This window comes from Stenella coeruleoalba (genome assembly GCF_951394435.1).
Source record: "Stenella coeruleoalba genome assembly, chromosome: 13".
NCBI lineage: Eukaryota > Metazoa > Chordata > Mammalia > Artiodactyla > Delphinidae > Stenella > Stenella coeruleoalba.
In genome coordinates, this window is record NC_137159.1 from 67654732 (window position 1) to 67798910 (window position 144179).

Here is a 144179-nt window from a genome sequence, read left to right on the forward strand (position 1 = left end):
ACATGTGTAGATACAGAACAAAATATGTAACTATTAAATGTAATTGGATCATATTTACATGTTGAATCATTTAGTATAGGGACTTAGGTATCAGGGCTGCTATTTTTTCTCATTTCCTACTTTCTTCATTCATTGAACAAATATTTATTGAGGGCATATTGTGTGCCAGGTACTATGACAGGATTATAATGATACAGCTATGAAATATGATGATATTATATATACAATATATCATATATACCATATAATATGATACAATGATATAACACGATTATAGTGATATAACTATGACAGAATTATAATGATGAACAAGACACAGCTCTCCGAACAATTTTATCTCTTAACCAGGGAAATGGTAAGTAAACAACTTCCACACAGTATGACACACACCATGATAGGTCTAAAGATAGGACATACCAAGAGTACAGAGGAGAGGCACTTCTCCCAGTCTTTTGGAGTTATATAGAGGGAAGAAGCATATGCAAAGAGCTAGAGGAGAACGTTTGTGGAACTAGACATAGAGATACAGTTTGACTGGAGATTTTAAAATGTCACCCATCAGTAATAGCATTTCTTGACATCTATTTGGATTTTAAAGTGGTTGCTTGACTAAATGCCACTAGACGATAGTATCTTTCTGGTCTTATACCCTAAAGTAAAAATGATGAGTTGATGATGCCTCATATTTTCAGAGAATAGTTTCAGAGTCCAAGTTGGCAGTTTCATAGGAAAGATAGGAAAGGAAAAGTATAGCCAGAAATAGAAAAGCGTCCAAGTTGGCAGTTTCATAGGAAAGATAGGAAAGGAAAAGTATAGCCAGAAATAGAAAAGCACTTCTTTTTGAGAGCTTAAATGCTCTGAAAGGTCATGAATAAATAAGGAATAATTATATTTTTCAGCGTATGTTAATGCATTTCATTAGATGTGTGTAGGACAAACTATATCACTGTCTGTTATTCAAATAATAGAAAGAAAGGAATGCCATTAACTGTTCACAATTTATCTCAGAAATCAAAGGTATGTAAATTTACTTCCTATATTTTGTCAATATACCATCTTTCTAATTCTTACTCCTTCTGAAATAACAGCCAAATATCATTTAATAACGAGATAATAAATTAGGAATGATAAATTTAAAAACAATTGTAGAGCTTAGGATTCAGAAGGTTCCAACGCAGACCCATATTTGGCAATGATAACATAAATGTTAGTCAAAAGAACTTTTCTTAAAATAAATCAAAACCAAAAGTGAGACATGCAGTTGGGATAGGGGGAGAGCCGGGCTGTTTTGTTTTGTTTTTTCATTTTTAGGATTAAAAGAGGGAAGTCCTGATGATGGAATTTACGATGGTTGATGTTTTAGAAAGCACAGATTAGAAAGAATTTATGTCTTTGAAAGTAATAACAAGACTTCTTTTCTCAAATTTAAACTGAATTTGTAGCTCTGTGAATGTATTCCGGTGTTAACTCTGAATTCAAATGTACTGTTGACTGGCCTTTGAGAAGGGGTGTTACAGTACAAAGAGCATGGACTGCTGAACCAAACTGACCTAGATAGGAAACCCTGTCATGTCACTTGTCAGCTATGGGCTGTTGCCCAAATCATTTAATCTCCTTGGGTCAGTTTTCTTACACGTAAAACTGGAATACTTATTTCTGACTCAGGATTGTTGTAAACTTAAATGAAATAAATAGCTAATGTGCCTCATTAGACCAGGCACATTAGATATTGCCAGACCCTTAATAAACTTCTGCCAATTGAATTAATATTAAGCAAATAGGTTAGTGATATTCAATGTTAAATGAGATTTTGGACTCCATAGATAACTTTTTCCCAGTTTTTAATTTTCTTTTGTTTTATTTTTAGGATTAAATAAATTCATTTTTATTTAAAAATTTGGGGGGGGGTGCCAAAACCTGGGAATAAAAATTTTTAAAGAGAGAGAATTAGAAAATACAGTCAATGCTCTTTTTTTTGGCTTAAACAACAGAATTAATTTTCTCACAGTTCTGGCAGCTAGAAGTCCAACATCAAGGTGTTAGCAGGTTTGGTTTCTTCTGAGGCTTCTCTCCTTGGCTTGTAGATGGCCATGGTCTTCCCTCTGTGTCCTAATCTCTTCTTACAAGGACAGCAGTCATATTGGATTAGGGCCCATTCTGGTGACATTTTAATTTAATTACCTCTTTAAAGACCCTATCTCCAAATACAGTCCCATTCTGGGGTACTGAAGGTTAGGACTTCGATACATGAACTTGGGAGGGATGAAATGGAGCCTATAACACCCCTCTACCCCGCCACCCCTGTTTTAACATTGGCCTTTTCCCATTTTAAGATAATTTTACTTAGTTTTGGGGAGGATAAAACAGTTAACTATTATATTTTAATGATTAAAAACAATTCTGTAAAATGAGCACACAGTGAATACAGTCACTTTAATCTAGGGTCGCCGACTCTCTGGGCCTGGGGATGGCATGCAGGTGGTCAGAGCCCAGTCAAAAGGGACTCGCTCGGACTGGGGGAAGGAGGCGGTCAGCTGGGAAAGAAGCTCCAGTCAGCGGGTGGCACGTCCAGCTGCAGTCTATAAAAACGCATCTCGGGGCCAGTTTTACTTATGGTGACAGACTGACGTTCCTGCTCCTGATTACCAGCGAGCTAACTAACCCTGGTACAGGACTTCAGCTTAGACAACGCTTTGACAGGCTGTGTCTCTCTTAATCCTCTCGTCCCCGGACGAGGCTGGTGGAGATTTGTCAGCAGTAAACTGTTTGCTCTGCACACATTCCAAAGAGGAAAATGGGCCCCTGCGCGGGAAAGAGGCCCGCTCCCGGGACAGTTACTCAGCGACTACCTCACGGAACCCCGGACTGCCAACTCGGCCGCTGCGCCCCTCCTCGGGACGCAGGCGCTGTAGCGGAGTTCTTCCGGCGAAACAGCTGTCCGTCCCCCAGGCAGCTGCGTCAATGCTGCGCGCAGCGAGAGGCGGAGCCTCGGCCCTGCGACAGTCGCCTGCGACAGCCGCCTGCGCGGGTCGTCATGCTGTCAACCAGGCGCCTGGGTCTGGTCTTGCTACCGCTGAGGCGTCTCCGGAGGTGGCCAGGGTTCGGGACCTGTCCATTCCTGCGCTGCCTTGGGCAAGAGCCCTTCGAGAGAGCCCGGTTATTGTGTTGCAAATTCTCGTCTAGAGACGCGCGAGATGAAGAAGGAGAGCGCAAGGCGGCACAGAGGAAAGCCCCAGACGTAGAGTCGTCTCCATCTCTCCCTCCGCTCGTCCGGGGACTTGGGACCAGATGTCTTTCGTCACTGGAAAGCCTCAGACTACCGACGCCGCGAAAGGAGTCACCGCCTCGAAAGCGCGAAGGCTCGAGTGAAGACCAGGGCCAGTCGGGTCCCGCACACCAGGGATCCGGCGGTCCCTCGCTGCCCTGCGTGGCCCAGTCTGCCACCAAGGATGACGAACTTCACGTCTCCTCTTCCTGGTCAACTACCCGAGAGGTGCCTTTTCGGGCTGGGGAGCTGATTTTAGCTGAGACTGGGAAGAGAGAAACACAATTTAAAAAATTATTTAGGTTGAGCAATGCCGGACACTTAAATAGTATCTGGGGGGCAGTCCCGTTCAGCGAGATCGTGGGGAAGTTCCCCGGCCAGATACTGAGGAGTTCCTCTGGTAAGCACTTCATGCTGAGGAGGCCAGCATTGGAAGACTATGTATTACTGATGCAAAGAGGGCCTGCCATAACATATCCTAAGGTAATGCGATGGGAGTTAGGTTCATTTGGTTCCACCAAGAGCAAAACGGATGCAGTACTACAGACCTGATTAATGTACTTAAAGCACATCTCAGCACGTTTCAAGTTTTTATTGTTCTCACTTTTTTTTTTAACCAATGGCTATGACTTTTACATATTTTATGATTACTAATTTTAGGAAGAAATAGCCAGATTTTAATTTTAACTTGGGAGCCTCGATTCTCAGATCTGTAAAGTGATTTACTATATAGAGTGATGTGGACTCACTAGGCAATAAGAATGTGTATTTATTCCCCATAATTCTTAAGGTTGCGAGTTCAGCATTCAAGAGAACGTTGAACTCTTGGGGACAATTTTTTAGTACCACTGTGGCGATATTTTAAGCATCATATTTAATCAGGCATGTTGTTAGAGGTATATTTTGTCAACAATAGATATCAAACTATGCTTTTTTAAAATATATATATATATTTTGTTGTTGTTGTTTTTCGGTACGCGGGCCCTCTCACTGTTTTGGCCTCTCCCGTTGCGGAGCACAGGCTCCGGACACGCAGGCTCAGCGGCCATGGCTCACGGGCCTAGCCGCTCCGCGGCATGTGGGATCTTCCCGGACTGGGGCACGAACCCGTGTCCCCTGCATCGGGAGGCGGACTCTCAACCACTGCGCCACCAGGGAAGCCCTAAATATATTTTAAATTTTATTTTATTTTTGGCTGCATTTGGTCTTTGCTGCGCACGGGCTTTCTCTAGTTGCGGAGAGTGGGGGCTACTCTTCGTCGTGGTGCACGGGCTTCTCCTTGCGGTGGCTTCTCTTGTTGCGGAACACGGGGTCTAGTAGTTGTGTCATGCGGGCTTAGTAGTTGTGGCGCATGGGCTTAGTTGCTCCGTGGCATGTGGGATCTTCCCGGACCAAGGCTCGAACCCGTGTCCCTTGCATTGGCAGGCGGATTCTTAACCACTGCGCCGCTAGGGAAGCCCTCACTATGCTTTTCCCATTAGAAAAAAAAATTTATATGAAAACAGCTAAAATTAGACACTAAACATAAAAGGAATATTATTTATAAGTAAATTATCTACCTAGTTTCTTGTTACAATCTTATGCTAATCATCCTTGCTAGTGGTTTATTTTAATCATTAGTCACAGTCACTGTCCTTGAGCAGAATGTTCCTTTGTAACAACTCCTCCTCCTAGTCCTAGATGAGGAATCATTCATTATTTCTTTAGTAAATACTCGCCTACCTTATATATTCAGGGCACTATTTTAGGGAGGTGAAGCGGTGAACCACAGCCCTTGCTCTCAACATAGACCTTATGTCCTAGAGGAGGTGACAAGGAACAAACAAGTAAATGAAAGAATTCGATAATTTCAGGTAGTGCTAAGTGCCATGAAGACAAGTAGATTAACAATAACATTGTGTTGGGTAACCTGGGGGAGGAGAATACTTTATGTCAGGTGGTTAGAGAAGGTCTCTGAGGAGGTACATTTGATAAACTAATTAAGGAAGAGCGAGTCTTGCAAAGATCTAGGAGCAGAGTGCTTGCAAAGGGAAGAGTATTGCAGAGTTCCTGCTGTGGGCTGAGTGGGTTAGGTGAGGGAGAGAATGATATGAGATGTGCTGTGGTTGGAGATATGAGTATTTTATTCCATGTGCATTGGGTGACTGTTGGAAGGTTCTAAGTAGGAATCCAGTCTATATATATGTATATTTTTTAATAAATTTATTTATTTTATTTATTTTTGGCTGCTTTGCATCTTCACTGCTGCGCACGGGCTTTCTCTGGTTACAACGAGTGGGGGCTACTCTTCTTTGCACTGCAAGGGCTTCTCATTGCGGCGGCTTCTCTTGTTGTGGAGCACGGGCTCTAGGCACGGGCTTCCGTAGTTGTGGCTCGCGGGCTCTAGAGCGCAGGCTCAGTAGTTGTGGCGCACGGGCTTAGTTGCTCTGCAGCATGTGGGATCTTCCGGGACTAGGGCTCGAACCCACGTCCCCTGCATTGGCAGGAGGATTCTTAACCACTGCGCCACCATGGAAGTCCCTCCACTGACTTTTGAAAGCTGGTCTCCTCCGTAGAATTATGTAGTATTATCTTAATATTAAAAGTTGGTCTGAGGGAGCAATTTTGAATAAACTTCCTAATAGTTACGTGTAAAGTGTGAACATTTCACAGGGGTCAATATCAAGCACTTTTAGGTTTGGAGTAGAAGTATAAATGGCAACACTCCCTAAATTTTTATTTTTATTTTATTTTTATATATTTATTTATTTAGGCCACACCCTGTGGCTTGCGGGATTTTAGTTCCCCAACCAGGGTTTGAACCTGGGACCATAGCAGTGGAAGTGCCAAGTCCTAACCACTGGACCGCCAGGGAATTCCCAACACTCTCTAAATTTTTAAATTAATCTTTTCTGCTGATTTGCGTGTTTGGAATACTTATATAAGAACCATTGGAGAGTAGGAATTGTTGCCACTTAAGGCTAAAGTGCAGCCCAGTTATTAAAACCTTCTGCTGAGGATTAGGTTTATATTGTTGAATTAGTTAGGAAAGAGATTAAAATTCCTGCCAAGGAAAAAAAGGAAAAAGTCTGAAAAGATTGTTTGAAAGCCTAAAGTTTTAAAATGTATAGAAAACTCAATAGTAGAGTGATATTTCATAACTTCAGAGGAGTCTCCCAGTAGCTTCAAATCCCTTTTGGAAAGAGGCAAGGAAATGAATAAATGCTATTCCCACCCCAGTTTGGGACTGAAATCGCTAGGATGTGTAAAATGGGCTCCAACCTCATTCCATGGAGACCAGGTAACCTGAATGGCAGGAAGCAAAAGTTAAAGTGTGCTAACTTTTTTTTTTTTAATTTTATAATTCTAGTCTTATATGAAAGAGCCAAGGAAATAGAACTGCCTTCTCCAGGGCATTTCACTGAAATGGCTACTGGAGCTGCCTCCCACTCCTGTGTGAAGTTATCTGTGCCCCCTCCCACCTCTACTCCCACGTGCCTGGCAGATGGGAGAGGATATGTATGTCTGAAAGACTTTGAATTTGTTAATGAAACTTTTTGACTAATACACCTTAAGAATTATGTGTCTAAGTATCATTTGGTTCAAGCCTTAGTCCATCATTTCAGAAAATACATTTTGAGGGCTTCCCTTCCCTGGTGGCGCGGTGGTTGGGAGTCCGCCTGCCGATGCAGGGGACACGGGTTCGTGCCCCGGTCCGGGAGGATCCCACATGCCGCGGAGTGGCTGGGCCCGTGAGCCATGGACGCTGGGCCTGCGCGTCCGGAGCCTGTGCTCCGCAACGGGTGAGGCCACAACAGTGAGAGGCCTGCGTACCGCAAAAGAAAAAAAAAAAGAAAATACATTTTGGCTTTTAATTAGATAACTGTACCTGTTAAATAGTTTCTTATGCATCTAAACCTATATTTAATACACAACTTTGTTGTGACTCAACAGAGGATCCTAGAAAACCTCCTGTTTCTTTTAGAATTTTCACATCAGCTTTTGCCAGAGAAGGAAAAGATAGTAAAACCTTACCAGATGTGCTGCTTATTAGCAACTTCGAAAGGTTTGTTATTGGGCGGCTGTTGAAGTAAATGCTAACATTTAAAATTTTCTCTCTCTATAGCATTTGTAATATATAGTGAAATGATCAACAGCGTGGTTAGGAGATGTTTGGGAGTTCAACATCAGGTCTACCCCTGACTTGCCCACTTGATTCCTGGCTGTGTGACTTTGGGCAAATTACTTTTTTGATTTCTCATCCTTATAATGGGGATGGTGATACTTTTCTCATATTAGTATTCTGATTAAACAAGATAATGTTTGAAAGCAGTTTGCATAGTTAACAGAAGCCTGGCACCTGGTGAAGTTTCAATAAACAGCTATTACTACTATCATCCATGATATTCCTGTTAACAAAACAATTCTTTAGTTATAAAGTTTGGCAAATGAGTCCTCCTGTCTATTCCTGGTATCCTAATTCTAAATGAGCATTCATCATTTCATGCAGAGATTATGTAATAACTTCCTAACTGGTCTTTATACCTCTAATTTTTTTCTATTCTAGTACATCCTGTATTCGTCTCACAGATTAATCTTTATAAAATGCCATTAATATTACCTCAGTGACATGCCCCAGTTACTTACCAGGTTAAGTTCAGATGCGTTAGCATGGATTCAGGTCTCTCCTTACCGCTCCTCCTGAGATGGGCAAACTGTGTTTATTACTCTACCTCTTTTTTGTTTAAAACTGTTTCTACTTTGTGACTGTTTCCTTAAATTCTCTATGTCTTTAAGGTAGGGCAGTCTGCTGATTTCTCCTTTCTCTGAGCTCCTATTCTTACTTATTTTCTGTAATTTCAATATTATACTGAAGTGCTTCTGTATTTGCTACCTGATTCTTGAATCTCTCATTTCATCAAGTAAAATATAAACTTTTGGTAGGCAGGGCCAGAGTTTAATCCTTTTTTTTTTTTTCACTTCTTTTCTCCAAGTCCAACATAGTGTTTGTAAGCCTAGGTGCTTAGTACATATTTATTGGTCACAGAGTCACCCATGCTGTGTTTCAATCATAGGATATGAATATGATACTGTTGATGATGAATATCCACCCAGGTGATACTGTTTTGGAAGCTGGCTCGGGCTCTGGTGGAACGAGCTTGTTTTTATCGAAAGCAGGTAAGAGATTGGGATAAATGAGTTGAATTTAGATGACAAAGAAAACATTCAGTCTGTCCATAATAACGGGAAGTTAAATAGATACAGATGTTTCAGAAAATATTCACATAACTTTGTGATAGAGAGCATTCTTGAAATCAAATGTAAGCAACTGTTTTTCTTTCCATTTTGTGCATTTATTCAAGTCATTCTCTGTCTAACCCTCTCTCTGTTTGCTTTCTGTTGCTCCCTCCACGCTTTTTTTTAACTAAATTTTTTTTTAGAACATAACATAGCTACAGAAAAGTACACAGATCATAAGCGTATACCTCAATGAATTTTTATATCGTGACCACACTCACGTAGTTATTACCCAGATCAAGACAGGGAATGTTATTGTACCACTGAAACCTCCTCAAATCCCTTCTCAGTCCTTATCCTACCCAAAGGTAGAAGGTAGCCTCCACTCTGACTTTTATCACCATTGATTAGTTTTGCCTGTTTTGAATCCTACGTAAAAGGAATCCTGTAGTATTGTACTCTTTTGAATCTGGTTGCTTTCATTCAACGTTCTGTTTGTGAGATTCAGCCACTGCATGTAGCGATGGTTATTTCATGTTAGTTGCCATTTTTGTAAGTAAAGCACAGTTTATCCATTCTGCTGTTGATGGACATTTGAGTTGAACGTTGTGAATAGTGCTTCTCTGAACATTCTTGTACTTGTCTTTTGTGCACACATGTACATGTGTTTGTTGATAATAGTGCCAAGTGAATACTCAGTATGAGAGAATATAGAAGGAGGAGGGCTGTCAGCTGCTGGAGAAGAGTCATATACTATCAGGGGCAAAGAATTATTTTTGCTGTTCATGAATAAATTAATACGTAATATAGAACTATTAAGCTAAAGCTAGATCACGAAGAATTTTCCTTTCTTTAAGAAAGTCTCTAAGTATTGTCAGTCGGTAAAAGTACTGCTTGAAGGTAGCACCTAATCAAAACTCAAGAGGTATATAGTAAACATAAATATCTGTTCATGTTCCCACCACTTGATTTCTGGTTACTGTTATTGTAGTTGATTATTGCTCCCTTTGACCACTTAATTCCTCTGATTGTCAGGATGGCTTTGGCTTGTTTGGCTGCCTCTGCAGTGTTCCCTTTCTCACCTAGTAATAGACAGCATTCTCTTTTGGTAGATTTTTTTTTTTAATCATTCATGTTGGTTTTATAAATGCATTCTTTTTTAGCTAATAAACATTGTTAGAGCAGTTGTAGGTGTATGTGGGTAGATTTTATAAAGATTACAGATAGACATATACTGAATTAAACTTAAACCTTTTGTTTTTTGACCTAATGTCATCACATACAAACATAATCCAACTTATACTGGGTCAGGAAATTCATTTTGGGCTCCTCACATCTTTTGTTGGACTCTTTTCTGTGCATAGTTAAAGGCAGCCATTTCTTCACAATCTGTGACAGATTCCTAAATGCATTTGACAAAGTGAATTTATAAAAAATTTGTGAAACAAGAGGAATGTTTGTATTTCTAATATCTATAGTGTTGGAGGAGTGTCATGGCATAAATAATCCCAAACTATGAGTGATCAAGAAATTATTGCTGTTTACTTTCAGGATGGATTTATTTTCACCATAATTTTCTAAGTGTTTAGCTTATGCTACTATTAACATTAACTTTTATCCCTTGAGAACATGATGACTTACAGCTGGACTTACATTTTAAAGAGACATGCTGCAATTTAAACTCTTCATTTTAACTATAGACTGATTGATCTGGGACAGCCTCCAAATGGTATCAAATCACCTCATATAGAGGTGGGTAGAAAATTAATTGCTGTAAGTTAAAATGTAGTAGTTTTCTGTGAAACTGCAGCATTACTATGATAAATAGTTTGAAAGTTTTTCAGACACACACAAAAATACAAGTATTGGGGCTTTCCTGATGGCGCAGTGGCTGAGAATCCGCCTGCCAATGCAGGGGACATGGGTTCGAGTCCTGGTCTGGGAAGATCCCACATGCCACGGAGCAACTAAGTCTGTGCGCCACAACTACTGAGCCTGTGCTCTAGAGCCTGCGAGCCACAACTACTGAGCCCACATGCCACAACTACTGAAGCCCATGCACCTAGAGCCCATGCTCTGGAACAAGAGAAGCCCGAGCACCACAACGAAGACCCAACACAGCCAAAAATAAATAAATTAAAAAAAACAAACAAACAAGTATCTTTTAAGTATCTGAAAGGCCTAACTTCATCCATATGACATCCAAAAGACATGCAAATTAAAACTACAATGATAAACTATATGCAATTTTTAGATTGACACAGGTAAAAAGTTTGATAACTCTTTGTTGGAGAGAATATGGAGAAATAGGCACTCTAATACATTGTTGGTCGAGTGTAAATTGGTATCATTGTTTTTTTGGAGGACAATTTGGTAATAATTTTCAAAATAAAAATATTCACATATCCCTTGAGTCAGCAATTCCATTTTTAGGACTTTATCCTATAGATATACTGGCTCATGTGTACAAAGACTTAGGCAAAATAATTTTTATTGCAATATTGTTTGTTATAGCATAAGACTAGAAACAAGCTAAATGTTCATCAGTAGGTGACTGGTTAAATAAACTGTGACATTGTCATACAATGGAACATAATAGCTGTTTTAAAAAATGCAGTAGATCATTAATCACTGAAATGGCATTGGTAAATAAGAAGGAAGGTACAGGACAGTATATATGATAGATAACAACGTGTGTTAAAAACAGAGAAAGATACTTGTACACTTGTACTATAGGCAGCGACTTTCTCGGGAAGGGTAAATAACTATGGTGGAATGATTGTCTCTGATGAGGGAGATTGATTGGGTATTTGGGACAGGGTAGAGACTTTTGTAACCTTGAACTATTTGAATTATTTTTTCACATCCATGTAATATCTTCGCAAAATAAAATTTTGACATTCTTTATGTACTGATTAATACTGTGTAATGTCGTGATTTTTTTTTAAATTAAGTTGGATCACAAGGACGAGTCATAAGTTTTGAAATTAGAAAAGACCACCATGAACTGGCTAAGAAGAATTACAAACACTGGCGTGATTCATGGAAAATGAGTCATGTAGAAGAGTGGCCAGACAACGTGGATTTTATTCATAAGGATATTTTAGGAGCAACTGAAGACATAAAATCTTTAACATTTGATGCGGTAAGTTTTCTAAAGTAGTCCTATGATATTACCTAATACTGAGTACAAAGAAAACAGGGACCATGCTTCTTTTATATGGAAAAGGATCTTCCTTCATTATTTGCCCCATTTCTATCTCTAAGAGTGGGAGGAATATTTTCCTTTAATATCATGGTGGGATTCAGAGCAGAGAGATATACTGAATTAGGTGCCAAAGTTGTTACTAAATGTAGGGTAATGATGAAATACTAGGAGGAGTAGTTGAGCATCATGAACTTCAACGTTTCTAGGATAAAGGAATAATAATTTGGAAGCAGCATTGGGAGCATACTGAGCCCCGCACCTGACCTCATATTGTGAGATTTGGGGGAATAAATAGCCTTCAGTTTTGAGGGAAGAGGCAAGAGGCATCTTTAGACAGTTAAAGTCAGGATGTAGAGGAGTGTCAATTAAAGATGTTGAGGATAGAGGCATATTTATTGTGAACAAAGCTCCAGAAAGTGGAGTGGAGGGATTTGGGAGGAGAGGGAGGAGTGGGAGGTTGAGTTAGGGGAGGAGAAGCAGAGTAGTATGAAGATAAAAGGATAGACGACGAGAGAATGCCATTTTAAGCTGTGAACAGTGATGATGGAGATATGGGCCATAGTGCTATTAGATGACCTCAGAGTTTCACAATTCTAGTTTAAGTTGCCTTACCCTTGATGATGCCATTATCAGTTCATGGCTTGACACTATGGACTGAGGTCTGGGTAAGAAGTCTTCTTCGCTTTTCTTTCTTTTTTTTTTTTTTAATAGATTTATTTATTTATTTTTGGCTGTGTTGGGTCTTTGTTGCTGCGCACGGGCTTTCTCTAGTTGCAGCGAGCAGGGGCTACTCTTCATTGCGTTGCACAAGCTTCTCATTGTGGTGGCTTCTCTTGTTGCGGAGCATGGGCTCTGGGTGCGTGGGCTTCAGTAGTTGTAGCACACGAGCTCATTTGTTGTGGCTCATGGGCTCTAGAGTGCAGGCTCAGTAGTTGTGGCATATGGGCTTAGTTGCTCTGCAGCATGTGGGATCTTCTGGACTAGCGCTCGAACCCGTGTCCCCTACATTGGCAGGTGGATTCTTAACCACTGTGCCACCAGGGAAGTCCCTTCTTCACTTTTCTTAATTGGCTATTGGAAGCTTATTTTAGGAACTTTATAAGGGAAACTAGGTGAGAAATGAAGTAAAGTTCAAAGAGGTGATTTTTATCAGGACTGCTTCCTATCTGTGATATAACTAAAGCCAATAGCTACAGTGGCACAGCTTCCTGGACACAAGGACCACAGTTTGTGTTTTTTTTTCCCTCATCCTTGTTTGGCTTGCACATTATATAGCTCAATAAGGGCAGAAAGAGGACTTGTTCTATGTAGGCCATCCATAGGAACGTCACAGATACGTGGGAGTTTAATTGGTCATCAGAATTCTGCTTGATGAGCATGAAACACAACAAAGGATTTTAACAGTATTGTTACAGCCTTGTGGAAACCTGCTGAAACATCCATCCCTGTTCCAAAGGAAAGAATACTCCTTACTAGATTTTTTCAATTGAATCTCTCTTGAATAATAGTGACAGATGAATACTCAGAGCATATAGAAGGAGGAGAACTGTCAGCTTCTGGGGAAGAGTCATATACTATTGGGGCAAAGAATTATAGTTGGTGTTCATAAATAAATTACTCATAATATAGAATTATTAAGTTAAAGCTAGATCATGAAGAATTTTCCTTTCTTTAAGAAAGTCTCTAAAAATTGTCAGTTGGTGAAAGTCCTGCTTGAAGGTAGCACTTGACCAAAACTCAAGAGGCGTATAGTAAACATAAATATCTTTGGGGGAGAGGATGTTTATTTATTTATTTTATTGAAGTATAGTTGATTTACAATGTTGTGTTATTTTCTGGTGTACAGCAAAGTGATTCAGTTGTACATATATATACATATTCTTTTTCATATTCCTTTCCATTGTGGTTTATTACAGGATATTGAATATAGTTCATACAGTAGGACCTTATTCATCTATTGATATTTTATATATAGTAGTTTGTATCTGTTAATCCCAAATTCTTACTTCATCCCTCCCCCACCCCCTTTCCCCTTTGGTAACCAGAAGTTTGTTTTCTATGTCTATGAGTCTGTTTCTGTTTCATAAATAAGTTCATTTGTGCTGTATTTTAGATTCCACATATAAGTGATATCATACGGTATTTATCTTTCTCTTTCTGACTTACTTCACTTAGTATGATAATCTCTAGGTCCATCCATGTTGCTGCAAATGGCATTATTTCATTCTTTTTTATGGCTGAGTAGTATTCCATTGTGTATATGTACCACATCTTCTTTATCCATTCATCTATCAGTGGACATTTAGGTTGCTTCCATATCTCGGCTGTTGTAAATAGTGCTGCTGTGAATATGGGGGTGCATGTATCTTTTTGAATGGCAACTCTACTTTTAGTTTTTTAAGGAACCTCCATACTAGTAAACATAAATTTCTATGCATGTTCCCACCACTTGATTTCTGGTTATTGTTATCCTAGTTGATTTTTGCTTCCTTGACTACTTAATTCCTCTCCTAGCTGCCATCTCACCTCCTGGGCCTTCACACTTCCAATCCATTCTCCTCATCTTTAGACTAATCTAGTTCTCATACTGTCACTCTCCTGCTGAGAAACCAATTAGGAACTTTTCATTCAAAGATTTATGGTGTCCTTCAGCATCTGATCTCAACCTTCCTTTCTTTAGCTTTTTTATATAACCTGCCTATACTCCTGCCATCTCAAATGAGGGTAGATGAATTAAAAAAGGTGTTGAACCACAAAGACAAAGAGAACAGAACAAGAAAAAAATGGCTAATAAAAGATTTTAAACAAATTTTAATACATTTTGTAAACAACCTAACCATCAAAAGAGGAATGGACATGGTGGAATACTAACAATGGTATTATTTAACATAGTGAAATAAATGTACTGTATCTACATCGATAAATCTCCCTGAGAAAACCATAATTCAAAAAGACACATATGTCCCAATGTTCAATGCAGCACTATTTACAATAGCCAGGACATGGAAACAACCTAAATGTCCATTGACAGATGAATGGATAAAGACTATGTGGTACATATAGACAATGGAATATTACTCATCCATAAAAAGGAACGAAATTGGGTCACTTGTAGAGATGTGGATGGACCTAGAGTTTGTCACACAGAGTGAAGTAAGTCAGAAAGAAAAAAACAAATATCGTATATTAATGCATATATGTGGAATCTAGAAAAATAGTACAGATGAACCTATTTCCAGGGCAGGAATAGAAATGCAGATGTAGAGAACAGACATGTGGACGTGGAGGGAAAGGGGAGGGTGGGATGAATTGGGAGATTAGATTTGACATAGATACACTACCATGTGTAAGATAGCTAGTTAGAACCTGCGGTATAGCACAGGGAGCTCAGCTCGGTGTTCTGTGATGACCTAGATGGGTGGGATGGGTGGGGGATGGGAGGGAGGTCCAAGAGGGAGGGGATATATGTATACATATAGCTGATTCACTTCATTGTACGGCAGAAGCTAACACAACATTGTAAAGCAATTATACTCCAATAAAAAAAAATCTCATAGAACTTAGTGAAAAACGAATTATTCAAGAATAAGTATGGAATGGCTACATATATGTAAAATTTTAAAAACAGTACCATGTGTTGTTTGTAGCTGTATACATATGTTGTAGAAGCATAAAATTATTTGGCAACATTACCAACTTCAGGACAATGATTATCTCTGAGGAGAGAAAAGGAGGGAGTGAATAGAGGGAAGTAAGTTTTGGAGTTTATTCATCCTGGTTCACTTAGGCTCCATAGTAGCCAATATGACCGTGGGTAAATTACTTAATCTTTCTGTGCCTCAGTCACCTCATGTATTAAATAGGAATAGTAATCAATACTAATACCTATTTCATAGTGTTGTTGAGGATTAAATGAGGTGTTTCTGTAAAGTGCATAGAACAGTACCTGATATATAGTAAGCATTAAATTAGTATTAGCTATGATTTTCATCATTATTAGTTTTCTCCTTTTCCCTTTTCTCTACCTGTTTATTTTACTTTTTAAAATTAATTTATTTATTTGTCTGCATTGGATCATTGCTGCGCGCAGGCTCTCTCTAGTTGCGGCGAGCAGGGGCTACTCTTCGTTGCAGTGTGCGGGCTTCTCACTGCAGTGGCTTCGCTTGTTGTGGAGTACCGGCTCTAGGCGTGTGGGCTTCAGTAGTTGTGGCACACGGGCTTAGTAGTTGTGGCTTGCGGGCTCTAGAGTGCAGGCTCAGTAGTTGTGGCGCATGGGCGTAGTTGCTCCAGGGCATGTGGGATCTTCCCGGACCAGGGCTCGAACCCATGTCCCCTGCATTAGCAGGCGGATTCTTAACCACTGCACCACCAGGGAAGTCCCTACCTGTTTAAATTCTACTCTTCCTTCAAAGCTTAGATAAAAGGTTGTCTCCTCCATGGAATATACCTTAATCATCTAAGTGGAGGATTATCATCTTTCTCTGAATTACTGAACCACTTTCTTGATTCAACAAATATGTATTAGAGACCTGCTGTGTGCCACCTACTATGCTAAGACAAAAATGAATTATACATTTAAAGGAGGTTTCGATATAGAAGAAAAGGTAGACATATAAACATTTATTAGAAAGACTCAGAAGCATGAAACATTATGGCTGTAGAATTGGGTCTAATGAGGAGATGAAGATGCAAATACAGTCATGAGGGACTAGATAGTGAAGAACACTTGTGTGTATATCAAGCTAGGACATGTGGACATTATCTTTTAGATAATGGAAAACTATTGATGAGTTCTTAAGTAGGGGAGTAGAATGTCCAGATTCCTGTTTCAGAATAATTCTGGTGAAAGAATGGAATTTACATAGTCTATGTAGAAAGCTATTGTAATGTTTCAACAAGATATGATGAGGTCCTGACCTAAAGCATTAGCAGTAGGATGAATTTGAGAAATACTAAGAGGTAGATTTGTAGGACTGGATAATTTTAATCCAAATAAAAGTATCAAAACCCCACAGATTCTCAAAAAAGAATTCAAGGTAAAGAAATAGTGACTGTAATTTCCTGATTTGAGTGGCTAATGAATGGTAATGTTGTTAGCTGAGCCATGGAGCTTTGGAATGGCAGGCTTCTTGGTAGTCTTATTTTTGGTCCTTGTTGATAATATACTAAAACTACAGTCACAGAGACCAATATGTCCACACCGTTGGCCCTTTGATTAGTCATTGAGATCTTTACTTGGATATCTAATAGGCATCTTTTTTTTTAAGTATTTATTTATTTATTCATTCATTTATTTATGGCTGCATTGGGTCCCTTTTGCTGCACGTGGACTTTTCCCAGCTGTGGCGAGTGGGGGCCACTCCTTGCTGTGGTGCGTGGGCCTCCCATCACGGTGGCTTCTCCCATTACGGAGCACGGGCTCCAGGCGCGTGGGCCTCAGCAGCTGTGGAGAGCAGGCTTAGTTGCTCCCAGCAGCTGTGGTGCACGGGTTTCAGTAGTTGTGGCTCACGGGCTTAGTTGCTCTGCGCAATGTGGGATCCTCCCGGACCAGGGATTGAACCCGTGTCCCCTGCACTGGCAGGCGGATTCTCAACCACTGTGCTACCAGGGAAGCCCTAATAGGCATCTTAAACTTGTGTCCAAATCTTGAATTCTCGAATATTTCTCCCCAAGCTTATTCTTCCCATTGTCTTAAATTATTTTCCTCAATAGTAAATGGTATCTCCATTCTTTCAGTAGCTTAGGATGAAAACACTGGATTCATTCTCACTTCTTTCTCTCACATCTGACAGCCAATTCTAATTCTAATTGGCTCTGTGTTCTCATCACATCCAATGCTATTTGCTATTGCAAGTCACCATCATCTTTCCTTGCCCAAGTCAGAATGTACTCAATGCCACTGAATTGTACACTTGAAATGGCAACTTTTATGTTATGTTTATCACATTCAAAAAAGTTTAAAAAGTCAGACCATGTCTCAAACTCTCCAGTGACTTTTCGCTTCCTGAGTAAAGTTAAAGTCTGTAAGATTCTGCATAATCTGTCCCTCCCCATCCCCACCACATCCCCACCATCTGAGAACTCTTCTCTTACCACTGTCCCCCTTTTGTCTCCACTGCAGCGACTGTGGCCTTCTCAGACTCACCAAGCATCCTACAGCCTCAGAGCATTTGTATTTGCTGTTCCCTGAATCTGGAGCACACTTCCCCCCTCAATTTCCACAGGGTAACCTTAATCATTTTCTTTAGGTATCGTCACTGACCAGCCTATGTATAAAATAGTACTTCCTTCCCCTGCCCTGTCATTCTTTCCTTCATGTCCTCCTTTATAATCCTGTAGTTCTTCATGTCACTCATTACCCTCTGAATTACATATTTATTAGATTTTTGTTTACTGCCTATTCCTTAATTAGAAAAAAAGTTCCTATGAAACAAAATAGAATATAAGCTCCCATTATATTTTTACCACTTAGCAAAATACTTGGCACATGGTAGATGCTCAGTAAATATTTGGTGAATAAATTAATAATGAATGATGACCCATTATTACTGTTTTTTTTAAAACACATAAACAGAATAATTTCTAATTTAGTAAATATAATGATGTGCCAACTACATTAGATTTCTAGAGCTATCTATCAGTAAGTCACTTTATTTTCTATTTGACCGTATTTTTGTTTTCAGTGAATTTTTTTGTAATTTCATTTACTCTGCATTCATTCAACATCTTTTGAGTACAGCCCTGTATTTTGCAACTGAATGAAGAGTAAAGAAACAAGGGACATGATTCTTGAATTTTAGAATCTCTAAAATTAATATTCAACACTTTTGAACATAAAAATACATATTTGAGATAATGTGAATTTCTATTGCCAAAAGCTGAACTAAAGCATTGAAACTTTACATATACAGTTGACCTTTGTTTTTTTTTTCGCGGTACGTGGGCCTCTCACTGTTGTGGCCTCTCCCGTTGCGGAGCACAGGCTCCGGACGCACAGGCTCAGCGGCCATGGCTCATGGGTCCAGACCCTCCGCGGCACGTGGGATCTTCCCGGACCAGGGCACGAACCCGTGTCCCCTGCATCGGCAGGCGGACTCTCAACCACTGCGCCACGAGGGAAGCCCACAGTTGACCTTTGAACAACATGGGGTTTAGGGGCACCCCTCCTATGTGCAGTCAAAAATCTGAGTATAACTTATAGTTGGCCCTCCCTATCCATGGTTCCAACATATCCAGGGTTCCACATCTTCAGATTCAACCAACCGCAGATTGTGTAGTACTGTAGTGTTTACTATTGAAAAAAATCCTTGCATTAAGTGGACCCGCGCAGTTCAAACCCATGTTGTTCAAGGGGCAACTGTGTGTGTGTGTGTGTGTGTGTGTGTGTGTGTGTGTGTGTGTGTATCTAGGTATGTGTATAAAATATAGCTAAAGATTCCTGTATTATCAATATTGCCAAGTACAAGACATGCCATTACAATTTTTATGTAGTCAAGTACTATGACAAATTGTATAATTATAAGTATGCCTTTTTGAGAGGGGTAAAATGACAGTCATTAGTATTACATTCTAAAAAATGAAATACTTTAACTGGGTAATTGCTTTCCCAAAGTGTATCATTTCACCTCAATAAGAAAAGAAAACACATGCTTTATTTAAACAAAACTCAGTCTGATTCTCTTTCCCCCACTACAGGTAGCTTTGGATATGTTGAATCCTCAAGTTGCTTTGCCTGTTTTATACCCAAATCTTAAACAGGGTGGTGTATGTGCTGTGTATCTAGCAAAGTGAGTAATGTGACTTTTTGGTAATGATATTTTAAACACAGTTTTGTTTTAAGTACTAGGCTAAAGTGTTCATTTTGTAACTGAGTTAAGTGTATATGTTATCTCGTAAAACTGTTATGAAGGGCTTCCCTGGTGGCACAGTGGTTAAAAATCTGCCTCCCAACACAAGGGACATGGGTTCAAGCCCTGGTCTGGGAAGATCTCACATGCTGTGGAGCAACTAAGCCCATGTGCCACAACAAGAGAAGCCACCACAATGAGAAGCCCGCGCACTGCAACAAAGAGTAGCCCCCTCTCGCCACAACTAGAGAAAGCCTGCGCGCAGCAATGAACACCCAGTGCAGCCCAAAATAAATAAATAAATTTTTAAAAAAGTCAAAAAAAAACTGTTATGAAACAGTATATGTCCCAAATTCAGTTATATTGCTGTTTAAATCATCCTTTACATAAATGGTAATATAAGATGAATATTTCTTCTGACAATTTAGAAGAAAAGTTTTTAAAAGTGTAATGTGAACAATGACGTTATAGTCTCTTTATTGTTTTTACTTAGTATTCTCCTCTTATGTGCCCTAACTTGCATTTTTACATTTTTTCCGTTTTGATTTAAGCATACATAGCATTTAAATTGGCGTAAGAGGTATAGTGAACTTAAATATAAAGTTATTGTTGTAGTAGAAATTTAAACTATATTTTTCACTTTTTTGAAAGCATCACACAGGTTATTGAACTTTTAGATGGAATTCGCATCTGTGAACTTGCCCTCTCATGTGAAAAGATAAGTGAAGTTATTGTCAGAGATTGGTTGGTTTGCCTTGCAAAACAGAAAAATGGAATTTTACCTCAAAAAGTGGAACCTAAAATCAACAGAGATTTACAATTACATTCTCAAAAGAAAATTAGAATTGAAGGTGAGATGTTTCAAGAAGATGACCATGGTGAGCTTCAGTTTTATTTTATGCATGTGTTTGCAATAATAAATGGAGACTACATTCCTGAATATATTGGGCAATACATTATAAAAATATTTCTCAGGGATTTATTATGTTTTTCCTATAGAAATTGAATTGTGGTATTTATTCTGTTAAATTAAAATCTTTTAAGAGACAGAATCATGACTTTTCCTGCCTTTTATGTAAAACTCTGATACCTTTGAAGAACTGAACTTCTTATAATATTCATATTTTACTTGTGACAAGGGGATTGGCTTATGAAATACTTTAAATATACTAAATAATGTTGTAAATTTAGATCAGTGATTATCACTGAAGGGAAAGAATTTAATAGGACCCGATATGCAAATAGCTAATATTCCAAAAAGCAACTTCTAGGAATTTTTCAAAGAACTAAATTTAGGTCCTTCTTGTATGTACACATTACTTAGGCCATAAACAAGTTTTCAGACATCCATTGATTTATGATATGAGCTTATCCATTTGGTTATAAAACCATATATAGGTTTATCATGTCATCCTTGACAAGTTGTTTCTGTAAGATAACTGTCAGAATAGCTCCAAGACAAATGCTAAAAAAAAAAAAAAGTCTGAGAGGAAAAAACTTACAGGAAAAGGACAGTAATTTGTTTTTTAACAGTTTTGTGAACAAATTATAAAGTATTTTATGTAGCTTACAATACATATTTTGTTCTATAACAGAAGAATCACATTCTGATTTTCCCTATGGATCATTTCCCTATATTGCTAGACCTATACACTGGCAAACTGGTCATACAGGTAAGTTTTCCATGCTATATTATATGGTGTTTTCTTCTCAAAATTGCAATGACCTTACCTTTTCCTCCCTTCAAATTAGCTTTTCTTGTCAAGTTGAGGAAGTGCAAACCACAACTTAACTGAGTACCTCAGATGACAACTGATTTGAAGATGTGAAGAAAAATATCAAAATAGAACTTTGTATTGCAAATCACTACTTTCATAGATTGGTATTCTTAGCTACTACTATGATTTGTATAACTTTTACATGTAATTCTGAAAAGTAACAAAAGCTAGAGAAAGATGTGTAACATTTCGAAACTGCTTAAATGTCCCATTTTGACACTTGTCTTGCAGTTAGTTTGACATTTTGTAGTTAATGATTCCAAGTTTGTTTAGTTGAGCCATCTCATTCTTCACTTCCTGTAAACCACTCCATAGATTTGTCTTCCTTCATGAAATTAGTTTTCTTTTCTTTGTTTGATTGATGGTCATTGGCTACCAAAATAAAATATGCATTTTGAGATAAATTTTAGGTATCTGTGTATTTTAAGTACATATTTTAATGGCTTGTATGTGTCTTAAAAAATAACAAATCTGGGCTAAAGTAAATAATAGGGGGAAAACTGATAAGAATAACTATCTTAAAAATTGTAACAAAAGATGTAGCAATTCTTGAATCTCTTATCTTTCTCAGAATCATTTTAACAGTTTGAAAGAACATCAGAATTATTCTGTTATATAAATCAAATGTTTGGGGAATTCCCTGGTGGTCCAGTTGTTAGGACTCGGCGCTTTCACTGCTATGGCCCAGGTTCAATCCCTGGTCAGAGAACTAAGATCCTGCAAGCTGCACGGCGCAGCCAAAGATAATGTTTGGAGAGATACACTTTTTATACATATGAATTAATTAGGACTAGGGCTTATTATTATTCATAAGCACTATGAATAATGTTATTTACCATGTGCCTTACATTGTTTTAAGAACGTTATAATATCTTTTCATTTAATATGTGTAGCTCATCCTTAAGATTATCCACATTTTACAGATAAACATAAGCTTATAGTTATTATTTAAATATAGATGTTTTATAGGTTTTGAAGTAGTAGTGCCTGGGAGGATATATGCTACTTATCCCTTAGGCTAGAACTACTTAAAATAATGTACATATTCTAAATAACATTTTACATATTTTTCGTTCTGTGGAAAAATTTAGTCTAAAATCTCTGCCTTTTTAGACTTTACAGCCTATAGTAGAGATAGACATTAAATAATCACACAAATATAAAACTAAAACAGTTACAAATACTTCAGAGAAGTACAGGATTTAGTAGAGGTTTTGCTCTGATCAGGTAATTACCTATGCAAATGTCAATTGAGCTGAGACCTGAAGGGCAGGTAAGAGTTAACTACATCAGGGAAAATGAGAACAAAAAAGGCCAGTGATGGGGCTGACTGAAAGATAGGTAGGGGTCAGGCCATGGAGGATCTTGTAGACCTGTTAAGGAGTTGTCTATCCTAAGAAAAATGGGGTGCTATTGAAAGATTTCATGAAGTAAGTGGTAACATGCTTAGATCTGTGTTTTGGAAAAAAATCACTCTGGTTGCATCTGGAGAACTGATTGAATCATAAGCGGAGTAGTCTTCTGGTACCATTTCTAAATGGTAAGTATCCGAGCACTCATACAATAATAATGGCTTTAAAGTTTTCATAACATTTCCAGATCTATAGACGCTCTGATGTATATTTTTAGATTCCATCATGGAATACTCCCCTTTCTTCTGACTTTCTATTTAACTACTAGTGAAATTCTGTCCTTCATTTATTGTTTTGAATGCAGGCCCTAATTGTACTTCTTGGAGAAGGGGCTGACTTAAGAGCAAAGAAAAGTTGTGCCTTCTCCTATTTCATGTAGAATGGCTTCTGTTCAGTACACTATGCTCAGTAGATGCTGAACTGAACAAGAGCTAACAGTGTCCATTCTAATAATGAGTTGAAAACCAAACTATATAAGCAAATAAACATTTATTTATATAGTTAATCAAAGTCCAGCTTAAGCCCTTTATCCATCTCTCCATTGAACACTAAGCATGTTTATAATCTGGCTTGTGGGACAGGTGCCTTCTTCTAAAGTTAGCTTTCTATGTTCATTTCTGGTTCTCATTTACCATAATATAAACTCCTAGAGATTTGTGAGTGGTTCACAGCTGTCTTCCCAGTAACTTCCAAAGGCCCTGACTTTTCCACCCAGTAAATCAGTAAAAGTTTGCTGATGGCTTGAAGCTTACACTGGATCAGGTGTTATTTCATCTGCTGACTTGGTTGTTCTAGGGGGAAATTTAAGTATATAGCTCGCAGGTTGTGGAAGACTTTGAGTTTAAACTTTATACTTCAGAGTCAGTAGGGAACTTCTGAAGTTTCCATGGTCATGTAAAAGCAGATACTTTTTAAAAGTTAGTCTGTTAGTGGTGTCTGAGTATTTAAAGGAAGGAAAATATTAAATCAGAAATGTCATAGTAATACATAGTATACAACTATGAGGTGATCTGTATTAATATACAACTATGAGGGGTGGAAAAGGGGCAAGTGTAAAAAAATATTGTGAAGGAAGAACCAGATAAGCTGGTGGTTCATTGGATGTAGAGGGAGAGAAGCTATATATATTCAAACTTTCATCTACTGTTCAGGCAAACAACTACTGTTTGCCTTATTTCTCTGGGCAAACAGGATTCAGCCCAGCTCATAAATAACTTCCTTGGAACAGCCTTCACTATGTCTCTCACCCTACAGAATTGATTCTGAAATCTTTTGTGCTCATAAATGTTGACCATATAGTTAGCATTGCCTTTATCACATCATTAATTTATAAGCCCTGATTATGCCTTCGTTAAGGATTTTAAATTGGGATGACTAGAACAGTGGTAATGACAAAAGTAAATAAGGAAGTTTAGAGAAGGATTTATTTCTGAGGAAAAATTCTTTGGTTTTAGATTGCATAATGGAATGTCTTGTGCCTGCCTACGTGACCCAGGACTAAGGTTTGGTATACTGCTTTTTTCCCTTGGCTTCACTCTAAAATCTGGGGAGTCCTCAGATAATACATAATAATATGTACCCATGTCTCAGATATACTAGCCTAGGTTAAGACAGCATAAGGTAAAGAGAAACAATATAGTTCAGTAAGTATAAAAATGTGCTGTCTATTCAGATAGAACTGGGTTCTCATCTTGCTGTTTTCATTGTTGCTGTTTTACTTTGCAGCTGTGACTTTTCTGAGTTTGTTTCTTCATCAGTAAAATGAATGTCATAGTGGCACTTCAGGATTTCTTGTGGGGGGTCAGGTGTTAAATGAGACTACCTTCATAAGGTGGCTAGCACGTGATTGGTGATTGTGATGCATGTAAGTTTGTAAAGAATGCCTCATCTATCTCATCTCTCTCATCTATCTCCCATCTATCTATCTCCCACAACCTTATCAAAATCAACTATTTTATTCTTAGTAAATGTCATAAACATGTTTATGTAAAACTTGTTCATTGAACGTGTTGTTTTGAGAAAAAATCTTAAGGCAGAAAAACATGTTTTTAACCTGAAAAGCAAGAAGTTGCTTGCGTTTGAAAGAAGGATGGAAGCATCGATACCAGCTATTGGTAAGTTTTATCATAAAAGCCTAAGCAGAGCATCAGCTCTTTGTGTCTCTCCTGGAGAATGAATTGAGTTGTCTGTAGCCACAAACCTTAGGTGATTCCAACCACCTTATATAGACTGGAGGAAGAAAGTTTTGCTGGTAGAGGCCATTTACTGAGCATCAAAACAGCTGCTGAGGCAGTAAGAGACCACTGTTCCTGATAATACCATGTTACCCTTAATCCTCTCCACCCCCCGTTAGCCCACTGACTTGTTAAGCCTACTGAGGGAAAATGAATATAAACGTTTATTGGTCAAGTGTATGTATGACCAATAATTTTTCTTTGTATTGCCTACCCTCTGTCATCCTGAAACAATAGGTTTTACATTTAACCTTGAATTCCCACTCAGAACAAAACACAAATGAGTAAATACTTATTTCTTCCTATAAAGGACCTATATATCCTAAACCAGGGTGTCAGGGCTTTCGTCCAGGGACAGGAAGAAAGCACAGTTCCATTTACAACTGCCCTAAGTCAAGTGCCCCACTTTTCATCCAAAATCCCTCAAAGACCTGCTTTCCTTTTTTTCCTCGAAGCAAGCTGACTAGCAGAGCCCCTTACACCCTGGGTGCACTCTGATTTCCCATTGAAATATCAAAGCCTAAACATAGGGTGTGACTACTTTTGATATCTAAGGCATTAGTTTGAATAAAATATAAGTGCTTCTGTTCTGCTTTCGTTAAATATGTGTTCAAATTATGGTTGGAATTCTCTCCCAGTTCACTCCATACAACCTTTCATCAGGGACTTTGTTCTTTTTTTTTTTTTGTTTAATCTAATTTATTTTTTTATACAGCAGGTTCTTATTAGTCATCAATTTTCTACACATAAGTGGATACATGTGAATCCCAATCGCCCAATTCATCCCACCACCACCACCACTTCCCTGCGGCTTTCCCTCCTTGGTGTCCATACGTTTGTTCTCTACATCTGTGTCTCAATTTGTGCCCTGCAAACCGGTTCATCTGTACCATTTTTCTAGGTTCCACATATATGCATTAATATACGATATTTGTTTTTTTCTTTCTTAGTTCACTTTGTATGACAGTCTCTAGATCCATCCACGTCTCAACAAATGACCCAATTTCATTCCTTTTTATGGCTGAGTAATATTCCATTGTATATATGTAGCACATCTTCTTTATCCATTCATCTGTCAATGGGCATTTAGGTTGCTTCCATGACCTGGCTATTGTAAATAGTGCTGCAATGAACATTGGGGTGCATGTGTCTTTTTGAATTATGGTTTTCTCTGGGTATATGCCCAGTAGTGGGATTGCTGGATCATATGGTAATTCTACTTTTAGTTTTTTAAGGAACCTCCATACTGTTCTCCATAGTGGCTGTATCAATTTACATTCCCACCAACAGTGCAAGAAGGTTCCCTTTTCTCCACACCCTCTCCAGCATTTGTTGTTTGTAGATTTTCTGATGATGCCCATTCTAACTGGTGTGAGGTGATACCTCATTGTAGTTTTGATTTGCATTTCTGTAATAATTAGTGATCTTGAGCAGCTTTTCATGTGCTTCTGGCCATCTGTATGTCTTCTTTGGAGAAATGTCTATTTAGGTCTTCTGCCCATTTTTGGGTTGGGTTGTTTGTTTAATATTGAGCTGCATGAGCTGTTTATATGTTTTGGAGATTAATCCTTTGTTGATTCGTTTGCAAATGTTTTCTCCCATTCTGAGGGTTGTCTTTTTGTCTTCTTTACGGTTTCCTTTGCTGTGCAAAAACTTTGAAGTTTCATTAGGTCCCATTTGTTTATTTTTGTTTTCATTTCCATTACTCTAGGAGGTGGGTCAAAAAGGATCTTGCTGTGATTTATGTCAAAGAGTGTTCTTCCTATGTTTTCCGCTAAGTTTTATAGTGTCTGGTCTTACATTTATAAGTCTTTAATTCATTTGGAGTTTATTTTTGTGTATGGTGTTAGGTAGTGTGCTAATTTCATTCTTTTACATATAGCTCTCCAGTTTTCCCCGCACGACTTATTGAAGAGGCTTTCTTTTCTCCATTGTATATCTTTGCCTCCTTTGTCATAGATTAGTTGACCATAGGTGCGTGGGTTTATCTCTGGGCTTTCTATCTTGTTCCATTGATCTGTGTTTCTGTTTTTGTGCCAGTACCATATTGTCTTGATTACTGTAGCTTTGTGGTATAGTCTAAAGTCAGGGAGTCTGATTCCTCCAGCTCCGTTTTTTTCCCTCAAGACTGCTTTGGCTATTCGGGGTCTTTTGTGTCTCCATACAAATTTTAAGATTTTTTTGTTCTAGTTCTGTAAAAAATGCCATTGGTAATTTGATAGGGATTGCATTGAATCTGTAGATTGCTTTGGATAGTATAGTCATTTTCACAATACTGATTCTTCCAATCCAAGAACATGGTATATCTCTCCATCTGTTGGTATCATCTTTAATTTCTTTTATCAGTGTCTTATAGTTTTCTGCATACAGGTCTTTTGTCTCCCTAGGTAGGTTTATTCCTAGGTATTTTATTCTTTTTGTTGCTATGGTAAATAGGAGTGTTCCCTTAATTTCTCTTTCAGATTTTTCATCATTAGTGTAGAGGAATGCAAGAGATTTCTGTGCATTAATTTTGTATGCTGCAACTTTACCAAATTCATTGATTAGTTCTAGTAGTTTTCTAGTGGCATCTTTAGGATTCTCTATGTATAGTATCATGTTATCTGCAAACAGTGTCAGTTTTACTTCTTTTTTTCCAATTTGTATTCCTTTTATTTCTTTTTCTTCTCTGATTGCCATGGCTAGGACTTCCAAAACTATGTTGAATAAGAGTGGCAAGAGTGGACATCCTTGTCTTGTTCCTGATTTAGAGGAAATGCTTTCAGTTTTTCACCATTGAGAATGACGTTTGCTGTGGGTTTGTCATAGATGGCCTTTATTATGTTGAGGTAGGTTCCCTCTATGCCCACTTTCTGGAGGGTTTTTATTATAAATGGGTGTTGAATTTCTCAAAAGCTTTTTCTGCATCTATTGAGATGATCCTATGGTTTTTATTCTTCAATTTGTTAATATGGTGTATCACATTGATTGATTAGCATATATTGAAGAATCCTTGCATCCTTGGGATAAATCCCACTTGATCATGGTGTATGATCCTTTTAATGTGTTGTTGGATTCTGCTTGCTAGTATTTTGTTGAGGATTTTTGCATCTATATTCATCAGTGATATTGGTCTATAATTTTCTTTTTTTGTAGTATCTGTTTCTGGTTTTGGTGTCAGGGTGATGGTGGCCTCATAGAATGAGTTTGGGAGTGTTCCTTCCTCCTCAGTTCTTTGGAAGAGTTTGAGAAGGATGTGTGTTAGCTCTTCTGTAAATGTTTGATAGAATTCACCTGTGAAGCCATCTGGTCCTAGACTTTTGTTTGTTGGAAGATTTTTAATCACAGTTTCAATTTCGTGACTTGTGATTGGTCTGTTCATATTTTCTATTTCTTCCTGGTTCAGTCTTGGGAAGTTATACCTTTCTAAGAATTTGTCCATTTCTTCCAGGTTGTCCATTTTATTGGCATAGAGTTGCTTGTAGTAGTCTCTTAGGATGCTTTGTATTTCTGCGGTGTCTGTTGTAACTTCTCCTTTTTCATTTCTAATTTTTTTTTTTTTTTTTTTTTTTTTTTGCGGTACGTGGGCCTCTCACTATTGTGGGCTCTCCCGTTGCGGAGCACAGGCTCCGGACGCGCAGGCTCAGCGGCCATGGCTCACGGGCCTAGCTGTTCCGCAGCATGTGGGATCTTCCTGGACCTGGGCACGAACCCGCATCCCCTGCATCGGCAGGCGGACTCTCAACCACTGCGCCACCAGGGAAGCCCATTTCTAATTTTATTGATTTGAGTCCTCTCCCTCTTTTTCTTGATGAGTCTGACTAATGGTTTATCAATTTCCTTTATCTTCTCAAAGAACCAGCTTTTAGTTTTATTGATCTTTGCTATTGTTTTCTTTGTTTCCATTTCATTTATTTCTGCTCTGATCTTTATGATGTCTTTCTTTCCGCTAACTTTGGGTTTTGTTTGTTCTTCTTTCTCTAGTTCCTTTAGGTGTAAGGTTAGATTGTTTGAGATTTTTCTTGTTTCTTGAGGTAGGCTTGTATAGCTATAAACTTCCCTCTTAGAACTGCTTTTGCTGCATCCCATAGGTTTTGGATTGTCGTGTTTTCATTGTCATTTGTCTCTAGGTATTTTTTGATTTCTTCTTTGATTTCTTCAGTGATCTCTTGGTTATTTAGTAACGTATTGTTTAGCCTCTACGTGTGTGTGTCTTTTTTACAGTTTTTTCCCTGTAATTCATTTCTAATCTCATAGCGTTGTGGTCCGAAAAGATGCTTGATATGATTTCAGTTTTCTTAAATTAACTGAGGCTTGATTTGTGACCCAAGATGTGATCTATCCTGGAGAATGTTTCGTGCACACTTGAGAAGAAAGTGTAATCTGCTGTTTTTGGATGGAATGTTCTATAAATATCAGTTAAATCTATCTGGTCTATTGTGTCATTTAAAGCTTGTGTTTCCTTATTTATTTTCATTTTGGATGATCTGTCCATTGGTGTAAGTGAGGTGTTACAGTCCCCCACTAGTACTGTGTTACTGTCGATTTCCTCTTTTATAGCTGCTAGCAGTTGCCTTATGTATTGAGGTGCTCCTATGTTGGGTGCATATACATTTATAATTGTTATATCTTCTTCTTGGATTGATCCCTTGATCATTATGTAGTGTCCTTCCTTGTCTCTTGTAACATTCTTTATTTTAAAGTCTATTTTTTCTGATATGAGTATTGCTACTTCAGCTTTCTTTTGATTTCCAGTTGCATGGACTATCTTTTTCCATCCCCTCACTTTCATTCGTATGTGTCCCTAGGTCTGAAGTGGGTATCTTGTGGACAGCATATATATGGGTCTTGTTTTTGTATCCATTCAGCCAGCCTGTGTCTTTTGATTGGAGCATTTAATCCATTTACATTTAAGGTAATTATCGATATGTATGTTCATATAACCATTTTCTTAATTGTTTTAGGCTTGTTTTTTAGGTCCTTTTCTTCTCTTGTGTTTTCCACTTAGAAAAGTTCCTTTAGCATTTGTTGTAGAGCTGGTTTGGTGGTGCTGAATTCTCTTAGCTTTTGCTTATCTGTAAAGCTTTTGATTTCTCCATAGAATCTGAATGAGATCCTTGCCGGGTATAGTAATCTTGGCTGTAGTTTCTTCCCTTTCATTACTCTAAGTATATCATGCCACTCCCTTCTGGCTTGTAGAGTTTCTGCTGAGAAATCAGCTGTTAACCTTATGGGAGTTCCTTTGTATGTTATTTGTCATTTTTCCCTTGCTGCTTTCAATACGTTTTCTTTGTCTTTAATTTTTGCCAATTTGATTACTATGTGTCTCGGTGTGTTCCTCCTTGAGTTTATCCTATATGGGACTCGCTGCACTTCCTGGACTTGGGTGGCTATTTCCTTTCCTGTGTTAGGGAAGTTTTCGACTATAATGTCTTCAAATATTTTCTCTGGTCTTTTTTCTCTCTCTTCTCCTTCTGGGACCCCTATAATGCAAATGTTGTTGTGTTTAATGTTGTTGCAGAGGTCTCTTAGGCTGTCTTCATTTCTTTTCATTCTTTTTTCTTTTTTCTGTTCCACAGCAGTGAATTCCACCATTCTGTCTTCCAGGTCAGTTATCCGTTCTTCTGCCTCAGTTATTCTGCTACTGATTCCTTCTAGTGTATTTTTCATTTCAGTTACTGTATTGTTCATCTCTGTTCTTTAATTCTTCTAGGTCTTTGTTAAACTTTTCTTGCATCTTCTCGATCTTTGCCTCCATTCTTTTTCCGAGGTCCTGGATCATCTTCACTATCATTATTCTGAATTCTTTTTCTGGAAGGTTGCTTATCTCCACTTCATTTAGTTGTTTTTCTGGGGTTTTATCTTGTTCCTTCATGTGGTACATAGCCCTCTGCCTTTTCATCTTGTCTGTCTCTCTCTGAATGTGATTTTTGTTCCACAGGCTGCAGGATTGTAGTTCTTCTTGCTTCTGCTGTCTGCCCTCTAGTGGATGAGGCTATCTAAGAGGCTTGTGCAAGTTTCCTGATGGGAGGGACTGGTGCTGGGTAGAGCTGACTGTTGCTCTGGTGGGCAGAGCTCAGTAAAACTTTAATCTGCTTGACTGCTGATGGGTGGGGCTGGGTTCCCTCCCTGTTGGTTGTTTGGCCTGAGGCAACCCAACACTGGAGCCTACCTGGGCTCTTTGGTGGGGCTAATGGCAGACTCTGGGAGGGCTCACTCCAAGGAGTTCTTCCCAGAACTTATGCTGCCAGTGTCCTTGTCCCCATGGTGAGCCACAGCCACCCCCCACCTCTGCAGGAGACCCTCCAACACTAGCAGGTAGGTCTGGTTCAGTCTCCCCTGGGGTCACTGCTCCTTCCCCTGGGTCCCAATGCGCACACTACTTTGTGTGTGCCCTCCAAGAGTGGAGTCTCTTTCTCCCCCAGTCCTGTTGAAGTCCTGCAATCAAATCCCGCTAGCCTTCAAAGTCTGATTCTCTAGGAATTCCTCCTCCCATTGCCCGACCCCCAGGTTGGGAAGCCTGACGTGGGGCTCAGAACCTTCACTCCAGTGGGTGGACTTCTGTAGTATAAGTGTTCTCCAGTTTGTGAGTCACCCACCCAGCAGTTATGGGGTTTGATTTTACTGTGATTGCGCCCCTCCTACTGTCTCATTGTGGGTTCTCCTTTGTCTTTGGATGTGGGGTATCTTTTTTGGTGAGTTCCAGTGTCTTCCTGTCGATGATTGTCCAGCAGCTAGTTGTGATTCTGGTGTTCTCACAAGAGGGAGTGAGAGCACGTCCTTCTACTCCGCCATCTTGGTTCAGGGCCAGGGACTTCGTTCTTAATGCTTTCACCAATTCTTTAGTCCTTAGCAATCTGCTAGAAGACTTCTGTGGCAGCTTATTTTCACTACTGAAGGCAGGATTTCATCAAAGGGGGTAGCAAAGCATCACAGGAATTCAGGTTGTAGTAGAGTCAAACCGGGGTTCAAGTGTCACTCTCTCAGTCATCTTGGGCAAATGATTTAACCTCTCTAAGCCTCTGTTTCCTTATGTACAAAGTGGAGATACTAGTATTTACCTTGGGGTTGGCTGTGAATATTAAGTGAGGTTATGAATGTAAAATCCTTAACACATTGCATGGAACATTTTAAATATCTAGTAAATCTTACCTGTTATGAGGATCAAAGACTGTAGGCAAAGGGGCTAGGAGAGAGGGGAAGGATGCTAAAAGGAAACTCTTATCATTTAGCCTATGATAGACCCTATTTACTTTCAAATATGAGTGAACAAATAAAAATGCTTGGAGGTGTTACAAGGGAAGAGACTATACTGTCAGTCAAATTTGTTCAGTGATTACTATGGCCAGGGAATGGAACAGAAATAGGCAAGACCCCTACCTTCAGGAGTCTTAAGAGTCTAGTTTCTCAGTAAAACTTCAGTAGCCACTGCTAATCTCATAAGAATGTGGTAAAAATAAATAGGTGAAACTCTGAAATAATGTGAGTCTCATTATAGAATTAGAGAGAACCATAAGAAATCTGCCAGTCCCATCTTCAGATGGGTGAAAATCTGGGACAAAGGCATTATAAGAAGTAAAAAGGATCACTGCTGGTAGAATGTCATTCTGGTTCTGTTTCAAATCGAGAAATGTCAGAGAAGTACTCAACCTTTATAAATAATAATTTAAATGAAAATTAGGGTGTGGTTGACAAAGTATTTCCAGTTCATGCGATTATTTTCAAATTAATATAAAATACCATTGTTCAAAACCACTTAAATCCCAACAAAACAGAAATATGCAAATAAATTGTGGTACTTATAGCATGTCATGACTAAAAATCAGGTTTTCAAAGACTAAATAATGACATCGGGAAATGCTTTATGGGAAGTGAAAAAAAAGCAAGCATAGATACATTATGGTTCTATTTTTGAAAATAGAAATAGAAAAGTGTATAGTATTACAAAGCTATAGTAACCAAAACAGTATGGTATTGGCATAAAAACAGACACGTAGATCAGTGGAACAGAATGGAGAGCCCAGAGATAAATGCACACATATGGTTAATTTATGATAAAGAAGTCAAAAATATATTGGGAAAAGATAGTCTCTTCAATAAATGGGGTTGGAAAAACTGGACAGCCACATGTGAAAGAATGAAACTGGACCACTATCTTTCACCATGCACAAAAATTAATTCAAAATGGATTAAAGACTTGAATGTAAGACCTGAAACCACAAAACTCCTAGAAGAAACAGTGGGTAAGGTCCTTGACATTGGTCTTGGCAACTGTTGTTTGGATTTCACACCAAAAGCAAAGGCAACAAATGCAAAAATAAACAGTGGGACTACATCAAACTAAAAAGCTTCTGTACAGTATAGGAAACCATCAACAAAATGAAAAGGCAACCTACCAAATGGGAGAAAATATTTGCAAATCATGTATCTGACAAGGGGGTTAATATCCAAAATATATAAAGAACTCATACAACTCAACAGAAAAAAAAATCCAATTAAAAAATGGTCAGGGCTTCCCTGGTGGCTCAGTGGTTGAGAGTCTGCCTGATGCAGGGGACACGGGTTCGTGCCCTGGTCCAGGAAGATCCCACATGCCACGGAGCGGCTAGGCCTGTGAGCCATGGCTGCTGAGCCTGCGCGTCCGGAGCCTGTGCTCTGCAACGGGAGAGGCCACAACAGTGAGAGGCCCGCGTACCGCAAAAAAAAAAAAAATGGGCAGAGGAAATGAATAGACATTTTTCCAAAGAAGACATACAAGTGGCCAACAGGTACATGAAAAGGTGTTCAACATCACTAATTAGTAGGGAAATACAAATTAAAACCACAATGAGATATCATCTCCCACCTGTTAGAATGGCTGTTAAGAAATAACAAGTGTTGGTGAGGATGTGGAGGAAGGGAACACTTGTACACTGCTGGATGCAGCCACCATGTACAACAGTATGGCGGTTCCTAAAAAAGTTAAAAATAGAACTACCATATGTTCCAGCAATTCCACTTCTGGGTATTATCTGAAGGAAACAAAATCACTATCTTGAAAATATACCTGCACACTCACACCTATGTTCAGTGCAGCATTATTTGCAATAGTCAAGACATGAAATGGAAACAACTTAAGTGTCCATCAGTGGATGAATGGATAAAGAAAATGTGACTATCTTTTTATCTATCTATATATATCGATCTATATCTATCTATCTATATCTATATCTATCTATCTATCTATATATATATCTTAAAAAAGAAGGAAATCCTGCCATTTGTGACAACATGGATGGAACTTGAGGGCATTGTGCTAAGTGAAATAAGTGAGACAGAGAAAGGCAAATACTGTGTGATCTCACTTATAATATGTGAAATCTAAAAAAAGCTGAACTCAGGACTTTCCTGGTGGTCCAGTGGTTACAAATCCACTTTCCAATGCAGGGGACATGGGTTCGATCCCTGGTCAGGGAACTAAGATCCCACATGCCACGGGGCGACTGAGCCTGCGCACTCTGGAGCCTGTGCACCACAACTAGAGAGAAGCCTGCCCGCCGCAACGAAGAGCCCGCACGCTGCAACTAAGACCCGACACAGCCTAAATAAATAAATATTAAACAAAAATTAAAAATAAATTTAAAAACCTGAACTTATAGATACACCACCAAATGGTGGTTGCCAGAGGAGGCGGGGAGAGCGGGGGGAGTGGGTGAAGGTAGTGGAAAGTACAAATTTCCGGTAATAAGATAAATAAGTTCTGGGGATATAATCTACAGCATGGTGACTGTAGTTAACAAGATTGTATAAGTTAACAAGATTGTGTATTTGAGAGTTGCTAAGAGAGTGTATCTTAAAAGTTCTCATCACAAGAAAAAAAACCATAACTGTGTGGTGATGGACGTTAACTAAATTTATTGTGTTAATCATTATGTTATACACCTAAAACTAATACAGTGTTATATGTCAGTTTTATCCCAATTTTAAAAAGTGTGTAAAAGAAACCAATAGTTAATTACTGATAAAGCTGCATGGTGAGATTACAAGTAAATTTATTCTCTTCTTAAAACTTCTTTTGAATAAAATAAACATTTCAAAGAAAATGCTTCAGGCTCTTAAAATACTTGAGATCTATGGTGAATTAGGTTTCAGTTTAACAAAAGTCACATTAAAAATCTCTTAGTTTAGGTAAGCTACCACAAAACAATACCAAGACAAAAAGTAGTACTTGAAAAGGGGAAAACTTTCAATACTACTTTAACTCATATTGTTGTAGTATATAAATAATTATGTCCTCCTGCCTATAAGGACTACTGGTCAATAGATAACTTGGATTTATTAATAACATTCATAGATCTAATTCTGACATATCTCTTAAGTCATACCTTGAAAACAGCTATAAGCTTGAGAAGGATCAACTATTATGTCCATTGGGAATGAGTTGTGTGATTCCTGAGAATGTTTCTCCACCACCTCTACTGTATCACTGGATGAAGATGATGATGAAGACAATCCCAGTCTAACGTATCTTCCTTTTCTACCACAGAGTGAACAATCTACCGGTGTGGCACTAGGTCCCCGGGGCAGTTGAACTTCATCTCTGTGGTAGTTTCTAACAGCTCCACTGTGATGCACAGAGCGTTCTCGTTGCCATATATAATGGGTTGGAGCAATGGCCATAACCTATGGTGGAAAGCTTTCTTTTAGAATTTTAATAAGATTTTAAAATTTAGTAAAATTAAGAACAAAAATTATAAATCAAGAACAAGCTACCTGTAAAACTAGATCTAAAAATCTGTCACCGATTTTTTTTTTTTTTTTTTAGAAAAAAAGCATTTCCAGATAAGGCAATATTACCTATAAAGTGATTCATTGCTTGGATCCGTAAGATAATAATTGACAAAGTATTTAAATTATTTCAAACAGGAAATAGAACTGAAGCAACCTTCCAGGTTGTTCAATTCTGGATATTATAGGTTTGGGAAAAATAATACAGTTAGTCCAAAACAATACATAATTCTCTGGAATGTACTGGGTTGAAAACAATATTTTTAATTGAGGTTTCCAGCTATGTATGTTAGGCTAATCTTAACATGTTTGCAATCACAGCAAGAGATATGGTGAATGAAAACACAGGTAAGGTGCTTAACCTCTCGGTTCCTATTCTCTTGTCTGTGGTATGGAGAGAATAATGGTGTCTATTGCAGAGGGTTGTTGCAAGGATTAGATGAGGGATTATTCAGAAAGTACTCAAGATTCCACACTACCTCTCAGGCATTGTTCTCTAAGGTCGGTTAGAGAACACACTGCCTTTAGAGTCAGGATAGACTTAGTTTCTTATTCTGGTTCTGCCACTTCCTAGTTGTATGATACTTTGCAAGTTACTTAACCTTTCTGAGCCTCAATATCTTCATATGGAAAACTGGGGATACCATCTGCCTCATAGGATTGTCCTGAAGGTTAAATATGTGTAAAATCCTTATCACATAGTAAACATCTGGCGAATGATAGCCATTTAAGACAAGCTAGCAAAGTGTACCTACCTGCTGACCTCATGGTGTCTAAAACTTCTAAACAGAATGTTAGAATGTTACTTCTAAGCAAAAATGTTTAGTTGCAGTTATCAGTGACCCAAGGTAAATGAGAATTGTAGAATTTGAGAGCTAGACAGTGCTTTTAAAAAAATTATTTTATTCAAGTATCTAGACAAAATTATTATTCAAAAAAGACAGACAGTGCTTTATTAATTGCCTAGACGAGTGATTTTCAAACTGGTTTGAGGAGCCCTAGGCTTCACAGACAACATTAGGGATCGCAGGAGGGGCTAAGGGAAGACACAGCAGGTGGAGGACCTCAATTTGGGGGATTGTGTGTAAAATTTTGTTTGGAAAGAAGCCTTCTGCTGTTAAGAATGACAACCTTAAAACTCCCAGATTAAAGCTGATTCCCTCAGAAAATAGGGTTATTGTGCCTCCCCCAAGACAATGCATAAAGAATACTAGCAACCCTAATTTTTAAAGTGTACTTTAGGATTGGATTTATTTTATAATCTACTTCTTAAATCCTTCAAAACAGTTTTCAACCAAAGACATGTAATAAAGTTATATATCTTTTAAAAGGTAGAAGTAAATAAAGATATTAACTCTAAATATACACATTTCTATGCCAATGTAAAACTGGGTGCAGAGATACCCAAGGTGAGGAAGTAGAATATCAAATTTTCTTATTCCTTCCATATTTATCTACTATTTTTCTCAATATTTCTGTTTTTATTGCTCATGTCTGGAATGTCCTTTCCCTTTATTTGTCTTAGTATTTCTTTTCCTTCAATGCCCAACATAAGTCCCACCTTTCTAGAAACTCCAGCTTTCAGATTTTCTTGTTTTATTATTAATGCTATATTAGGACTCAGCATGTAAATGTTAGCACTCAGATGTACCTTTTTTTTTTTTTTTTTTTGCAGTACGCGGGCCTCTCACTGTTGTGGCCTCTCCCATTGCGGAGCACAGGCTCCGGATGCACAGGTTCAGCGTCCATGGCTCACAGGCCCAGCCGCTCCACGGCATGTGGGATCTTCCCGGACCGGGGCATGAACCCGTGTCCCCTGCATCGGCAGGCGGACTCTCAACCACTGCGCCACCAGGGAAGCCCCAGATGTACCTTTTTATGCATGTAACCTATTCTGCCGAAAGCCCCCTCTGGACAGGAATAGTTTCTCATACACCGCTTTCAAATGCCTTCTCCACAATATTATGCAGTCATTAAATATTTTTTAATGATAGATGAAAATATTTAAGAATTAGAGGCCACTAACATTAGGAGCCTTCAGCAATATGATTTTTGTAGGAATCCTATATAGCAAAGTCTAGTGAAAAGAGCAGAGGGAAATATGAAGTAAAGGGCACAATATAGAAGATTTGGTACTGTTCTTTCTGCAATAAGCTAGACATCGTAGTCTCTCCACATGTTAACCCACCTAGAAAAATGCATGCACACTTACCTATTATGCTATTTAATTCCTGAGATAACATAATAGATATAAGTGCACTTTCTAAACTAACCAACATAAGAGATGGAGGCTAGATGTCAGAGAAAACAGAACACTGGGAAGCCATTAGATGTGAAGTCAAGTTCTGGCTCTGCCACTTAACTGATATATGATCTTGAGTAAATCTCAACCTCCTTGGTCCTCACAAGTATTTTTGTAAAGATAAGAAGATAATTTATATGAAAATATAAATTTGTAAAGCACAATGCAAGTGTATAGTATAATTACTGTAAGCCAGTTTGTGGCTACTATCATAACTTGAGTTTATTTTAGGATATGTGACTAAAAAATGGGTTGACAGTATGCCAGTACTGGACTCTTAATAACAAATGCATAGAAAACTAAATTTCTAACAGCATGTCTTGCTACTATAATGCAGCAAACTTCAGGGCAAGGATTATGTAATACTTCTTTATAATAAACCTCCACAACACTGAACTTAGTGTCTTACTCATAAATTAGCTGTTAAATGAATACTTAAGAGAACAGGATAAAATCTACTAGGTAATTTCTTTTTCTGTACACCAATATGATTCAAATGTACCTGGTTGGAACAATCAAAAAAAAAAGATCTTATCTTTATCTAGCTTATCTATCTGGATAAGGGTCAGTGCTAGGTGAGCTCGGTAAAGAATTATTTTTTGGAGGGCTTCCTTGGTGGCGCAGTGGTTGAGAATCTGCCTGCTAATGCAGGGGACACGGGTTCGAGCCCTGGTCTGGGAGGATCCCACATGCCGCGGAGCAACTAGGCCTATGAGCCACAAGTACTGAGCCTGCGCGTCTGGAGCCTGTGCTCCACAAGAGAGGCCGCGATAGTGAGAGGCCCGTGCACCACGATGAAGAGTGGCCCCCGCTTGCCACAACTAGAGGAAGCCTTCGCACAGAAACGAAGACCTAACACAGCAAAAATAAATGAATTAATAAATTCCTACCCCCAACATCCAAAAAATAAAAGAATTGTTTTTTTAAATTTTATTGATTTTTGGCTGCATTGTTGCTGCACACGGGCTTTCTCTAGTTGCGGCGAGTGGGGGCTACTCTTCGTTGTGGTGCACAGGCTTCTCATTGCGGTGGCTTCTCTTTGCTGCAGAGCACGGGCTCTAGGCATGCGGGCTTCAGTAGTTGTGGCACATGGGCTTAGTTGCTCCGCGGCATGTGGGATCTTCCCAGACTAGGGCTCGAACCCATGTCCCCCACATTGGCAGGCGGATTCTTAACCGCTGCACCACCAGGGAAGCCCAAGAATTGTTTTATAGTTTTGTTTATTTAAAAAAAGTTTTTAATCAAGTATAGTTGATATACAATGTTTCAGGTGTACAGCAAAGTGATTCAGTTATATATTTTTTCAGATTCTCTTCCATTATTGGTTACTACAAGATATTGAATATAGTTCCCTGTGCTATACATTAGGTCCTTGTTGTTGTTTGTCTTCACAGATAAGAAGGTATGAAAAAGAATCAGAAGCTTTAAGTTCCATTCATTCTGTCAGTCAGCTATATTTACTGAGCGCCTACAAGTCAGGCACTGTTACTGCATTCCTCTCTCCCTTCATCCCTAGGCAACCACTTTGTCACTTTGGATTATATATTCTTTACAGTTGATATAAATGAAACCATACAATATGTGGTCCTTTGGGGACTGGCTTCTTTCATTTAGCATAATGTTTTCAGGGTTCATCCACTTTGTAACATGTATCAGTACTTTATTCCTTTTAATTGTCAAGTAATATATCATTGTATAGATATTTTGTCGATCCATTAATTAGCTGCTGGACATTTCGACTGTTTTCACAACTATTGACTATTATGAATAAGGCTGCTTGCTATGAACATTCATGCACAAGTTTTTGTGTGGACATAGTTTTCATTTCTGTTGAGTATAAAACTAGGAGTGGAATTGCTGGGTCACATGGTAACTCTGTTTAGCATTTTGAGGAAATGCCAGACTGTTTTCCAAAGCAACTACATGATTTTACAATCCCACCAGAAGTGTATAAGGATTCCAATTTCTCCACATCCTTACCAATACTTGTTATTGTCTGTCTTTTTTTAAAAAAAATTATAGTCATCCTAGTGGGTATAAAGTGATATCTCCTTGTGTTTTTGAGTTTGCCATTTTTCTGATGGCTAATGATGTTGAGCATCTTTTCATGTGCTTTTATGCCCATCTGAATATCTTTTTTGAAGAAATACATATTCAGATCCATATTCTTCATATTTTGAAGAAATACATATTCAGATCCTTTAAAAAATTGGGTTGTCTCTTTAATACTGAGTTGTAAGAGCTGTTTATATATTTTAGATATAAGTGCCTTATAAAACAGATGATTTGCAAAATTTTTCTTCCAGTTTGTGGGTTGTCTCTTCACTTTCTTAATGGTGTCCTTTGAAGAACAAAAGTTTAAAATTTTGATGATGTCCATTTTATCTATATTTCCTATTCTTGCTTGTGCTTCTGGTATTATATCTAAGAAACCTAATCCAAGGTCATGAAGATGTAACCCCTATGTTTTAAGATTTTTATAGTTTTTAGCTCTGAAGTCTCCCCTCAGGTCTGACACTAATCCATTAATTGGTTCCTTTGGCCTGTAGTCATTAAACTAGATATGACTTCATTTTTTTTTTTTTTTTTTTTTTTTTGGCTGCGTTGGGTCTTCGTTGCTGCACGCGGGCTTTCTCTAGTTGCAGCGAGTGGGGACTACTCTTCTTTGCGGTGCGCGGGCTTCTCATTGCGGTGGCTTCTCTTGTTGCGGAGCACGGGCTCTAGGTGCGCAGGCTTCAATAGTTGCAGCATGCAGGCTCGGTAGTTGTGGCTACATGGGCCCTAGAGCACGCAGACTTCAGTAGTTGTAGCGTGTGGGCTCGGTAGTTGTGGCTCGTGGGCTCTAGAGCAGAGGTCCCCAACCTTTTTGGCACCAGGCACTGGTTTCATGGAAGACGATTTTTCCACTGGTGGGGGTGGATGGTTCAGGTGGTAATGCGAGCAATGGGGAGCGGCAGACAAAGCTTCGCTCACTCCCCCACTGCTCACTTACTGCTATGTTGCTCAGTTCCTAACATGCTGTGGACCAGTACCAGGGGTTGGCGACCCCTGCTCTAGAGCGCAGGCTCAGTAGTTGTGGCGCATGGGCTTAGTTGCTCCACAGCATGTGGGTTCTTCCCGGACCAGGTATTGAACCTGTGTCCCCTGCATTGGCAGGCGGATTCTTAACCACTGCGCCACCAGGGAAGTCCCATATGACTTCATTTAATTACAGCATTATCTAGCCCACATTTACCAAACTTCTTTGAACTAGTACTGGCTTATAGTGATCATTGCCTTCCATTTAATTTTCTACTCCAAATTTTTTTAGTTTGAAACATTAACTTTCTTTACTGAAAACCAGAACATTAGATAAAATAATCTTTTAACTTTTAGTGTCTTTCTGCTTTATATTAATAGAATCTGGCATCAAGGAAACTTTATGTATGCTTTATGAAAAGAGGTATAGTTTTTAAACTTATTTTATACCATGTAGTTCACATTTAACCTTGGGAACTTGAAATTTTGATACTTCAACAGAAATTATTTAATGGAAATTATTATTCAGCTCCAATGTTATTACCATGATGTATTTTGGAATGTGCATGCTATTCTTTCCCAATATACTGGTGATCTTTTTAGAGAAACACTCTAAAATAAAAATACTTTCTACAGAACTAGGCTGCTCTGAAAAACAGAAATGACAATTTTTAATTATTGTGGTATAAAATTAAAACATCAACATTGTAATATAAAAGTTGTACTCATGTTAATCATCAAGGTTAATGGTTTACACTTCATATACAAAAAAAAAGTGAAACATTAGAAGCACATTAAAAAACATAAAAGGAAAACTACATAAAGAGAAGACAGAGATTATATATATAAAACGCATGTAAAAATCTTACCTCCTCACAGCATCGCCGGCTTACAATAGCCCTATAGTCAATTCTATCCCAGAGTTTGTCCCTTAACTTTAAGAAATCAGGGAATAATTTTCTCCAGTTTTTCCCTAAAGCCCATGGAAAAATTTCATATTTGGATTCTTCTTCATCTTCTTCAACTGTATTGGCCAGATACCTAGCAAAGAAGACCAACAACTCAAAAAAGAAATGGGTAAAGGACAGGAACAGACAGTTCACACACACACACACACACCCCAACTTGTTTATAAACACATAAAAGATGTTCAACCTTATGCATGATTAAAGAAAGGTAGGTCAAAAATAGAGATACAGTGAATTTTACCTTGTTGAGTTCTGGATACTTTTATATTCCTATCAATCTTGAGCTTTGCTCTGGGATGCAGTTATATGGAAACGGTCTGATCCTTTCAAGTCTTGCTTCATGATTTGTTAGGTGGATCTGGAGCAATGTTCAGTCTAGGGCTAATTTCTCCCCACTAAGGCAAGACGTTCCTGAGTACTGTACTCAGTACTGAATTACTCAGTGTGAATTATAAGTTTTTTCAGTCTGGCTGGTGGGAACAGGCACTATTTCCAGCCCTGGGTGAATGTTAGTCACTGTGTTCCCTCTATTCTTACAGTCTTTCCCTACACTCAAATACCTGAGGGGGAATCAGGCATGCATAAAAGCAGGAAAACCGGACAGATAAGAAGAATCATCAGTCAATCAAAACTGACCCACATGATAGAAGTAACAGACAAGGATACTAAAACAGTTATAATTATTCCAGATGTTCAAAAAGATTAGACACATTGAAAGTATACCTCTAGAGATGAAAACTATGTGTACAATGAAAACTACATTGAGTGGGGTTAACAGCAGATTAAATTTTGCAGAGGAAAAGAATTGTGCATTGAAGACATAGCAATATAAACTATCTAAAATGAAACACAGAAAAAAGGAAACAAAAATAATGAACAGAGCATCAATAAGCTGCGAGACAACTTTAAGCAGCCTAATAAAGGTGAAATTGCAATCCCTAAAGGGTGGTGGCTGGACAGAAAAAACATTTGAAGAAATAATGACTGAAAATTTTCAAAATTTGATGAAAACTATAAACCCACAAAGAATCTCAGTGAACTCCAAAGCACAAAACATGAAGAAAATTATACTAAGGCATATCATAATTAATTACTTAGGACCAGTAATAAAGAGAAAATCTTAAAAGCAGTCAGAGAAAAAAAATAAGACATGTTAGATAACACAGGAACAGAGATAAGGATGGAGCAGATTTCCCACTGGAAACAATGCAAGCTCCATAGATGACTTTCTAAGAAAAACAGGCGACTCACAATAAAAAAAAATTACAAAACATACAAGGGAACAAGGCACCATGAACAGAAACAGTCCCTGAAGTGTGAAGATACTGGAATTAAGAGACAAACACCCAAGAAAAGGGGGTCTTAAAAGCAATCAGAAAGGAAGGCAAATGATCCCAAGTGGAAGGTTTGAGATGCAAGAAGGAATAGTAATCAAAGATATATAGATATATGGGCAAATCTAAACAAATGTTGAATTTATAAAACAACAATAATAATGTCTAACATTTTGGAGGGCATCAGGTAGAACTAATAGAATTGCAAAACAAGAGAATAGAAGTTGGGAAGAGTGATTAGAGTTAAAATGCTTAAGGGTCTTATAATTAAAAATAACTAGGGCAATTGCTAAAAGAATAGATATAGAATGTAAGATTTCCAAACATGTAGAGGAAAAAAAGGTGTCAAAAGTAAAAATATTAAAATCTCAATCAAAAATAAGATTAAAATGGAGGGGAAAGAAGAAAGAAAAAAATGGGACATACACAAAATACACAACAAGATGGTAGGAAAAAATGCAAATATATAAGAAACAATAGAATATTATTCTGCAGTGAAAATGAACTATAGCTACATGTATCAATAGAAATGAATCTCAAAATAATATTATAAAGCAAAAGAAGAAAGTTACAGAAGAATGATAATGGTAATTATGGTGTATAATTATTTTATTATATAGCCCCCAAATAGGAATAACCAAATAATATATTATTTAGAGGTATATACATAGAATAAAGAAAAGTAAGAAAATGATTACTTGTGGAAGGGAGGGGGCTCTAATTGGGAAACTGTGTGCTGTGAGTTTCTAAGATTTTGGCAATGTTCTATTCTTGAGTCATGGGTACATGAGTATTTGTTTTGCTTCTATTCTTTTACACACACATACGTATACATTCCATATACTCTTTTGTAAATATTTCACATTAAAAAAATTTTAAAGGCACAGAAGTGTATAGTACATCTCTATTCATGTAATATACACACTGGTTCATATATAGAAAATTATTCTAGACACATACAGATGAAACTGTTAACTGTCCTTGAGGAGGGAGGTCAAGGTCTTGAGATATGAGGAAGACTTACTTTTTTTTTTTTTTTTTTTTTTTTTTGCGGTAGGCAGACCTTTCACTGTTGTGGCCTCTCCCGTTGCGGAGCACAGGCTCCGGACGCGCAGGCTCAGCGGCCATGGCTCACGGGCCCAGCCACTCCGCAGCATGTGGGATCCTCCCGGACTGGGGCACGAACCCGCGCCCCCTGCATCGGCAGGCGGACTTTCAACCACCGCGCCACCAGGGAAGCCCCCAAGACTTACTTTTAATTGTATACCCTCCTATATATATTTTTTAACCATGTGCATATTCATATTTAGTTACATTAATATAAAATGAGTACGTACATATTTTTATCCTCCCTTAAAATAACTATTTTAATATTACCTTATATTACATTATATATATATATATAACCTTATTATAAAGCACCTCATTGTTAAACCCATTCAGTTATATGAGTCAAATCATGTCCTTTGTGAAATTACATAAAGTAATTTCTCACTTAAGTATCCCTGAGAGTTCTTAGTAAACTGTAGATAGAGCTGAAGGTTGGCCCCTTTCATGCTTGCAGATTAATGAAAAATCTATAATGGACTATGGTACTCCAGTATCAGGACCACATTATTATTCTATTCTATATTAACAATTTTTCAGCCTCAAGGTAATGAAATATCTGTCTCTTACACATGTAAGTTGTCTTCTAATTTGAAATAGATTTTTCTTGGAGCAGAGTCCATTTCTTTTGCATAGGGTTAATTATGTTTATTCAAATAAAGAATTAAGAACCTCCTATGTCAGCCACTGAAGTATGCAAAAAAAGTAAGATACACATTCCTTGCCCTTAAGGAGTCTACAGTCAAGTAGAAAAGGCAATCAAGTATGAAATAAATACATAACTGAAAGAGGATATAGGAAAATGATAATAGAAATTCAGAGTGTTATAAGAATATATAGAAAGGAAAAGGAGTTGAGTTAGAACTGTGGCTGAGAAAATATTTAATGAGAACTATTGAGTGAGGTTATATCAAAAGAATGATTAGATATAAAAATGTAAATTATAATTCATGTTACTTTTCATATGGAGCTTATAATACAACATGCAACGCAACCTGACATGCTACTACACAGTGTAAGCTAACACAGTGCTTTGCTGGTAATAACATTACAAAACTTGTCAAATCCAATTTGGGGCATCTGGTAAGATTTAAATAAAGTTTCTTTTGGTTTGTTTTCAATTTTCACGTGAGAAAAAAAACTATAAAATAGATATTGCATCAACATACAGATATAATACTAAGAGACACGTAAACAGCAGCTTAGTGTTAAATGGCTGAATGGCCATTGGCAAGTCACACCTGAATTTGCTGATTAACTTTTGTGACCTTGGAAAGTATTTAATCTTCCTCAGTTTCAATTTCCCCATCTGTAAAATGGAGATAATTAAAAAAATGTATCTTATAGGGAAGATTAGATGAGTTTATAGAAAACATTTTTGTGGTACCTTGCACATATCAATATTAGCTAATACTATTATATTCCCCCCATTTAGCAATCATCAACTCAAATTTTATATTGAGTTCATATTTTCCTATGCATGGGGAAATGTGTCTGCTGAAAACATGCAAAGATAATTTCTTCTAGTCCTATTTCTTGAATCACTCTTTGATTCTGAATTAAACAGACTTTAAATAAATTCTTCAGTGCTAATGGTTGTTGTGGTATTCAATTTAAATATTTTTATATGTAGTTCCCTAGTTAGGTACTTAAAATTATATTCATATATTCCAAACTGCAGCATTATATCCAGGTACTAGGTAGAAAAGGTTTTGATATTGAGATGTCTAGAGCATTTTCCACAAGCTGTTCAGTGTAAAAGGGCAATAATGATAATTTTTACTATACATTACATTTCAAAGAGAATATTCTGGCTTTTAAAAAAATCTCTAAGTCCAAAAGAGGAAAATTTGGGATAATTTATGTGGAACACTATATAAATTATGGAAATGTGAAAGGTACAATACAAACTCAAGTGGAATACTGAATAATAAATGTTAGGCATATGGCAGGATAAGACCAGTGAAAAGAACATAAGAATATCCTATTAAAGTAAAAAAACATATAGCTTTTAAACAGGAAGGCCTATTCAAAGATATACATCAGGTTTTAAACAGCCTCTATTTTAAATAAGGTATTGTATATATTATAAATAACTAGCACAAAAATCACTTAGTAGAAAGCATACTTACAGAGCAATAAAGAAATTTATCCTGGTATGCTCATTTATAGTAAATTTAGCTCTCTTGAAATAAACAAAGGTCATAGCCAAAAGATACTATAGGGAAAAAAGTTAAAAGTTAATATTAATGTTTTGCTTTCATAGTAAAACTGCTTTAAAATAGTTATGTTTATAAGCTAAAATAAAGCATTATTTATCCTTATTATAGAATTAGCTATTTATTTGAGTCCTTATTTTTTGGCTTTCTTTAATCCATATGAACAGTGAGAAATAGTTCTGGGTCATTTATGATTAAATTATAATTTTATAATTATAATTTTAACCTCTAAATTTTATTATTGCCATCTATTCAGACCTATAGAGAAGCTGAAATAATAATCAAGTGAATAACCACACATCCTTCACCTAGATTCACCAATTGTTTTTCTGTTGCCACACTGGCTTGATGTATGTGTATATGCAAAAATTTTTCCCCTCAACCCTTTGAGTTAGTTGCAGACATCCATACTCACTTTTGAAAATAATTTTTGAAAAATAACTTCTAACCAGAAATTAGAACAACATGGCTCTATTTTCACTGGAATAAAAGTGTTTTAAATGTACTATTAGGAAGACATATGTCTAGCCTGCTATTAGGACCCATGCCAGGTTCTGCCTGTTCTGCAAGTTAAAAACAAGTTATGATACTGATATATTGATAATAGACTCCCTTTCATAAAATGCCTAATTCATGCTACCTTCACAGGTTTGGCCACAAAGGTGATTCCAAATTTTCAAGGTAACTTTCAGTAGAGGATTCTTGATATATTGAGTGTTAAGATACAGTACTCCTGGCTACTTTAAAGGCACTGCCCCCTGCTGTCCAACAACTTTAATTACTGTAAGGTGCTTAAATTTGTAAAATTTAAAACTTTAGAACTCCACATGAACTGGATATTTTACATTAAGGCATTACTGTCAATTTTTAAAAGCATCAGTGACACTGATTATGTTTAAAAAGATCTCACCTTTTAGAAGTACATCGTTAAATATTTATGGATAAAATGTTAGGATGTCTGGGATTTGCTTCAAAATAATCCACGTTTGGGGAGAGAGATTAGAAGAAATAAGAATGGCCATGAGTTGATCATTGTTTTAGCTGGATGACAGGCACATGGAGGGTCTTTGTTCTATTCTCTCTACTATAAGTTGTATGTTTGAAATTTTCTAAAAATTTTCAAAATTAAAAAAACCCTCTGATTTTATTTTTATCTTAAGCTTAAAATAAGAGTTCACATCAATATGAAATTAGTGGGTATTTAATCATGAGCTAGTCTTCTGTTCATTCCCTTTTCTGTTGGTTGGCACATTATTTATTTATTTATTTATTTTTGGTTGCTTTGGGTCTTCGTTGCTGCATGCCGGCTTTCTCTAGTTGCAGCGTGGGGGGGCTACTCCTCGTTGTGGTGCGCGGGCCTCTCACTGCGGTGGCCCCTCCCGTTGCAGAGCACGGGCTCCAGGCATGCAGGCCTCAGCAGTTGCAGCATGCAGGCTCAGTAGTTGTGTCTCGCGGGCTCCAGAGCGCAGGCCCAGCAGTTGTGGCACATGGGCGCAGATGCTCCACAGCATGTGGGATCTTCCCGGACCAGGGATCAAACCCATGTCTCCTGCATTGGCAGGCGATTCTTAACCACTGTGGCACCAGGGAAGTCCCATAGCATGTTATTTTAAATGTAATACGAAGTCATGCTGAATTTTCTGATATGACTAACTGGTCTAAGATGACATTTATAAAGCTGAAATTCTAACTGATCAGCTAAACCTAAATAGTATAGAAACATCACAATCCCTAGTATATAAGTCAGCATCATGATGTTCTTTTATGAAACACTGATTCCTAAATAAAGAACATGATAAACTAATTTTACTCTACAAGATTATTGGGATTTGTTTTATCTAAATTATCTACAAAATATTAAAATGTGTAACAGACTGCCTTAGTGGAATGAATCTCAGATATTATTACCTGATAAAAAGTAATAATTCTGATCAAAACATATTAAGCCTAATATAGCCAATATTTTATAACTATAAATGGAGTATAACCTTTAAAAATTTTGAATCATTATAGTGTACACCTATAACTGATATACATCAACTAAATTTCAATTAAAAAAAAACCCAAAACAGAACAAAAAAACCCCCAACCACCCAAACAAAGAACATATTAAGTCTATATTGATTCTTGTTTTAAATCAAACAGATATGGGTTTAAGGTCATTTAATCAATAATATTTCACAATGCCTCAAGTATAGATAGAATGAATCTATGTTGTATGCTAATGGATTCCACTTTGAAGGAGCAATGTAGGCTAGTTCTTTTCCTAACCTTAATTAATAAGATAGAAAATCCTAATAAGCTTCATTAAAGTCCTGATAGCCTAGTAACATAATAATGCTGGTTAATGATTATACTGTTAACAAATTTACCTTGTCTGCAATTTTACAGCAGCAGTCCATCCACAAGAAATCTTGAATTAAGTCGTCATCTACAACAAAAGATAGCTATGACTTGTCTTTTGAAAACAGGTGGTTTCCTTTTGAAGAATTAACTTTTACATAAGACGATGACAAATGATGCTTAGAAATCAAACAAAAATGGCAGGACCAGGGTTGTCCAAGGTGTAGTTTTCAGTTCTTTAGCGTGTTTGCCATTGCAAGCGCTGTACAAAAAGCTACTGCTTTATTCTTTGGCTTCCCATCTGATTTGCCTTAATATATAGCCCAGACTGCAGGAAGAATGATAGAACTGTTTGATTTATTGAATATTTCTATAGCTCTTTTAGAAATATGTCTTGGGTAGCTCTAGATGAGCCTTTGTTGTTTTCCAAAATCAATCTTTAACAGGTGGAAATGGAATCTGATAAAAGATAAGTCTTTAAGACATAATGACTCAATGAATACTCTGTTTTCTAAATATGTTTTACTTTTTTTTTTTTTTAACTACTTTCTCCTTTTAGGTACGGGGTATTTTTAGTTTTGAGTTTTCTCTTCTCCTACTTATCTCTGTCCAATTATCTATTATCCAAATACACATGAAAATATCTATGTAAAGGAGATTCATAATTCATTAGTTATTTATAACTAACATTTAATTTTGGAAAAAACTGAGTATGACAAAAAGATCAACAAACATACTGTTAAAAAATGAATAACATCCAAAAAATAGGTCAGAAACACTCATTTCAATTTTAAAAGGCTAAAATATATAATCCCAAAATATATGGGTAGCTGTCAGAATATAATTTGAGAAAGATCTACTTTTTTCCATTTCCCCCTGCATTTTAAGTTAAATAAGCATAACTTCTTGTTATATCCTAGAAATATCATCAATGTAGTCAAATAAATGGAAAGTTCCAAGTATAAGTACTGCTTTTTTAAGAATAATTAATTTCTGCCTTGTTAATTCCATTTCTATTTCTTAAATTACCTAAAATGGTAAAGCCATGTATTTTCTCCTATTTCTCACATTCAGTTACAAATAATAATAAAGTTTGTGGGTAATAACTTCACTCTACTCTTAATAAAGAGAGAGGGAAACTTTTATTAACAGTATTCTAGATCCTGACAAGGAACATCTTTATAGTTCAACATTTTCTACCTGTATTATTTACATTTTGTCTTCTATTATCTTATTTTGCTTTTCTTTAAATCTTAACCAGCTTGCCCTCCTTTTTTTTTTAAAGATTTCTGTCCTCTCAGCAGGGCAAACACTCTTGTCCCCAACTCTCTCCTCCTTTATGCATATGCTTTCCTCTATAAGCAAGGAAGGCTGTTACCTGGATCTACCAGACAGTGATAGCTACTTGATTTGATTCAGTCCCGCAGATACTTACCAGAATCCATCTATCCAACCCTTTATTCCGTCTACCTTACTGCCTTACCTCAAAAAACAAAAACCAATCCTCTTTCTTGGCCAGTAGAAGTACTATAAAGAAGTTTCTTTTTGGCTATGTTTAAGAGGCTTATTAGCAAAGTAGCACTGTTTCATGATCTGAACAAATTCAAACTCAATTTCATTACATGAGCATGATGATAAAGCATAGTTAATTTTTAATAATATTCCCCAGATATAATACTGAAACTGCTCTAGGTTGACTAACCTTGCCAGTTTGCTCAGTTTCAGCACTGAAAGTCCTGGGAAACCCCTCAGGCCCAGTGACACTGGGTCAGTTAGCTCACCTGAGACTTTATGTAGTATTTATACTTTAGGTCAAACAAAACTCATGCTATGACCTTGAACTGCCCAGAATTTACATTTGACACTTGAATTTAAGTAGTCTAAAAGCTAGATGATGAATTTCTACTCTAAAAGTAATCAAAACAAACAAAAATCCAGCATTGAGGGGGAAAAAAAAAAAGGACTAAGGAAAACAAAAGGCAAATTTGGTTGGAGATAGAAAATCTGACATAGAAAATAACAGTATCCTCTTTATTATAAAAATGATAAAATAGATCTTATATTCTTATTTTTAAGTATTCTATAATTACCCCATTACAATATTTTAAACCTACCAAATAATTTAAAGAAAGCAGTCATTTCCTGACGCTGTATAACTAGACAGGGTCCTTTGGGGCGTTTAGACTTGTCGCTATTATGTGCATTTTTTTCAGATGCTGGCCAACTATCCTTAAAAATAGGACGCTTCAGGTTAATGGGTTTTTTAGGCTGATGTGATCTATTTGACTCTGATTTTACATGTACAGTGACAGTAGGTGGTGTCTCACAACATAGCTGATTATGCCTCATTTTGGTTTCCCACAATTCCTGTAAAAATAAAACACACAGTTATTTATCACACTCTTGTTCACTTCTATATAAAAACAACAGATTGGATGACACTATCAGATGCAGTCATAGGAAATGTTACTGAACTTGCTACTAAAATGTTAGTTATGACAATGACTCACATGAGAAACTGCTTTTAGAATTTAGTACCAAGAAAAGCTATGCTTCCTTTGGGTAACTGATATGCCTTCTCTTCCCAAATAATAAGATCCTGCATACTATTTTGCTTTGACTACTAGGGAACTCAAAACCAAATTTTAAATTATAGAAACTATGCTGAGTTTATAATCTATTTGTGGTATTCCTTTTTCCTGATAATTTTTATTCTGCTTGTATTGACAATTTTATCATATTATTATGTCAGTCAAAGTTTTTATACAATAAGGCAAACTACTTCCAGAACTAAATTATTATCAACATCAATTATTATATTAAAAAGCAATCTCACACACAAAAAAGCATATTTTCTAACTGGTTAATTCCTTGATATGTTATAAAACTCACTGATTCAACAAGCATTGATTGTTATTTATTGAAAAGTTAAATACAATTCTAGCAAAGAAATGCATGGTATAAAGTGCATTGAGGGATTCTCATAAATTGGTCACTTTAATATCTTCTTTTTTTACCATCTTTATTGGAGTATAATTCCCTTACAGTGGTGTGTTAGTTTCTGCTTTATAACAAAGTGAATCAGCTATACATATACATATATCCCCATATCTCCTCCCTCTTGCGTCTCCCTCCCACCTTCCCTATCCCACCCCTCTAGGTGGTCACAAAGCACCCAGCTGATTTCCCTGTGCTATGTGGCTGCTTCCCACTAGCTATCTATTTTACATTTGGTAGGGTCACTTTAATTTCTAAAGTTGTGAGTGTATGACTATGCTATTTGAGTGGCCAATTACCAGTGTGAATGAATGTAAACTGTTATAGACTAATAAAAATTGAAACAAAGTTAATCCATCAATATGTAACAATATGCATAATCATTACCATGTTTGGTGGTAATTAGTTCATGTGATTACTAGTTAGCATTACTTTTACGGTCAAAGTACTTATAGGGTAATAGGAAATGTAGTTATGAATAGCCAAAGCAGGAAACTACTCTAAGACCCTAATGAGAACCTCTGAATCCATAACTCACAGTGACCCAGGCAGCCATGCCTCCCTTGATGTTCAAGGAGTCAGGTACAGATTCTCCTTCCTGACCTTCAGCAACTTCCCTGCTGAAGGAAGGAATGGAAAATAAGATTGGATATAGTGGGGCTAGATCAGCACTGTCCAATATAATGTGAGTCATTTTATATTTCTAAAGCCACATTTAAAAAGTACAAATAAGCAAGTGAATTTAATTTTAGGAATGTATTTTATGTAACCTAGTATATCCAAAATACCATTTTAACATGTAATCAATATAAAAACTAATGAGATACTTTACATTCTTTTTTTCATACTAAGTCTTTGAAATCTGGTGTTTACACTTACAGTGTATCTCAATTTTGGATGCTAAATTTCTAACAGTTAAAGTGAAATGTAGTCTTACCAAAACAATGATGTGGTACATAAGGGAAAAATATTTTACACTCCTTCAGTATTTAATTTTAAATTAAATAAAAGTAAAAATTCAATTCTTCAGTTGCAGTAAAAATTCTTCAGTTGCACCAGCCACATTTCAACTGCTCAACAACCACATATTAGACAGTACAGGGCTAGATTATGAAGAACTAGGCAGAGTAAATTATATTAAATTAATTCTATAATCGCTTCTCCTCCCTCTATTTTGCTTCCCTCCTCTCCTCTCATCTTTCTTCCTAGATCCTAAGGTCCAAGCAAATCGAAGGCAATTATGGAGTTGAGGGTGGGGGAGTGCTACAAACTCCATAGAAAAAGGAATGCGTGATTAATTGTGCCTTGAGACTTGTGTTAAGAACGTTTTGCTACTTCCTGCCCGCCTCATCTGGGAGACAGCTGGAGGTCTCATCTGCATCTTTTTTTTTTTTCCCCCTCAAAGAAAGAGCAACCTTACAAATCTAGATGGAAAAAACTAAATAGTCAGGATTCTCACATTGGGGTGTGGGGGCAGGCTTGGGGGAGTGCGGGACAGATGTGCCAGAATATAGAATGGTTGTGGCATATCTCCCAGGATGTCAGTTTTACTTAACGTTATTTAATATTAAGTAACTTAAAAGCGTTGCTTTGTTAAAACAACCTTGGATATATCATGAAATAGAATGCAAATGTTCTATCAATCAAAAAAATAAATATGTTTTACACTATTCTGCTTCATATAAAATTTGAGAAAACAGAAAGAGGAGGAAATTCCTCAAATAGAGATTCACTGAGATTAATAACCAAACACTGGCAGGAGGGTTATGGAGAAGGACCTTAAGGAGAGAAGCTATCAATGCAACATTTTGGTCAAATTCCAACTTGAGGTAACTTCTATTTTTGCTCTTCATTTAGACATACTAAAAGAATGACAACAGTCAAATTATTAGTAGTATTTTTTAAGTTTGGCCGGCCGCACGGCTTGCCGATCCTATTTCCCCCACCAGGGATCCAACACGGGCCCTGGCAGTGAAAGCAACGATTCCTAACCACTGGACCGCAGGAGAATTCCCAAGAATTTTTTTTTTTTTTTTTTTTTAAGACAGAGGATTTTTCAGCACGACACAAGGCAGAGGGACAGAGCCACCTGAGAATATACGTTAAAATACTGGAGAATAGACCTGGATGAAGACCTGATTCTCACTAGCGATTGGGTCTTAGGCTATTTAACTTTTGGGAGCCTCCATTTTCTCACTTGTGATACTGAGATAATAAAAGCAGCTATTTTTTTTTAGAACCTGGTACATAGTAAGTATTCAATTAAAGTTACTTACTAGGCATTGTTAATAATACATATTTTGTAGGCTTAGTGAGGAAAGGAACTATACGGATAATGCACAGTGCTGAATGCTTAGCAAAATCTCAATACATGGCAGCACTATTATTGTATCTTTTTTACAGGAAGGGTGTCTTCGAAAGAAAGAAGAGTCCCAATGTGACAGAAAACCAAATTTCACCTCAACTAGTACATGTAATTTAAATGTTAAAATTTTATTGGTAACAGAGACCATAGGTATTTTTTTAATGTGCTCATGATAAAGAATAAAATTTGTAGAGACAGGATCTCAATTTTAACATAGCATGGGTTTATCAGTCTTTAAATGTTAAATTACTTCTAAAGTTTTTTTATTTATTTATTTTTTAATAGAAGCTAGTTGGCCTCCAGTCGTACTGGAAATGTAAGAAAGGGACATTAGTAAATTTTGATAAATGGGCCAAGGGAAAAGGCAGGTGGGCGGGCGTGCTGCGGGAAGGCACGAGCTCTTTCCTAAGGGCCTTCCTTCCCGAGGAGGGGAGCGCCCGCTGAGGAGAGGGCACGGCTAGCACTTGGGGACGCATCTCCCCCCAACCCCTTTGTCCCCTCCCCTCCCCCGCCCACTAGTGAGCACGACCAGCTGAGCCAAAGAGCACTGTGCCGGCGAAGCCCGACAAACCCGGCCGAGGGGGGCGCCCCGCCTCCCTCTTTCTACTTCGCCTCCGTCCTCGGCCCCGCGGCCCTGCGCCGGCAGGCGCCGTACGACCGCGACGCCCCTCCTCCCCGCCGGCACCTGAGGCGGGGAACTCACGGGCGGAAGGGGCCAAGACGCCGCCGCTACCTCACACACCGAGGGTGGCGTCGTTGGGGGAGAGAGGGGACGGAGGAACCAGGCACAACCAAAACTGGAGAGTTGCCGGCGAGGCCCGAAGCCAGGGCGCGAGCGGAGAGTACCTGCGGAAAACCGAGGCTAGTGAGCGGGGGCCGGGCCGGCGGGCAGCCTTCCCCAGACGTCCCAGGCCTCAGACGGTTGCTCTCAGGTTACTCCACCGCGGCACGGCGGGCTCGGAGACCTCCCGCCAACCCGGAGCGAGGCCGGCGCGGGCCAATCAGCGCGCAAAGCCTGTCTCCGGGGGGCGGGGCCAGCCCAAGGCACGCGCGCCTCCCCTCCCACCTCGCGCTGCACTCGCAGCCTCAGCCGCCTGCCCACCTTGTCGCGTTACCCGGCCTTGCTTTCCCTCCCGGCAAGGTCCTGGTAAAACGCCTCGACACTCCCAGACCGCTTCTTGCCTTCTAATGTAACGCCTTACCCTTGGACACTTACCAAAGTCAGGCTTGGATTAGAGCCATTTATCTTCCCTGCTGCGAGATGGAGAGGCCCTGCCGGGCTGGGACGTCGGGTCTTAACTTACCCCTCCTCCACCGCACCGGGCACACACACTGGCAGGAACGCGGTAAACGGAGACGTCAACAGCAGGAGGACGAAGAATCAGAGGTGAACTTCGCAGCAGCAATTGTAAATTACTGCTACGTTAAAATAACTGTAGAAACAGAGGAAGAGACAACCTAAACCAAAAAAGAAAGGTGTGAGCACCGTGGCTCTTTGTGAGAAGGGGTAATGTTATTCTATCCTGTTAAATCTATTGTTCCAAACTAATTTCTTCTACAGGAACCTTTTCTTTTTGACCTGGTGCCTGGGATGTAAGGTGCTTAATAAATGTTTGTTCAATGAATAAGTAAAAGGATTCTTCGTAGCTTTTAAATTTTGTACGTGACATCTTTTACTCTTCGCTTCCCTTCTATCTAATGTATAACCTGCTTTTTTCCCCCTGTTAACGTATCATGGCCTTTTTTCATGTTGCTACAGTCTTTCTGAGTATTCTTAACGACTGCATAATAGTCCAGAGTGGATGGACCAAATGTAAATCATTTTGATATTTGCATTGCTTCTAGATTTTTCAGTTACCACAACTATCACACTTAAAAAGCAATTTGGCCTTGCGTATTTGTGGCACTTCCTAGCAATTAGTTCCTCAGTCAGCAACTCTGAAGAATGAATATTTAGTTCCCTTCTTTCTCGGGCTCTCACACAGCTAGATGATGGCAAAAAATCACCTACATGAAAGAGGACACAATCTGCAAACTCATTTTTCCTTATAAGCATTTTGGATATTTTCCCCATGGCCCTTAAATGGGGGAATGAACCAAGAAGCATAAACTGGTTGTGAAAACCTTAAATACTGATTCTCCTAGGAAAACACTGCTTTGAGCCTCATTCTCTCTTTCCCTGGTGGTTCTCTTTTCCACAAGGTATCAGGGTTTATTGTGATTACTAATTTCCAGCCTTGAGTACACAGAATGTTTACTGAACAATGAATGACTACTACAGGCATACTGCTTTGTTTTATTGTGCTTTGCAGATACTACATTTTTTACAAATTGAAGGTTTCTGGCAATCCTGCGTAGAGCAAGTCTATTAGCGCCACTTTTCCAGCAGCATTTTCTCACTTCATGTCTGTCACATTTGGCTAATTCTTGCAACATTACACACATTTTCATTATTATTATATTTGTTATGGTGATCCATGATCAGTGATCTTTGATGTTACTATTGTCATTATTTTGGGGTACCACAAACGGAGGCCATAAAAGCAAATTTAATGCATCTATAAATGTGTGTTTTGATTGCTCCACTAACTGGCCATTCTCTTGTCTCACTCCCTTTCCTCAGGCCTATTCCCTGAGACACAATGAAATTGAAATCAGGCCAGTTAGTAACCTTACAGTGGCTCCTAAGGGTTCAAGTGAAAGGAAGAGTTGCATGTCTCTCACTTTAAATCAAAAGTTAGGCCTCGGGCTTCCCTGATAGCGCAGTGGTTGAGAGTCCGCCTGCCGATGCAGGGGACACAGGTTCGTGCCCCGGTCCGGGAAGATCCCACATGCCGCAGAGCGGCTGGGCCCGTGAGCCATGGCCGCTGGGCCTGCGCGTCCGGAGCCTGTGCTCCGCAACGGGAGAGACCACAACAGTGAGAGGTCCGCGTACCGCAAAAAAAAAAAAAAAAAAAAAAAAAAAAAGCTAGGCCTCTTTTCCATAAATGGGATTGCATATAAATTTATAAAAAATGAAATATTTGATATGTACAAAAGAATATTAGTAACATATATGCAAGCTTAGCATAAAACAAAACCTCAGGAAGCCACTGCCCACCCAAAAAGCATGAACCTAAGATCCAAGGAATAGAACATTAAACAATACTGTTGAGATTCTGTATGCTCCTCCTCCTCTCCTTACTTCCCAGCAGAGGTGACTTTTGCTTTTCCCATCCCCCCCTCCCCAACTTACAGGATCTTAGTTCCCCCACCAGGGATTGAAAGTGCCGAGTCCTAGTCACTGGACCGCCAGGGAATTAATTCCCCCATTCCATTTTCTTTTTAGATTTACCGTATTCTTAAACACAAATCTTGTTTGAAAATTTAATACTCTTTGTATTCTTCATAGTTTCAAGATTTAGACACACTAATGAATGACAGTAAATCATTTTCATTCCTGTGTAGGATTATTCTGTAAATATACCATAATGAATCAATGCTTCTGTCAAGTCACTTGTGTTATTTTTTGCTATGAATGCTCTGAGTATTCCCATGCACAGACCTGGTTATCAGCTGCTATGCCTCTGTAAAGCCAAATTAGTTATTTATAGCTTGCACAGGCTCTGATGAGTTGGTGTCTGGTCAGTGCCCGTGTATTAAAGTCAAATATTTTGAATACTACAATACTTCTGTTTATATATGTATGCCCCATGGTGCACTCGTGGTTTTTCCATAAATGCTTTAAAGTGAAACTGATGGGTTTTAGAGTATGCACAGTTTCAACTATACAAGATTATCAATGCTAAATTCATTTCCCAGGTAGTTTTACCAGTTTTAAGTAAGAGTTTCCATTAGTCGACATCTTGCCAATGTCATATTTTCAGTCTTTTTGTGACTAGATTATCTTTTAAGGTGTATTGTAGAGGACAGCTTTATTTTCAGCACCCCTTTTCTAGGAAATGTTCTACTGAACCTCCCAAACCACTTGGGTGTAGAGATAGCAGCTATATTCATGCAATATCATCTCTCTCCTTCCTCACTCACTGGAGTCATAAGGGCCGGCCCTTGATTCAAGCTGGGCAAAATTCCCTTCCTGGAATTTTGCACTATGACCAAGAATGCAGCCTGGCTGACTGCTCTTTTATATGGTAGAGATAAAGTCTTCAGAAGTATTAAGATAGAACAATAGTTAGGTAGAAGGACTTTATAAAATTTCTCTCTAGAATAGTTTTCTCCACTGTACCTCACTTTTTTGCTCATTAATGAAAATATCTTTCTTGATTTCTCCCCATTCTTGCTTCTGCCTATGACATAATCCTTATTTGTTAAAATGAGGCAATAGCCTCTCCACTTTCAAGTTTTGATTCCTGGTTTTAAGTGTTCATATTTACTAGGTGACTTCTGAAACACAAAATGTTACACAAAACGATATCACTTTCCTAAAAATATTCGAAGTGGCTCACAGCAAAGATGACTTTAAGGTCAATAAAACAGAACCTAAATAAACTATAGCAAAGGGGAGGCAAGAAAGTACCCATAAGGATCTTGGAAAGTTTGATTCTGAACAAGAGGCAACTTCCCCAGTGTGCCTGTCAGCAGCTAGCTGAGAAACGTTCCTTCAACTAACTGAACACTGACTTCTCATACTTACTAATATTTTACCAAATAAGGATTACAGGTTTGACAACAAACTATTTTTGCCATATAGACCCAGATCAATTTTCTCCTGAGACTATTCCAGCATTCTTGTACGAGACAAAAAGCAGTTAGATGAAGATAAATAAAAACTGCAACTATATTATTTTTTGCTAATTTCTCCAAAAGGTCACAGTGTCAAAATAGTGGTAGTAATAGTGATTTTTGAAACTCATTTGCCATTCATTAAACCAACATTTGCATACGTACTATGTGCTAGGCACTACTCTAGAAGCTGGAGACACATCAGCGAACAAAAGAGACAAAAAATCTCTGTCCATACATTCTAGTCAAAATTAGACTTATCTAGACCCAAAGGCTTCTAAGGACCAAATCGAACAACTTTTTGAAGGAACGCCCAACATATTAACGGATCTGTACAGCAAATAATTGATTTTCTTTCAAAAATGGAATAGATCACAATTTGTGTTAACCTGTCAGTGAGGATACCCAAATAGTTTAGGATACTCACTTAATAAAAGATTAGGGTACCCCACGAAAAACAGGCTGTACAGTACAGTAATAGAAAGCTGATTTTTTTAAAACATATTTATTGAGTATATATGGTGTACTGCTATAAAGTGGTGTTTTCTTTTTTAAATTTATTTATTTAATTTATTTTTGGCTGCGTTTGGTCTTTGTTGCTACTTGTGGGCTTTCTCTAGTTGCGGCGAGCACGGGCTACTCTTCGTTGCGGTGTGCGGGCTTCTCATTACAATGGCTTCTCTTGTTGCGGAGCACGGGCTCTAGGCGCATGGGCTTCAGTAGTTGCAGCTCGTGGGCTCTAGATCATAGGCTCAGTAGTTGTGGCACACGAGATTAGTTGTTCCACAGCATGTGGGATCTTCCCGGACCAGGGCTCAAACCCGTGTCCCCTGCATTGGCAGGCGGATTCTTAACCACTGCGCCACCAGGGAAGCCCTATTAAATAGAAAGCTTTTAACCTAGATTTTTGATATTATCAAATTAATTTCAGTGGTGTTACCAGGCCCCAGCTAGAGATGGGCTACAAAAACCTGGGGCAATTATCCCAGGAGACAGGGATTTGTTTCTAAAACTTAAGGCATATACTGCATCACAGATGTGTAACAGAGAATGGGACCCTCGGCCTCACATAAGTTCTTCTGAGGTATTGAAGTAGGTTATTAATTTTTAATTTGGTAAGTTGAGTAGTTTCCTGAGTTCGACCGGAATACGATTTTTCAAGTGATTCCACCCCTTATGCCTGCATTCTCAGGAATCCTTATTACACTAAGAGAGCTAGAGACAGAGCTCATGTTTACCCCAAGAATGGTGGGGTAGGTGTCAGTCTGTTAATAATCTGTTGGTGACAGCATTTTCAGAAACTATGCCAATATCAGTTTTTTAAAAAATATTGTATTCAATTTCTTTTTTTAATTAATTAATTAATTTATTTATGGCTGTGTTGGGTCTTCGTTTCTGTGGGAGGGCTTTCTCTAGTTGCGGCAAGCGGGGGCCACTCCCCATTGCGGTGCGCGGGCCTCTCACTATCGCGGCCTCTCTTGTTGCAGAGCACAGGCTCCAGACGCGCAGGTTCAGCGGTTGTGGCTCACGGGCCTAGCCGCTCCGCGGCATGTGGGATCTTCCCAGACCAGGGCTCGAACCTGTGTCCCCTGCATTGGCAGGCAGATTCTCAACCGCTACGCCACCAGGGAAGCCCCCAGTATCAGTTTGAGAATCACATATTGGAGGCAGTCGGATAAAAAAAGTTTCATCACGCCGGTTTTGTTTCCTCGGCTCTTTTTTCCTAAGAAATACACTAGGAGATTTAAGACTTAAGTTATTCCAGTTAAATGTATTACATACATTAAGGACTCCTCTGGACTACTTCTTTCCTGTTGTACTGTATTCTGTCTTTGTGACTTTGTCAATAATCATGTTTATACATGATAGACTATAAATTAGTGTGCTAAAAGGCACACTATTGTAATAATAGTGAGAGGCCCTCTCACTATTAAGAGGACTTCACTATTAAGAGGACTTCTTAAATACTCAGACTTAAGAAGCTGCAAAAATTAAAACACATCTTACTTGGTGAGCCCAGGCCAGGCTTGACTGAAAACCTCCAGGGATAGATCTTAGGTTCCCACCTTTTTGCACGCAGTACCAAAGAAATGCTGATTTTCTTTCTGACTTACTTCACTCTGTATGACAGACTCTAGGTCCATCCATGTCACTACAAATAACTCCATTTCGTTTCTTTTTATGGCTGAGTAATATTCCAGTGTGTATGCATGCTAACGCATATATATGGAATCTAAGGGAAAAAAAAAAGGTCATGAAGAACCTAGGGGCAAGATGGGAATAAAGACACAGACCTACTAGAGAATGGACTTCAGGATATGGGGAGGGCGAAGGGTAAGCTGTGACAAAGTGAGAGAGTGGCATGGACATATATACACTATCAAATGTAAAATAGATGGCTAGTGGGAAGCAGCCGCATAGCACAGGGAGATCAACTGGGTGCTTTGTGACCACCTAGAGGGGTGGGATAGGGAGGGTGGGAGGGAGGGAGATGCAAGAGGGAAGAGATGGGAACATATGTATATGTATAACTGATTCACTTTGTTATAAAGCAGAAACTAACACACCATTGTAAAGCAATTATACTCGAATAAAGATGTTAAAAAAAAAGATTCGAAGGCAAAATACAAATTACCATGAATGCTAAAAGTTTGAGTCAAAATTATTTAAATAACATCATTTTAGAAAAATTAAAAAAATAAAAAAAAAATGCCGAATCTGTGAGCTTTCAGGCAGTTTGTTCTCGCTCCCTTTCACATACATACAACACACACCTCATAACACATTTGTAATCTTCCATTCTATTGATACCCAGAACAATCTGGATTACAAGTAAGATTTTGTAACCACATTAGCTGGCAAAGATCCCTAAGAGGAAAAAAGATTTACAGCCACTTTTGTGAAAATAAGGTTTAATAAAAACACTGGCAATCTGTACAAGAAAGAAAATAATAAGAAATTAAATAAGTTTATGATTTAATGTCAGCCAATGTAAGAGGTGGTAGCTGAAGGAAGTTTTTACTTTAAATATCTTCTAGGCGGCCGCTGAGGTCTCGGGCTGCTGCCGCCGGGCTGCTGGCGAGGCAGGGCTCGGGCCTGGCCGGGCAACTCCGGAGCGGCGGGGCAGGGGGGCTGGGAGGCGGGGCTGGGACCTCGCCGGGACCCGATGCGGTTAGGTTCTAGGAGCTCCCAGCATTTCTGCCTTGGGACAGCCACGCATCTAATTCTGCAAAGTACTTTTATATGTAAAACTTGTAAAGGATCAGAACAATGCCTCCAAGACCATCATCAGGTGAACTGTGGGGCATCCACTTGATGCCAAGACTCCTAGTAGAATGTTTACTACCAAATGGGATGATAGTAACTTCAGAATACCTCCGTGAGGCTACACTAATAACTATAAAACATGAACTATTTAAAGAAGTGAGAAAATACCCTCGCCATCAACTTCAAGATGAATGTTCTTACCTTTTGTGTTACCCAAGAAGCAGAAAGGGAAGAATTTTTTCATGAAACAAGACGACTTTGTGACCTTACGCTTTTTCAACCCTTTAAAAAAGTAACTGAACCATTAGGCAACCATGAAGAAAAGATCCTCAACCGAGAAACTGGTTTTGCCGTTGGCATGCCAGTGTGTGAATTCGATATGGTTAAAGATCCAGAAGTACAGGACTTCGAAGAAATATTCTCAATGTTTGTAAAGCTGTGGATCTTACGGATCTCAATTCACCTCATGGTAGAGCAATGTATGTCTATCCCCCAAATGTAGAATCTTCACGAGAACTGCCGAAGCGCATACATAATAAATTGGATAAAGGGCAAATAATAGTGGTGATTTGGGTAATAGTTTCTCCAAATGACAAGAAGTATACTCTGAAAATCAAACCATGACTATGTGCCAGAACAAGTAATTGCTGTAGTGATCAGGAAAAAAATTCAAAGTATGTTGCTATCATCTGAACAACTGAAACTCTGTGTTTTAGAATATCAGGGCAAGTATATTTTAAAAGTGTGTGGGGCTTCCCTGGTGGCGCAGTGGTTGAAAGTCCGCCTGCCGATGCAGGGGACACGGGTTCGTGCCCTGGTCCAGGAGGATCCCACATGCCGCGGAGCGGCTGGGCCCGTGAGCCATGGCCGCTGAGCCTGCGCGTCCGGAGCCTGTGCTCCGCAACGGGAGAGACCACGACAGTGAGAGGCCTGCGTACCGCAAAAAAAAAAAAAAAAAAAAAAAAAAAAGTGTGCGGATGTGACAAATACTTTCTAGAAAAATATCCTTAGTGTAAGTATATAAGAAGCTGTATAATGCTTGGGAGGGTGCCTAGTTTGATGCTGATGGCTAAAGAAAGGCTCTACTCTCAACTGCCAATGGATTTTTACAATGCCATCTTATTCCAGATGCATCTCCACAGCTACACCATATACGAATGGAGAAACATCTACAAAATCCCTTTGGGTTATAAATAGTGCACTCAGAATAAAAATTCTTTGTGCAACCTATGTGAATGTAAATATTCGAGACACTGACAAGATCTATGTTAGAACAGGTATCTACCATGGAGGAGAACGCTTATGTGATAATGTGAACACTCAGAGTACCTTGTTCCAATCCCAGGTGGAATGAATGGCTGAATTAAGATATATACATTCCTGATCTTCCTCATGCTGCTCGACTTTGCCTTTCCATTTGTTCTGTTAAAGGCCGAAAGGGTGCTAAGGAGGAACACTGTCCATTGGGCTGGGGAAATATAAACTTGTTTGATTACACAGATACTCTAGTATCTGGAAAAATGGCTTTGAATCTTTCGCCAGTACCTCATGAACCTGAAGATTTGCTGAATTCTATTGGTGTTACTGGATCAAATCCACATAAAGAAACTCCATGTTTAGAGTTGGAGTTTCACTGGTTCGGTAGTGTGGTGAAGTTTCCAGATATGTCAGTGATTGAAGAGCATGCCAATTGGTCTGTATCCCGAGAAGCAGGATTTAGTTATTCCCATGCAGGACTGAGTAACAGACTAGCTAGAGACAATGAATTGAGAAAATGCTAACAGCTCCAAGCAATTTGTACATGAGATCCTCTATCTGAAATCACTAAGAGATTTTCTGTGGAGCCACAGACACTTGTGTAACTATCCCTGAAATTCTACCCAAATTAACTCTGTCTGTTAAATGGAATTCTAGAGATGAAGTAGCTCAGATGTACTGCTTGGTAAACGATTGGCCTCCAATCAAACCTCAACAGGCTATGGAGCTTCTGGACTGCAATTACCCAGATCCCATGGTTCAAGGTTTTGCTGTTCAATGCTTAGAAAAATATTTAACAGATGACAAACTTTCTCAGTACCTAATTCTGCTAGTACAGGCCCTAAACTATGAACAGTATTTGGATAACCTACTTGTGAGATTTTTACTCAAAAAAGCATTGACTAATCAAAGGATTAGGCACTTTTTCTCTTGGCATTTAAAATCTGAGATGCACCATAAAACAGGTTTCGCCTGCTTTTGGAGTCCTATTGCTGTGCATGTGGGGTGTATTTGAAACACCTGAACAGGCAGGTTGAAGCTATGGGAAGAGCTCATTAACTTAACTGACATTCTCAAACAAGAGAAGAAGGATGAAACACAGAAGGTGCAGATGAAGTTTTTAGTTGAGCAAATGCGGCTACCAGATTTCACGGATGCTCTTCAGGGCTTTCTATTGCCTCTAAACCCTGCTCATCAGCTGGGAAATCTCAGGCTTGAAGAGTGTCGAATTATGTCCTCTGCAAAAAGGCCACTGTGGTTGAATTGGGAGAACCCAGACATCACATCAGAATTACTCTTTCAGAACGAGATTTTTTAAAATGGTGATGATTTATGGTAAGATATGCTAACACTTCAAATTATTTGCATTATGGAAAATATCTGACAAAATCAAGGTTTTGATTTTCAAATGTTACCTTATGGTTGTCAATTGGTGACCGTGTGGGACTTACTGAGGTGGTGAGAAATTCACACTATTATGCAAATGCAGTCTAAAGGAGGCCTGAAAGGTGCCCTGCAGTTCAACAGCCACACACTACATCAGTGGCTCAAAGACAAGAACAAGGGAGAAATATGCAGCCATCGATCTGTTTACATGTTCATGTGCTGGGTATTGTGTTGCTATCTTCATTTTGGGAATTGGAGATGGTCACAATAGTAACAACATGGTTAAAGATGATGAACAACTGTTTCATAAAGATTTTGGACACTTTTTGGATCACAAGAAGAAAAAATTTGGTTATAAACGAGAGCGTGTACCATTTGATTTGACCCAACATTTCTTAATAGTGATTAGTAAAGGAGCCCAAGAATGCACAAAGATAAGAGAATCTGAGAGGTTTCAGGAGATGTGTTACAAGGCTTATCTAGCTATTCGGCAGCATGTCAATCTCTTCATAAATCTTTTCTCAATGATGCTTGGCTCTGGAATGCCAGAACTACAATCTTTTCATGATACTGCATACATTCGAAAGACCCTAGCTTTAGATAAAACTGAGCAAGAGGCTTTGGAATATTTCATAAAACCAATGATGCACACTATGGTGGCTGGACAACAAAAATGGACTGGATCTTCCACACAATTAAGCAGCATACTTTGAACTGAAATGATAACTAAGAAACTGAAAGCTCAGTATCTGGATTCTATACTGCACTGTTAATAACTGTCAACAGGCAAAGACTGCACAGGAAATGCACAATCCATGAACAGCATTAGAATTTACAGCAAGAATAGAAATAAAATACTATATAATTTAAATAATGTAAACGCAAACAGGGTTTGATAGAACTAATTCATTTCAAAATTAAGCTTTAGAATAATGTGCAATTTCATGTTATGCCTTAAGTCCAAAAAGGTAAACTTCATGATTGTTTGTATCTTTTTTTAAAAAACAAAAAATCCCCCAAAATATATAGAAATGATGAAGAAGGAAAAAGAATGATTTTTTTGTCTTGCAAATGTTTCATGTTTTGGAATGTGGACACAACAAAGTCTATTATTGCATTAGGTCCATGTAAACTGGAGTTTGATGTTAAATTACACTAAGATTGGAAAATAATGAAATTTTCTTATTAAAAATTTTTTTTCTAATCAGGGGATTTATTTAGAAATTCTGGCATTCAAAAGTACAGGTAAAACTGAACAAGAGATCAAACTTTCTACACTGTATCTAAATTTCACTTTTGTTGAAACATTATAAAGAGAATAAAGATAATAAAACTTTCATCATATACTTATAGGGAATCAATTTATGTTTTATTGAACTGCTGTTGATTTTGCAAGGTACCCTGTCACTTTAAACTCTCTTTAACCACTTTTTAGCTGTTTAAGGAAATTATAAAACACTGAAATCTACTAGCAAAAAAGGGATAGAGTATTTCTACGTGAGGGCACTGGTACAGTCAGGCTATTAAGTGTTTTCTCAGGCACAGCTTTTATTCAAGGATGGATTTACAAGGAAGAGAAGAGGTGGATTGAGTCAGGGCAGCAAGAGTAAAGTAAGCCTATTTTCCTTCTCTAAACACATTTTTAATGTAAAGATGTGAAAGAAAAAAATTTGTTCTTTTGGTTCAGAAGTTAACAGTTGCCAAGTAGACACAGGAATGTACGTGAACTTATATATGGAGATATACTTAAGTTCCTTGGCTCGATATAACACACTTTTATATACTCTTAAGGGACACATCTCAAGATGCTCCTGGTTTTCCCTTAGACAAATTTTTTTTTTTTTAAGGCCTATTATAACCTCTTCCACTTCCAACCAGCCACATTTTAAACTTTAAAATTCTGCTTGCAGGTATTTTGACTCAACATTTTGAACAAACCTGTCCTGCTGATCATGATTAAAATTGGTCCCTGGGCAAAATTAAAATAATGAATGGTAAAGCTTCAAATGCAATTTGTAGTTGATTCTTTCCATTCAAGAACAGAAATGGACCATAATAATCCATGTGATCATCACATTATCACAGTTATCTAGTGTGTTTAATGACTCTGAATGTCATGACGTTTAGAATAAATCTGAATATAGAAAATTATTAAAAATCAGAGGAAAAATGATATAAATTAGCAACAGGGAAGAACAAATTAGTGACACTAGAATTATAGGATATTTTTCTGCTAAGAAAGTTTTATTTATTTCAAGTAGCAGAGTTACCAAGCAAATAATATTTGTAATGAACACATTATAGGAATAGAAGCTGTTAAAGTATTTTAAGACTGCTTGAATAATTTTAAAACATGATAAATTCCTATTCTTCAAATTCAGCGACCAATATTAATTTGCTTAATTAGTGACTATTTTTTTCATATTCAGTACTGACCTGGCTAAATTACTACAAAAACCCAGTATGTAGGATCCAAATTAATGTGTTTTGACTATTACTAAGATTAATAAAAGACTGCCCTGTCTCCTGCCAAAGGTTTATTTTCTAGACCCCCTTCACACTACGCTGATAAGAATACATCTAAAATTCTATTAAAAATTGCTCAACTTACTCTTCAGCTAGGAAGATATTTAAATCACATTAGATAAAAAGCCTGTGTGACCTAACCTAATACATCATATGCAGTACATGGACAATTTTAAAAAAGAACCAATTCAGTATGCATTAAAAACATTAAAATCTATTTGAATAAAATGTGTTTAAATGTCTCATTGTAAAGGAAAAAAAAAAAAGGAATAAAATAACCAGTCAGGCTTCATATCAATTAGACAACTTTTACTAAATGAGAAAACTACATTTAAAATGTGCTTTAAAACAAAATGGAATTAGAAAAAAAAGACATATGCGTTTGAAAGAACGTTGCACTGTGCTGAAAATCAAATCTCTTGCAGTAATACAATACGCCAATTCTTAAAACGTAAGTTAACAGAATTCTCAATTTAACAATTTCAAAGACGATATTAAGGTCAAGAATTTCACATCTATGGTAGCACTTATAGAAGGGCATTTATAAATATGATGTCCATCCCTATGAAGCTTACAAATTTGACAACGCTCAATAAAAGCTTTGAGAATCACATCCAAAAGTGTTGCATCCAAAGCATCACAAATCTGTGTCCTGTAAGTTCTCCTTCTAAAATCTTTATGTTGACTTTTCTATTCCTGTCATTTGTTAATACTACCCTTAAAAAAAAAAAGAGAACAGGAAAAGAAATGCTGCAATAAACCCTTGATCATGTACAGAAATTATTGCTACTATAGTTCACTACAAAGCATGTCTATACAATATCATATGAACTTTGATCATGAAAAATCAGAATAAAAATCTTTAGTGACATAAGCCTTACAATCGTATACAACATTCACGTGGCAATATTAGACAGTCAAGCACCCAATACCCATAGTTGACAAATGTCCCACTGACCAGCATTCATTTAAATACATCCTTCGTACAGAGGGAGGAAAAAAGAGATAATGTCAGCTTTCCAAGGCTTGTCAAAAAAGGATTCTCATGTTCTGTGGATCTAAAAACAAACAACAACAACAACAACAAAAACCAAAAAACAAAACCAATGCAGGTGAGGGTGTTACCAGAAAGTTAAGCATGCCAAAAAGGTGTTTCGTGCGAATTAAAACCTAAAGCCAAGGTACCACATAATCACATTACCAACTAGTTGGGTATACTAAATGAGCCTTATCTTAAAGTTAAATGAAAATGCTACTGCACAATAGAGCATCAATAAGTTAAAATTAGAGTGCACAAATCCAAATCAGTGGCAATTTCTGTATAAAGCAAAATATTCACTATCAGCTGTAATGTTTGCCCAAACTGATTAAATCACTCGATTGGACAGTTTGCATATTTTTAAAAAATATCTCTAAAATTCCTTTTTACTGTAATGAGGCATAAGTTTTCTTAGTAAGATCAAACAGGTACATAAGTAAATAAGCAATGGAAAATTAAGGTCGATGAATGTCTTTAAAGCTCTTCCCACATTTCACTTTTTAAAATGTCTGGGAAAAAATTTAAAGAATTTACATTATTTTAGCAAAAACAAACAAAACAAAACAAAAACAAGCCCCAAATAATTAAACAACCAAGCAACACTAAAACCACATTACACAGATGGATCATCATGCTTTCATCTGGTTTAACTATCACATCTAGTTTAACTGGGATGCTTTTCAACTTTAAAAACTGTGATACGTGAAGATGTAAATTTAATGGGCAATTCTGAATTTGGATTTAACTTTGTTGAATATTATAACAGAGTATACTTATTACAATACAGTGTAGCACATCTTTCTATTAGAAAAAAATTTAAGATCCTTTACCCGTCTCCTTAAGTTAAAGGTGTGACATCATAAAGGGTGTCAAATGGCTGGATGGTTTTACAGTGCACACTTATATATTATGAAGTATGTCCTTAACAAATCTGATGGTTTCTTTACAGAGTTCCTTTCTTCACCTTTTCTTCGGTGGATTAGCTGTTCGAGGTGGAGTGACGGGACGTCCTGAATTCAGTCCACCATATTGGTACTTAGCTTTCTTTTCAGATGGTTTCAATATCTTAAAGTAAATAATTTAGTAACAATGTTATTTTTTCAAGTACAATAAGTTTAAGGAAATTACTGTTACAATAGTGGGCCTTTCAATAAATGACATCAATTATAAAACTGTAGAAGAAAACAGCAAAGTTCCACAAACATTTCTCACATTTAAAGAGTACAGTAAATGTCTGAATATTGCTATTACTGGTCATTCCATTGATAATTTTAAAATTTTATTTATTTTATTTTTTATTGGCGTATAGTTGCTTTACAAGGTTGTGTTATTTTCTGCTGTACAAAAGCTCAAGTACACAAATCCCTTCAACTACCCAATCCTTAGACTTAAGTATCAAAAAAATTTTCAAATTAGCGTATCTGTATGACGAAGAAAGAATACTAGTTTAAGAGTCAAAACACCTAGGTTCTCATCATAATTCTTCTACTATTTAGAGGGTAATTAGTCACAAACTCTTCAGATCTTAATTTATTATGTGTACACAGATCTTTTATTTTAAAAAAACTATATTAGATACCATAAAGTTCACCCATTAAAATGTAACAAGTCAACAATTTTTTATATACTTGCAGCTATACAACCACTGCTATAATCTAACATTAGAACATTTTTGTCACCTCAGGAAGAAACCTTGTTCCCATAAGCAATCACTCCCTCCCTATTTCCATTCTCCACTCCCCTAAAACTCCCTTCAACTCCAAGCAATCACTACTTTACCTTCTCTATTGATTTGTCTTTTCTGGCTATTTTAAATAAATGAAACCACACAATGCGTGGTCTTTTGTGACTGGCTTCTTTCACTAAGATAATGATTTTGACGTTGTAGCATATATTAGTCCTTCATTACTTTTTTTTTTTTGGCCATGCCATGCGGCTTATGGGTTTTAGTTCCCCAACCAGGGATCAAACCAAGGCCCTTGGCAGTGAGAGTGCAGAGTCCTAACCATTGGACCCACCAGGAAATTCCCAGTACTTCACTACTTTTAATTGCCAAACAATACGCCATTTTACGGATATTCCACATTTTGTTTATTCACTCTTTAGCTAGTGACCATCTGGGTTATTTCTACCTTTGGCTGTTATAAATAATGCTCCTATGAATATGCATATACATGTATTTGAGTACCTGTTTTCAATTCTTTCAGGTATATACCTAGGAGTGGAATTGCTGGGTCATACAGAAATTCTATGTTTAACTTTTTGAGGAACTGCCAAACTGTTTTGCGAAGCAGCCACACCATTTTCCATTCCCACTATCAATGCATAAGGTTCCAACTTCTCCACATCCTCACCAATACTTGTTACTTTCTGACATTTAAAAATTATGTTTATTCTTCTGGGTGTAAACACAGCTTTAATCTACATTTCAGGTAGAGAATTTCAGTATTTACATAAAAAACGTGTAGAAAAGATTCATAAGCATTTTTATTCACAGTGTCATAGTGCCCCGGTGGGGCGGGGGCGGGATATATTAATACAACTCCATTATGGCAACTGTTGAAGGATAAGGCCTGGTTACTATGTTTAAACTGAAAATGAGAAATCAAACATTTAGCATTCAAGTCTACTAACTGATAGAAACAAACCCCTTCTACATTTAAAAAGAGAAATACAGTGTGTGATATTAAGGACATAAAATAACCTTTGCAAAAAGCTAAGTATTAAAGTGACTTAAGTCCATGAACAAGAATGATTTTAAGGAGCACACTAAAGTTAAAGCTGGTCTCTCTCTCTTTTTTTTGCGGTACGTGGGCCTCTCACTGTTGTGGCCTCTCCCATCGCGGAGCACAGGCTCCAAACGCGCAGGCTCAGCGGCCATGGCTCATGGGCCCAGCCGCTCCGCGGCATGTGGGATCCTCCCGGACCGGGGCACGAACCCATGTCCCCTGCATCGGCAGGTGGACTCTCAGCCACTGCGCCACCAGGGAAGCCCTGGTCTCTTTTTAAAATGTAAATGTCTCTATGTTCACAAATTGATACTTTAAGATTATTTGGAAAATTTTTCTTAGGTAAATATTCTACATTATTTTAATCGAAGTTCATAATATAACTCTCTCCACTCAACGCCTGTCCTACCTATTCATCTTGCAGAAGAAAACAAAATCTAAATTATTCACTGAATTTACATTCTTTTAGTAGGTAAGCCACTATCTAAGGATTCATACAGGAATTTAACAATTTAAACATCTGCATCAAGAATGACTGACACGACTCAGGTTTCCTAAAACTCTAATTATGGGTTATATACCAAAAAGACTGGAGCGTTTGTGAATGAAAATAGAAATCTCTAAAGGAGTCTATGAGTGATTTTACTTCTGAACAAAACTGATTTTCTATACTAACTGAAGGGAAGAACACAATCTGAAAGAAAATTCTTCTGACAATAGTTTAAATTAGATTTCTAGTTGTTAAAACCTTTTGGTTACCAAAGGGGAAAAGGGGTGGTGGAGGGATAAATTAGGAGTTTGGCATTAGCGGATTCAAACTACTATATATAAATTAGATAAACAACAAGGTTCTACTGTATAACACAGGGAACTATATTCAATATCCTGTAATAAATCACAATGGAAAAGAATATGAAAAAGAATACATATATATGTATAACTTAATCACTGCTTTACACCAGAAACTAACACAACATTGTAAATCAACTATACTTCAATTAAAAACAAAAGAGGGGCTTCCCTGGTGGCGCAGTGGTTGAGAGTCCGCCTGCCAATGCAGGGGACACGGGTTCGTGCCCCGGTCCAAGAAGGTCCCACATGCCGCGGAGCAGCTGGGCCCATGAGCCATGGCCGCTGAGCCTGTGCGTCCGGAGCCTGTGCTCCGCAACAGGAGAGGCCACAACAGTGAGAGGTCCGTGTACCGCAAAAAACAAAACAAACAAAAAAAGAGATTTCTAGTTGTTCAAAGTTTATATATTATATCATACCTGAAATGAACACATCAAAGTTTCATCCACACTCATCATTCCACCAGCATTATCAAACTCGCCACAGTAATTTGGGGCTGAAAATAGGGTTACCAATTGTCGCTTAGCAAAGAATTCATATCCATCTTCCACCACCTGGCAAAGGAAAAGTCAAAAGAAAAAACACACTTATTTATGTGTTCTTTGAAATTCTCAACCATTAATACTAATTAAGATTAATGTGACAAATACCTGAAAAAAAAAACAAAACCCTGTTTTGTTTTGGAAGCTTGATTTTTGTTCCACTTTCTAATTTCCTATTAGTATTACATAGCCACACACTGAAAACTTTTACTAAGTTGAGCTTACTGTACACAGATCACGCTACAAAAAATTAGCTGCCTATAGATTACACTTCTTTGTGTGTAACTCTTTTCCTTAATGATTTAACATGACTTCTAGAATCTGTTGTCAATTCCTGAGTGAACTAAACAATTTGTGTTTCCCAGTCTACAGATTTGAGAGGTATGCAATGACATGTAAATATTTTCTATTTATTTTTAGTAGGCAAGAATACTTTCTAAAGTCTTCTAGGTATTCTGATTAAGCAAAATTATCCTACAATACTTGGAGAAAGCACTTCCACAATTATTTACATTTTTATATAATTCCTACTTTAGTATCAGGTACATGTGCCGGTTGTTATTACCTCATGGTAAAATTTAGATATTAACCTTTTCTGTTAAGACTCTGTCCACCTTATCTACTCCAGCTCAGCATACTGCTTGGCACTCAGTATGTCCTTTTAATTCTTAGTTTGCTCGTTCACTTATTTATTCACGTATTTACTAAAGAACAGGGTTTTAAAAAAAGGAAATATCTGTAGTTTGTGTTGTTTCCCATCATAAATCTCTTAATTTTAGAGACAGTAAGTTTGAAAATAAGCAGAACAGGATTTTGGAGGTGTCTAGAAAAAGATCATGCAAACTAAGGTAGTTCAGTAACCTGACTTTTAAAAATCATCACTATTTCTGAAAAGATAAATGAATAGAGACCTATAGCTGAAAAAACTGATTATCAGTGGATATTTTATTAGGAAACTCAGCAACTCTGCCCTGTTATCTTGTGGAAGACTTATTTTAATTTACCTAAACTATAAATACAATGTTCACTGATTAAAAAATATGCCAAAAGCAAAGGATTTGGGGACATAACTTCACTTAATTGAACTAGGAAATTTTAATAGAAAAAAAGGCATTTGATATACAACATGTGCAGAAAATGAAGGGCCTGTCATCTTTGTTATCACATAGGATCACATAAAGAAGGTAGAAGTAGTCAAGGGTTATGGGCAGCAAGACCACAGAAAAAAGGGGAGTACTGTAGAATAGCATATAATTAACAAATTTTGCCTTAACGAAGAAATAACAAGGAATCTTTAAGTATTATACTTACAAATTTCAAATACTTAAAAAAGTAGCAAAAAAAGATTTTAAAAAATGCTTTTCAATGTATTTTAAATTAGTTATGTTCTAGAGAGCATGAGGACTTGATATATTGTTAAAATAAGCTTTTGTTAACAAACACTAACTACATGTTACAATATGTCAGTAAATTCACAAGGCAGTGGATATTCAAAGGCCAACAAGTCACAATTCTCTCCTTAAAGAGTATATAATCTGGGCTTCCCTGGTGGCGCAGTGGTTGAGAGTCCACCTGCCGATGCAGGGGACACGGGTTCGTGCCCTGGTCTGGGAAGATCCCACATGCCGCGGAGCGGCTGGGCCCGTGAGCCATGGTCGCTGAGCCTGTGAGTCCGGAGCCTGTGCTCCACAATGGGAGAGGCCACAACGGTGAGAGGCCCGCGGAGTATATAATCTATCGGTGAAGGACAAAAAACCCCCAAATACGCCTAAATTGTACATGTATTTTTTTCAATGAAAATTCAAATACACACAAAACTAGAGAGAGTTCAATAAACTCCCATTTACTCACCAACCTGATTCAATAATTACCAAGACTTTGCTACATTTATTTCATTTACCCACCCCCGCTTTTCTCTGCTGATGTATTTTATTTTTTTAACATCTTTACTGGAGTATAACTGCTTCACAATGGTGTGTTAACTTCTGCTTTAAAACAAAGTGAATCAGCTACACATATACATATATCCCCATATCTCCTCCCACACTCCTTATCCCACCCCTCTACGTGGACACAAAGAACTGAGCTGATCTCCCTGTGCTATGTGGCTGCTTCCCACTAGGTATCTATTTTACATTTGGTAGTGTATATATGTCCATGCCACTCTCTCACTGCTTCCCAGCTTACCCTTCCCTCTCCCCGTGTCCTCAAGTCCATTCTCTATGTCTGCATCTTACTTTTGTTATTTTAAAACAAACCCTAGATACATCATCTTACCCTATATACTTGAGGAGGCATTTCGAAAAATATGGACATCCTTCTTACATAGCAATATGTATCATCACAGAGCTAAAACAATTAACAACAACTCCTTGATATCTAATACCTAGCCTATAATCGAATTTCCCCAATTGTCTCTTTACAGTGTGGTTTGTTCTTATCAAAATCCACACAGTTCATTTGATTTTTATCTATAATATGTAACTATCATATTAAAATGGGGTCAAATATTTCTAGAAAGCTTCAGACAAGAACTGAAAAATTTGTTAGTATTGCAGTACACTACAAAAATATATTCCTTTGAAACCTTTCCCCTTAGAGGGTGAGAAAGGGTTAACTAATCATTAGATTGTTAATTGTGAGATCAAGGTATAGGCTTTACCTCTTCTACTGCTTTCCTTGTATAATTAGCTTTCTTGGCTCTCAATTTCCTCAAAAATAAAAGGAGTACACCTGGGTGAAGTTAATAAACATCAAAACATCCAAGTTTTGTTATTTCATACCTGATGAGCTCGACAAATCAAGTCTAAATCATGACGATTCAGAAATTTACTGACTACGTCAGCTCCAAAAGTGAAGGAAACACCACGATCATTTTCTCCCCAACCTTGCACATCCTTATCTGGGTCAGACCACAGCAAATCACAGAGCAACCCTTTAAAGAATAAAAACACAGCGATGAAAAAACAAAACAAAATTTATAAAATAAAGTATATCTACATCACATTTGTTCTCCTGTCCTCTTACCCTTTAATAATAGTAATAATCACTTGCCCCCTAGTATCCCAGCCTATCAAACTTAGCCATTTTTTGTTAAAGTAACCATGCAAATACAACTGTGCCCGACTTAAAGCAGTACTCGCCAACCCTTTCCACAGATAAGACATGTGTGCATGGCTCACTCTAAAGCATATATTGGAAAAGGCTGTTCGTCTTTTGTCTATAGTTTCTCTGTATGGATAACCAATTGACCCAGTAGCATTTCCTGAACAGTTCATCCTTTCCTTACAGAGCTAGCTATCCTGTTTCTGGTGCTGTAGCCTATTCCATTAATCTACTTGAGTCTATTGACTCTACTGAGTCAATAACACACTAGAGCTTTTAAATAAATCTTCCTATTTGGTAGGCCTACCCCCTGCTTAATATTTTTCTTCAGGATTGTCTTGGTTACTTTTAATCCTTTGTTCTTCCACATATAAACCTCTGAATCAGTCTGTCAAATTCTGTAGACCTAATCGAGATTTCATTGGAACTAATTTGATCTATATATCAATTTGATGGAAGAAAACATTTTCTACAAAGGCCTGGAGGATTTAAATAAAGTATATGGAGGAACAAAATCAGATCAGATCCTTGACTTTAGAATGTTTTGGGCTTAAAAAAAAGAGGTCAGAGCTAAAAATATTTATCTAAGTATCTTCATCTTACTAATAGTAGTGTAAATCTTAGAAGGGACTGAGACCATCTTGGGAATGTAAAGTAAGAAGACCAGTAAATGAACAGGAATCAAACACTTAATAAGCAGGCAGAGAAGGAATGAGCAAAAAGTATTGGGAAGGAATAGTCAAAACAAAAGGAAGAGATTAGAATAGTAGGATCTCCTGAAAGGGTAAGAATTATCTAGAAGTAGGAAATGGTTAAGTTTCAAGTACAATGAACAAGTGGATTAGGACAAAAACCTATGCTATTTACAATTAGATTACTAGACCATAATGAAAGCAATATCTTGATGGTTGAGGGGAAGAGAGGGTAAAGTCAAGTTGTAGTGAGATTAAGAAAGGGTGGATGTTGAGATGGTGATATTTAGTTTTCTAAGAACTATGGTACTAAGGGAAGACTGTTTTAGAATGAGTCAGCTTTAAAGTTTTTTTTGATAATCCATATACCTCATAATATAGCTTATCACGAAAGGAGATCTTCATTTTGAGTCACAGTACAGCTTATCTTGATAGGGGAAGTATCTAAAACACCCTGTAGAAATCGTGGCAATGCACGCTTAATTTCTATCATTATTTCCTAAACTCCTGTCATGATGTTTTAAGAAATCCACCAGCATACAAAATCCATTGGGATGGTCTCAGTTTAAAAGCTCTTTCTGGTCTCTAAAGAATCAGAAGCTGATTCTTTAAATACACACACACACTGCTCTATAATGCTCATACTTTCCAGTCTGTTTCCACAGAAGAAGCAGTGAGGTCAAAATATTATTCTATAATTTTAATGTGACAATAAAACTAGAATGTAGTTGCTTTTGGAATTATCTGGAAAATGCAACAGCCTAGATGCGTACAAAATCAAATTACTGTAGCAGTAACAATGTGGCGTTCCTTAATCTTAATGGATTGAGACAAGAATCTCAGAGTCAAGGTTCAATGTTTATAATCCAATCCCTAATGAATAAGCAATATAATCATTAGGCTATTGTCTCAAAAAACATAATTTATAAATTAAATTTCTAAAGATTACAGAGAATATGAAAGCTCAAAATGACTGCTTTTAGCATCTCGGAAACTTCCCATTAAAATATGATAAAAAGAGAAACCTAACGTGCCATCCTTGAAACTGATTTGTCTGAACTATACCAACAACAGAAACTCTGAAGATGGTATCACTTGATATTTATATTGTATCTTATTTTAAATAAATACCCTATTATTTAAATACTAGTTTCTATTAGGTTTGGTCAAATATATTCTATAATTATAATCAAAATCTGGAAAAATGCATGTTTTCTTTTTATAATCTATACAAAAACATCGTGTCACTCAAGTAAGTTATGAGACAACTTACTGCAATATGCAGTATGTTGGTGGCTTACTGATAATAGAGGATCTATACAACTGTTTATAACGGTTGCTTTATAGTCATGAGTAGCATTCTGAGTGGTATCATTACACTTTCAGTATACTTTAGTACACTGAGTAAAACAGTACAATCACACTTGAAAGCAAGCAACCAGATGCATGTTATTAACAATCCAATTTAGAGGTTTAGCCATGATTTACTCAGGCACTGGTTCACAAATATTTTTTAATGCTTACTTTTCTATAGTCTTTGGATCTTAAGAGTGGGAAATGAAGTTAGTACCATCCAGCCCAACCCTATTTGATGAATAATCAATTCTCCTTTACAAAATTACCAATAAATAATTCTCTTATCAGTAAGCTAAAAGACCTTTCCCCTCCATATATATATAATGTTCCTAATGTATAATAGGATTTCTAGACCCTATGGCGCTCTAGGCGATCCTCATTTTAGATATTAGTTTGTTGAGAACTGATGAATACAATAGGTATACGGTGGGTCTGACTACACAGATAACGGGACAATTAATTCAATAATGTAAGTTTTTTTTTAAAGCCTGGTAGAAACTGAGCGAAAGGGCAATTTTGCTTTTGTTAATGCTTTTAATAGTATGACAGTGTGACATAATAAAAATACTTTTGGTCTTTGTTCCCATTCCTGGCACAAAGCTAAAACCCTTGGAATTTCCTGATAGAAGTGTCTTGTTGTTCATAAGGAGCCTCCTTTCCATCACACCTGAGTTTAGGCTAATGAGGTGGATTGGGAGGGACCCAGAAACTTCACCATGGGACCCAGTCAGCACAAAGACCAAACACATGGTTAGAGAGTTAGAACTTTCAGCCCTCCCACTCCGTACCCGCCACCTCTGAGGAGGGGTGAGAGTGGAGGGCTAGAAACGAAGTTCTATAAAAACCCTTGAACAACTAGATTTGGGTAGCTTCCAGGTTGGTGAACACGCTGATGCCAAAGGGTGTGGAAGCTGTTCACCTACCAACACGGGGCTCTCCCCATACCTTTGCCCTGTGTATCCCTTCCATGTGGCTGTTCCTGAATTTGTATCCTTTATAATAAACTGGTACATGTCTCAGTAAAGCATCTGAGGAAGTGGTTGTGGGAACCTCTGAATTTGTAGTCTGCCAGGCAGAAGTGTGGTTCTCCTGGAGACCCCACTTGAGGCTGGCATCTGAAGTGGGAGCAGAATTGTGGAATGGAGCCCTTAACCTGTGGGGTCTGGGCTAACTTCAGGGGTTAGTGTCAGAATTGAAATGAACTGCCAGATACCCACATGGTTTTGGAGAATAGGCTGTGGTATGGAAAAACTGCACACACTGGTTGTCAGAAAATGTCACACAGAAAGGTACTGATGTTTTAAGCAAAAGTTGAACTGAGGAAACAACACACTAACTGCATTCAATTCACAGGTCTTCATGGTATTTTATGACATGAACACCGTAATTAGTACATATACCAGTACTCAAATATGAATAATTATCCTTTAAAAGCCAACAGAAAAGTCAGGGTAAGTGGCAACTGTACCTAACATTTATTTATAAAATTACATTAGGCTTATTTGTTAATCAACACAGCAATTTATCCTCAGTTGGAACTTATTTGCTTCTGTTTTATTTGCTTTACTGAAAATCTGAAAGTTATTCTCAATATCTGCATAGTCAATTTTCATATTTTTTTTCACATAAATGTTCACAATTTTCATAACATTAACCACACATCTCTAGAGCCTTCTGTCTCATGAGCCTTAAGAGCTCTAAAACTTTGAAATATGGATGATACAGAAAATAACAGAAAACTACTAGATAAAGTAAAAGAAGGTAATTGTAACCTTGGTTAAGAAAGACTATTTTAATTTAAAAACTTTCGACTAATTTTTAACAACTGTTTGAAGAACATAACCAATGTTGATATGAATAAAGGAATTTAGAAAGACTGGAAGGTAAGGGGACTCAATAGCAGAACTTTTGTGAAAAGTAAGTTTGACAGAACCATATTATGGTTATATATAAAATTTAAAACTTCTGTACTTCGGAGTATTAGTGGAAAGTGAAATATTTTGTATTATTCCAAGTAATCTGTAGTTAGTTTATTGACTATAAAAAAAGCTCTATTATTTATTACACAATACAATCCTACTTCCATTAAATATAATTAAGTTCAAATATGCCAACATTTTACATTAAATATTGATTAAACTTCTCTATATACTTAACCTGTATCAGGGACATCAGTGGGTCTCATAATTCTCCGAATCTGCTCCATGGATTGCAAGTCTGGTGACAGTCCTATAAATGAAAAGATGACTCATAGTACTGACATCGGAAAAATTTTCACTCAAATAAAAAGCATTTAATCAAAGTAGATTTACTATGTGAAATTAAAGATACTTCAAGTGTTCCTTTCAATGTTATCTTTAATATATTGGGTTATTAAATAGAATCCCACTTTGATACAACAGAACATTACCATTAGGTCTTCCCCATTTTTCCCTACCAGGGGAATAAAACTTTTCATTTCAAAAGATTTTTCAAGGAAAAAAAAATCCTACCACTCTTCTTTCTTTCCAATCATTCCCTGCTCTTCATAGGTACGCACTCAATTCCAATCCTTCCTACTAAGAAGTTTTGCCACTTCTTACCACTTAAACATGTTTACTTAAAGTGCTCACCATGTCCCATTAAGACCTTCCTACATCCCACTCCAACATGCTCAATTTCTTACATAAAAGCATAACTGTTGATCAGAAAGATAAACAAAAAGCACATGAAAATACTTAGAAATCTTTTAAGTAACCTAGTATTTCTCTTTGGTAGACAATTCAAGTCTCACATTCCATATTCAATATTCATATTGCTACATTTCTATTCTTTTTTTAAAAAAATTTTTTATTGGAGTATACTTGATTTACAATGTTGTGTTAGTTTCAGGTGTAGAGCAAAGTGAATCTGTTATACATATCTCTCTCTCTCTTTTTTTTTTTTTTTGGTACGCGGGCCTCTCACTGTTGTGGCCTCTCCCGTTGCGGAGCACAGGCTCCGGACGCGCAGGCTCAGCGGCCATGGCTCACGGGCCTAACCGCTCCACGGCATGTGGGATCTTCCCGGACCGGGGCACGAACCCATGTCCCCTGCATCGGCAGGCTGACTCTCAACCACCGTGCCACCAGGGAAGCCCCAACTACATTTCTATTCTTAACTATACTAATGTGCAAGAGCTACAATTTCTTCCATGTTTAGTATCTACTGTAAAATGTTTCAATTAACATAGTAAATTATGTCCTATCAGAGAATAAACAATTATTACCTCAAGCGTAGATAAGTGCATCAATCTGTCTTTTAGCATTTTTCTACCTTAATTCTTCCTGCACACAGATGAAAAACTAATTTTCTTATAGTATTTTCATTAAACTATCTCCCTGTACAAAAACCCAATATGGCTATTAAACCATTAAAAAAACTCCTTTGCTCAGTGTTCAAACCTCCATAATCTGATCCCATCATTCCCCATATATATTTGACATTCTAGTTAGGCCAGTCCTCACACATTCCTTCAACTAGAAAGACTGTCTCAAGTCCTTTTCACCTCCAAAACCCATGCCTCCGTAAATGTTTGCCCAACAATTCTCTACCTTTCCTGACTTTTCACTATAATTACTGTCTCAACAAATACACATAATTAAATTCCTTTCATTACTCAATTATCTGTTTTGAAAATGTTTTATCAATAGGTTTTAAATGCCTCAAGATAGCCAGATCATACACTATCTATATATTTGCACGGCATCTAGCCAAGTGCTAGACACATGTTAGTTTTTCAAATGAACTTTCATATATTCAAGGTTATTTAACACGTCATACAGAATAATTTATCATAGTACTAAAAAATTATTTTTAGGACTAAAGCAGACATATTACATAAAACCTAGAACTCTTGGCATGTGAGAACATTAAACATTGAGTTTAATATTATATATATGTTATATTTATATATTTATTTATATAACAAATATATTTAGTATTGTATTTGGATTCTGATGAAAAGTATTTAATAAAGATGGGAAAATGGTCATGATCCTCTCATTTTTACTGATAGTAGAGGTATCCTTCTGTCAAAACTGAGGCAAAGGAAAGACATTTTTTCAAGCAAAACTCTGGTTTATCCTCATATGTGAAATTCTTTAAAGACAAGTACTAAATTTGCATTTTCATTATGTAAATAACCACAAATTTCTAGTTATTAAAAGACATTTTAGCCATGTTTCAAACAGTTTTAATCACTTGAGTTTTCAAATAAGCACTGCTTTGTTTTTCCACAGCATCTCAATTATTATAGGCCTTTTCTAAATAATGGAAGAAAAAGAAGAAAAACCCATAAGGTGAATTTATTAGTCTACCTCCATGACAACAGAAGATCTTCTCATCCACAATGGCAGCTATAGGCAGACAGTTGAAACAATCAGTGAAGGTCTTCCACAATTTAATATTAAACCTTCGTTTGCCTATAAAAAGGACAAGGAATAGAATAAATCTAAAACTGTTCTCATTAGTTATCTAACAGCAACAGACTTATGAATGATTCCAATTTTATGTTTATTTAGCACTTGTTTTTTCTATAATGAGTGTGACTTGTATACTTTTAAAAAGGTAATAAGTATAATAAACATTCAGCACCTTCAGTAAAATTACAAAGACTACAAATATAGTGCCAGGTGTTTTATGAAACACTTTTGCCTTTTAAGGTCACTATAATATAGCAACTTTGAAACAATCTAATAGACTATTAGTTTAATTTTCCGTTCAAAATGTTAAATACCTAGCCAAGTAAGTAAGCAGAAATGAAAAGGGTGCCTCTGGAGACTGTCCGCTTTAACTCTAGTGCACTGGTAACACGGCATAAACTTACTGCCAAGAAAGGAGAATTTCCAGGTGCTTAACTGGCTTTCACTTCTGAGTAAATTTTTACTTGGCACCATAGTAAGTATAAGTAGAGACACAAAGGCTATAATTTTCCTGCAGTCTAGCATAAAGAGCTACAACAAGCACAATCTCAAGTGCACGTTCACCTTTTTGGAGTTACTTGATTTTTCTGAATTTGGCAGTAAGTTGCAACAACTAACCCAACGGAGGGATAAAAAGACACAAAGCACTAATTTCCTATGCTTTTATGCCATAACCTGCCCCTCAATGAACAAGTATAACTCAAAGTGTTTACAAGCTGCTCTCAACATACATTTCATTTGATGTCACTTCTATCCTTGAGGATATTCAAGTCCATATTTTATCCTTTAATAATATACCTCTATTTCTAATGTAGCTTTAGAAAAGTGGTTGCAGCTTGATGTACTACAATCCACTTCCTGTCTACTGGTCTGATTTAAACAACTGAAACCGTTAACAGTACACGTTAGAAATAAAAATGCAATATGTAAAATCAAATACAAAATCACTCCCACTAGAATGTAAACTCCATAAGAATAGAGATCATCTCTCTTGAGCACTGCTGCATTCCCAGTATTTAGAATAGTACCTGGCATATAATACATCCTCAAACATTTGTCAAATAAACGATTACATGAATCAAGAAGATAGGGGTTCTAAAAGAACTCTACCATAATTAAGGACGGAAAAAAGCAAAAAGCGATTCTAATGGAGAATTCAGCATTAAAAAACAAAATTCAATTTGAAAATCATTGTTAATTGGTTCCAAATTTAATTAACCAAACATGTTCATTCACTCCCATACTCTAACAAAAGCAAAACACCAAAGTCAAATATAGTAGGGTAATTCAGTAATTAACACTTGGAAACACTACCACACAACAGCGAATCAGTGATTTCTTACTGATGAAAAAGATTACAACAAAATAAGGACATCCAGAGTATTCAATATCCTTATCTCTCTAGTTTTACAGGCACAGATTAAAATTCTAATAAACTTCAACTTTTAAATAATTTTATAGAACTTCTCAATATTCTTTGTGACACAGGGTCAATAAGAGTTTCTGTCATATCACAAGAAAGTTGAGAGTTAAAACCTTAATGGAGACTAGAAAACCACAGGCTACTGTCTATAGTGACCTCTGTTCCACTTGGATATTTTTACTATACAAACTAATTATAAGAGGGCCTTTCAGCTGAGTAAGCTGCAATTAACCTGAAACAACATGACCAAAGAGATCCCCAGGAACCAATTTAATTAATAACATGTTTCCCAGTTTTAGGTTCCTCTTTTATGTAAGGCTCTCTTCTTGGGCTTCTGTTTGATAGACCACATTTTTAAAAACTCTGAATTGAAGGAACTCTTTTGAAATGGAAAACTATTAAGGAATTTTTCCTTTAATAAGAAATAAGCTTTTATTTTTACTTACATTCATCATAGAATCCATAAATGCGATTGATGCTAGCACACTCATGGTTTCCTCTTAAGAGAAAGAAGTTCTCGGGATATTTGATTTTATAGGCCAACAGCAAACAAATGGTTTCCAAAGACTGCTTTCCTCTGTCCACATAATCTCCTAAGAAAAGATAGTTGGCTTCTGGGGGGAAACCTCCATATTCAAATAATCGCAGTAAATCTGTATACTGTCCATGAATATCTCCTAAAAATAGAAAAAAACAGTTTTAGAAAATTTATGGTTACTGTGGTACACAGACAGCTTCTATGAAATGATTCTCAATGTTTATACCCTTATGTAATCCTCTTCTCTTGAATGTGGGCCGTAGCTAGTGACTTACTTCTAACAAAGAGGATACAGCAAAAGTGAGATGGGCTTTCACTTCTGAGATAAAGTTACAAAAAATTGTAACTTCCCATCTTGCTTGCACTCTCTCTTGCCTTCTCTCATGCTGGATGATGAAGCCACCTAATGGAGAAGCACATCTGGTAAAGAACTAAAGGAGGCCTTTGGTCAACAACTCATTAGGAACTGAGGTCCTCAGTCCATTGGCCCATAAGGAACTGAATCCTTTCACAATTGAGCCCTGAGATGACTGCAGGCACAGATGACACCTTAACAGGCTGTGAGAGACTCAGACCCAAAGGACCCAGCTAAGCTGTGCCTGAATTCTTAACCCACAGAAACTATGAGATGATAAATTAATGTTGTTAAGCCACAAAGTTTTGGGATAATTTGTTATGCTAATACAGTTACACTATCTGGTAGTTTAACTTAGGTCCACTTTTTTACACCTAGTAGTGAGCAAACAGCAAAAACTTAGAAATATTTAGTATAAATAACTTCTACTACCTTCAAATTATTCCTGTATTAAAGCATTTGAGTATCTTGTTGAGAATATGACTCACTTTAATTTTAAGATGACATAATTTGCTTCATTTCCACAAAATTTCAACTACCACCTCTTACTTACAGGTGATACTCTAAGCTAATTAATTTATTCAACATTTACTTAGTTAATATCTCTTAATTGCTACGCACTATATAAAGGAACACCAAGTACATGACTTAATAAGCCACATAAGAGGAAAAAAGTATTTAAAGAGCACACTATGCATCTGCAGGTTACATGGTGTGAATGTGGATCACTAAAAAACATGCAGGGAATGAAAAGGTCTGCATATAGCAAATAATCCTTGATTGAACAAAAGCTGATGGTTAAGTTCATAAAAGCTAAGTGACAAATACTAACAGTTACTAGAAGAAAAACTGCACTATCAAACCAAAAGTCAGTGTAATACAGCATTTATACCACTTCCCACGTTATGTGAACTACAGAAAAATGCTTTCTGTGCCAACAGTTTTTCTAGCTTTAACAATGCAATCAAACTGGGACGAAGTGAGAGAGTGGCATGGACTTATATCTACTACCAAATGTAAAACAGATAGCTAGTGGGAAGCAGCCGCACAGCACAGAGAGATCAGCTCGGTGCTTTGTGACCAGCTACAGGGGTGGGATAGGAAGGGTGGGAGGCAGATGTAAGAGGGAGGAGATATGGGGATATACATATATGTATAACTGATTCACTTTGTTATAAAGCAGAAACTAACACACCATTGTAAAGCAATTATACTCCAATAAAGATGTTTAAAAAAAATGCAATCACTCAACTAATTTTTTTTTTTTTTTTTTTTGGCAGTACACGGGTCTCTCACTGCTGTGGCCTCTCCCGTTGCGGAGCACAGGCTCCAGATGCACAGGCTCAGCAGCCATGGCTCACGGGCCCAGCAACTCCGCGGCATGTGGGATCCTCCCGGACCGGGGCACGAACCCATGTCCCCTGCATCGGCAGGTGGACGCTCAACCACTGCGCCACCAGGGAAGCCCCAGGTTAACTTTAACTAAGGTTAAAGTTTTAGTTTTTGGCCAAAAGCCACTGTAAGATTTGAAAGATCAAATACAAATTGTATAAAGTTATATAATCTTCAAAATAAATTAAAATGATCACATCTAAGTTAGAAAACCATGGATATTGCCATACTGACCTCCGAAATTCTATACCTGTTTTTTCTAACCAGTGTACTGGCATGCCCTTTCTCCAGATCCTAGACAACAATGGATATCAATTTTTGACATTTTTTTTTCAATCTGATCAGAGTTCCAGATTTATTTTTAAATTGCATTTCACTGATTACTGGTGAGGCTGAGGATCTTATGTTTACTGGGCACTTGAATTTCTTCTACAATCTGCCTCCACCCCTTAAATTTTATCGTATTACCTTTTTCTTGTTTCTAAGAACGCTTTATATAGTGTGAACAGCAATCTCTTAATCTGTTGTATATACAGCAAACATGTTCTTCTTGTCTCTAACTTGTCATTTTATAAAAGTCTCAATTTCTATAATTTAATGTAATAAAACCTAGCAATCCTTTTTTTAACAAAAATTTTTAGGTGTTTCCTCAATCATCTTCAATGTAAATGTAGGATTCAAGAGACTGTTTCCTACTTTACCCATTTACATACCACAAATTTTCAGTGGCGCTTCCAATTCCAAAAGAATAGGCTGGCTGAGAAAGATCTCCCGAGACTTGATACATAAGCCCCGAACTTCTGCTTCAGTCATCTGCACAATCTTTCCTGGACGACATCCTCGTACTGGTAAACAATAAACAAAATGGTCAGTTTTCTAAAATTTATCCATAAAATAATAATTCTTAAAAAGGAGTCATGCCCATATTTTGAAGATCAAAAGAGTCACGTAGGCAGCAAACTACCAGATATCCTGTTGTGTCCTATGGCTGACAGTAAGGCTGACAGTAAGGTTATTCCATGACCTCTGGCTCTTCTCTATCTCCACTGTTGTGGTTTCTGAGGCTCCTCAAAGCTGCTGCCATGGAAATGCGGTCTTCTTTGTTCTCCAGTGGCCAACTTAAAGCCTCACAGCCCAAGTGACTAAGACTCATTAATTAATATGGTTCTCAGTAACTTCTGGGATGGAGTGGGGAGGAATGGTCCATGGGTAGTTCCTTATTTGCCCTACTGAACTCAACAATCATTTCCTCTCATCATTACCTTCTCCACTGGCTCTTTCTCTTTAGATACACTGCTAGCTCCCATTCTATCTCATTTTAAAAAGGAAACAGAGACTATACTTCTATATACTCCTATCATTTCCCATTTACAATTAAGTCCATGAATTTCTTGCTAAAAATTGCTGATTCCTTTGTCAGGCTGAGAGAGGCTTAAAAAAAAAAGTCGTCCCCCCCCCCCCCCCGTCAAAGCCTATTCGTGTATATATTCCATAAGTATAGTAATATATAAGTAACAAGGAGGAAACAGAGCCAATGTTGAAATGTGTTTTAAGCAAATATGACAGTTAATAAGATCATCTCTGAAATTCAAAACAATTATCAGCAGAACTGCCTTTATTATAAGAACTTAGCATAACTTCTACATTAGTACTAGTTCTCAAACATCAATTACCTACTTCCCATAAACACCTGAATTTTTTTAAGATGAAAAAAACACATCTAACTTTGTATCTTCCACTAAGTATCTAGAATACTAGCTTAGATTCAATGCTCTGCAATAGGAACAATTCTTAATCTTGGTATGAAATTTTTTAAAATTAATTTATTTATTTGGCTGCATTGGGTCTCAGTTTATCAGTCAACTGATAAAAAGGAATAAATCAAGGCTGCCCGTTGAGCATCTTTTCACGTGCCCGTTGGCCATCTGTATATCGTCTTTGGAAAAATGTCTATTCAGGTCCTCTGCTCATATTTTAATTGGGTTTTTTTTTTCATGTTAAGTTGTATGAGTTCACTTTTATCCATAAAGATATCCAACTGATTTAGCACCATTTATTGTAAAGATCATCCTTTCTCCACTGAATTGCACGGCTAACTTGGTAGAAAAATTAGGTGACCATACATGAATGGGTCTGTTTCTAAACACTCTACATAGTCCGTTAACCTGTTTATTTTTACATCAGTATTACGCTATTTTTTTTTTTTTTTTTAGTTGTGGCATGTGGGATCTAGTTTCCTGACTAGGGATCGAACCCAGGCCCCCTGCTTTGGGAGTGCGGAGTCTTAGCCACTGACCACCAGGGAAGTCCCAGTACTATGCTATCTTAATTACTATAGTTTTTAATAAAGTCTTGGTATCAGGTAATATAATCATTCTCATTTTGTTAAGATTTCCTGGGCTAATCTAGGTCCTTTTGCATTTTCAAATATGTTTTAAAACTGGCTTGTCCCTTTCAACCCTAACTTGTTTTAACTGGGAATGAATATGTAAGTCTAGGGAGAATTGATACCTTAACAATACCGAGTCTTCCAATCCACGAACATAATATTTCTCCTTTATTTAGGTTGTCATGTTTGTCTCAGCACTGTTTTACAGTTTTTAGTGTGGCAGTCCTGCAAATTTTTCATTAAATTGATGGGAGGTGAGGGGCACTGATACTGTAAATGTGTTTTCTTATTTCATTTTCCAATTGTTTAATATTAGCATATAGAAATAACGGATTTTTGAAAACCGACTTTACTTCCTATTCTAACAGTTTATACATTCCTTTGTAGTTTCCAAATATATACAATCATGTCAGCTGTGAAAAGCCAGTTCTACCTCTTTTCCAATCTTTACATCTTTTATTTTCCTTCCTCACTGAATTGACTAGGACCTCCAGGACAATGTTGAATAGAAGTGGTGCTAATGGTCTTCCCTGTCTGGTTCCTGAACTTGGAGGGAAAAACATTCTATTATTTCACCATTAAGTATGATAGCTATAATTTTGTACATACTCGACTAGTTTGCTAAGACCTTTTATCATGAAGAGTCTTTAAACTTTGTCAAATACACTATCTCATTTATTGAGATAATCATAATTTCATCCCCTTTATTCTGTTAATACGACTTATACTGATTGTGCTGAACTTGGATTCCTAGAATAAGCCCCACCAAATCATGACATTATCTTTCTTGTATATTGCAAGATTCAATTTGCTAATATTCTGCCCAGGATTTTTGTGGCTATATTCCTGAGAGATAATGGCCAGTAATTTCCTTTCCTTGTTATTTATCAGATTTTGGTATTAAGGTTGTGCTAGCTTAAGAAATCAAGTTGGGAAGTGTTACCTTTTTTTTAATTTTCTGTATGAGACTTTATACAATTGGTAAAATTTCTTGTTTAAATGTTTAGGCCACCAGTGAAACCATCTGGGTCTGGAATTTTCTTTTTGAAAAGTATTCTAAGTACAAATTCATTTTCTTTAACAGATACTAGACTATTCAGGTTTTCTATTCCTTGTGTCAGTTTGCCAAGGTTAGTTTTTCATCTAAATTATCAAATTTATTAGCATTAAGTTATTTAGAATCTTATTATGCTTAACATACATATATTTAAAACTTTTCTCTGAACCATCTGAGAATAGACTGCATACATCATGCTCTTTTACCCCTTAATACATCAGTATTATTCCCTGATAGTATCTCTTACACAGCCATAATACAAGTTATCAGATTCAGGGAATTTAATATTTATACAAATCTTTAATCTGAAGAATGTACTAAAGGGACTTCCCTGGTTGCGCAAATCTGCCTGCCAATGGAGGGGACACGAGTTCAAGCCCTGGTCTGGAAAGATCCCACATGCTGCAGAGCAACTAAGCCCTTGCGCCACAACTACTGAGCGTGCGGTCTAGAGCCTGATAGCCAGAACTACTGAGCCCACGTGCTGCAACTACTGAAGCCCATGCACCTAGAGCCTGTGCTCCACAGCAAGAGAAGCCACCGCAATGAAGCCAGGCAATGAGAAGCATGTGCACTGCAACGAAGACCCAACGCAGCCAAAAATAAATAAATATATAAAAAAGTTAAAAAAGTTAAAAAAAAATAAAGAATGTACTACAATTTTAGTAACTGTCTCCATCATGTCTTTTACAGCATATTCTTCCCCAGTACAGAATTCAATCCAGGATTACATTATTGCATTATTTGTTCAATCTTTTTAGTCTCCTTTAATAGTGGTATCTCCTGTATCTTTTTTTTTTTTTTTTTTTTTTTGCGGTACGCGGGCCTCTCTCTTCTGTGGCCTCTCCCGTTGCGGAGCACAGGCTCCGGACGCGCAGGCTCAACAGCCATGGCTCATGGGCCCAGCCGCTCCGCGGTATGTGGGATCTTCCCGGATCGGGGCACGAACCCGTGTCCCGTGTATCAGCAGGCAGACTCTCAACCACTGCGCCACCAGGGAAGCCCTCCTATATCTTTCTTGATACTGGTAAATTTAAAAAAAATTTTTACATTATCAGTCTTTCTAAGGGGTTATCAATTTACCAATCTTTTCAAGGATTTCATTTTTAAAAAAAATCATACATCTTTTTATTTGATTTCTGCTCTTATTTTTATTATATCTTTCCTTCTACCTTTTTTGGTTATAATTTATTCTTCTGTTGTCTTGAAATAGTTTAATGTTCAGCCTTTTTTTCTAATATATACATTTAAAGCTATATGTATCCCTCTAAGCACTGCTTTTAGCTGTAACTGTAAAAGTTTTAACACATTTTCACTATTATTTAGATCAATGTATTTTGTAACTTTCACTGTTATTTCTTCTTTAGCCAATAAGACATGTGAAAGTATTTACATTACTTAATTTCTAAATACCTGAGGATTTTCCAATTATATGCTATTGATTTCTAGCTTATTACCAATGAATTCAGAGAACATATCTGAGATCTCTCCTTTCTTTCAAATTTAGAGATTTGCTCTATGGTACAGTATATTTTATTAAGTGTCCATACATACTTGAAAAGTATGTAATATCCTACAGTTGCTGGGTAAAGCATTCCATGTGTATCAATTTTACTGTGTTGTTTAAATCTTCTAGATCCTTGCTGATTTTTTTTTCTTGTTTATTAGTTACTGAGAAAGGTGCATTAATCTACTATGGTTGTAGTTTTGTCTATTTCAAACTTTTCGTTCTATCAACTTTTCCTTTTTGTGTTTTTGACCTATATTATTACATACCTAAAAAATTTAAGATTGTTATATCATCCTGTTGAATTTATTCCTTTAAATTGTGCAATGCTCTTCTTTCCCTCTAGCGATTCTTCTTACCTTACAGTCTTTTTCTGGCATAAATATATAGCCGACTCAGTTTTCTTTCGGTTAGTATGTGCATAATGTAGTTTCCTCATTCTTTTACTTACCCATCTGTGCCCTTAAATTTAAAATATGTCCCTTGTAAACAGTATATGGTTATGTCTTCTGAGCTTTGTCTGGAGTGTTTGCTCCTCTCACATTTACCATAATCACTGGGAAAACTGAGTTGAAGTACACCATCCTGTCGTTTGTTTTGTCTCATCTGTTTTTTATTCCTTTCTCTTTTCTTACATTTCTTTGGAGTAATTGCTTATCTTTTATTATTCCATTTTCTCCTCTATTAGCTCTTTAGTTATATATTCTTTTTCTTTTGGCGCTTACTCTAGAGATAACATATGCACTTGTGACTGATTTACCACTCTCCAGACTTTTGCTCTACAGCTGTCATATACTGCTCCCATATATTTTAAACCCCACAAGTCACAATTATTTTAAACAGTCCTAATTTATATTTATACACATTTATTCTTATTGCTATCTTTCATTTCTTTCTGCAGTTCTGTGCTTTTATGTGTGATCATTTTCTTTCAACATGAACTTTCTTTAGCATTTTTTAGTGCCATCTATTATCAATAAATTTTCTTAGTTTTAGTCTATCTTTATTTTGCCTTCACTTTTGAAGCATATGCTCACTAGATTTAGAATTGTAGGTTAGCATTCTTTTTTTTTTCTTTTAGCACTTTAAGAGGTCATTCTATTGATTTCTGGCTTCTGTAGTTTCAGGTGATATATCAACCATCTCTCTTATTATTGTCCTGAAAGTAATGACTTCTTTCCTTTGGGAGCTTTAAAAAATTTTTTTTCTTTGATTTTGGGAGTTAAGTCCATGATGGGTCTCAATATGACTTTATTTACATTATTCCCACTTGGAAGTCACAGACCTTCTTTAATCTTGTTTTGGTATCTTTCTAAATTTTGGAAAATTCTTGGTTAATATATCCTCTATTCCACATCTCTTGTCCTTCTGGGAATCCCATTACACATGTTAAACCCTTCCATTGTCTTCTGTTGCTTTCTTTCTGTACTTCCCCTCTATTTTTTCTCTCTCAGCACTGCATAATTTCTACTCAACTCTTTTTTTCCCCTAGTTTACTACTACTCTATTTTGCTGTTTCTAATTTGCTAGTAAATGCACTACCAAATTCTTAAATTTAGTTAATATATTTTTTTAGTTGTACAGTTTCCAGGTCTGATAAAATTTTTCTTTTCCTCTTTACCTTGAGCATATTAAATCAGTTATCTTCAAGTCTGTGTGATAACTCTAATATGTGAATTCTGTGGATTTATACCTTTTTCTCCTCTTGATATTTTGGTCCATTAATCCTGTTAGCATTCCTGTAGTATTTCACTGAATGAAATATTTGATTATGGATGAAAAACTGTACAATTTCTATATGACATCTTCCTCCATGGAGGGCTGTTTCCTTTAGCAGCAGAGTACCAAGGACTCACCCACATTTTCTTTTCTTTTCTTTTTTTGACTGTGTTGGGTCTTCATTGCTGCACACAGGCTTTCTCTAGTTGCGGTGAGCAGTGGCTACTCTTTGTTGCGGTGTGCGGGCTTCTCATTGCGGTGGCTTCTCTTGTTGCAGAGCATGGGCTTTAGGCACGTGGGCTTCAGTAGTTGTGGCACACAGTCTTAGTTGCTCCATGGCACGTGGGATCTTCCCAGACCAGGACTCGAACCTGTGTCCCCTGCATTGGCAGGCAGATTCTTAACCACTGTGCCACCAGGGAAGCCCCTCACCCACATCTTCTTGAGGGCTGGTCTACTTCATTTTGCCCTCAATCTTGGAGAGTGGCCATGATGGGGGTCTCAATGAAAAACTCAGGGTATAATATGGCCTCTCTCACTTCATAAAGACTGAACTTCAACTTGTGCCACGCTGGTACTGTGGGGGATGCTGGAATCTCTGCTCATATCCTTAGCTTCCCAGACACTGTTTTCTTCTGGTTTACTTAGAATCTTCCCTTGCACGTGTGTATCTTAAAAATCAATGAGCTTAGGGGGACCTGACTGCAGATTTTGAGGTTAGAGTCTATGTGATTCTCTCCTCTTTTAGACTTAAGTTTCAACTGCTTTAGTTGCCCCAGACTTCCACCTCTCCTCTTTAGTCCAGTAAGACTGCCACTTTTTATTTGGAGTCTATTCCCCTATGCCTCCAGGAGTGACTGTTGAACACACTGGTGCTTTCCTTTTCTTAAAGATCAAAACCCTCAAAAATTTCCTGTGTTGGTTGCTCTTCAACAGTGGAGTGGCTGCTCAAGTGAAAACAGAGAAGTACACAAAATATGATCATTGGGCACACACTAGAAATTCAGACGCTTACGTGAAGAATTTTGAGGAACACCTTGCCAAGGACTAGACACTACTGGCCTTAACCCCATATGTTATCTCAGCAAATGAGTCATTCAACTTAGGTAGAAGCATCAAGGTCTCCTGGTTCCTGATAAAATAATCTTTCTGCACAACCATGTTTACACCAGAAAAGGGGGAAAACACTAAGGCCTGAGGGTCAAATTTGGTCCAATCCCTGTTTCTGTGTGACCTGTGAGTTAAGAGTAACTTTCATACTTTTAAAAATAGTTGGAGGGGGAGGCGGGGGAAGAACAATACTCTGTGACACATAAAAATTATATCAAATTCAAATGTCAGTGTCCATAAGTAAAGCTTTACTGGAACAAAACCACTCTCATTCATTTACGTATTACCTATGGGTACTTTCACGATACCATGGCAGAGTTGGGTAGTTGCCATAGAGACCACATGGGGCACCCTCATGGCTTCGCACTGCTTCCCAGGGTACTAGAAATTGCAGAGATGCAGTTATAACTCAACAGTGTCTTCAGCATCTACTTACTGCTGTGCTGCAACATTTTATTTTACTTTTATTACCAGTGCATACTCATCATGTCAAAGGAAGAAAACTGAAATATGAATGTCTAAGGCCCAGTGGAGTGTGGATTATTTTGTTACTGAATTAGATGACTAGGCATTGTATTTATGACATTATAGCTGTGCTAAAAGAATAAAATATATGTTCACATTAGGAAACTAAGCACTTCTTCACAACATTCCTATCTCATAGGAAAGTAACAATCAAAAAAATTTTTTTAAATTGTAAATGGAATCTCATCACAGCAGAATTTCTTCACAAAAATAAAAATGAGGCTGCAATGAAAGTAAGCTTCCAACTGGTTCATGTATTAGAAAGTGAGGAAAGCCATTTACTAATGGTGAGTTAATTAAATCATATTTGTTTGGAAAAGCCAGAGAAGTATGTCCTGAGACTATAAACTTGTTTAAGACTATATATTTATTAGTCCTTCCGTAAAGACAGTTCTTGAAGGGTTGAGGACACTGAAAGCAACGTCGATAATCAGTTAAAAAAACAAAAATGATTTTGAGTGGTTTCCTTGGCTCTTGATGAGTTCACAGATATTGCCAATACTTAGCTTTTGCTCACTTGAGGAGCCAATGCTGAATTTGAAATGACTGAAAAGTTAGCCTCTATGAATAGTCTGTGTGGGACAACCACAGGCAAGAATACTTCCGAAGGGACTTCCTTGGTGGCACAGTGGTTAAGAATCCGCCTGCCAATGCAGGAGACACGGGTTCGAGCCCTGGTCTGGGAAGACCCCACAGGCCGCGGAGCAACTAAGCCCGTGCGCCACAGCTACTGAGCCTGCGCTCTAGGGCCCGCGAGCCACAACTACTGAAGCCCGCGCACCACAGTGAAGAGTAGCCCCCGCTCTCTGCAACTAGAGAAAGCCCGTGCGCAGCAACGAAGACCCAACGCAGCCAAAAATAAATAAAATAAATAAAAAGAATACTTTCAAAGAAGCTAAAGAAACAAACCCAAAACATGATGGAGGTAAAAATACTCATGGAGCAGGAAAAGACTTAGTTGGACAATTTAATAAAGCTTGTGAAAACTGAAGGTGTTTAAAGCTTATGGTGCAATCACTCAGTGGAAAAATATTGAACCAGTGGTATCAATGGTGTATTTCATTAGCTCTCATGAACTTAACCATTGTCAGTTACACAAATGTTTGTCAGAAACAAAAGCTGAATATCCTGACTTGCCCTACCACACAGCAGTTCAGTGGTTTCATAGTGATAAAGTTTTATTGTGACTTTTTTGAGCTGAGGGCCAATACTGACATTTTTCTGAATGAGAATCACCCTCAATCACTACTATCGAGCACTGAGTAGGTTTTATAAATTAGATCTTGCTGCAAACCTGATAATGTTTCTTAATAATTCAACCTAAAATTAAAATGTGAAAAAATACTTATGTGTGAAACATACACTATGTTAAGTCACTCTGACAACTAATGTTGCTTGTAATCACAAGCAAATGTCAGGTTGCTTTACACAGTTCCAGGGCTGTCAAATGTTAAAACAAGTGAGATCTTCATTCCCTCACAGATTTGCACTGGACACTATTTTCTAAGCTCAAACCACAGTTCTTACAGCATTCTTTAGACCTCAGTGTTAGTGCAAAATAAGTCAAAATCCATTTAATTGTGCAGGTGAGGAGCTTCCACCTAACCTCTCACTGGAATTGACTAATGTGCAATGTTATCACATGATAAAAGGCAAATATTAAGAGAGAACTAATAAAATTCTATAAATACCTTCCAAGTGATGACTAAAATCACTTAACTAAAACCACATGCTTTTGGATTGATAATAGTTTCAGTAGTACCTACCTATCTGTGTTAAGACACCTTCCAAGATGAAATACATAAAATCTCATTATAGATCAGCATTAACAGATGAACACTTCCAGTTGATTTCGATGATACAGAACACTAACTTTGAACCTCAATTAAGCAAAATGTTCTCTTCCCCCAAAAGAAGTCCCTTCTTCTCATGATTACAAAAATTTATACTCCATCATTATTTTTCAAATTTCATATTCATGTAAAAACCTTTTCAATGCAGGTTTGTTTTTTAAATTACAAATGGTGTGTGTCATATATGTCTGTGTTGTGTATACACTAAATTTTATCTGTCAATAACCATCTGCTATTTTCTCCAGCAAGTTCTTACTAATAACTGTCTTCTCTAAAACAGAAAGAATGACAAGGAGAAAAAAACACCTAATTCCACTATTACATCTGCCACATGAAATCTTAGTAATCTTCATTAACCTTTAACATTTTAACCTCTACCCTACCAAAAAGATTCACTCAAGGTTACATACTAATCAACAGCAAAGTTAACATAAATCCAGATTTCCTAAATTTTTTTTCTAAGATGAAACAGCAATTTCTCCATATTTAGTATGAGTCTACTTTAAGCCACAAAGAAGAAAAAAAAGTAAAATTTTTACAGTTGGCTAGAATGGGGAATTTTGGTTTTAAATGAAAGAATTAAGCCACTGCCATAATTTCAATTTATCTTAAGTTTGCCTGCTTAATGTGATTTGAGCCTACAGATGGCCTTCAGGAGCTCTGTATAAAAACCCAAACTGTAATACTGTGTATGCACATACACATGTATACTTTTCTGAGAAGTCCGGGGCTTTCATGATTTCTCAGAGGGGTCTGTGTATTGCCGTAAGTTAAAAAAATCATTCCAGGTAAACTAGTAAACAAATAGATAATGAAAAAAGAGTGAAGAAGAAAATTAACAGATACAGGGGAGGACTAGACATTTCAGGAACAGAAGAAGGGAGCACCCTAGTCCTGTGGTTCTCACGAGTGTGATCCCCTTTTTCACTGTGTTGACAACTGCATGGTGCAAAAGCAATGGTGATTAAAACACCGACACCTCAGCAGAAACCAAATCAGAGGCATTAAATTGCCACACACAGCGAAACAAAAAAGGTCCAGTTTCAATTAAAAATGCCCTTGCCCTTGATTAAGCAGTAAAAACAATCAATTTTCTTACATCGCCACCAACAAGTATACATCTTTTTAATATTCTGCATGATGAAATGAAAGTATCCATGAAGCATTTCTGTTGCATATCAAAGTACAATGGTTGTCTTCAAAAAGAGCACTTGTATGACTGTTTTAGTTCCAAGCTGATATAGCTACTTTCACAGACCATCTCTTTTACTGGAAAGCACAAGTGACAAACTATGGTTATTCACACTTAAGATATTTAACAGATACTCTTGAAAATGAACAAAGTGAGCCTGTCACTTCAAAGAAAACAACTGACAGTATTTGTTGCTAGTGAAAATTAAAATTTTGGAAACCTTGTATCCAACACCATGAATTTGACAGCTTCTTCATACTTAAGGACTCTTCTGATACCTTGCTGTAATATTAACAAATGTGAATTTTTTGATGTTGTATAAAATGTGTCAACATTTGACATCTGCATAAATCAGCTTAACCAGTATTTTCAAAACGACCAATGCATGTTACAAAGTCATTTGTAAGATCCATTTAAAATGCAAGATAGATAAATGGATTTTAATGTAAGAGAACAATATTTCAGATTCTACATTACAACTAACCTTTAAGAAATTATCACTTGTCGATTTCTGGTATAATGTTAAAGAATATCCACCATTATCTAAAAAGGCTATTGAAATACTCCTTCCTTTTACAACTTTGTATCTGTAAAAGTACAGATTTTCTTCATATACTTCAACCAAAACAATGTATCAAAACAAACTGAAGCAAAGCAGATATGAGAATTGTGTCTTCTACAAAACCAGACATTAAAGACATGTGCTTATCACTATTATTTTTGTTGTAGAAAACAAACTCTGATTATGTAAAATGAATAGGTTATTATCGTTATTTTACATGAATTAAAGAATTTTTTTTTAAAGAATATTTTAAAATTCTTAGTTTTAATTTCTAACACAGTACTGATAAATAACTCATACAAATCAAAGTTCTTGTCCTCAGTTATTTATTTATTTTTTTGCGGTATATGGGCCTCTCACTGCTGTGGTCTCTCCCGCCGCGGAGCACAGACTCCGGACGCGCAGGTCCAGCGGCCATGGCCCACGGGCCCAGCCGCTCCGCGGCATGTGGGATCTTCCCGGACCAGGGCACGAACCCGCATCCCCTGAATCGGCAGGCGAACTCTCAACCACTGCGCCACCAGGGAAGCCCCTCAATTATTTTTATGAGTACAGAGTAGTCCCAAGATTCAAAGTTTGAAATCCATTGCTCTCTAGCCCCTAGCCAAAAGAAAGCATACACCGAATCTCCTTAAATCACCTTTCACCATTTAATTCTGCCTAAAAATATCTCTCCCCCTCAGGACCAACATTAATATGTCAAACCAGATTATAAATTCTGAATAATGGGAATAGGAAAGAAATGTTTTATACATACATACATACATACTACGTATGAGTGGTTGTATGCAACAAACAATGTGGAGGGCACATCTGTTAGATCCTCACAAGAAACAGCCTTCCTTTGAGGAGGGTCCAGAGCTCAGTAGCATAAGAAGCCCTCTATTACCTTACACTCAGGTTTATACTAAACAATAACAGTAGCTAACATTTTCTGAGCTTTTATTATGGTCTAAGCGTTCTACCAGTTTAATTGTTACAGATACATTATGAAGCAGGTCGATTATCATCCTCAAAATGCAGAAGAAACTGAGGAAGAGCTGAAATTATAATACATCCAGAACCTGTACCTTTAGCGAGTATAAACATGGTCCCCCACTATAACAATACTTACTGAACTACCTTGAATAAACACTTAATTGAGTATATATCTGTTATCATTCAGGATTCACATAACTATTGCAGTTAAGGTCTGATGTTCATAAAATATGTTCCTTTCTGTCATTATATAACTTAGATCTTTCTCTCACTTTCACTCCAGAAGCCTGGTCATTTTCTTTCACTACTTTGGCTCAATTATTTGATACATATTCAAACAACACAGATGAACCTACAAGTACCTATAAAGTTTGCCTCTCAGTTTACTATTTAAAATAAAAAAGAGCCATAATAACTGCTAAATATTAGAGAAAGCTATATAATAGATGTCCTTAAATATGAAAAGTAACTTTTTTTTTTTTTTGCATTACGCGGGCCTCTCACTGTTGTGGCCTCTCCCGCTGCGGGGCACAGGCTCCGGACACGCAGGCCCAGTGGCCATGGCTCACGGGCCTAGCTGCTCCGCGGCATGTGGGATCCTCCCGGACCGGGGCACAAACCCGTGCCCCCTGCATCGGCAGGCGGACTCTCAACCACTGCGCCACCAGGGAAGCCCATGAAAAGTAACTTTTGATTTCTCTAAATCTTGAAAATAGTAGGTAGGATTAAGGGAAAAGTTAAAATGGTGTTAGACAAGCACTCAAAGCAAGAAAATGTTTTGATCAATAGTTTGGAAATTGACTAGATGGGAACTCAGGCATAGTCTGATGAACATTCTAAGGATTAAATTCCTTTATGGGGAAATAAACTGTGTCAAAACCTCCAAATTACACAGTGCCAGCATATATCAAGACCCAAAGGCAACATTCCCACCAGATCGCGCATGTAACATAAATACCTCAATTTGTCTTTGCACAGATGTGGGTAAATTTGGGAAGGGAGAGCCCTGAGGTCAGTGACTATTAGGAAGGTTATGTATGTCCTCATAAATCACTTTGCTATACACGTGAATAGTGGGTAGGCAGATTAAAGGACAATTGTCCCTGTCCTTTTACTACTTTTTCTACTGCATGACAAGTACCCACCTAGACCAGGAACTGAATTCCTCCATTAAACTAGGAAAAGACTGGCAACTAGTTATTTGTACTTACTTAACTTCAGAATGAGTTTCTGCATTTTTAGTCCCCTACTTCTAATTGTGGAATAAAGACAATTTCTATTAAAGCATTTTCATTTTATCTTTAAAGATGGAAAATCTCTGAGGTACAGTGTATTTCAGAGAATGAGGTGTAAAAAAAAAAAACTACATTTCACCTACCAATAACCAAGACTTCAAAGGTAATCATATTCAATCTTGGGGGAAGATGGAGGGTTTACAAAAAGAAAGATGAGTTGTAACCTTAATATCTTTCTGCTTCCTATCTTCACTGATCCCCTATTTTCCCAGAAAGAATAAGCCTTGAAATGGCTACTTACAGCTGCTAGAGGAGCAGTGATTGCTGCCTGAGGGTATAAATTTGTATTCACTCAAAATTAAATCCTAGAAGATTAAACTGGGAATCCCTATCCTCCACCACACCACTGCTAAGCCTACTGACATTTACAAACCATTTCTTCTTGCATCCCTATAGCCCAAGATTTCCAGGATCAAGGTTGTTTCTGAAACTTTAATTATTTCTAAATATCTTGACATTCTTAACACTGACGTTATTTTACCTGTTAAGAGTTGTTTGAGAACGTATACTACTGGAATGGATACTCTGTTAAAAGATAAATGTGGATAATAAGACTTCAGATGCAAAAAACCTACTTGATAAAATTTACTATCTTTATCTCACTAATCCTAAATCTTAATATAATCCTGTCTCTAGACTCAAATGTAAATAGATTTCTAAATCCCAATAAATCCTAATCTTGGTTTAGACATTTACCAGAAAAGCTCCAGCTCTGTATTTTCAAATAAAATAAAAATACTCTGGACTACTTCTTCAAACTGTCAAAATTTCCCTCACCTGCTGGAACTGACAAGAAAACCAAGCAACCAACCTAATCCCTGAATCTCTGAACAATGTAGCATCTTTATGCCTTCTCTAGCTTCTCATCTAAAAAGAAGCAAGAGAAGAGAGAAAGTATCCCTAAGACCATCTCCCCTATTCCTCAACCTGCTCTTTTTTAACAGACCTGGCCTTGGGTCTACACAACAACACTATCCCTGCAGAAGTTGAGGTTGCCGATATCAACTAGCACTTCCTTCAAACTGCCTAATCTTTAGACTGCTGGGTCATAATTAAACAATTTAATCAGAAAAGAGGCTTTAACCAGTCTAACAGTTCCTCAAAAAGTTAAACAGAGTTACCATTTGACCTAGCAATTTCACTCCCAGCTATATACCCAAGGGAAATGAAAACATATGCCCACACAAACACTTACACATGAACATTCATAGCAGTATTATGCACAACAGCCAAAAAGGGGAAACAACTCAAATGTCCATCAAGTGATAAATGGACAAATGAAATGTGGTATATTCATGCAATGAAATATTATTCGGCCATAAAAGGAATGAAATACTGACACATGCTACAACATAGATAAACTTTCAAAACGTTAAAAGAAGCCAATCACAAGAGACCACATAATGTATGATTTCATTCAGATGAAATGTCCAGAACAGGCAAAATCTATAGACAGAAAGTATATCGGGGTAGCCAAGTAATGGGAGGAGTGGTGAAGGGAAAAGGGATTTGTTGGCTAGTGAAAACAGGGCTGTGTTTGAGGGTGGTGGTGGTGAAAACTTTCTAACGTTGATTGTGGTGACTGATGGTTGCACAACTAAAAAACCACTCAATTATACACTTCGAATAGGTGAAACTGTATGGTATGTGAATTGTATCTCAATAAAACTGTTGGGAACAGAGCTGGCACAATCTCAACCATCGGGAAGCAGTTTCCCACACAACCCTCTTCCCAAACAAGCAGATTCTACTCAACCTTTTTCAAGTCCTCCAAAATAAATTCAACATTTATAGTCTGAATAAAGCTCCCAGGTGATTTCTCTATACTCCCACTGCCATCCTAACTCCTTTTGGAACTGCTGATCAAAGTAAAAAGCTTTTACTGGATTTTCCAGGATACCCATAGGAACTAGCTTCAATTTCAACAAGAATGTGGTAGCAGGATCACTAAAGAGTGGTAGGCATCTTTGGCTTTGTGGTTAAGTAAAACTTAACTCAAGAAAATATACTGGGACTTCCCTGGTGGCGCAGTGGTTGAGAGTCCGCCTGCCGATGCAGGGGACACGGGTTTGTGCCCCGGTCCGGGAAGATCCCACATGCCGCGGAGCGGCTGGGCCCGTGTGCCATGGCCACTGAGCCTGCGCATCCGGAGCCTGTGCTCCGCAATGGGAGAGGCCACAACAGTGAGAGGCCCGCGTACCAAAAAAAAAAAGAAAGAAATATACTGAAGGAACATGCACTATCCAAACAATAAATCAGTATACTGTTTTGCATTAAATAATAACAAAAAATTTAAACGTAAAAGGCACTTTGGAAGTGAACATCATTTGGCCATCTAAAAAACACAAAGAAACTCATAAAATTACTAAAAGTGTTATAGCTGATTGGTAATAAAAGTTACTAAAAGGGTTATAGCTGACTAGCAATCTGATGTAATAAAAAAATCAAGAATATGTTATGGAACTACAGTCAACATTTTAAAATGAGATCAAGTCCTGCTGATTTCCCCTCCCTTGTACAATACTTTCATTTAATACTGAAAACAAACAAGCAAAAAAACCTAACTATAGCTATTCTGCTAAGCAGCTTTACTTGAATTTGAGTTAATAATTAGCATGTAACATCACTGAAAATCAAGGCAGACAAAAGAATTCTTATTTGAAGATTAAAAACAATTATTTATTAGAAAATCCAAGTCTGTTAGGATGTCTTTGGACAGGTCTAGATTTTGGAAAAGGGAAGGAGAAGAGGAGAATTTAAGAATCCCAGGGAGGCACGGTCAAAACTAAACATACTTCCCGGGATTAAGAAGCAAGTAATGGTACTCTTTACTGTCAGAGAGCAGGCTGAAAAAGCCTGAAAGTCACTTGTTTAGACTGGGAGTTCCCTGAGTGAAGAGACTGTGTCTTATTTTTGGATTCCTGGTGACTGGCACAAAGCAGGTCAATAGATGCTTGCTAATTTAAAAGGGGAAAACGTCTGGAAAATGATCACCCAAAACCAGAACCCAACACGTATGTAATCTGAATTCAGAGAAACAAACAGAATCACTTAGCCTATTTTCCTCACCGTATCTTTTCTCTTAACAACCTTGAACAATCCACTAGTGAAGTTTCTTAATTATCTATAATCTTAAAAGGGTGCATCTGACTTAAAAGATCCCATATCAAAGATTTAAAAACACATAAGTCTGCTGTGTTTTAAGCCTATACAGTATATAAATATGTAAGTTTATGTAAGATAAAAATAAAGAAGTTGAGATACAAGCATCAGATTTTTAAATATTTACGTTTACAAGCCAAGTTCATGGTGAGCATAAACTTCCCCCAAAGTTAACAAGATATTAAAATTTTTAAATAGCTACACTTCCCTCTTATAACAATGCGTAACTACAATACATACACTTTTTCAAAGCAAATGTCTCACAGACCCAGTAAGATGTTCACATCTGTGTGAACACTGACTGCAGGCACCAGGGGGCCTCCCAAGAATAACTTGATAGTAAAGGAAAAGGCAAACAAGAGTTCCTGGTGAAACTTTGCTTCTTCCTCAGTCTTAAGAGACTCAGTCTTAGACTGCTGGAAGGCTTTCACATCTGGAGCAAGTATACTGTAGTTTGTTACACAACGGGTACACAGAGAACTGATAAAACACCGACACTTTGGCTGAAAAAAGGAACTAGCGCCCTCCCTTCCGCCCCCCAATCACACAATCTTCTTCTGCGATGATTTTCCAAATGTAAGTACACATTGTTTCACGGTGGCAAACAATTATCTTCAGGAAATTTGAAAGCCAGTAACAATGGATATGTAATCCTTCCACGGCTTCTGACAGAGAGAACAATAATTTATTTTTTTAAATGGCGTAATTTCTTTCCTACACACTCACAAAGCAGCTAGTGATGACGCAAATTTTAGGGTAAAGGGATTCACTGGCAGAAGGCAGCGACTGACTTTGAATAATACCCTGGCCTCTCCATCTCTTCCCTTTCCCTCAATCCCCGACCCTAACATAAAACTATCCAATTACGAACAGAAGGGCCCAGAAACTTCAAAAGCTGCTAAGACCTGTAAATATCTTTTAAACACAAGAGAGGCTTTACAATCGACCTTTCCTAAGTTTGTGCAGAAATTAAATCCTGCTCAAACCTGCTAAAATTCTCAAACCCGAAAACCAATCCCTTCAGCAAACGTGTCTACATTTTTCTTGCGTGCATCTTCAGCTCGGTCAAAGACTTTTTGGCTTACTATGCTTTAAAGCTAAATAATACATGGGCGGGACTCAACTCCCGCTCACGTTATCTTCTCCTTGAATAGAGTTTGTCCTGTAGCATCATGTAAAAATGCCGAACAGATCAGTCGACTCAAGGAGAAGATTTTTAAAAATTCACTCCGGTAACAAGAAGCGAAGGCATCCAAGGGCAAGGCACAAAGAGAACAGAGAAGAAATACACGTCCCACGGGCGTACAATGCCCCGGAGCACGCATCCCGGCACCCTCCTCGCGAAGGGTCACCCGGCACCCCCGCCGGCGCGCCGCCGTGCGGGTCCCCGAAGGTCCGCTGGGGCACTACTTGCCTGCGGGGACAGCCCCTGACGCCCGGCCTCCCCTCGGCCGTGTTCCCGGAGGCCGCTCCCCCCGGCCCACCAGCTTCTTTGCCCCCTCCTCGGAGGCCGCCTCGGGGCGGGAAGTGGGGGGTCCCCTCGGGCTCCGGCGGCGGAGGAACAAGGAAGGCTAAGGGAGGCGCCCCCTCCACGCGGCCGGCCGGGCCCCGACTCACCCTCCAGCAGTCGGGTGATGAGACTATCCACGTTCAGCTCCCCGTCCGCCATCTTGTCGGCACCAGACGCTTCTTCCCAGCAGCGGGAACAAGGGCTTCTCGACGGCGGACGCTGCGGCGACCGCTCGGCGTTCCCTCACCTAGAAGTCACGCGGCGTTTCGACCCCGGTTCCAACTCCCCCTTCCCCCGGGCCCTCCCCCCACCCCCTTCCCACCAAGCAGTGGAGCGCGCACACACTCGGAGGCACCCACGAGAAAAAAAATAAACAAGTGGAGCCCCCAAAAACCGGGCCGCGTCAGACCCAGCCCCCACCTCCTCTTCCTCCTCGGCACCGCCCAACTCCGCAAAGCTCACCAGCGCCGCCGACGGCCCCTCCCGCAGCGCCACTCACTTCACACCGCCCTTCCCCGCCACCGCGCCACGCAGCCCTCCGCGCAGGCGCACGGCGCACTCGCTCGCGGCCCCACCTCGCCCGCGGCCTCCGCGCAATCGCACTGGACTCGGTTCTCCCGCCGCCGCCGCCGCGCCACTGCCTTCGCGCAGGTGCGGCGGCCTCTCTCGCTACTTCCACTGCGCCGAATCTTCGCGGCTGCGCAGGTGGCGCCCCTGAGGCTCTCAGGGTTTGCTGCGCCGGGGAAGCTCCCGTTACGCAGAGCGCGCGTAGGCAGCGCTGACCTTCCCGCTTCCCAGCTTCCCGGGTCTAGGGCGCTCAGCAGATGTGGTTGTGCTCTTTCCGCCTTGCTTTTGTTTTCTTGGTTTCAGTCCCTGGTTTTGCAAGTAGTTCCTCGTTCCTGGTAAGCGGGAAACGCGGACTGCGTTACCCATGTTGGAAACTGGGTTTACACGTTTGCAAAGCAAGAAGGGGTTACTCTGCTGGAGCAGTTTGACGTTGCACGTAAGGGGTTTCATACTTTACGGTTCCACAAGGTTGGTTGCCCAAGTGTCCCTGGATGAAATAAGTTAAAGTGGGCCCTGGGAGGGTCAGCAGTAATAATATTTTACATGGGTACCGTTGTCTGCCTTCTATAGAGCGCTTTCACATATCTTACATCTTCCATTCTGTGGATACTGCTTTTCCACAGTGCATTTTGAACAAGAAAAATACCTTCATTATATATTGCTTAATCATCCTACCTTGTAATTGTTTTTGCATTTATCTGCTGCACTCGACCGTGAGCTCCTACACGGTAAACCCAATTTATCTTTGTGCCTGCAGCTCCCACTGTATCTGGTATGTAGAAGAGAGGGACAAAGAAACGCGGAGGCTCAGGAAGGTTGGTTGCCCACCTCTTCTTTCCACCACAGAATTCGGCCTCTAGAAAAGCAGGGGAAAGAGTAGCCACGCAAAGGATCTGGGTAAGCAAGAGTTTTTGGCCTGTTCTCAGAAGTGGTCAGACCAAAAGTCTTCACTCATTCCTCAGGTGTTTGTCCAGAAACTCACAAACAAGATGCTGTCTCAAGCTCAAGGCAGTGCTTCTCCCACTCACATATCACTAATAATAGCTAACATTTATGAGATCCCTGTATGTGCTCTGGCACTGTTTTAAATGTTATAGTACATATTTCATTTAATCCTTACACCAGCCCTGTGAGGTAGGTACTATTATTATCTCTACTTTGTAGATGGAATTTATTGAAGCACAGTATGGTTAAATACCTAGCCCCAAGTAAACGGCAGATCTGGGATTCAAACCCAGGCATCCTAGTGCCAGAGTCTGCACTCAACAATTGTGATATACTCCCTCTCAGTGTATGTGAACTGAGATGCTTAAATATGCATGTGTTACAACATAAATGTCGAGAACACAAATCATACTTTTTTGGGGAAAAAGCATTATCCAATCAAGTGCTTTATGATGGTTCAGATGACTTACAGAGATAGGATTTCCTGATCCCTTTTTTTCTAGCTTTCTCTCCATTTCAAGATTTAGCTTGTGGATTGGTGGTGAACACAGAACAGGTGACAAGCTATAATGGTGATCCTGTCTGGAGTAGTTTTCACAGACTCTTATTGCCACCAGTTCATCTTAGGGCCTTTATAGGTGAAGAAATGGATCCTCATCAAACTCTTTTGTTAATGACCATTTATTTATACCCTGCTTTATTCCAGAAGAAGGGATTTAAAGTAACTTACGTAAATACATGAAGTAGGATAAATTTAAAATATGTACAGAGAAAAAGAGCACAAAAGAAAACCAAGAGTGGGGAAGATAAGATAAAACCAGCAGTATTGTATGTAAAATGCATGGTGTAAGGTCCTATGGTTTGCTAGGGATAAGTCACAAATATGATTCTAAGCTTTCTAGCAACCAAGGAAAGTTGCAACCAATGAGAAGCAAGTGGAGTAAGTGCTCTGGCTGAGCTGGAACTGAGACTTGAATAGACCAGCTTGTGGAGTTGGATGCCACTTTCCCAAATCTCTTCCATGAGCCTCTAAACGAGTAACAGAATGTTTAGAACACTTAAGGTGTCTTCTTATCCTCCAATTTTCATGGGGCCCATGAACCCCGTGAGAAAGAACTTTGAACCCTGTCCTCCATTAGGGTTTATATATATTCAGATATATTTAAGGGACAAGGGACACTCAAAGGAAACTGGATTGAACAGAGAGAAAGTGAGCATCTTAGAGAAAATCACCCCAAGTGGAGGAGGGCAGAGAGAGGCTGGTCTCAGCAGAGTTCTGGGAGTCAGAAGAGCTCAGAGGGTGGTTCTGAGTACCGTCTGGTACTGCCTGCAGCTGGAGATGCCCCTTCACCCCCACCCCACCAGGTTTTCTAGTGCCTTCGAATCCTGGGTAAGAAGGGACTATTATAAAAATGAAAGAGCTCTGGGCTTCCCTGGTGGCACAGTGGTTGAGAGTCCGCCTGCCGATGCAGGGAACACGGGTTCGTGCCCCGGTCCGGGAGGATCCCACATGCCGCGGAGCGGCTGGGCCCGTGAGCCATGGCCGCTGAGCCTGCGCGTCCGGAGCCTGTGCTCCGCAACGGGAGAGGCCACAACAGTGAGAGGCCCGCGTACTGCAAAAAAAAAAAAAAAATGAAAGAGCTCTATCACTAGGGGCCCAACCAACTTTCCTGTGGGATCCCCCTCCAAAAATATTATATAAGAATTCAGAATCAGACGTCTTCAGATTTTGAAGCTTAGTGCATATACTATGTATTACTTAACACCCCAGCAGCTTCTGGGGCAGCTCACTATAAACTGAAGCATTATTTTTTTTTTAAAGAAAATCATATGAATATCCATGTCATGTAAGGTAAATAAAGACTGCATTTTGCCTCATATCAGTTCAAGTCAGAGTTGCCGTTAAAGCAGCCTCCCCACCCCGAATAAAACGTATTTATTGAAGGAAATTGGAAAACAAAGAAAAAATATAAAAATCACCTATAATTTCACCAGCCATAGCTAACCACTTTTCTGTTTTATTTCTGAATATATATTTATATATTTTATATCATATATAATATAATTATATATTTATTTATATAGACATATATATGTCTATATAAATTTACACCAAGGAAGTAGAGCATTCTTATGAAACTTTTCGTAAGCCGAAATGTCATAAAGCAAAGAAGCAATTACCCTAGGACACATCTTGCTAACAGGTGCACAAAATAAATCGAGATAAAGCACAGATGCTCACAGACACAGTTCAAAGTTATGGCAGCCTGATGCTGAGATGCTGAGTACAGTTCCTAGAGAAGGAACTTGGCGGTGCTTGATGTGTGCATTTCCTCTGTAATGGCTTGCTGCAGAACTAACGCTAATCACTATTTTTACTTTTCGCCTTTTTTTGTAACAGTGAAAATCCTCTTTGGATTTCTTTTGGTTAGCGGAAAAAGATACTCACGTAGGTCTTTCATAAAAGCAAAGTTGCATACAGTGAACTTTCTAAAAGCAGGGAATAGATAGATAGATGTATACCCATTTTGTAAAATGGGGATCATTCTTCACTTCCATTTCATCCTACTTGGTTATGTGAGTTTTCGTGTCACATTTATGTGAATCTCAGTTTTCAAAGTTTATTTAGACCTTAAAATGTGGATAAGCGGTTGAGGGCAGAGGAAGAGGTAAGAGGTGGAGATCCAGAGGTCAGAGGAGACAGTGCTGCAGGCAGCAGCAGCAATAGAGGCAGTCAGAGCCACGATGAGGTTCAAGGGTAGGCGGGTACCAAAGAGACAGAAGCCTCACTTGACAGATACTGACTCTCAGGAAGTTCTTGGCCTGAGTGTGAGCAGTGGTCCATGGGCAGAATGGGGGTTGTCAGTTAGGGAAGTCAGCAGCTTGGAAGCAGGACACGAGAAGGCTGCCATTGGTGTAGGAGCAATGTGTGGTGGGCAGCAGCTCTGTAGAGCACCTGAGCCTGGAGACCAGGAGACTTTAGAGCAGAGGACTGGCAGGGAGTGGTTCTGATTGCATGTAGGAAACTGCCTCCCTCTCTTTCTGGACATGTGGCAAGACTTAGGAAAAGGATCAGGCTAAGGTCCCGCTCCTGATGAGACCAGGATTGTTAATCCAAGAGACTAGAGGGCAAACTATTAGCTAGACTCCCAACCCAGTGTGGCTTTAGATAGTGGTGTGTGGGAGCCAGCTTACACTGGCTCATGAGAGCCAGTTGTTAAACTTTCAGAGAATTTTGCAAGCCAGTTGTTAAACAGAGTCATTATTTAAAAAGTAAATTATATAGACTTACAAATAAATATAACAAAAACAAAGGTAATTATTGCTCAAGATTCATCACATTCTATTTATGTTGCTACATTTTACTATTATGTATAGTCTAAAGGTTGTTAACATGTACTGTATCTGTATGGTGGAAATACTGTATAATGAAATGCTGCTATGCATCTCTTTCCAACTCTACCTTCAGTGATATTATATTGGCCATAGTGAGAGCAGTATTTACACCAAGGAAATTAGCACATGTTACAAATCTATCAGCTTTTTCCACCAGAAAGCTGGTTGTTAAACATTTACCAGCATACCACTGGGCTTCGGGAGGCATAACATGCATGTTAATATCCTTGGGTAATTCCAGAACTGTCTGTGGAGGGAAATTGGACTTTCTGATTGTAAAGGACTTGGGGAATCATGATTTAGGGTCTTAATAAAATCATGATTTTATTTGTACTTACTGACAGGAAATACCTGGGCCAGACTAGTGCTCAGAGGAGCCCAACTATCACTGTGCTGAGATCAGAAAGATGTCCCTATGGAGTGTCCTCAAAGAAGGCACTTTGGAACACAGTGAACAGCAGCCTCATGATTCCTTTTAGTAAACACAGCACAGACTTTCATAGGGATGTTTTATATGCTTCTTGATATTAGCCAGTAGCCAATATGGTGTGAAAGTGAATAGGTTTAGGTAGCAAAGTGTGAAGGTTGTGATAGTGATATATAGCTCTTTGCTGCCTTGACTAATCCAGGATAACTTATAAATGAATGAATCAACATTCATCAGGCTGTCCTTCCATGAATATGATTTCTCTTAATCAAGTCTTTAATAGTCTTAAATGGCAGTAAGTTCTAAATTTTACTAGATATACCTTGAGGGCAGCCATTCTGTATATCAAATGTCATAGACTTTTGTAGTCAGCTTAATTCAAGGATACTGAGAAACCAGACAAGGACACATGCATCAGTAGGAGGCCACCCCTGTCAGTACAGAGCCAGACCTGGCATACACCTAGGCAGGACCAAGAATTTTGCTTAGGATTTACTTTTGGTTTCATTTCAATACACACGTGAGAGAATAATCAAGCACCAGAGTGATCAGCTAAGCCATAAGGCACGTCCTCAGTCATTTTAGCCCCCCAAATTATAAAGCCAGGTATAACCAAATACCTCTTCCCCTGCCCTTGGCCAAAACCCTCCCCCTTTCTCCAGTTCTGACACCCCCAACTCTCTGTCTCTCTCTGTCTCTCTCTGTCTCTCTCTGTCTCTCTGTCTCTGTCTCTGTCTCTGTCTCTGTCTCTCTCTCTCTCAGTGGAACATTGTCTCTTAAGGAAACTCTCTGGTGTATGCTTCAAGATAAAATGATCACAAAATAAATGCCTAGGTTAGCGTGGGGTTTCTGTCCAGACCGGCTGCACCATGTCGAAGGTTTCCTTTAAGATCACACTGACGTCGGACCCGCAGCTGCCGTACAAAGTACTCAGTGTTCCCGAAAGTACACCTTTTACAGCAGTCTTAAAGTTTGCAGCAGCAGAATTTAAAGTTCCTGCAGCAACAGGTGCAGTTATTACCAATGATGGAATAGGAATAAATCCTGCACAGACTGCTGGAAATGTTTTTCTAAAGCACGGTTCAGAACTGTGAATAATTCCTAGAGATTGTGTTGGAAGTTGTTAATATCTGCTGCTTGGAACATAAAATCCCCTTCCAGAATAAATATTGGTATTTTTATTGTTGTAAAATTGGAGTCAGACATTTGAAATCCTATGAAAACACCAATAGTTGATGAAGTAATGAAAGGTAACTCTCTGTCCCTTCTTGTTGTTCACACTCTTCATGTGAAGAGGGGACACTTCTCTGTTGAGGGTGTCATCACCATAGAAGGTCACATTACTACCTCACAGCACACACAGGTGGTTCGTTGGGGGTAAATGGATTATCCACCTGTGTCATAACTGGAGGGTGCTTCTGATCATTCTTTCTGAGAACATTTGGAAAAATGAAACTTACTGAATCTTCCTATTTGTCTTTGAGTTAAAAATGTAAAAACTTATCAATCCATACGTGGCAGTTTGCTTGATAGCATCTGACTTGCAGACACAAAAATAGTTGAATTCTTCATTATATATCGTTTATGATAAAGGATCACATCAATGAATAACTGTCTTTTTATCATTTAGCTTGTTTTAAAGTTTCAAACTTCTTGAGTTCTTATAAATTTTAATTTAAAATTCAAATAGCCAAAAATTGAATTTTTGATCTAGCCCCTTACGTGTAACATTGGTATCCCATGCCAAAGAGTTTGAGACTACAGTAGAAGCATCAGTTGCTGAATTATGCATTCCTTTATTGATCTTTTTTAAAAAAAACCTTTAAAACAGAAATCCTAATATCCTAGAATATTAGGATGATATTTCCAAATAACGTTCGGGGAGAAAGTATTGTTGTAAAGAAGATCTATTGTTCACAACAGAGCTCAAGGAAATGCTAACTGAAATGCTCACTAATTCTACCTACTGAAGACCCAACATTTAAGGAAGTGTTAAGATTAGTTACTAGAATGAATAAGAAGCTAGAAAAGGCAGATGGGGAAGCCCAGATGACCAGGCTTCTAGTAAGAAGGAAAGAAACAAAAATGAAGGGGAGCAGAAAGCTGTAACAGAGGGTCACAGAAAAGGCCAAACTGGATAGACAAAACTGCAGAGGCTATGTTGGGAAGAACTGAAAGGAAAATAAAATACTTGACATTGTTATAAGGAGCAGAAGGCAATCAGAGAAAGCAAAGCGTAGGCCTTGTCAACATACAGATTTCAAAATTCCCCGTAGAGAATCTAAAGAATGATAGGCATAAGGGAAGATTTTGTTTGCCCTTAGAGAGGACATCAATATCTGTGCACATCTTGAAAGGTGAAATGAAGGCTCGTAGTGATTGAAAACTGGTGCTTGACTTGCTGTATTCTAGATGGTAAGCTCTCTGTAGGCAGGCCTGGTGTCTGTCTTGCTCTTTCTAGGCCTGGAAATGTAGGCTTTCATTGAATATGTGTAGAATTATTCATGGATAAAGTATTTCTAAGACCAGTTTTTATCTAAGTGTGCATAGGCTCTAGGTTCATTGGGAAAAAAAATAATGCAACCGAATCAGTATCCGAAGGGTAATGTTGGTTAAGTTTAATGAAGTAACTAGATATTGTTCATATGTTTGACAAATGAACGGCAGGATTCTGAATTGTAAAGGGAAAAAAAAATTGTGCTGAGGTAGTATGTTGCTAATGTTTGGGGAATTTTTTATTTTTATAAACAAAGTCTGATGCTTAAAGACTCCTGGTCTTTAACAACATTAAGCCTCAGTGAACCAGAAATTTATGAATACACATTTTCTGAATTTTTGTTTTATTTAGATGTCCCCCATTCTGTTTCTAGCACAAAATTCTGCCTGATTTGTTACATTAATAAGTTTTATGATGTCTTGTACCATAATTTGTTTAATATTTTTTTCTTTGGTTGGAAAATTTTATTGCAGTAAGTTCTTAAAAAATATTTTCTTAAAGAACTAGACATTTTGTTATTAAATAAATGTGATCTGTAACTTTTTGTGCAGAATGTTTTGAAGTGTTGTATTTAGTTTAAATGCTTTATTGGTACATAATTAATATCTTGTGAAAATACATTTTCTTATACCATAAAAAGAATAAATGCCTAGTAATTGAAGGAGTTAACTGTATAACTGTTAACTATAAGACAGTTAAAGTTGGAGGGCAGCTATCACAAAGGATGACTAATTTTTGAAGAGTTGATCTGTGGCTCTTTTTTTCCCTCATAACTAGATTACAGGGCTGTCTATTTAGGTCACTCCCTAGTTTGTTACAATAAAACCATGTCATCTACCTATATGAGATTGTTTCTCTTTCAGTGTTCTCCTATCTTTCTCATTCAAAGATATTTAAGAAATAACTCAATGTGTTTGTTGGTGAAGAAAAGTACACCAAATGGGAAAGTTTGTTTCAAATAAAACAGTTTAAGTGTTTTGTTTCTAATGAAGGTGGCTCTCCTCATATAGTATATCAAAATTATGTTTGTCACCTTTTCAATTGGAGAAGGTTTGCTTCTGAATGGTTTCATAAGTCTCTGTTTCAGTTGGCTTTGGTAAATAAAACAAACAAAGGGATATTAAGTTTTTAAATGTAGTTATAAAATGAGTGGCTCTCCCCTAAGACCACATTAAAATTAATGGCACGTATCTCCTAAAACTAGAACCAGATGTGTCTGTGAGCTGTGAAAAATATTTATTGGAGTGACATCAACCCTAATAGACCCTTTTATATAGGAAACACTGGTTAAATAGAATATTTTTCAGTTATTCAAATCTTGATTCAAACCAAATCTAGTCTACTATAAATACATTCTTAATTGAAATACCCTAATGTTACTTATTATTTGAGGACATCTTATAGCGAATAGACCTCCAAAGCAAAGTGAATAATGAATTGTTTCAGTATTTACGAAATATTTAGTATGTTTGATTCTGTACTGAAGAAAACATGATCTTCCCAACTTTCAAGTGGTTTAATGGCTATTTGGGAAAATGACCACAAAATGATTTGGATAGTGGGAAAAGCATTGGCTTGAAGTTGGGAGACCAAAGTAGCTGCATACCCTTAAACAAATCTCTCTGTCTTTCTGAACCTTGGCTTCATTACCTACAAAATTAGTTGCATTAATGATCTCCAAAGTTTCTTCCAGCTCTAACAAGTCTTTGATTCTAGGACACACAAATGAAACCCAAAATGTAACATAATATTGTACAGGCTGTCCCCAACTTAGGAACTGGATCAACTCCAAAAGGTCAATTGTTTGGAACACAGAATATATTTTCCCACAGAGACTGTGGTACAAGTGGCGGTTAAATCCTAGATCCGTCTGCAAAATCAATTTAATCCTTAATGTAACTGTAGAAGAGTATCCATGGTAATATGGACTCTAACCACCAATTACGTATAACAAAGTTTATGGGAAAAGCCATTGAGGGATTCCAATTTGGTATGGCAGAAAACAGCTATCAGGGTTTTTTCCACTACCTGAAGCAATAGGCATGAAGCAATTCTAGTTCTAATTTACAGGCAGACCTGGGCCCCAAATGATAAACAAAGCCTGGACTGGCAGCATGGAGAGTGAGGCTCTGATACCTCTGATCTCATAAGGGGGGCAGGGGTCGGGGTGGCTGAGGACAGTTCATAGTGTCTGGAGTTTTGGTTGCCAGGAAGGAGTTGGCTCCAAACCAAAGGATAGGGAATGTAAGGGCAGGAGGAAAAAAAGGGAGTGAACATGTATGTGCTGGAAACTTTTAAGAGAAAAGATGCAATTACTTTTTTTTTTTTATTGGAGTATAATTGCTTTACAATGGTGTGTTAGTTTCTGCTTCACAACAAAATGAATCAGTTATATATATACATATGTTCCCATATCTCTTCCCGCTTGCGTCTCCCTCCCTCCCACCCTCCCTATCCCACCCCTCCAGGCGGTCAGAAAGCACAGAGCCGATCTCCCTGTGCTATGCGGCTGCTTCCCACTAGCTATCTACCTTACGTTTGGTAGTGTATATATGTCCATGCCTCTCTCTTGCTTTGTCACAGCTTACCCTTCCCCCTCCCCATATCCTCAAGTCCATTCTCTAGTAAGTCTGTGTCTTTATTCCTGTTTTACCCCTAGGTTCTTCATGACATATTTTTTCTTAAATTCCATATATATGTGTTAGCATACGGTATTTGTCTCTCTCTGTCTGACTTACTTCACTCTGTATGACAGACTCTAGGTCTATCCACATAAAAAGGAATGAAATTGAGCTATTTGTAATGAGGTGGATGCAATTACTTTTGATCTCACTCCCTTTGTGGTTGAGGAAGTTGAGATCTAGGAAGGGTACATTGCACTGACTTAATAGCAAAACTAGGACTTGAATCTAGACCTAATGATTCTTAGCCCAGATCCCTCCCCTCCCCTCTCCCCCTCCCCTCTGGCTGTCATGCTGTGCAAGAACCTACTCTCTTCATCTGCCTCTGTTTCCTGCACAGGAATCCCTAGAACCCTTTACCCCCACCCCATCCTTATCCTATTTTTCATCCTCTGGTCTTCCAGGGCAGTCTGGTCAACGATCAGCACAGCAGTTTTCTGTTTGGCCCATATGTGGTTTAACAGTGCCACCAACTCAAAGAATGACTTTCTAGTTGCCAGAAAGAAGCCCCTCAGACTCCTCTCCAGTTTGGTACAAACCACCTAGAGAATGAGACTGAGTAATCCCAAACTCTAGTGACATTGAGGTACTTCTAGTAGTGATGTTTCTGTTAAGTCAGAACCCAAACTGGCTGGGCGAGCCAGTGTCCCAATGCCCAGGTGACAGGCATTGCTCCTTTGTCAGAAAGAAGGCTTCTGGCAGGAGGTTCCTAAGTGTACCATGTGCTGGGAATTTTTACTATCACATTTAATCCCTCTAAAAATCCTGTGAGGTCAGTATTTTCCCTTTCATAGATGTGGGAATGAAGACTCAAAAGCCTTCGGCTTGCCTTGAGTCACCAGGTTGGTCTGATTTCTGAGCCCTGCTGGAACAGCCAGGCAGCGCACCTTAGAGACTGGGGCTGGTTCGGTGGACCAGCTCTGGGACACTGTTGTGAGAGGAAGTGGGAAGTGAGGAGAAGGGTGGGCCCTGGCAGTGGCTGTAATCTGCTTTGATGGCAGGGATAGCTTGCTCAAAGCAGGATGGGAGTGGGCAGAAGCTGAGTGATTTCTCAGTAGGGCAGATACTTCCGGAATGAGAGGGAAGGAGGGTTCATTCACACCTACAGCCAGGGGGAGGGTGGGGAATGCCTGTCCCACACACGTGAGAGGGCTCCTGGGCCAGGCCAACAGTCCCACTTATGCAACCCTGATTTGTCCATATTTTATGCCAGGCCTGCAGGAGTGTGGTTCAGATCCTGAGCTTTTTAGAATTCCTGAGGGAGAGAACAGTGAGGTCAGGTAAGGCCATAATACAACTGGTGCAGCTGAGGGGGCTTGAGCTGGGTTGTGAAGCATTGTGGGGTTTACATCAGTGCCTTTCACATAAAGTGTCTGTGTGTTTGTTGTCAGAATCATCTAGGGAACTTTTGGAAAATACCAATGTTTGATTTCCCTTCCTCCCCTTAGGAAGTCCTATCTAATTCTCAGCATTGGGAGTAGACGAGTAGATAGTTTCAAACAATGCCCTAGGGAATTCTCATAGGGACATGCATCCCTCCTCCATTTTTCACTGGCATTGATCTCAAAAGATAAAGCAAAACATAACAAAGAGACACTCAGGTAGGAGAGCCAGGGGAGGGCTCTTCCGGTGAAGGGATCTTTTCTGGTGAAGTTTGCAAAAGTATAAGGAGCCTGGAATGCCTGGGGCAGAGGGTGTACTCAGGGAGTGGTAGGAAATAGGGTGGGGTGGTTAAGATGAGCAGTCAAGAAGGAACTGGAATGCTGGGCAGGAGAGTTTAAACCTGATGCTGTTTGAAACAGGAAACTGTTCATGTATTCTCATTCAGTGATTATCTATTGAACACCTACTCTGTGCCAGGCACTGTGTTATGTGCTGGGGATACAGCAGAGAACAAAATAAAGTGTTTGCTCATCAAGTTTGTATTCTGGTAGAGGAACTGTAGGGTGATCAGTCCATCCCAGTTTGCCTGGGACTTTCTGTTTTCTGGGGTTTTTTTAGGGGGGAGTTAACATTTTATTATTTTTAAAAAATTAATTAATTAATTTACTTATTTTTGGCTGTGTCAGGTCTTGGTTGCGGCACGCGGGATCTTTCGTTGCAGTGCGCAGGTTTCTCTCTATTTGTGATGTGTGGGCTCAGTAGCCCCATGGCATGTGGGATCTTAGTTCCCTGACCAGGGATCGAACCCTCATCCCCTGCATTGGAAGGTGGATTCTTAACCACTGGACCGCCAGGGAAGTCCCAACTTTCTGCGGTTTTAACACTGAAAGTGCCTTGGCCCAGGAACCCCCTGGGCAAAGCAGAATAGTTGGTTTCCTAGGAGGTGGAATGTGCATGCATGCCTGTGTAACACTAGGAGTCATAAAGAAACCTAAAGCAGGGTAAGAAGTTGGGGATAAAGAAAAATGCTTTTTTAGAGGGGGTGGTCAGGGAGGATCTCTGAGAACATGATAAATGAGTAGCAATCTGAATAAAATGAGTGAGGGCCATGGAAATATCTCAGAGTAGGTTGGTGAGGGGTGGTTATTTCTAGCAGAGAGAAATACCGTGTAAAGGCCCTGAAGTGGAAACATGCTTGACATAGATGAAGAATAGCCTTGGCAGAGAGGTTGAGAGAAGGAGGTCCCAAGAGAGTGAGCCGTGCCGGAGACACTGGATTATATTGAGTGTGATGGGAGGCTGAGGACAGAGGCATGACCTAATCCCTCAGAAGGTGGGGAAAACAAGAGTGGGAACAGGAAGACCATTTAGGAAGCAACTTCATTAGGAAGTCTTGAAAAGTTCCTTCTCAAAAGGTTTGATCAGGGCTTCCCTGGTGGTGCAGTGGTTGAGAGTCCGCCTGGCGATGCAGGGGACACGGGTTCGTGCCCCGGTCGGGGCAGGGCCCGTGAGCCATGGCCGCTGAGCCTGTGCGTCTGGAGCCTGTGCTCTGCAACGGGAGAGGCCACAACAGTGAGAGGCCCTTGTACCGCAAAAAAAAAAAAAAAAAAAAAAAAATCCTTAAAAAAAAAGTTTGATCAGAGAAAGAGCAGGATACAATGCCATTCAAGTAAATGAGCCTGGGCAGGATTGGGCTGACCCAGGCTGTCCTACGGTGATGACATTGGGAATGGAAATGTGGAAACATCTAGAACTGTCTTGGAGACAGGGTTAACAGAAGGTGGTGGTGCAGGATTTACAGGGGGATGAAGGAGGGTGATGATTCCAAGCTAGTCTTCCACACATTAGTTTTCCTAGTTTGAATTTCTCCCTCAATTGTCCTGATCCAAACGTCATGGATCATGAAGTTTTCTACTAGAATGAGGAAGATTCCATGGTAGGGTCGCAAGAGCAGGAACTTGGGGTCATACAATCCAGGGCACACACCGTGGCTCCATCACAGACAAGCCATGCCCCTCAGACAGCTCACCTAATCTCTGGGGCTCTCAGTATCCCTGCCAGTAGAATAGGAATGATACTGCCTGGCAGAGTTGGGAGCACTAAATGAAGTAACACTCATAGAGGACCTAGTTCAGGACACGCTGAGCCGTCAGTCTGGGTTCATTCTCTCCCTCTGTTTACACCCTGGGAGTTCAGTATGTGTGCCTGCACATTTTCAGAAGTTATCAGTACTCTATATGTCATTTTGTGCTCTTTGGCCCCCTTTCCCTCTCCCCCAGCCTGCTTATTCCATACACACATTTCTCTGTGTTGGTGGAGTACACACTCTGGTCATCTTGTTCTTCTTCTTCCTCTTCACTGGCTCTGCCTATGTTCAGATGTGCCTTTCCTTTCATTTGGACAGTTTTAGAAACCTCCCAACCAGTCCTCCCATCGTCCAGCCTATACTCTTATATCCTTCAGGCCACATCATCTTCAGTATAAAATCTAAACACCTGAGCAGGTCTTGCAGAGTCCACGTTGCCTCTGCCTACTTTTCTGTAAACTCTGCTCCCTGATTTACCCCCGTCTTTGGCCCCACCCTCCATCCTCCATCCCTGACAAGTCTACTGTTTTATTTCTTGTGCTCCCATGGTAGTTTGTACCTACTGAACTTGTCTCCCATTATTTGTGTGTAAAAAGAGCAAGGTATTTGGTGCAGGGGTTCAGAGCTCAGTCTCTGGAGCCACCCAGCCTCCATCCTAATCCCAGCCCTGTTACTTATCAGTTGGGCCTAATGATTAGGGATTAATTAAATAAACGATGATACTTCCCTAAACTGGAATGCCATGACCTTGAGCAAGTTATTTCATCGTTGTGCTTCAGGGACAATAATAATATCCAACTCACAGGGTTGTCGTGAGTATTAAGAGTTAATACATCTGGGCTGCTCAGGTGGCACAGTGGTTAAGAACCTGCCTGCCAATGCAGGGGACACAGGTTTGAGCCCTGGTCCGGGAAGATCCCACATGCCGCGGAGCAACTAAGCCCATGGGCCACAACTACTGAAGCCCGCACGCTTACAGCCCATGCTCCCCAGCAAGAGAAGCCACTGCAATGAGAAACCCTCACACGGCAACCAAGAGTAGCCCCCGCTCGCCGCAACTAGAGAAAGCCCGCGCGCAACAGCGAAGACCCAATGCAACCAAAAATAAAAATAAATAAATTTATTTAAAAAAAGAGTTAATACATCTAAAGCACTTAAATAGTACCTTCTATGTAGGAAGCCCTCCAGAAACATTGCCTATAATTATTACATCTATCTCCCTGAGTTTGAGTTCCTTGAAGGAAGAGACTAGAGATCTAGTCTTTCAAATGTTTGTTGAACAAAGACATAAGTAAATCTCCTTTTAAAGACATTATTCCCCCTTTTACTTAATTTTTTCTCTTTTAATTTAGTTTATTTATTTTTGGCTGTGTTGGGTCTTCGTTGCTGCATGCGGGCTTTCTCTAGTTGTGGCGAGCGGGGGCTGCTCTTCCTTGTGGTGCGCGGGCTTCTCATTGCGGTGGCTTCTCTCATTGCAAAGCACAGGCTCTAGGCATGCGGGCTTCGGTAGTTGCAGCATGTGAGCTCAGTAGCATGGCACCCGGGCTTAGTTGCTCCGTGGCATGTGGGATCTTCCCGGACCAGGGCTTGAACCCAGGTCCCCTGCATTGGCAGGCAGATTCTTAACCACTGCGCCACTGGGGAAGCCCTTAGTTTGCATTTTTAACAGCCTCTCCGTTTTTCCGGATAGTGATTTACTACATTTATAATCAGATGTGCAAACTTCTGGTTCATTTTTCTTAATTACTTATGGAATACAGTTGGATGTTGACCATACATATTTATATCAATTTTTATCAATATATTTTGGATGGGAAGATCCTATTTATATATTGAGCACATGTATTTTCTTCATTCTGTGTTTTCCTTTAAGTATATATTTTGTGTTCTGATGTGTTTTGTTTATTTGAACTCATCTATTTTGTCTCTACCAAAAGCATCCATTGAGTAAAATAGTAGACTTTTGGAGCTTGGAAGAACTTTAATGTCATGGTCCTTATTCTTTTCATAGATGAGGAATCTGAGGGTCCAACAAATAACTTGAATCCTATAAACCAATAAGAAGAAAGGCAAACAACCCAATTTTTAAAATGGGCAAAAGATTTAAAGAAGCATTTCATAGAAAAGATTGTCCAAATGTCCAGTAAGTGTCTGAAAAAGTACTCAACATCATTAGTCACCAGGGAAATGCAAATGAAAACCACAGTGAGATACCAACTCATACTCTTTATTAATTTTATTTATTTATTTATTTACTTTTGGCTGTGTTGGGTCTTTGTTGCTGTGCGCGGGCTTTCTCTAGTTGCGGCGAGCGGGGGCTGCTCTTAATTGCTGGGAGCAGGCTTCTTATTGCGGTGGCTTCTTGTTGTGGAGCATGGGCTCTAGGCCTGCAGGCTTTAGTAGTTGTGGCACGTGGGCTCAGTAGTTGTGGCTTGCGGGCTCTAGAGTGCAGGCTCAGTAGTTGTGGCACACGCACAGGCTTAGTTGTTCTGTGGCATGTAGGATCTTCCTGGACCGGGGCTCAAACCCATGTCCCCTGCATTGGCAGGCAGATTCTTGGGCTTTTTTTGGTGTTTTTTTTTGCGGTACGCGGGCCTCTCACTGTTGTGGCCTCTCCCGTTGTGGAGCACAGGCTCCGGACGCACAGGCTCAGCGGCCATGGCTCACTGGCCCAGCTGCTCCGCGGCATGTAGGATCTTCCCAGACCCGGGCACGAACCCGCGTCCTCTGCATCGGCAGGTGGACTCTCAACCACGGCGCCACCAGGGAAGTCCCCAACTAATACTCTTTAGAATAGTTAAAAGATTTGAAATTATCAAGTGAAGGTATGTTTTAGAACTCTCACACATTGCTCTTGGAATGTAAATTTGGTAGAATTGGTTTGGAAAACTGGCACATTTATAAAAGCCAGATCTAAGGCTACCCTATGACTTAGCAGTTCCACTCCTAGTTCCACACCAGAAATGGGTGCGTGTGGTCACTAATAGACACAAACAAAATGTTCATGACAGTTTTATTTTTAATAACCAAAATTTGGAGACAAACTAAATATCCTTCAACAGGAGAAGTGATAAATTATAGTGTATTCACATGGTGGAATTTTATACAGCAAAAACAGACGAAACAACAATCTACTGCTATATGTGACAACATGCATGAATCTCACAGACATAATGAGTGAAAAAAAGGAAAACATAAAAAGTATATACTAGGGAATTCCCTGGTTGTCCAGTGGTTAGGGCTCCGAGCTTCTACTGAGGAGGCACGGGTTCGATCCCTGGTCAGGGAACTAGGATCCTGCATGTGGTGCTGCCAAAGTATATATCATATGATTCCATTTATATTAAAATCAAAAACAGAACAAATCAAAAGTGGTAAAAGTAAGGATAGGATTTACCTCTGGAGCATAAGGATATTGGCTGTAAAGGACAAGTGAGAACTTTCTGGGATGTTGGAATATCCATTATGATGATCTAAGTTTGGGTTAAACAAGTATATACTTACACAATGTGTATTTAAGATTAGTATGCTTTACTGTACGTATAGATAGATACAGATATAGCACCTCAAAGAAGAGTATTACCCTAAAATTAAAGAAAATTTTAATTTTCTTTTTTGTGCTATGTGTTTTAAATGTTCTCACCTTTTCCTCAGCTATATTTACCAGAAAGTCTAAAATGAAGTCATGATAAATCGTAACGAGAGAAAAATAGAAGTTATTATTTTTAAAAGCTAGAGTGGTATCTCAGCTTCCTATCCAGATTTAGTGCCCTGAGCCCTGGACCTAGCTAAAAATAGTTCAGAGCTTTGCCAGCTGGTGACCTGGGAACTGGGCTATGTTTAGCAGAAACCAGCACGTGAGTGAAATGGGGGAGAGCCACGTGGAGCACTGTGGGTCTGGTAGGCATGGCTCACTCTCAGCAAGCTGTTTGAGCCATGCCTGCCGTCAGTAACTCAGACTGTTCCCTCCACTGCAGACCAGTGGGTAGTGTAGGGTCACAGTTTACTGGTGAGTGGAAATGAGAGGGAGAGACAAGAATCCATACTGATTAGAAGGGCAGAGGTCCAGCACTGGGAGACTGGACATAAAGGAAGTCAGAGTAGTTAAGCCCTGGCTAAACCCAGGGTGTACCTTCCTTTTTTCTTTACCAGGTTAGACTCAATTTTTGTTTTTGCAAAAATGTATTCATTTCTCAACAACTCTATTTTATCTTTTTTAATTGACGTATAGTTGATATATAATATTGTGTTAGTTTCAGGTATACAGTAAAGTGATTCAGTTATATACATACCTTTTTCAGATTATTTCCCATTATAGGTTATTACAAGATATTGAATATTGTTCCCTGTGTTATACAGTAAATCCTTGTTGCTTATCTATTTTATGTATAGTAGTTTGTTAATTACATACTCTGCATTTATCGGCCCCCCACCTTTGGTAACCATAAGTTTGTTTTCTTTGTCTTTGAGTCTGTTTCTGTTTTGTATATAGATTCATTTGTATTGTTTTTTAGATTTTACATAAAAGTGATATCATGTAATATTTGTTTATCTCTGTCTGACTTACTTCAAATAGTATGATATTCTCTAGGTCCATCCATGTTGCTGCAAATGGCAATATTTCATTATTTTTTTGTGGCTGAGTAATATTCCATTGTATCTATTGGGTTGACCAAAAAGTTCTTTTGGCTTTTTCCATAACATCTTACTTACTGTAACTTTGTAGTATTGTCTGAAGCCTGGAGGGTTATGCCTCCAGCTTTGTTCTTTTTCCTCAGGATTGCTTTGGCAATTCTGGGTCTTTTGTGGTTCCATATAAATTTTAGGATTGTTTGTTCTAGTTCTGTGAAAAATATTATGGATAATTTGATAGGGATCGCATTAAATCTGTGGATTGTTTTGGGCAGTATGGCCATTTTAACAATATTAATTCTTCTAATCCATGAGCATGGGATATCTTTCCATTTCTTTGAATCATCTTCAGTTTCCTTTATCAATGTTTTATAGTTTTCATCATGTGTCTTTCACCTCCTTGGTTAGGTTTATTCCTAGGTTTTTTGTTTGCTTGTTTGTTTTCTGCAGTGATTTTAAATGGTATTGTTTTTTAACTTTCTCTTTCTGATATTTCATTGTTAGTGTAAAGAAATGCAACACTTTTCTGTATATTAATCTTGTATCCTGCTACCTTGCTGAATTCATTTATTAGTTCTAACAGTTTTTATGTGGAGTCTTCAGGGTTTTCTATTTAGAATGTCATGTCATCTGCAAAGAATGACAATTTTACCTCTTCCCTTCCAATTTGGATATGTTTTATTTCTTTTTCTTGTCTGATTGATGTGGCTAGGACTTCCAATACTATTACAACTCAGTTTTAAATGTTATACTTAAGGAAACCAGGTGCAGAACTATTTAGATTGCAACGCTTAAACAGTCCCTGAGTGTTTTTGCTGCTGAATCAGCCTAACTGGAAGAATTAGCTTCACTTAACCTCTTCCTCCTGTAATGTGCCCGTCTAAAATGTAGGAATGACTAGTGTAATTATCCGTGTCACAGAGATGTTTTGAGGCTTAATTAAATAACCCACTCTGAATACTCTGAAGTATTCAGAGAAGAAAGGGTTAATAGGAATGGTGCTGCTCTAAGTTCTACTCGCAAACTGACAAGTTACCAAACATGGTATGTGGTACTCTAGTTCCAAACATACTAGCATGGTACCTCCAAGATTTCACCCGATTTAGTTAGAATCACCATCACTCAACCAACACTAGTTGAGAGAACTCTGTTTCTACATTGTGTTCTTCTTTTTTTTTTTCCCAGCCACACGGATGCGGGATTTTAGTTCCTGGACTAGGGATCGAACCCATGCCCCCTGCAGTGGAAGCATGGAGTCTTAACCACTGGACCACCAAGGAAGTCCCCATTGTGTTCATTTTTTAAAGGAAGGTGTAAATATGAGGGTAATTCATAACAAGTGACAACTTTTAAAGAAATGACTTTAAACAACTTGATATGTTGCTGTTGTCAGTAGACAGAACTTTTAGCCCCAAAGTAAGATGCAACCTGACTTTTAAGGCAGGGACAAGGATGTGCCAAACTCTGAGATCAAAAGTAAGCTTTAATTCAAACACGGTGGATGCCCTTAGAAACTTTCCTAAAAATAAATCCATCCTGCTGCATGATTTAGAAATGGCTTAGGATACCATCTTTTCCAGCCTTAAGAAGCAAAAACCCCAAAATGTCATCAATGAAAAACAATCTGGGAGATGCTGCTAAAACTCTGTCAAGGGTATGGTCTCCCTTCCTACAGTAACCAATAAACTTGGCTTTGCTTAATTAAAAAAATCAAATCTGTGAGCAAACAGGAATGCGGTGGGCCAATTAATGGCAATGAAGATGATGACAATAATGGTGGTAATAATAATGACAGGAAGCAGGTATTGAGGGCTTACTAGGTGCCAGACACTCTTCTAAGGGCTTTACATGATCCCTGTAGTAGCCCAGGAAGATAAGACCTATTATTATCCCTGTTTTACAGACAAACAAACTAAGGCTTTGGAGAAGTTAAGTAACTAACTTGCCTAAGGTTATATAGCTTAGCAGCAGCTTTCAAAACTTTGGTGTGGGGACTTCCCTGGTGGCACAGTGGTTAAGAATCCACCTGCTGAGCATATCCAAAGGAGGGCCTCTGGAGTGTGGAGTTCCGGAGTTTGGAGGATCATATGTTCCAGCAGAATATGCTTCCTTCAGAATTGCTGAACAGATTTTTACAAGAATAAGTACTGATGATGATATTGAAACAAATTCATCAACATTTATGAAGGAAATGAAAGAGCCATCATTTATTAGATGAGAAAATGAGTCACCATAATAATGATGAATGAAAATACTGCTCGTTATAAAGTCAAGGAAGCTACCCTGTGAAACTGGGCTATCATTCGGCGGTGTTGTTGAGTTTTCCCTTCTAAATTCAGGTTATAGGTTATTACAAGATATTGAGGGACTACCCTGGTGGCGCAGTGGTTAAGAATCTGCCTGCCAGTTGGGCTTCCCTGGTGGCGCAGTGGTTGAGAGTCTGCCTGCCGATGCAGGGGATGCGGGTTCGTGCCCCTGTCCGGGAAGATCCCACATGCTGCAGAGCGGCTGGGCCCGTGAGCCATGGCCGCTGGGCCTGTGCATCCGGAGCCTGTGCTCTGCAACGGGAGAGGCCACAGCAGTGAGAGGCCGGCGTAATGCAAAAAAAAAAAAAGAATCTGCCGGCCAATGCAGGGGACACGGGTTCCAGCCCTGGTCCAGGAAGATCCCACGTGCCACAGAACAACTAAGCCCGTGAGCCACAACTACTGAGCCTGCACTCTAGAGCCCGCGAGCCACAACTACTGAAGCCCACGCGCCTAGAGCCCATGCTCCACAACAAGAGAAGCCACCGCAATGAGAAGCCCGCGCACCCCAACGAAGAGGAGCCCCCACTCACGACAACTAGAGAAAGCCCACGCACAGCAGCAAAGACCCAGTTCAGCCAAAAATAAATAAATAAAATTAAAAAAAATAATAAGTAAAGAATCTGCCTGCCAATGCAGGGGACACGGGTTCAAGCCCTGGTCCGGGAAGATCCCACATGCCGCGGAGCAACTAAGCCCGTGTGCCACAACTACTGAGCCTGCACTCTAGAGCCCACGAGCTGCAACTACTGACCCTGTGTGCCACAACTACTGAAGCCCTTACGCCTAGAGCCTGTGCTCTGCAACTAGAGAAGCCACTGCAATGAGAAACCCGCTCGCCCCAACTGGAGAAAGCCCACACGCAGCAACGAAGACCCAACGCACCCCAAAAAAATTTTTTAATAAATTAAGTTAAAAAAAGAAGCAAACTTTGGTGTGCTTACAGTTCCCCAGAAAAATAATTTAAATCAATATTCCCAGCCCAACACCATAGATTTTGATTCAGAAGTGTGGGACAGGGCCTGAAAAAATGCATTTTTAATAAATAACCAAGGAACCTTTACTGTAGGTGACCTTCAGACCACCCTCTGGGAATCAGTGACCCAGTTCTAGAAAAAAGGAGAGACTAGGAGTAAAAATTTGCCAATGTTTCTCCAGCACTGGCCTTCCCTGTCCAGCTGAATAGTAGATCATTTGCCCACCCGAGACTGTATGTCCTTGCAATGAAAAGAAAGACTGCTTAATGAATATAGCCTTTCCAGACATCGAACTTGATTTGTTCAACTTCCATATTTAACAGTTAACCATCTGACTTTAATCTGATTTCTTAAATATGTTTTCCTACCAGCCAGAGTGTGTGCTGACCAAAAACATGAATTTCAGTCAGTAGTTGTAACTCTCACGGGTAACGAATAAATGGCATTGTACTTTATTAGTCTACTATAAATCTGATTAATGTGAATCAATTCCCCAGAGCCAGCTCTCTCCCGAACGAACTGAGAACCATGACTTTATGAACCTGCAAACTTCAGGGCCAATGTACATTTGGAGGCCTGATTTATCCTTTCCTTAGTATCACTGAGCTGGAAGACACATTTTGAGACCCAGAATCCTGACATCTCCATCCCTCCAAAGGGGTAAGTTTATCAAATTTAATAAAACAATTCATAAAAAGCCATTCACTTGGGCTTTAGTCTTCCTTCCTTGGCTTTTAAACACCTGTGACCTTGAGGGGCACGGTGATGAATTTTTAACATCCTTGCTCTTTTGCTCTTCTCAAATGTCATTTGGTTGATTTGGAACATGGTATTACCTGGTAAATCTGGAAAGACTTACAGATGAGTTTGGCCAGAGACAATGCTACGGAGACTGAACCAACCCATATTACACACCCACCTTTCCTTATTACATATTTTTAAAATAGAACAAAAACATGAAGCAGGCAAAAAAAACATGTTACAGTTTCCACAGTCCCTCTAAATGAGGAAATTATCAACGTATTTGCCCCTGCACACATTCCACATCCCATGCTGTGGATGGAAGACTTATTCTTATTCCTGCTCTCTTCCCTGCCAGCCACCCTCTAGCCTTCTTTCTCTTCCCTCGCTCTCTTTCTCTTCCCAAGCCTACTCCTCCTTTTGGGCATGTCCCAGGCCTTCTCTACTGTAACGTTCTTTACCCTCATTTTCCTATAATTGGCTCCTACTTTTTGTTCAGGTCTTAGCTTAAACTGATGACCTCCATCTACTACGTTACTCAGTTTTGTTTTCTGTAGCACTCAACTAGCTGCTGATATTCTTCTTGTTTGTTTGTTTATAGTCAGTCTCCCTCAACTAGAACATAAGCCCCATTAGGTCAAGAATCATCTATTATGTCATATTTTCACGGTTATAGCTACAGTGCCCCAAACTATGCCTCACACAGGAGAGAGGTTTGGGGAGGAGAAAAAGGAAGACAGTGGGGAAAGACTGGTTCTGATCTGAGACTGATCTGGTTGTCCAAGGCATCCAGCTAGCTATTTCTTTGCTTAAGAGTCAAATACTTTTATCCACCTTCTTTGGAAACAAATCAGAGATATTAAAGATGTGTTGAGTTTATTGCGTAAGACTAACAGTGGTTAAAGACCAGATGACTTACACTGAGAGTCTTTACAAGGTATTTGTCATCATTAGCTCAGTCTCATAAATTATTACAATATGAAATCAGCAAAAACTGCTTATGTGCTTGAATTCAGGTAGTTAAGTTTTAAAGTATAATAAAAAGTTATACTGAAAGTTTTCTTTCCAAAGAGCTCAAAAATGCCTTTGTTAGCAGTAAATGGGGTAATGGCTTCCAAAGAAAACTGGAAGTAGGAAATGAGGTTTCCTTCTGGGAGTTAAATGGGTAAGGCACACACAAATATACACACACACACAGATATGGTAAGTCAACTGAAGGAGTAAACTGATAGATAACCAGTGTGTAACTGGAAACACCTATAAATTCAGCCAAGGTGACTTGGAGGTAATCTCAGGCTGGCAAGCACCGGAATGTGACTGTGAATTTAACAAGTGCAAAGGTAATTGATTGTTTGGAGAAAGCCTGGATGAACAGTGGCAGTGGGCAGAGCTGCTGTTAGCCTATAGCATAGAAAACCCAAGCTAAGGGCTTCCCTGGTGGCGCAGTGGTTGAGAGTCCGCCTGCCAATGCAGGGGACGAGGGTTCGTGCCCCGGTCTGGGAAGATCCCACATGCCGCGGAGCGGCTGGGCCCATGAACCATGGCCGCTGAGCCTGCGCGTCTGGAGCCTGTGCTCTGCAATGGGAGAGGCCACAACAGTGAGAGGCCCACGTACAGCAAAAACAAAAACAAAAACAAACAAACAAAAAAACAACCCGAGCTAAGAAGCCAGAAGTTGATAGCAGCTTCCCAAATAGTGTTCATGGGAGAAGGGGCCTTGGCTCAAGGACTTGAGCTCTTAGGTCTCTGTAGCAAATGTATCCTTTGATAAATCATCTCTCTACTTCTCCTTATGTAGATTTGATGCTCTAAATACAGAATTTAAATCACTCTTTTCCCTGTCTTCAGGGAGCAAATGCCCTGATCTGCTGATGTGAGGGCCCACTGGCTAGCTGGTTGCATTTATCATTAAAATGGAATAAATTAGTATTCTGGCTATATGGCCGTCTCTGCAAGCTTGGGTTAGTGTGAGTCTACTCCTGAGAAAGTTCTAGAGCAGAGTGACTTGTTGGCCCTGTACTGCATGGCAGAGAGTGGACCACACAGGCTAGCTCTGAGAAGACAGGACTGATCTAAGCTCAGTTCCTTCTCCCCAGTTCAACAGTCATATAATTCACATGACTTCCTGAGGGGATGTTGAGTGAGGGGAAGATGAGAGGCCAGGAGTGATTATGCTGGACGCATCCCCAACAGAGGAGCCATGGGTACTTTAGTCCACGGTTTGACAGATGTTTTCTGTAAATGGCCAGATAATAAATACATTAGGTTTTGCTAACCACAGAGATAGGTAAGTCCAAGAGGGGAACAGGGACTGGAGGGGCCAGACAGGAGCTATTGCCTCCTAGGACACTTGGGAGAACAGGGGTTTTTAGAACTAAAGCAGAGGGGGAGGCAGGGCAAGGTGAGACTTTTAGAGAAAGCTAAGGAGAAAATGCCTTTAGCCAGGAATGAGATGAGCTCAGGTAACCGGTGGGAAGTACCAAATCCAAGGGCTCTCTGAGACATCTCATACAGGTGTCCAAGCTACATACTTACCCCCGGTGGGTCTGTAACTGCCTGGCTCTGCTGGGTCCTGTCAGCACTCTATCATTCGTCTAGATAAAGGCATCTGCACCTGGAGTTTGGATAATATACCTAAATTGCATCCCAGGGGATGAACGGGCATCATTTTGAAACTGGATCCTTTAGCTACAATTGAATGTCTGTTTTGTTGATGGGTAAACAAGACTTACTGAAAGAACCCAGTTTAACCAACTTTGCTATTTTGGGGGTAAGTATAGTAGGCAGTCTAAATATATTTTTTCTATGATAGCTTTTTCATTATATATTTCATTCTTTGGGATTTAAATCACTTTAAATTTTTATGTATTTAAATTCAAAGTATACAGATGAACAGATTAGTGTATTGACTAGAAGGCGAACCAGGATCACAGAACAGCTGGGGAGCTGGTGACAGAAATGTAAGTGGAGCTTGGTCTCCAGGTTCTAATCTCCTATGGAGACTCCCTACAGCAGTGATTCTCAAATGCTGCGATGGATAGGGATGGGCAGAGGGGCACTGTGTAGTTTGAAAAAGCTCTTATCCCTCCCACTTGAAATTCACTGATCTACAATTCATCTCATCTTACCTTGGGTCTTCTTGAAACCTCTTCAAAAAAGCAAAACAAAACATGAGTTTTACAACTCAAGCTGGAAGATGGTTCTCCTTATTTAGAAGTGGCCAGCAGAAGAGCTATAAAGAACAGAATGATTCCTGAATCAGCAAAACCCTAGGAGCTTGGATGATACAAGCCAAGAGCCTGTGCCTGGGATCAGCCTTGTACACTGGCAATAAATCACGAGATACAACCATCCTAAGGCCTCTCTTTTCCAAAACAGAAGAGAGGAGTATGTCTCAGACTTGTATTCGTTTCAAAAGGATCAAAGATAAATTCTTTTAGAATTTGAATCCGTGGAAAGTAACTTGAGTAAGATGACAAAACCATTCTCCACCAAGTGAGGGTGAATTGAAGGGGTACTGCACTTTCAAAACACACCCATACCAACCCCCCAGCCCCCATGGATAAAATGTAACTGTGGGACTTTACGTAGGTTAATAACATAAGGAAAACATTAAGAGAAGCCTGGAAGAGACAGACTGATCCTGGCATCAGCATTGGAGAAAGTCTATAGCTGCATCAGTGTAGCTGTTAAACACTTCATCTGAAATAATATGAAACCTAGAGTCATCAGCCAGATGTAGAAAACAAATTTATGGTTACCGGGCAGGGGGTGGGTAGTAAAGAGGCAGTGGAGGAGGGATATTTGAGAGATTGGGATTGACATATACACACTACTATATATAAAATAGATAACTAATAAGGACCTACTGTATAGCACAGGGAACTCTGCTCAATACTCTGTCATGGGCTATATGGGAAAGAAAATCTAAAAAAGAGTGGATATATGTATATGTATAACTGATTCACTTTGCTGTATACCTGAAACTAACACAACATTGTAAGTCACCTATACTCCAACAGCAACAAAAAAAACTAGAATCATGTACATTTTACTGTTTGAATGGACCATAGAGAAGTTATTCAGATGAAGAAACTGAATCCCTCCTCTGGACTCAAAATCTGTGGGCTGGGCTGGAACAGGAACCTCATGCATGCCTCTAGCAGAGAGCATATATCACATGGTATTCCCATTGTCTGAATTCTCTAGACTGGGCTTCTTGACCCCAAAGACTGTATTCTTCATCTTTGAATTCCTAACATCAAGCACAGTGTCTGACAGTAAGTGTCCACTGATACTTGTTAAACCAATCAGAATAAACAAGAGTATAAGTCCTAGGGCAACAGAGGGAAGAAAAAAAAATTGAGAGGAAAAATCTTTCTCTGATCTCCCAGGGCATGGCAGGGCAAAATTACCCAAAAAACCAAAAGTGAGCGTGACCTCAGTGTGTCTTTTTTTAGGTGAACACCCCAAGTCACAGGTAAGCATTTGCTAGACTGCCCAGAGCTATCACTACCATCATTGCCATTAACAACATGGCTTGCTTATTTTGTCTTATTGGAGTATTAGAATGAGTTCACTGACAATTAAGTTCCCTGCTTTAATTATGGCAGAAATAAAAATTAGGCAGACAATTGCCTTTGATTCAAGTATCTCAGAACTGTTTTACTTTTGAAGTCTGAAGTATTAAGGGTAGAAAAAAACAGCCTCTCATTTGAAGTTAAAAGTACAGGTTATCTCCTCATGGAAAAAGATTAAATGTAATTCTATGTACCTTATGATTATAATGGTTCATCAGATATAGTAACTGTAGGGAAACAATCATATCTTTTCTGTATCTTAATTATTTGGTTCTTTTCTCTGAAAAGACTAAAAATACATGAACCCTTAATTTCAATGGCACAAAGTATTGTGCACTGCATATTTGTAAGCTAGCTGCAGGACAAAGGGAAGCCATAAAGAATTAAACATTACATTCTCTTAAGAAAGACTTTCTTTCAGTATTACATAAATATCTTTGTGCTTTTCCATTTTCTTTTTGAAACCAAGTAACCCTTTGACATTTCAAAGTGAAATAACCATACACACAGTTTTTATATAGAGGCTAAGATGACTTTCCATTTTTTAAAGAACTAAGGGTAATTAACCACACATGGCACATTATTCATTGTCCTATGACCTTTGTAATTTAATTTCGTATTCTGAAAATATTTGCTTCTAAATTTAGTCAGGAAAATGAGGGAATGTCATGGTTGCTTTGCTGGCTGTACATTACAAGGGATTATACCTAGAAGAATTTTCAAATGTGAGTGTTTAAAAAATGTATGTTGTTTGTCTGCTTTGGCATGTAAAACGTTTAATAAAGCCTAGTAATTTGGATTTATAGAGACACTACCCACCCAAAGTCCTGAAAAATTCTAAGTAACTGTAAAGGCTAGTGCCTGGTAGGGTCAAGGAAAGGAAGTAGACTGGGCAAGGGCACCAATGGAGACCATGTACCCTATGTCCACATATTTAAAAGCTGTAAAAAAAAAAAAAAAAAGGCTAAAAACTGTTAAATAAGATTATCCTATCCTTCTATCTTGACAAATCAATGACAAAATCCCAAAACACTGGTAAAGCTATAGTCTCAATATGATGAAAGGTAGCAAAATATCCAAGCTGGCTGAATTTAATTGTTGCACATGTTTGGATGAGCTAATGATGTTTTGTATGAGTGACAAAAGACTTAAATAATTCATAAATCATTTATTCCACATTTTCTTCATTTCAGCAAAATCACTGATTATGTTCTTAAAGATTTTCATGTAATGTATTCAATTGACAGTAATAACAAAGTAAATATAAAGTAATTATATTCAAAATGTTTAAAATTTGAGTATATTTTTATCAAAATGTAAGTTAAGTGAATGTACATTTTAAATTATAATTACTTTGAATATTTTCAAAAAGTTATTGCTTTAAAATATTTGTATTATCTATTAAAATTAAAGGCAAAATAAAAACAAATATATGGGGCTTCCCTGGTGGCGCAGTGGTTGAGAGCCCGCCTTCCGATGCAGGGGACACGGGTTCGTGCCCCGGTCCGGGAGAATCCCACATGCCGCGGAGCGGCTCGGCCCGTGAGCCATGGCCGCTGAGCCTGCGCATTCGGAGCCTGTGCTCCGCAACAGGAGAGGCCACAACAGTGAGAGGCCCGCGTACTGCAAAAAACAAACAAACAAACAAAAATAAACAAATACATGAATACACCAACATTTTAAATAAAGATTATTTAAATATAGCTGAACTTTAAATTTAACTCTGAATATTTGATTAAATCTTATTAAGTATATTTATAAAATTAAATTATTGCAATTCTCATGTTTAATATCTATCTAGTCATCAATAGAGAATCAGTATTATGTTTCATGCATGCTACATACACATATTTACATTTTAAAAGTAAAATGGTTTGCTATTGTGAAATATCCTCAGTCACCTGTGCAATTATTGCAAATGCATCTAATTATCAAGTACCTCCAGGACTATGAGATGGAACACAAAGAGAAGAAAGAAAAGGGATTCTCAGTGCTCCTGGCTAATGATACTTTGTTAGGCAAGAACCTATTGCGTTCATACTCTTTGAAAAGAAATATTTGACAACTTAATTCATTTGTCTTTTCTTATCTAAGAGCTTCTGTCACTCAAATCTTTCCAAAGTAGTTTTTATTTCTAATATGGGCAGCAACACAACCCACAAACCTTTTGTTTTGAAGACATAGGGCAAAAGAGGTACAGAACTGCTGCCATGAGTTCAGGATGGTGTTATCTCAAGAAGAAATATTTAGGGTAATGGGTCACATTTGAACCAGCATGAAGTGCTGCATCTCTGGGGCCAGAGGCCTTTAATCAAGTTAGTGTGTGTGTGTATGTGTGTGTGTGTTAAATTCTGGGTGCAGGTCAGGGGGCTCTGCTGTCTGGGTATTGGGGAAATTCAGGAGCAACCATCCTAAAAAACACCTCTGGTGTCAGAATTCGGAAGCACATATTTACGTGATAGAGATCCTTCTTTAATTAGCAAATTACAAATAACATTTATGCCAAAAATCTACTTCCCATTTTGCTGTGAGAATAGTTTTTTCTTTTTCTTTTCTTCCTTCCTCCCTGCTCCCCCTTCTTTCTTTCCTTCTCTCTTTCTTTCTCTCCCACTGCCCCCTATGTATTGACAGCACAAATCTAAACTGGTCTGGGATACATAAGTCAATTTGCATTCTGAACTTGGTGCCAGAATTCTGTTTTTTAGCAATCTTACTGAGATATAATTCACATACCGTACATTTTTATCCATTTTAAGGGTACATGTCAATTTTTAAAAATTTATCAATTTCTTTCTTTAACGCCATGTGATTTTTTAATTGAAGTATAGTTATATTACAATGTTGTGTTAGATGTCAATTTTTTTTTTGTTTATTTGCAGAGTTGCTCAACCATCACCACAGTCAACTTTAGTACATTTTCGTTATCCCAGAAAGAAACTGTGTAGCCATTAGCAGTCACTTCCTATTTCCCCCCAGACTCCTCTCCCATCCTTCTCCCTTCCATCCTTTCCCCAGCCCTAGATAACCAGAAATCTACTTTCTGTCTCTATAGATGTGCCTATTCTGGACATTTCATATAGTTGGCATCCCACAGTATGTGGTCTTTTGTGACTGGCTTCTTTCACTTACAGGGTTTTCAAGGTTCACCCGTGTTTGTAACATGTCTTAGGACTTCATTCCCTTTTGCTGCTGAATAACATCCCATTGTATGTATATATCACTTTTTTTTTTTTTAGGCTGCACCACGAGGCATGCAGGATCTTAGTTCCCTGACCAGGGGTCAAACCCGCACCCCCTGCAGTGGAAGCGTGGAGTCTTAACCACTGGACTGCAAGGGAAGTCCCACTACATTTTATTTAGCCATTCATCAGTTGATGGACATTTGAATTATTTCCAATGAACATTTGAGTTTTTTGCTATTATGAATAATGCTGCTATGAACATTCATGTACAAGTTTTGTGTGGACATATGTTTTCATTTCTCTTGGGTATATACCTAGGAGTGAAATTGCTGAGTCATATGGTAACTCTATGTTTAACATTTTGAGGAATTGCCAGACCGCTTTCCAAAGAGGCTATACCATCTTAAATTCCCACCAGCAATATATGAAGGTTCTGATTTCTCCACATCCTTGTCAACACTCATTAGTGTCCATCTCTTTCGTTATAGCCATCCTAGTGAGTGGGAATTGGTACCTCACTGTGATTTTGCTTTGTATTTCTCTAATGGCTAATGATGTTGATATTTCTTTTTAATTGGCTATTCCTGAAGAGAGAGAAAACAAAAATCTTTGTAAACAGCCTCCTCAGTGCCACGCTCATGGTGTTTAGATATAAACCAAATCATAGAATGAAAGTGTTAGAAGGGACCTTAGACCCAGGGCAGGCTTCTGCTTTGCAGCCCTGCTCACTTGTGGTTCTTCCGCTGTCAGAAAGTTCTGATCTTTAGCATCTTTAGTGAGATCTTTTTTTTTTAATCTGAAACTTTTTTTTCTGAAAATTTTAGTTTCTGGGCCTAGCTTTGCTCTCTGAAGCAAGGTATGCTCCGTCTTCACCCCAGGATCCATCTCCTTCATTTGACTAAACCCATCTACATATTTTTAAAGACAAGCTTTGGCAGTCCACTAGGTTGTTGCCTTTTCCTTTTCCCTTTTGGGTTAATGAACGCAGCCTGAGGCTGCTGTTGCAGATGTGGCCACCCTTTCAGGCTCAGACAACTCAGCAGGGATCCTCATGGAGAGCCCTCAGGTCAGAAGGGTACAGACCAAAATCTGGGCAGGGGGGCATATGTAACTCGAAGAAACATTCTGAAATCACCTTGCTTTGTTTTTTAGTTACTATTTTTATTTTGAAGTTTCAAATAACTTTAAGAGGGGGTATGTGATTTTTATGTTTACTGAGAGGGAACAAAGGTTAAAAGGTGTTGAGGATGCAGTCTATACAAACAGACTGGTCCTCCTGCCTTCTGTATAAAAAAAGATACTTTGAGCTCATTTCCCTCAACCTGGCACACAATGAAAAGGCAGCTGCGATTGCTGCATGAGTGGGTGACTGTAAGTGTGTGTACCTGTCCGTGTGTCCGTGTGTTAGCTCCAGGTCTGCTGGGAACCTGGTCTTCCCTCTCCGATTCATCATGTCTTTAGTTCTCTCTCTTTAGACCTCTCAAGGATTCTCTCTCCTGTGTTTGCTCAGACTCTGGAACTCTGTGGACAAAATGTCCTAAGCTAATTTCTCTTATTTCATATTCCTAATCCCCCATTCTTCCTCATCCAAACTGATGATTTTTCTCTGGAACACACTGTGCCCCATTCTCCCTTTCTTAGAGAGACCTCATCTTTCTCTTGCTCTCTGCCACCACCTCTGGAGCCTGGACTGATGAACTGGCCTGCCTTCTCTGTCTAGTCTTTCTACTCTGCCATTGCCTACAGCTGCCACACTGATTTCTGGAAGCACAGGATCCCCACCCTCCACTCCATAGCTTGGAATGGAATTAGAGGCCTTTCAAAATCTGAACTTCTCACCTTCGGCAGGGGGCACGTCTTCCTCTCTTGGCATGGCTCCAGCCCAGCGACCTAGCAGCTACAAGTGGCCTTCATGGGTGGGTGACTGGATCCCAGGAATAGTTCACTGAATTCCTTTCTTTTCCTGGGATGCACAGAGCTCATGCTCCTCTCAAAGGCTTTGCTTTGGGCTGGTCCCTCTGGTAGGAGCACTCTTCCAAGTGTTCTCCCCTGGGCTCACTCCTTTTCATGATTCTGATGTCAGCTCAGATAACACTTCCTCTGAGCCACCTTCTCTGGCAGGCCTCAGAGGGAACTCGGTGACAGAAAGGATTTCTTCTGCTTTGTTCACTGCAGTATTCCCGGCACCCAGAACAGTGCTGGCAGACAGCAGCCACTTGATAAATACTTGCTGAGTTATTAGAATAAAGTGGCTTCTACATAAAGTACTAGGTTGCATAAATTCTGCCTTTCTGTGTTGGGCAAGAAAGAAACTGAGGACTGAACAAAGAAAGGAGGAACCAACAAGAGAAGGGGGGAAAATAGCTCCTTATAGGGCAGAGGACAAACCTGGATAGCTGGAGAGAAAATAGGGCACAGGGTTCAAGGCCTATTCTTCACTTTCTCTGATGTGGAGAATGCTTTCTGCTATGATTAAAGCAAAAGCCAGGCTTAGCTTGCAGAAAAGGACATTTTTGAAGAAACCAGAAAAGGAAACAATCCCTCCCCACATCCCTCTTGCCTCTCGTGATTTTCCAGTTTTCATCACCAAAATTAAAAATGGGTATATAAGTGTCAATTCTCACCACATATTAGATAATTCCTTAGTTAAAAATATCAGCAAAAAATGGGGTCCAAATTCAACAGACACAAATCCTCTGAATTATATGAAAATTTAAAAAGCAGTTCCTTCTAAAGTGCACATCATTTCCTGAAACTTTTTCGCTACTCTTTAAGGTGTTTTGCTCATGATTGGCTGACAATATATAAAGAAACTGACAATACATAAAGGACGTTCCCAACTCAACCCCATTGTGCAACTATTCTGGATTTTTTTTGTCAAACTGGATCTTCTGCTTCCTTTGCCAACTGAGATCAAATGGATGCATTAGGTCATGACATTAACATGAAATCGTTTCCACCCTTGTTTTTCTTTCTCCATTCTTACTCTCTTTTTATTATGTGTAACACGTCAGATTGTAATCTTGAAAGTGAGGAACTGAGGCAGCCTGCTAGCGCTCTGAGGCTGAGCAATGCTGCTGATCTTGTTTAGACCATTCAGTCACAGCTGAAGGGTGTTATGCACACATGATTGTTCAGGATGTGCCATCATCCAAGGCTAAAATGACGTCACCAGAGTGAATTACTCTGGGGCTTTGCAAATCTGCAGTTCAGGATTTGCCAGGGAAAATGAAACCATTCGTTCTTTTTACTCCTTCCATCCCCCATGTAAGTAAGTATTCTTTTTCTAGTGGCTTCGGTTTTATGCTGAAGAGGAACCTGGTCTAGTTCTTTCTGGTACATGAAAGTGTCAAAGAAACAAAGGCTTCATCAATGTAATTATGCAGTGCTTTAGACCTCTGTACATGCTATGTTTTCTCACCTCTGGGTTTGGTGCATTATGTTTCCTCTGTCTGGCATGTTCTTCTCCCTGGCCCTCTCCCCTTGTCTTTCTGGTAAACTCCTATTTATCCTTTAAGACCATTTCAAATGACTCCTTCTAGGTAAATTTTAAGTACATACACGTTTAGAGTTGTTACATCTACCTGATGAATTAACACTTTTATCAAAATGTAGTGACTCACTTTATCCCTAATAATACTTTTTGTCTTAAACTCGTGTGTATGATATAATAGCCACGTTAGCTTTTATTTATTTATTTATTTTGGTGAGTGTTTGACAACTTTATATTTTTTCATACTCTTTTCTGTCCTTCTGAATCCTTACCGTTTAACAAGTCTTTTATAAAAATATATTTGGATTTATAATATTTTTCAATCTAATGTTTTCTCTATTTTTAATAGGTCGGTTTAATCCGTTTACATTTATTGCAATTACTGATATATTTGGATTTATTTCTATAATCTCATTTTGTGCTTCCTATTTGTACTGCTTTTTCACTGCTTTCTTCTCTCCCACTTTTCCAAATGTTAAACTTTGTGATTCTTCCTTTTTCACAAACACGTTTGATGGGCTACCCATACATGATTGAACCAGTAGGTTTCTGTCTTGTTTCTTCAAGTTTCTTTTTTTTTTTAAACATCTTTACTGGAGTATAGTTGCTTTACAATGGTGTGTTAGTTTCTGCTTTATAACAAAGTGAATCAGCTATATGTACACATGTATCCCCATATCTCCTCCCTCTTGCGTCTCCCTCCCACCCTCCCTATCGCACCCCTCTAGGTGGTCACAAAGCACCCAGCTGATCTCCCCGTGTGATGCATCTGCTTCCCACTAGCTATCTGAGTTTCTTCTAAGAAGGCAAATGAGAAGATTCTAGCGGATGTTTATAACTACTCATTGCATCATCAGGAAAGAAGAATAGCTATGAGGAGACTTGGTGAAAATCTTTAGTCCTTAACAATTCGCACTGGGGACTAAAGCAGTTTAGCAGCCAAGTAGCTAGTTTTCGAAACGATGAGTCAACAGTGTGCAATGTTGGATAAAGAAAGGTGGAATCTGTGTAAAGTATTGTGAGGATGGTACCTAAGGGGCAAATCCTTGTGTGTCTGGCATACCTATACTGCTGTGTGCTGAGACTGCGTGAGGAGCGAGCCTCCTATGATTTGTTTCTGTTCAATCACTTGTAAAACCCTCATTCACTTGGTGTGTCATTATCATACTTGGCCTCTCTTGGCTAGAAATAAATCACAAACAAAACATAGTGAGCCATTAAATTGCAACAGGACTCAGTCATAATTGGACTGCCTGACGATCCAGAATATGCTTATATCTATTTTTAAGATTATCACTTAAAAAAAATACATATGTTTTTTAACATACTTGAAGCAAGTTTTACTTTGTGGTGTCTTTTCTGGAAATATTTTAATTGGGAAAAACAAGTATAGCAAAGCAGTTAATAGTCTGGAATTTGGGGTTTGATACAGACTGGGATTTGAATCCTGATTCTTCCATGTACTAGCCATGTGATCTAAGGCAAATTACTTAAGCAAGCTAAACCTCAGTCTCCTCATACTCTAAGTGAGGTTAATGATAAATCTATACATAGAGTTGTGAGAATTTAATAAATTAAAACACAATAAATTATACGGTCTTCGGCATAAAATGGTACTAAAAGAAGTAGTAGCTATTATAATGATTATTATTTTTTTAAAATAAGGAGCTTCTTGGAGGCATTCCTTCTTCAAGTCTTTGTCCCTCAACTCGGAATAATAGGTGGAGGATAGGAGCTGAAACTAGATGGTCTCTTTGCCTCTCGGATTTAACAGGCTGAGTATGGTGGAAATCCCTTTGAACTTTAAAATGCCCCGAAGGATGTCAGGAGTATGACTTATACCCTCATGTGTGCCGTCCTGAGTTAACAGACATCAAGGGTGTTGATAAACTCTTTGTTTCAGCAAATGTGACCTCCTTAATAAGGCTAGCCTGATTTCATGCCCTCAAATCCTGATCTCCCCTCCAAATCCAGTTAGAAAGCTATCAGGCACCACACAGTTGCCAATCCTCTCATTTTCAGGAATCCTTACTCCAAGGGCTAGGGGGAATCCTGTCTTGAAATGCTGATATAGAATTGAGATTGCATTTTCCTATACAAACATGATTATTTGTAGCTGATATGTACCACTGAGCTCAGTACTATTAACGATGGATAAAATAAGAGCTTTAGGACCTACCTGAGATCCTAACCTCTTTAAATAATATGTTTCCCAATGGGAAATGTGTTCACAGTTCCAAATAATTGATTTGCAAATAAAATATTGAAATATAAGCCATTAGGAAAATGGGGCTGCAATCCTTCACATCTTTTTTTTTTTTTTTTGACCACGCCACACAGCTTGCAAGACCTTAGTTCCCTGACCAGGAAAGTGTGGAGTCCTAACAACTGGACTGCCAGGGAATTCCCCCTTCACATCTTTAGTGTAGGAAAAGGAAGAAAAATTCTGCAGACCACCCAAAGTGTAGGAACAGTTGAGCACTGTACCTTTCTCTAAACTGGATGTCAGCCAGGACAACAGATGAGCAGTTTCTTGCGAAAAGCAACACTGGCTCCTTAGTGACCACCAATGATGGGGACAGTGAATTAGGTTTGGTCGAATAGCCACCCCTGTTCCCTTGCTGTATCTGGATGCCTTATTATTCCTTGGAGAGTCTTTCTCAGAGGAGAGAAGACCATCTTTTTTCTCAGGGCTTTCTGGAAGTTTCTGAGTATTGCCTAGAAGGGGTCTCTGTGGCTACACTACCTTACCCTAAATTGGCCTGGCTTTAAGCAGCTCTCCAAACTCTCTGCAGGATCCCTCTCTATCCTTTTGTCACTCTTGTGTATGGCATTTGACCACCCTGGGCAAGGGTCTTCCATCAATCAGTCAGTTAATAGGCAGATGCCAAGAGTCTACTATTTATTGCTCAGAATTCCTCTAGGCTCTGTGACAGTCCAGAAAAGAAAAAGATAGAATCTCTTCTCTTAAGGCATATAAAAACTTGTTCAGGAAGCAGTATATCTGAGATGTTAAAACACAGGATTCAAGTTAGCCAGCCCTGATCTATATCCCAGGTGTGTACCTTGGGCCTCAATTTTTTCATCTGCAAAATGGGGATGATAAAGTAGCTATCTCATAAGGTTGTTATGAATTGTGTTGCAAAATAAAGCACTTAGCACATACATAGTACTCAGTAAATGTTAGCAGTTATTATTATTATTATTTTTATTATTATTTTTTATTTTTTTGCGTTACGCGGGCCTCTCACTGTTGTGGCCTCTCCCATTGCAGAGCACAGGCTCCAGACGCACAGGCTCAGCGGCCATGGCTCACGGGCCCAGCCGCTCCGCGGCATGTGGGATCTTCCCAGACCGGGGCACGAACCCGTGTCCCCTGCATCGGCAGGCGGACTCTCAACCACTGCGCTACCAGGGAAGCCCTATTATTATTATTTTTAATCATTATTCAGAAAGTCCCAGATGTGGTATAGACTAGTCTGGGCTGTGTAGGAACCTAATAACACTTTCCTCAATGCCCTCCTTAGTCTTCTCAGACCTGGGGGAGGAAGTAGTACTTTGTGGGTCACAGAAATGGATGGGGATGAACCGGTGGGAGAAGGGCTTTTGGGCACATTAGAGAGCTGCTGTTGACTTCCTGGCGAAGGGAGTCTGCCTGTCTTGGCTCAGTTCTGCACAGGGCTCCTTGTTGGGCTTAGAAACCAAACAACTGGAACTTCCTTTGCCCTTGAACAATTTGCTACCTAGGTGGGGATTCAAAACATAACACAAAATGCAGCTTTAATGTAATGGAGCAGAATCTTAATTAACAAGAACAAAATGATGTGGTAAAAACTCAGTATAAAGAAATGCTTATTAATAAGTCTAAATTCTGGACTCTGGGTAAAATGTTCTGAGTGTGTTAATACCACCCATAGCTCTGTGGCATCACAGCAGAGAGGCCCTTTTCTTACCCCCAGCCCCAGAGCCCTGCCTCTCTGTCCCCTCTGTTGATTTCTCTTCCCTGACAAAGTGTGATCTGGACCAGCCAGTGAAACGTAATTCCGAGTCCTACCCACAGCCTTCAGTGATTTTGGAAGAAAGGCAAGGGTGATTTCCTAGGGGAGCCCCATGTTTGTTTTCATGTTTTAAAGCAGGGACTGGTGGAGTGATGAATGGTGAAAGCTCTCTTTTTAAAAGAAAGAGGTTGACTCTAGGTGACTCTGACTGGGCTTTTGCCGAGGATGGTGTTTACTTTGCAGGCTAATGACAGGGCTGGCTTTCTGGGAGTGTTGCAATGAAAGAGATTCAGAGGCCTCCATGGACCTCCTCTCCAGCAAGGCTGCTCCGGCTGGCATCTCGAGGGCAGTTCCACTGAGCTTGGGATTTGAATGTGAGGCACAGCTTTTGTCTGAAGATTTTTAATCAAACATCTGTGTGGTTTTGCCCTCTGGATAAATGTGTGTGTTTGGCAGCAACGACATCTCATTCTTTTACTTGATTATGCAACTCTGAGAAGTAAAGCAAAACAAAACAAAAAACATCGTTGTGATTCTATATTACTTAAAAATATTGTTACAGGGCTTCCCTGGTGGCGCAGTGGTTGAGAGTCCGCCTGCCGATGCAGGGGACACGGGTTTGTGCCCCGGTCCAGGAAGATCCCACATGCCGCGGAGCAGCTGGGCCCGTGAGCCACGGCCGCTGAGCCTGCACGTCCAGAGCCTGTGCTCCGCAACGGGAGAGGCCACAGCAGTGAGAGGCCCGCATACCGCAAAAAAAAAAAAAAAAAAAAAAAAAAAAAAAAAAATATATATATATATATATATATATATATATATATAGTTACAGAATTTGAAGGCACCATAGAAATCATCTGCAGATGTGAAAAGCTGAAGCTCAGAGAAGGCAAGTGCTTTATCTAAGGTTGCACAGCAAATGAGTGGCAGAGCTAAGAATGAAATTAGGTTTTCAGCTCTGGTTCTGTTCTCTTTTCATTATTCTACTTCTGTTGACAAACATGGACAGTTTTCTTCTCCCTTTCGTTCAACTCGTCTTTTTTTCCCAAACCCCACAAAGAGCCAAAATGATCAAGGAAATCATAATTCACTCCCAAAGCCAGTTTGTTGTCTGTTGGCCATGTTGTGTGGCTTGCTGGTTCAATTAAGTTGTTCAACATTCCATATGAGAACGTACAAATTACCACTGATTGTAAATAAATCAATTTAGATATTCAGGGTTTATAAATATAAAGAATTTTGCTTTCTGTCTCATCCTATCTCTTCCCTGGCTTTCTTCCCTCTGCCTGCCTCTGTTAAGATACTTCTTTTTTTTTAAAGACTTCTCTTGGGATACAAATTCTGGTGAAATCCTTCACATTTTCTTTATTTCCTATGGTTTTATATGATCATTGTTATGATGACCAATGTTGTAACAATATATATTTTGCAGATTTTTTAGTATATTAATTT

The 144179-nt window shown here is 38.6% G+C and overlaps 4 protein-coding genes and 1 pseudogene across 9 annotated transcripts; 3 read left to right on the forward strand and 2 right to left on the reverse strand.

The window, feature by feature from the left end:
• The first annotated feature begins 2964 nt into the window (after positions 1 to 2964).
• On the forward strand, positions 2965 to 21406 carry TRMT61B (tRNA methyltransferase 61B). Of its 3 annotated transcripts, XM_079940259.1 has the most exons (7): positions 2965 to 3748; positions 8320 to 8422; positions 11437 to 11627; positions 19386 to 19477; positions 20189 to 20415; positions 21133 to 21210; positions 21290 to 21406. In XM_079940259.1, exons 1-7 carry the CDS (start codon positions 3035 to 3037, stop codon positions 21331 to 21333), a joined length of 1449 nt encoding a protein of 482 aa, XP_079796385.1. In that variant the 5' UTR covers positions 2965 to 3034; the 3' UTR covers positions 21334 to 21406. The 3 variants fall into 3 exon arrangements, with proteins under 3 accessions (XP_079796385.1, XP_079796384.1, XP_079796386.1); XM_079940258.1 differs by having other exon boundaries at positions 21133 to 21353; XM_079940260.1 differs by having other exon boundaries at positions 2965 to 3493; positions 21133 to 21353.
• A 145-nt stretch (positions 21407 to 21551) lies between these two features.
• On the reverse strand, positions 21552 to 55331 carry SPDYA (speedy/RINGO cell cycle regulator family member A). 3 transcript variants are annotated; one of them, XM_079940262.1, is made up of 8 exons: positions 55207 to 55331; positions 52534 to 52615; positions 51113 to 51365; positions 49028 to 49086; positions 46569 to 46654; positions 41897 to 42068; positions 35305 to 35602; positions 21552 to 21687 (listed from the first exon to the last, which is right to left on the reverse strand). In XM_079940262.1, exons 2-8 carry the CDS (start codon positions 52549 to 52551, stop codon positions 21599 to 21601), a joined length of 975 nt encoding a protein of 324 aa, XP_079796388.1. In that variant the 5' UTR covers positions 52552 to 52615; positions 55207 to 55331; the 3' UTR covers positions 21552 to 21598. The 3 variants fall into 3 exon arrangements, with proteins under 3 accessions (XP_079796388.1, XP_079796389.1, XP_079796387.1); XM_079940263.1 differs by lacking the exon at positions 52534 to 52615; XM_079940261.1 differs by lacking the exon at positions 55207 to 55331 and having other exon boundaries at positions 52534 to 52693.
• Positions 55332 to 62352: 7021 nt separating this feature from the next.
• On the forward strand, positions 62353 to 65710 carry LOC307196145 (phosphatidylinositol 4,5-bisphosphate 3-kinase catalytic subunit alpha isoform-like; annotated as a pseudogene). Its single transcript has 2 exons — positions 62353 to 63095; positions 63320 to 65710. The product of its transcript is annotated as a phosphatidylinositol 4,5-bisphosphate 3-kinase catalytic subunit alpha isoform-like (transcript).
• Positions 65711 to 67215: 1505 nt separating this feature from the next.
• Positions 67216 to 105415, reverse strand: PPP1CB (protein phosphatase 1 catalytic subunit beta). Its single transcript, XM_079941397.1, has 9 exons — positions 105302 to 105415; positions 104947 to 105086; positions 86694 to 86825; positions 84142 to 84372; positions 82168 to 82272; positions 79988 to 80059; positions 75461 to 75612; positions 72555 to 72689; positions 67216 to 69622 (listed from the first exon to the last, which is right to left on the reverse strand). The coding sequence occupies exons 2-9, from the start codon at positions 104996 to 104998 to the stop codon at positions 69518 to 69520; spliced, it is 984 nt and encodes a 327-aa protein (XP_079797523.1). The 5' UTR covers positions 104999 to 105086; positions 105302 to 105415; the 3' UTR covers positions 67216 to 69517.
• Positions 105416 to 110747: 5332 nt separating this feature from the next.
• Positions 110748 to 111545, forward strand: LOC307196236 (ubiquitin-fold modifier 1). Its single transcript, XM_079941010.1, has one exon. The coding sequence runs from the start codon at positions 111044 to 111046 to the stop codon at positions 111266 to 111268; it is 225 nt and encodes a 74-aa protein (XP_079797136.1). The 5' UTR covers positions 110748 to 111043; the 3' UTR covers positions 111269 to 111545.
• Positions 111546 to 144179: the final 32634 nt, after the last annotated feature.

Bases quoted from the DNA above. Each gene is read 5' to 3' on its own strand.
- TRMT61B (XM_079940258.1), top strand. From the start codon at position 3,035: ATGCTGTCAACCAGGCGCCTGGGTCTGGTCTTGCTACCGCTGAGGCGT. The intron at 3,749-8,319 runs GTAATGCGATGG...TTTCAATCATAG, and splicing joins CTGCCATAACATATCCTAAG to GATATGAATATGATACTGTT. The intron at 19,478-20,188 runs GTGAGTAATGTG...CTTTTTTGAAAG, and splicing joins TGTGCTGTGTATCTAGCAAA to CATCACACAGGTTATTGAAC.
- SPDYA (XM_079940261.1), bottom strand. From the start codon at position 52,689: ATGACTCACATTATATTGGACAGTGCTGATCTAGCCCCACTATATCCA. The intron at 51,366-52,533 runs GTGAGTTATGGA...TTATTTTTACAG, and splicing joins GCATGGCTGCCTGGGTCACT to GAATTGTGGGAAACCAAAAT. The intron at 21,688-35,304 runs GTATGACTTAAG...TTATTTTGGTAG, and splicing joins AGCTTATAGCTGTTTTCAAG to CCAATGACCATCAATCAAAC.
- PPP1CB (XM_079941397.1), bottom strand. From the start codon at position 104,998: ATGGCGGACGGGGAGCTGAACGTGGATAGTCTCATCACCCGACTGCTG. The intron at 84,373-86,693 runs GTATGTAAATGG...TTCTATTTTTAG, and splicing joins AGCGCCACTGAAAATTTGTG to GAGATATTCATGGACAGTAT. The intron at 82,273-84,141 runs GTAAGTAAAAAT...TCCTTTTTATAG, and splicing joins TTATGGATTCTATGATGAAT to GCAAACGAAGGTTTAATATT.
- LOC307196236 (XM_079941010.1), top strand. From the start codon at position 111,044: ATGTCGAAGGTTTCCTTTAAGATCACACTGACGTCGGACCCGCAGCTG.